The following is a 144,179-nucleotide window of genomic DNA, read 5'->3' as shown; positions in this document are numbered from 1 at the left end:
CTATTCATCATCAACTAGGTCTTGATGTTGTGTTTTCTTTTCATCAGTGCTAAGGCCCAATTGTACATCAAGTTCAAGTCGTGAACCTTGGTCCACCGCCACTTGGGTTTGCCCAAGAGATCCTTGAGCGATTTGAGATTAGTAGCTGGGTTGCTGGCTAACTTCTCCATCAAGTGCTCTAATATCTCGTGGAGCTCTCATTTATTGCTAGGAACATGGAATGTGACACGTTTGGATTGGCTGCAAGAGCTTTTTTCCATCATGCACAGTGGCAATGTAGGCTCCTTCCTGGGCACTCTCACTTTCTCTATGGCTTGCTTGTATTCCTCTTCCTCATTTGAGAATGGTAGATCAATTGTAGCAAGTACATGCATCCAATTCTGCTCATCCTATGGGCAAGGGATATACTTTATGAGTGGCTCGTAAGAGTTCCTTACTTGCGCATTGCCCTTTAGCATGGCATAGATGGCATCCAAGTCAACTGAAGTGGTCTTCTAGGTGTCCATCTCCACTCTCCTTGCTTTTGTTTCGTTACCTAAGAATATCAAACCGTTGCCCTAGTCTTCTATGACTCGTGTGTTGTGCATCTAGGGTCAGTCTAAGAGGATGTTGTAGTCCACTCCTTTCATGACTATAAAGTTCACAGAAAATTGGATACCTGCGATCTTCAACGGCCAGTTCTTCAACACTCTAAATGGCCTAACCTTCATCCCATTGGCTAGTGTAACATTAAACCTAACATTCTTAACGCGCGGGTTATGGAGCACTTTATGGCTAAGCATACTAACTCCTACCCCTGTGTTAGACTAAGCACTTTATGGCTAAGCACTTTATGTCCTCCAAAAAAGCATTCGTGTGTAACAACTTAGGCACTGAGTGGAGTGTTAGACTTGGTATCTGTGTTACTACATCATATGTAAGTCAACTAACTACAACCTGCTCTATCAATCCTTCTACCCACTGCTTCAGTTCTTGCCATAGCATTGGATGCTGCCTAAGTAGATCTCCTAAGCTTAGAGTCACTAGGGTGGTCACTTGCATTGTAAGAAGAATGCTAGCTACTTGTTTTTCTCCTAGTCCTATGCTCCTTGGCCAATGGCCTTAACTGGTTTGTTGGCCCATAGCATTTAAGCTCTGTTTAGGTGGTATTGCTTGAGGTGCAGATGTGTCTCTTGACTTTGGTCGTGGAGGCAAAATCGGTGTGCTTATGCTTGAGAGATCATTGATCTCATCCTCCAAGATGGGCTCAACATCCTTAAGGTGTCATGGGCTTCCTATTGACTTTTTCTATGGCTTCTAGTTGGTGCTTCGAGTCAGGGTACTCCCCTGCCTTAGCACTCCCTTTCTTAGTAGTCTTTGGGGAGAATGTCTCTGGCTCTGCGTCTGTGACCTTTCTACCAGGCAGTATTGTGGCATTCTTAGTTTTGAGCATGATCTTTGCATTATTTTTCTTTTTTATTGAGGCTGTGTCTAAGTTGCTAGGCCCCGATAGTGATTTGTCGGCCTGTTTTGTCTACGCTCGGATCATGACATGCAATGGGATATGTGTGTCCTCTTTGCCAAATGTCTCAACTCCAAACAACCCCAATGGTACTGATGGCTCATTCGTCAAACTAGAGGGTGGCTTCTGTCTAGGTCATTTGGAAAACAAGTGAGTGACTCCACACTCTAGGGACCTAAGATCGGCCTTTTCTCAATTAGCTTTCTCCCTTTTAGGGCAGCGTGAGGAGATGTGTCCTGGTTGACCACAAGTCCCAACATGAGATCGGGTCTTGGGTCTACCCTTCTAAGCCTCTGCCTCTACCTCTACCTAGCACCATCACCAGTACTGGTCAATAATCCATGAGGATTGGATTGCCATGTTCATCGTAGTATGAGACATAAGGGTTCACATAAGGCTCGTCATCGTTTGGCTCCTCCATGTAGTGGACTGGAGCGTCATTAAGTGGATGGGTGACGTAAGATCCAAGTGGCCTAGGTATACCTGTGGGATTAATCAACATCCTAGTGTTAACCCTAAAACAAACAAAGGTGGAAAATCCAAAAAAGCTAAAGCAGAAGACAAAGGCCAAGGCAAAGTGAAACGAAAGACAAAGACACACAAGGAGAAAAGTCCTAAATAAGGGAGAAAGGCGCACAAGGAAAAGCGCAAGTCAATTCTTTCATAAAAGAGCACAAACGCATCATGGTTTAATTCAAGGAGCATCAGGCTCTCACCCATGCAATTTGTAAATGTAGACGGGCGGTGGAAAGGAAGCTAGGAAGATAGAAGGACAATGGGAAAAAGGACCTAGGCCACGGTCGGCCATGTAAAAAAGGGGATAAGGGGATGACCGCCCAAAAGGGATTTAGGGTTTTGTATATAAAGTTGAAAAGTAAATGAGAAGCTCATTCTTGTGTGTGGCCAAAAGTGGCTCTCCTCTTCTTCTTCTTCTTCTTGTTCTTGCTTGCTTGAGCTTGTGCTTGAGAGAGGGAGTGTGAGAGTGTGAGGGAGTGAGTGTGTGAGGGTGAGGGACCGGGGAGGAGAAGCTCTCCATCTTCTCCTCTCTTCTTCTCTTCTCTTCTCTTCTCTTACTCATGGCAATAAATCTTGGAGTGTGGAGCTTGAGGATGGAGCTTGCTTGAAGCTTGCACTTGGATCATGGAGCTACCGGAGTGCATGGGAGAGGAGGTAACTCGATCGGCATGGAGGTAAGCTCACTACACCCGTAGATATGGATGGCGCGTCGGCTATTTGAGAGGTAGCCATTAGTGCTCGGCTTGGAACGCTTGAAACAATAAGTGGTCTGAGGGTCTTGGCGGTTGAGCAAAAGCTCCCACACCTAGGAGTGGATGGTTTAGTGTCATTAGGTGCCGAGAGAGTCAATGGGGCTTCTCTCTTGAAGAAATTTGGTGGCCTATTCCCTAGGTAAGGCTAGCTGTAGAGTTGTGAGTATGGGAGTTGTCTTGGTAGTCATCTGCAATGCATCATATCGTGATCAAACCTACTACAATTAGTGCATGTTGGGACCTACGGTCCTAACACTTAGTTGGAAATTGGTTTTCCCCATAATACACACCCTAGATGTGTGGGCGCGTAGGTATCTACTAGAAAAGTAAATCGGTCTCGTTAGGCCAGTTTTAGCATCCTTTTGTATTAGTGCTGCCCCTAGAGCATCTTCCCCAAAACTTGGATTGACAAAAAACTCCTGATCCCAACACGGCTGTAAAATTATAGGAAGGGTGCTAAGAGCCTTCTTCACCTCGTGAAAGCACCTTTCACTTTCGTCACTCCACAGGAGCTCCTCAGAGTGGGTTAACTGTTGCAGTGGAAATATTAATTTGGAGAGGAGATGAATGAACTGCCCCATATATCGCACCTTCTGAATGAAAGAGGTTAGTTGCTTCACAGAAGATGGTGATGGCACCGCCAATAGGGCCTTAACTTTGTTTGGATCTGCTTCAATGCCCCTCTCACTTACGACATGCCCTAACAAAGTTACACTGCTTTCGCCAATGCGACACTTCTCATGGTTTAATTGCCTCCCCATTTATACAAGGCAGTTGAAAGCTTCATCCACCTTTCCTAGATGTAAAGCCTTAGAGCTATAAATATAAAAATCATCAATAAAGACCCTGATGGATTTCCCAAAATATGGCTGGAAGACATAATTCATGAATCGTTGAAAGGTAGCTGGGGCATTTGTTAATCCAAATGGCATTACTTTGTAAGCAAAACAACCCCAAGGTGTAATGAAGGTGTTCTTCTGTTGATCCTCCTCAGCTATTCGGATCTGAAAATAACCTGAATACCCATCACAAATAGTGTATCTCTCATGCCCGGCCACCTCGTTGAGTATTTCATCTTGAAAGGGAAGAGGAAAATGATCTCTCTTTGTTGCAGCATTTAGCGGCTTGTAGTCCACACAAAGACATCACTCTCATTTAAACTAATTATCATAACATCATGATGGCAGTTGGACAGGCAAGGGCGGCACCTCTGCAAGTGGTCGAGGATGCTGGAGAACTTGAACCGGCGGTGGAGGCCCTAGATTCGGTGGGAAAAACCTTTCCCTAGGTAGTGTCACTTGTTGTCCCTTCCTTCTTGGTTGGAACCCATTTCCTGGAAAATGCCTAGGCTGAGGACAAAAGTACATACCATGGCCAGTCTCCCCACAATTATAGCAAACATACTCTCTTTCTTGCCTCCTTGGACCTCGATTGCCTTCATTTATGAGGGGAGAGGGCCGCACTCCTTGCACCGAATTTAATGAAAGGCTTTCAAGTTGATTAGTAATGAGTTGTAGGAGCTCTTGTTGTGGTATCTCCGGTTCAGGTGGGGTCTTTGCTATTTCTCTAGGCCTTGGCATGGTTGGTAAAACCTGTATGGGCTCAACTCCCCCCTTCAACTGGGCTTGATACTTCAATTTTCTATCTTTCTCCCTCGCATAACTTACTGATTCTTCATAGGATGTGGGAAACTTTCCTTTGACCTTCTCCCTTAGTAGAGGATGGAGTCCGGCTAGAAAACAATCTTTCTTAAGGCAATCAGGTACTCTTTCTCCCTCAGCTAAAGAGGCTGTCTATTTATCCCACAATTTTATAAACATGCATTCATATGCTTGGTACTCCCCTGGTAAGGTTTGGCGAAGATCTAAGAGTTGTCTCCAAATATCTTCAGGTGGCTCTGTATCTTGGTACTTGTGCATGAATGCAGTCTTGAGATCCTCCCAATTACCCCTTGTAGCCTCTGAGAGAGCTTGATACCACACTCGAGCATCACCCTTTAGAACTAAAGGGAAGGCCCGTACTTTGGTTGCTTCATCATCTTGGCCTGTGACTAGGAAGGCCATTTCTAAGTCATCTAAAAAGTCCAGAGATTTCTCCCCTTTGTGTCCAAAAAAACTTGGAAAAGCCATGATAGGAAGATTTTGATCTAGCTTAATACAAAATAAAGATGAACACGTCTAGGCCCAAGTCATATCTTATTAAGGGTAGAATAAATGGATTTACAGATGCATTAATCTCAGCAAGACGACGAGGGCCCAATAAGACCCTTATAATATTTTGAAACTTGAGCTTTGTGCTAACGATTATATGCATGGTTTGTCTAGCAAGTGGACGGATAGGTCCGTACAAATCCCTATGGTTCATGGGATATACTTAGAGTAGTATGAATATGTGTACATTAAAGGAGATGTTATAATCCAAAATAGGGAGTATTATGGGATCAGGGGACAACAAGATCTCTCTCAACCTCTCAGCTCTAAAATAGAAGACCAACCTTTGTTGAAAATGTATCTTTCTACTAATGCACATATCCACCCGAATGTTTTGAACCGATTGAAAGTTGTAGAAAGTAGGAGTAGTCATTTATACATTAACTACAAATTTTCACTACAAACTTTCATGAAGCGTATTGTTGAAGCTATGGCCTCTTAGATCCCACCATTCGAGAGATGCGAAGGATTTGCTCACCACTGATTAGCATAGCTTTTGTGTGACCATCATCAGCCTTGTAAAGTTCATAGGCTTCGATAGCTATCTTCTCAATTACTTTGAGTTTTCTTGCTAGTAGTAGTTGAAGCGCATCATCATATGTAGCCTCTCGCCAATACCGCACACCATTGATGTGTAACTCACCCTCCAAAAACTTGTTAATCCCCGAATTTGAAAACGCCTTCACCACTTGAAGACGAAGCTCCTTAGGGAGTGTCTTTACAGTAGACACCAAGCACTCAACACAATGCCTTGACCTAGAGACTTGATGAGAGCAAGATTTCTCATGAAGCAAAGAAGGGTGTGTAATTAACTTGCTTTACCCGCATACGTGCCGTTTATCGATAAAAATCCTTCTTCTCTTGAGCTTCTTTTGGAGACCATAGCGGTACTCTTGAGCGGTGAATCCCTTGAATAGGGTTTGATGAAGATTCCTCCTTAGTGATTTCTTGACAAACACTCGTTGAAGAAGAGGACAACTCTTAGATGTTTCTTTCTTCATAGAAGTTGTCGAGCGTAGCTTGAGAACTTCTCAGCGGTGGCACTAAAAATGAGGGCTGAAATGATGAACGGGTTGCCTCTTACCCATCCAACCTCCAATCCTCACTAAGAGAACTAAAGAGGGGCACCACCTAGCCAAAGGGAGGATGGGCTAGGACATCCCTTTTCTCAAAGAGAATCAAGAGAACCAAGATACAAATTTACAAAAGAGAATATATGTACTAGACACCATATTAGAATATGAGAGAGAGAGATGAGAGGAGAGGGAGACAAGAGGAGAAGAGGTAGAGGAAGCTTGCCATTATGCTACATGGAATGAGAAGATGAGAAGAGAGGGAGATAATAGGAGAAGAGGTAGAGGAAGCTTGCCATTCTACTACATAATAAAATAACTTACTCATAGCTTACCTCATAGAGATGAGGGTATTCTAGAGTGCTCTCATGGGCTTGTCATTGTCCTCCTTCTTCTCTTCATTCTCCATGGGCTCTTTATATAGCCTCCATGAGGGATTAGATTAAGCTAATCTTCCGGAAAAGACAAAGTGCAGGATAAGTCTTCTAATCGCAGCATAGTGCCTGCAAAGTCTAGTGTTAAAATTCAAGAGATCAATATTATGCAACCTGAGGATGTTGATGATGATGATTATATCCTAGCAGCTTCTTCTAGTGCTTCGTAGATGACAGAGATACACTCTATGTATGCATAGTGTTGGCTCTTGGACTCAGGTGCGTCCTTTCATGTGACACCTTGCCGAGAGTGGTTTCATTCATACTGTACTGTTTCAGGTTCTGTGCACTTGGGTGATGATAGCTCTCTTGATATTGTGGGCATTGGTGATGTTAGGCTGCAATTTCCTTCTGGCAGTAGTTTTGTTATGTAGGATGTACATCATGTACCTGCTTTGACACGCAGTCTCATGTCAGCTAGACAGCTTGATGATGCAGGTTATCATGTATCTTTTGAAGACTTTGTATGGAAGATCACTCGTGGCAGACTTGTGATTGCGAGAGGTGCTAAGGCTGGCAGTCTCTACCCCTTGATTGTATCAGCTTCTTCCCTTGATCATGTTTTGTCTATGGGTTCTATCCCACATGTATTTCTTTGGCATGCTCGTTTGGGCCATATGTCTTTGAAGGGAATGAAAATGCTTTCTGGTTTGCAGTACTTACCACCCCTTGATTATGCATGTTTTGATTCATGTGAGCATTGTCTTTATGGCAGGCAGACTAGGTCTACACATAAGAAGTCTGGTAGGCCACGCATGAGTGAGCCCTTGGCATTGGTACATTCGGATGTCTATGGGCCCATGCCTTGTCAATCTATGGGTGGTGCAAAGTATTTTGTTACGTTCATAGATGATTTTTCATGGAAAGTTTGGGCTTATCCCATGAAGCTGAAATCCGATGTCTTGGCTATGTTTCAGAGATGGCTTGCATTAGTTGAGAACCAGTCTGGATATAGGCTAAAATGCCTAAGGACAGATAATGGGGGCGATTATATCTCACGTGCTTTTGAGCAATTATGTGATGAGAGGGGTATTAAGCGTCAGTTGACCGCCCCCTACACCCCCTCAGAATGGTTTGGATGAGCGGATGAATAGAACCATCCAGTGTTGAGATGACAAGCTCAACACATGTGGACATTGATGATGGACCGCCTGGTTAGATGGGTCCACACGTCTACACTTAGCACGTCGGTGGTCATTATGACTCTCACATGGCCACTGACTCATTACTTATTATATTCAGATTGTTACACCTATTTACAGCTGGCATAGTTATAGCGCCAGTCGACTAGTGTAGTCGGTTATGCATTGTTTGACTTAGTAGGCCACTTTCCTTTTATCTTGTATCTTATCTATACTTTGTGTACATTGTGAAGCGTGTGGAAGAAGAAGAAAAAATCAGCAAGAAAACGTTTTGGCCCCCATCTCTCTTCTTGTCTCTTGAGTGAGCTTCTCCTTGTGTAATTTGTGTGTGTTCGGCGCAGCATCTTGAGCAATCCCCTCCACCACGCGATTCTTGACATGGTATCAAAGCTGCACCACTGAGAGAGGCTGATTTCGAAGGTTGAAGCAAAGGGGAAGAAGCAAGGTTCGAGCAAGCAAGCCACGGGTAAGAAGCTCTCCCATCCTTCCACTCTTTCTCTTGGATAGTGCCTGTGGAGGCACCGGAAGCAGGGCAGAGCAAAAATCTCAGATTGCAGTGAGATTTGGTGTGCGCGAAGAGCACTGTATATTCTACAGAGGCCGTTTCAGGGCCCGTTTTAGAGCCGCAAGTTGCGGACAGCAGTTTCAGGGTACGCTGTGACTTCAACTGTATCGACCGACAGTGGGTGCGCAGGTTACAGATTTCAGATCTGTAAGATTAAAGATGTTTACCAGTGAGTAAACACGAGGTTTATCTGCAAACAAGTTGCAGATTGCATGTATTGTTGAGCAGACAGTGAAAAAGGCTGTCTAGTGTATTGCTGTGCACTACAGGTTGAGGATTGCAGAAGATTTGCTTGCTGTTTGGTATTATTCTTGTGATAATGGCAGAGAACAGTGGAAGCCCCATCATTGAGAAGCTTGACAAGAACAACTACCCTTCATGGAAGTTCCGTGTCACAAACTTTCTTATTGGAAAAGGCCTCTACGAGTTCGTTTCAGGTGAAGAAAAGGAGCCGGAGGTGAGTGATCCTCCAACTGCAAAAGAGATAAAGGCACGAAAGGAATGGAATGCAAAAGACAAGAAGGTCATGTATTGGTTGTCTGCAGTAATTGACAATAATATGTTGGGATACATTAGAAATGCAGAGAATGCATATGCAGCTTGGACCATACTTGAAAGTATGTTTTCTGTAAATACAAAGGCACGAAAGATTCAACTCAAGCAAGAGTTGAATACATTGAAGAAAGGGAAGATGTCTATCAATGAGTATGCATTGAAGGTAAGGAGCATTGCAGATGCATTGGCAGCGATTGATTCAATGCCCGATGATGATGATTTGGTGTCGTCTACCTTGGGTGGACTTAACAATGAAAAGGCTTGGAAGTCTTTTGTAACTTCCGTATATGTTAGAAAGCCATTTCCAGATTTTGATGAGTTGGTCTCTCTAATGATCACTGAAGAAATCAACATGCAGAGTGAGACATCTGAAAGAAGTGGTGAACAGGTCCAGGCTTTCTACTCCAGTTCAGGAAGGGGACGTGGTAGGTTCTCTTCAAGAGGCCGCGGTACAGGACGTGGTAGTGATAACCAGCAAAATAGATTGAATCAGCAATTTGGCGATATGCAGGTTTCAGGAGGTCGTGGTAACTTTAGAGGCAGGGGGAGCTTTAGAGGAAGAGGTGGATGGCAGAACAGAGGTTCTAACAACTCTGGTATTGTGTGCCACTACTGTGGCAAAACAGGTCATATTGCAGCCTAATGTTATGCCAAGAAAGATGATATTCGGAGTGGTAAGTTGCAGCAAGGAAACTATGCATCGTCTTCACGACAGAATGAAGACAAAAATGAACGTTTGTTTGTTATGCAGCATATGCTGAATGCTGTTACAGGAAAGGGAACACATGAAGATGTTTGGTATGTCGATTCAGGTGCATCCAATCATATGACCAGCCATGCAGAATGGTTTGGAGAGATGCAGGATTTGCAGAATGTAGGTTATGTGCAGACAGGTGATGACTCATGCCACCCAATTTCACACATTGGAAAAGTTCCCTTGTCCTTGCATGATGGTAAGACAAAGAGTCTTTCAGATGTATTACATGTGCCATCTATTACAAAGAATTTGGTGTCAGTCGGTCAAATGGTAGAGCAAGGGCTGCAAGTCAAATTTAATGCAAAGGGCTGCTTTGTAGAAGACTTCAATGACAAGTGCAGGTTGGTAGCAAAGGGAAGTAGAGTTGGACGTATGTTCACTCTAGATGCCGGAATTCCTACTATGAATGCTGCTATGTATGCCAAAGGAAAAGGTGTTGTTGCAGACATTGAAATTTGGCACAAATGCATTGGACATGCAAATGTACAAAGGCTGAAACTAATGCAGTCCAAAGGGTTGGTTACAGGTTTGCCTACATTTAGAGTTGCAGAATTTCAGAAGGTATGTGAAGCATGTCAGTTTGGTAAGCAGGCAAGGCAACCTTTTTCACATGATAGAGATGTAAGCATAAATATTCTTGATGTTGTACATACAGACATTTGGGGGCCTACACAAAATGTATCTCTTGGAGGCAGTTCATACTTTGTCACATTCATTGATGATTATTCTAGAAAGCTGTGGGTATATTTTATGAAGGAAAAGAGTGAAGCGTTTGAGCACTTTAGAACTTTCAAGGCTGCAGTTGAAAGAGAAACAGGCTTGAAAGTAAAGTGCCTGAGGTCAGATGGAGGGGGAGAGTATCTCTCAAATGAGTTCAGTGATTTTCTGAAGTCTCATGGGATAAAGAGACAGTTCATATGCAGGTATACCCCACAGCAAAATGGGGTTGCAGAAAGGAAAAACAGGCATATTGCAGAAGTTGCACGCGCCTTGATGGCTGAAAATAATATGCCTAAGCATTTTTGGTCTAAGGCTGTTCATACTGCTGTTTATATTATGAACAGAACTCCCACAGTTGCAGTTCATGGTATGACCCCCGAAGAATGTTTTACAGGTAAGAAGCCTGATGTTTCACACTTGAAAGTATTTGTTTGCATTGCGTATGTTCATGTGCCAGATGAGTTGCGGAAGAAACTGGATCCAAAGGCTGAAAAGTGTGTCTTTATTGGATACTCTTTAGAGCAGAAAGGGTATCGCTGTTACAACCCTGTCACATGTAAGTTCAGAGTGAGCAGGGATGTCATCTTTGATGAAATGAGCAGCTGGTATGCATCTAGTGGTGATGCATTGGATGTTGAAGATGATCATGACACTCATGTGCAGGCTGAAAAGCAAGAATCACGGACTCTTAGTGGACCAGAGACATCATCTAGTAGTCCTTGGTCTGGGAGACTAAGGAGTACCTCTACATCTTCAGGTGCATCTAGTAGCACTACAGGTAAAGACAAAGGAAAGAATAAAGTGTCAGAAGGCATTGATGCAGTTCTTGATGGAGACTCCAGTGGCTCAGAGAGCTTAGATGATGAGCTTGGCATTCCTTCAGTGAGAACTCCAGGTGTGCAGAGAGCACGGGCTGATGCAAAGACTCCATTGAGTGATCCAGTGGTACGCAGGTCTAGCAGGGTGAGATACCCTGTTAAAAGATTTGGTTTTGAAGGTTATGCAGCTCACCATTATGCTTATATGGTGAAACTAGTTGAGGATGTTGAGCCTACATGTTTTGAGGAGGCTGTTGGTCATGCTCATTGGGATGCAGCAATGGATGAGGAGATGGCTGCATTAGAGGCTAATAAGACTTGGGATCTAGTATCATTGCCAAAGGGAAAGAAAGCTATTGGATGTAAGTGGGTTTATAAGATTAAGCACAATGCAGATGGTTCTATTAGCAGGTACAAAGCTAGGCTGGTTGCAAAAGGCTATGCCTAGACATATGGCATAGATTATGATGAAACCTTCAGTCCAGTTGCTAGGATGGCAACTGTCAGATGTGTGATTGCTTTGGCAGCAGCCAAAGGTTGGAGGTTGCAGTAAATGGATGTAAAGAATGCCTTTTTGCATGGTGATTTGCAGGAAGAAGTGTATATGGATCAGCCAGCAGGTTATGAAGATTTAGAGCATCCCACGTATGTGTGCAGATTGAAGAAGGCACTCTATGGGCTCAAGCAAGCACCTAGAGCATGGTCTGACAAGATTAGAGAGTATCTTGTCAATATTGGTTTTTATGTTTCTGATGCTGATCACTCACTTTATGTGAGAAAAGGAGATGCAGGTTTGGTCATCATAGTCATCTATGTGGATGACTTGATTATTACAGGTGATAGTGATAGTGGGATTGCTGAAGTCAAGGGTTGTTTGAAGATGAAGTTTGAGATGAAGGATCTAGGTGAGCTAAGGTACTTCCTTGGCATTGAGGTGGTCAGATGTGATGATGGTATATGGCTGTCCCAAAGACAGTATGGCTTGGATATGTTGTCCAAGTATGGTATGATAGCATGCAAACCACTTTCAGTCCCGTTGGAGCAGAATGTAAAGCTGAGTGCTGATGTTGGGGATGAGATAGAAGACCCTACTATGTTCAGGAGGATAGTGGGGAGTTTGATTTACATGACTATTACAAGGCCAGACTTGAGCTACGTTGTTGGTCTTGTGAGTCAATTTATGCAAGTACCTAGAAAACCACACTTGGATGCAGTGAGACGCATATTGAGATATGTCAAGTCCACATTACATTATGGACTTTTCTATGAGACAGGTACAGACGTACATGTGTTTGGATACACAGATGCAGATTGGGCTGGTAGTATGTCGGATAGAAGATCTACCAGCGGATACATGTTCTCTCTTGGTAGTGCAGCAGTTGCTTGGAGCAGCAAAAAGCAATCTACAGTTGCTTTGTCGAGTACAGAGGCTGAGTATAGAGGTGCTGCTGTTGCAGCATGTGAGGTAGTATGGCTGCAAAAGTTATTGGCTGATTTGGATGTGCAGGTGGAAGGTCCAGTTGTCATTTATTGTGACAATATGAGCAGTATACAGTTGGCTAGGAACCCTGTGTTCCATGCCAGGACAAAACATATTGAGGTACACTACCACTTTGTGAGAGAGAAGGTACTAGCAGGTGAGATTGACTTGGTGTATGTCAGCACACAGGATCAGATAGCTGACATCTTCACGAAGGCATTGGGTATAGAGAAGCTTCAAAAGTTTCGAAGCTTACTTGGAGTTGCAGAGATGCAGTTGAGCTTGAGGGGGAGTGTTGAGATGACAAGCTCAACACATGTGGACATTGATGATGGACCACCTGGTTAGATGGGTCCACACGTCTACACTTAGCACGTAGGTGGTCATTATGACTCTCACATGGCCACTGACTCATTACTTATTATATTCAGATTGTTACACCTATTTACAGCTGGCATAGTTATAGCGCCAGTCGACTAGTGTAGTCGGTTATGCATTGTTTGACTTAGTAGGCCACTTTCCTTTTATCTTGTATCTTATCTATACTTTGTGTACATTGTGAAGTGTGTGGAAGAAGAAGAAAAAATCAGCAAGAAAACGTTTTGGCCCCCATCTCTCTTCTTGTCTCTTGAGTGAGCTTCTCCTTGTGCAATTTGTGTGTGTTCGGCGCAGCATCTTGAGCAATCCCCTCCACCACGCGATTCTTGACATCCAGGAGCGTGTACACAGTATGCTTAGCCATACATGTCTACCACAGAGCTCTTGGGCTGAGGCAGTTAGTACAGCTGTGCATGTCATAAACAGATCACCCTCTAGTGGTTTGGATTTCCAGGATGCAAAAGAGGTATGGACTAGAAAACCTCCCTCTTATGCGCATCTCCCTGTCTTTGGATGTGAGGCATTTTGCCATGTGCCCAAGGACAAGAGAAGTAAGCTGGATCCCAAGAGTGTCAAATGCATTTTCCTTGGTTACGGGGATGCAGACGAGATGGGTTACCGTCTCTGGGATCCGCAGGCGCAGAAAGTCATCCACAGTCATGATGTAGTCTTCCATGAAGACAAGATGCATAGGCAACTTGAGAGAGTTGTTGAGATCCACAAGGTCATATTTCAGGAGGAGCCGAGAGCTCCCCCACAGCCAATTGGAAAACCTACAGCTACAATAGATGCTCATGGTCAGGGTGTTGGACAGGCAGCTAGGCAGGCAGCAGAGCCTACCGTGAGATGGTCTACTAGAGATAGACGTCCACCTGATAGATTTCAGCCCTCGATGCATTATGTCTTGGTTACAAATGCAGAAGAGTCTTTCACTTATGATGAGGCTATGCGCAAGGGTGGTAGTCACTCTTGGGAGAGGGCTATGCAGTCTGAGATAGACTCCCTGCATAAGAATGACACTTGGGATTTGGTTTCCTTGCCTACGGGCAATAAGGCTTTGCCATGCAAGTGGGTGTACAAGATGAAAAGTACCCCTAGACACCCCAAGCCGGCATACAAGGCTAGATTGGTAGCAAAGGGTTTTAAGCAGGAGCAAGGTGTGGACTTTGATGAGGACTTTTCTCCTGTGGTTAAGATGACCACCCTGCGCTTAGTCTTGGCTTTGGTTGCTCAGCTTGACTTGGATTTATACCAGATGGATGTCAAGACGGCTTTCTTACATGGGAACTTGCATGATGAGATTTATATGGAGCAGCCTAAGGGCTTTGTAGAACCTGGCAGGGAGCACCTAGTGTGCAAATTGAGAAAGAGTCTTTATGGCTTGAAATAGGCATCTAGGGAGTGGTATCATAAGTTTGATGCCTTTATGCAATCACAGGGCTACAGCCGGAGTGCTATGGATCCGTGTCTTTACACGAAGAAAGCTCATGATGGTTCTTTATTGATTTTGGTACTCTATGTGGATGATATGCTGATAGTAGGGAAAGCTCATGATGAGCTAGATGCTCTTAAGGCTCAACTCAAGAAGAGCTTTGAGATGAAAGATGTGGGACAGGCCGCTCACATACTTGGTATGCACATTAGACGCGACAGGCATTAGGGACTCCTCTACTTATCACAGAGGGAGTACATTCATAAAGTCCTTGAGCGCTTCTGCATGCAGGACGTAAAGCCTATTGGCTATCCATTGCCTTCTTATGTGAAGGTATCACGGGCTGATTGTCCGCAGACAGTAGAAGAGCAGAAGGCCGAGATGGCCAAGATTCCCTATGCATCCGCAGTGGGTAGTCTTATGTATGCCATGATAGCTACTTGTCCAGATATTGCCTTTGCAGTTGGTGTTGTGGCACGCTATATGGCTACACCTGGCAAGAAGCATTGGGATGCCGTAAAGGGTATCATGAGGTACCTGAAGGGCACTGCAGATATGTGCATATACTATGGTAGCTAGGATATAGGAGTTATGGGGTACACTAACTCCGATTATGCAGGACATGCAGATAGTAGGAAGTCCACTTCCGGCTATGTATTCACCTATACTGGAGGTATTGTTTCTTGGATGTCCAGGGTGCAAAAATGCACAGCCCTTTCTACTACAGAGGCCGAGTATGTTGCAGCCCACTGAGACTTGCAAGGAAGCCATTTGGTTGGGTCGTTTAGTTGCTTACCTTGGTATTGATGCTATCCCTACACTACATTCGGAATCTATGAGTGCTATTCAATTAGCCAAGAATCCGGTCTTCCATGCGAAGACGAAACACATTGAGGTGAGGTATCACTTCATACGTGGGGTCGTTGAGGACAAGTCTGTTGATCTTGTCAAGATCTCAACTGACTAGAATCCTGCAGATCTGCTCACAAAAAGCCTCTCTACAGAGCACTTTGCCTTCCTCAGGAGGTTGATGGGCATGGGATGAGATGATATCTTTCCTCATCATGTTGTACATGTGTACATGTTGTACTATCTTTTTTCTTTTTCTTTTCACTCCTCACTGGGGCAGATTCACCTTTAAGTGAGAGGTTGTTGGGGGTAAAGGCGCCTTTGCCTAGCCGCCCATGTATTACTACACTAACAGTCACCACCATTGCACACTGCAGGTGGCGGGCGCCCGTCACCGTCACTTTATTCTTTATTCTTTTAGTGACAGTTTGAATAAAGGAAGGCTCGGTCACACATTGTGACTATTGGAGTTCCCATTTCTTGTCTCTCTCTCTCTCTCTCTCTCTCTCTCTCTCTCTCTCTCTCTCTCTCTCTCTCTCTCTCTCTCTCTCTCTCTCTCTCTCTCTCTCTCTCTCTTGCTCTTGCTCTCCCACCATAGCTCTCAAGTCCAAGCTTCGGTCCTTCTCTCCCTTTCAAATACATAATCATAGCCATTGACTACCTCACTAAATGGACTGAATCTCAAATGACTAGAAAAAATGATGCTAAGAGGATAGCAAAGTTCATTTGGGAACAAGTGATCTCAAGGTTTGACTGCTGCATTAAAGTAGTAAGCAATCAGGGCATACATTTCATCAATGAAGTCATTACTCATATACTACTACCCTCCTAGTAATCTATCAAAAGTCATCCCCATATTATCCCTAGGGCAATGGTCAAACCAAAGCAACAAAAAAATCTCGATGAGTATATTGAGGAAGAATATCTTAGTCTCATGTAGTGATTAGGATAACAAGCTGATGACAACTTTGTGGGCCTATCAAACAAATTTTAAAATGGTAATGAGACAAACATCATTCAAGTTGACCTATGGAAAAAATGCAATCTTGCTAGTTGAATTCTTTGTTCCAAGCTTGAGGATTTTTGTACAAGAAAGATAGAAAGGAAAGAAGGCATGAATAGGCTACCTAGTAGAGTTAGAAAGGCTATCTGAAACTGGACTCATAGCCACCCATGCACTCGTATGTGAGAAAGTGAGAAGAAAGACTTGGCTTGACAAACATGTTAAACCATGCAATTTGGAAAAGGGTAACTTAGTGTTGCTTTACTCAATTAAAGGCCACAAACAGAAAATGAAATTCAAAGGACTTGGATCCTTTTGAGTTTGTTAGATCAGTAGAACTAGCAATGTGGAGCTCAAAACCTTAGATGGCAATGAAATAGGCTTCAATGGAAGTCAAATTAAGAAGTAATACCCACCAGCACACCCACTACATGAGCCTCCCATGTTGTTGCCACCCATAGCTATACATGCAATCTCCATCATATAGATTTATCCTTAATGTGAAGGCCCCATAGCACCATCCTATTTGAGGTTGAGAATAAAAACCCAAAAAGACCATGTTCTTGATGCATTGATTGATGAAGAAGTAGACAATAACATCCTTACCTAGGAGGACTAGACTAGAATAGGATAGCCCTAGTTGATCCCTACCACTACTAAAGTCAACACATATAGGAGAGCACCCTACTCCTTACCTAAAAAATTCAAGGTCATGATTACAATCAAGATTGAGAGCCTCCCAATAATTTTTTATATGGTACCAAATGTTGAGGGGGTGGGAAAAAAATGTCATTGAGAAGAGCCTTCAAGAAATAGTCTAAATGCAATGTTGACTATGAGAACCAATGCATCCACCTCGCCCTAGCAAATGTTCTAATGACTAGTAATTAAAAGCTTATCTCTTTTCTTCTTCTTTGTGTCAACTCTATCTCAATAGCTTTTTTTGTCCATGCAAGTTATTATGTGAGATAAGGAGTGTTTTCAAACAAGCTTGTGAGCTTCGCTCTTCTGCTTCTTGCCTACAACTCCTAGATCTCTTATTCTCTCCTTTTTGGGTTTTTACAATTTGAGTGGTAGAGAGACAATGAGTCTATGAGAAAGAAGCTTGAGAGCTAGAGGGGGATTGAGAGAGAAAGAGAGAGAGTGTGTGTAGAGGGAGCTCACGCTCAACCGCCAGGACCCATAGACTATTTATTCTTTCAAGCGTTTCAAGCGAGCACCTATGGCTATCTCTCACCTAGCCGACATGCCTTCGATCCTACCGAGGTGCAGTGAGCTTACCTTGATGCCTGAATGAGTTGCCTCCTCCCTCAAGCACATTGGTAGCTCCATGATTCATGATGCAAGCTCAAGCATCCTCAAGCCTCCACCTCCAAACTCCATCCTCCATAGCTACACGCAAGAAAAGAGAAGAAGAAGAGAAGAGGAGAAGATGGAGAGCTTCACCTCCAAGATCCCTCACCCTCACACACTCACTCCCTCACACTCCCTCTCTCAAACACACACAAACAAGCAAAGAGAAGAGAAGAAGATGAGTCCACTCTTGCCATGCACCAAAGAATGAGCTTCTCTATTCACTTTTTGGCAATTATACATAACCCTAAATCCCTTTTGGGCAATCATCTCTTTTTTACATGACCAGTCATTATGGCAAGGTCCTCTCTTCCATTTTCTTCTATTTTCCTTTTCTCTTTGCCTATGCCCATCTACTTTTTACAATTTGTACAAGAGGGAGCCTAGCACTCTTTTACAACAGTTTTAGGGGCACATTGCATTTAAAAATGCACTTTTGCCTTTGACTTGATTTTTTAGGCCGCCCTTTCGCTTTTAGTCATTCTCCATCTTGCCTCTTTTGTTGCATCCGCATTCTTGATTTCTTTTTCTTCTGTCTCAAATTGGGGTTAACAGTGTGTATGGGGCTGTGGGTGTGCATCATGTTCAACTTGGAGGAACTGTTGATGAGTTGCAACCTTGTGTGGAATTCATAGGATCGAAGGACGTGAAGTTTGCAAGTGCATGATTGACAGGATCATCAAAGCTTGGGATCCCATCAACAAATGCCTAGACTACAACATGTGAGTCTTCTTGCTTTGACTATTTATTTAAGTAGAATGAATCAAATAAATTATTTTTTAATAAAATGATTTTTTAAAAGAATATTCCCTAATGAAAGTTGTCTCATCATTGATAGAGAGCACTCTCTCTTTAGACATTAAAAGACCAAAAAGTGACCTCAAACTCTTGCTAATGGAGCCCTACCATAATAATCAATCCCCTTCATCACCTCAAGCCCATAGTTGGCTTCCACCACCTTGAGTTCTTTCTTGAACTACACCAAGTCTTAGCTATCTTAAATCATCAGACTTGGACACTTCGAGCCTTTTGATAGGTTGACCACCTCAAGTCAACTGTCAACTCAAGGCATCCACCTCCCCCATGCCCAATACTACATAGAACCTATCAACGGCTATTAGGTGCCACAAGGGCTTGTGCACAATCTTGTTTAATGTCCAAGACCAACAAATCATTCAAGAGGTCAAATAGCTCAACCTTCAGAATAGAGTATTATTACCATTTTCTAGCTCTAACACTAAGTGTATGAGAAGTGCGGGTTGCATCAATATTATTCCTATTTACTTCTTAAATAAGTAAATCGCTCTCTACATCACTATATCTAAAATCGCCCTCAGAAGGATTAGCGCTCATAGCAGTACAAAATGTATCCCATGACTCTAATAGTGAGACTGTCAAGATTGTGGGAGAGAAGGAAGGAGTCTCACTTGTAGCTTTCTCACTTACACAATGGGGGAATACACACAAAGGTGGAGGCTGAAAACAGTTTTCCTCTTCTTAGTTGTGTAAGCCAAAAAGAACTCTCATACAAAGAAATAGAAGAACCCTATATCTGGGTCTCAAACCAAACTCAACTAACTAAGGTGGCATACTAACTGAACCACGAACTAGAGTAGATAAGGATAGCTGTCATCTAGCTATTATTCATGGGCTGTGTACCAACCGCATCTGCAACTAACAAGTTGGTGACATAAATGCACAACGGTCACCCTGGCATATCACGAGTGGAGCTCGATATCTCAACACTCCCCCTCAAGCTCAATCCCAATTCCTGCACACCAAGCAGGTCTCTGAACTTGCGCAGCTTCTCTGCGCCCAATGCCTTCGTGAATATGGCAGCTACCTGATCCTCTGTGCTGACATAAACTAGATCAATAAGACCTAGTAAAACCCTCTCCCGCACATAGTGATAATGCCCCTCAATGTGCTTTGTTCTAGCATGATAGACTGGGTTATTTGCCAAGTGTATACTACTCATGTTGTCACAATAAATCACAACTGGCCTATCTGTAGGAGGCTAATGCATATCAAAAAGTAGCTTATGCAACCAAGCTACCTCACATGCAGCCATTGCTGCACCCCTGTACTCAGCCTCTGTGCTCGACAAGGCAACTGTAGGCCGTTTCTTGCTGATCCAAGTGACTGCAGCACTCCCAAAAGAGAACACATATCCACTGGTAGATCGTCTATCAGAAATACTACCAGCCCAATCAGCATCAGTGTATCCATGCAACTGTATCTGAACCCCAGTCTCATAAAATAGTCCATACTGCAATGTGGACTTCACATACCTGAGTATGTATCTAGCCGCATCCAAATGCGGTTTCCTTGGAGCCTGCATAAACTGACTTACCAATCCAACAGCATAGCTCAAATCTGGCCTGGTAATAGTCATATAAATCAAACTTCCTACTATGCGTCTGTACATAGTAGGGTCTTCCAGGAGCTCACCTGCATCTGCGCTCAGCTTCACATTCTGCTCCAAAGGAACTGAAATAGACTTACAGCCTGTCATCCCATATTTGGACAGCATATCCAATCCATACTGCCTCTGCAAGAGCCGTATCCCACTTGGTGATTTAATCACCTCAATGCCCAAGAAATAACGCAGCTCTCCCAAATCCTTCATCTCAAACTTTTGCTTCAATAGCATTTTCACATGAAGGATATCTTCATCACTATCACCTGTCATAATCAAATCATCAACATAAATGACAAGTAGCATAATACATTTCTCTGTTTTTCTCACATAAAGTGAGAAATCTGCCTTGGAAATCTGAAAGCCAATAGTGACAAGATACTATCTTATCTTGTCAAACCATGCTCTAGGTGCTTGCTTCAAGTCATACAAGGCTTTCTTCAACCTGCAAACAAACTCAGGATGAACAACATGCACATAACCTGGTGGCTGCTCCATATAGACCTCTTTTTGCAAATCACCATGCAAGGAGGCATTCTTTACATCCATCTGATGTAAAGACCATCCCTTTGACACAGCCATAGCAATGACTACTCTTACAGTTGCCATCCTTGCAACCGGACTGAATGTTTCTTCATAATCAATGCCATATGTTTGTGCATACCCCTTGACTACTAATCTTGCCTTGTATCTATTCACAGAACCATCTGCATTGTGTTTCACCTTATAGACCCACTTACAACCAATTGCATTCTTATCTTTAGGCAAAGGTACCAATTCCCATATAGCATTTGCTTCCAAGGCATCCATTTCTTCATCCATGGCTTTCTCCCATTTTTCTTTTCCCATGGCTTTCTCAAAAGAAGTGGGTTCTGGTTCCTGTATCACTTTGACTATATAGGCATAGTGAATGGCTGTAAATCCATCATATTTCAACCTATCCATTGGATACCTAGCTCTGGTAGACCTGCGCAAAGTAGATTCACTCCCAGTGCTCTCAAAACATCCCTGGTCTTCCTTACTTCAGGTGTAACAATAGAAGAAATACCCAACTCATCATCAATGCTCTGTTCTGAGCCATTGGATTCACCATCCACATAAGAGTGACCTGCATTCACATCAAACATGGGCTGATCTACCTTCTCTTTTTCTTTTCGTGATACCTGCATACCACTATCTGCATTGCTTTGAGAAGATTCTCCTGATCTCAATCTGCCTGTCCATGGCGAAGAATGTGAACCACTGCTAGAGGACGCTCCAGGTCCACTAATAACTTGTGACTGCTGTTGTGAATTCTGTGCAGCATTACCATTTTGTGCATCTACATTATCAATCATATTTACTGGTTTATACCAGCTACTCATCTCATCAAAAACAACATCTCTGCTCACTGTAAACTTACGATAGAAGGGTTATAGCATCTATACCCTTTTTGCTGCAGAGAGTAACCAATAAAGATGCACTTCTCAGCTTTTGGATCCAACTTGGATCTCAACTCATCTGGCACATGAACATAGGCAATGCAACCAAAAATTTTCAAATGAGAAATATGTGGTTTCCTACCAGTATACCTCTCCTCTAGAGTCATGCCATGTATTGCTACAGTGGGAGTCCTGTTCATTATGTAGACTGCTGTAGCAACTGCCTCGGCCCAGTAAAAATCTAGCAGGTCTTTTTCATTTAGCATGGCATGAGATACCTCTCCAATATGCCTGTTTTTTCTTTCTGCAATTCCATTTTGCTGTGGGATATGACTACATGAATATTACTGCTTTATGCCATGCTCCTGCACCAAGAACCTTGCAAACTCATTTGAGACGTATTCTCCCCCTCCATCTAACCTTAGGCATTTTATTTGACCACACAGTCACTTCCTAGTGACGATTTTGCATCAACAGGCAACAAGGATGATTCTGTAACTCCTAATGTCTCTGTGCACAGGCATACGATGCAATTTCTACGGTAACTATTCACTGATTTGTAGAACAATGGTCGCACAGCATAAAACAGGGCCTTTTCCTGAGTGCGTGCAAAAAACTTCCACCTCCAAAACAGGCCCCGAAATGGCCTTAAATCAAAAAAATAGAGCAACCTAGGGCTAAAGCCCTATCCCGCAGCATATACTGCCCTCTTGCTACACGGCGAAGGGCGTCTCAATCTGAGACAATGCACTCTTGCACTTTCTAGCTGTGCTACCTTGCAGAGACTTGCTCCCAAAATAGAAAAATGAAAGCAACAATGGTCCTCTTACCAGAACACTGGGAACTTGGTTTTCTTTCTTGAGCTCCTTACTGATCTGGGTTTTTTACAACCCGGATTATTACCACAAAATTTGGCCAAAGCCCCTATCAAGAGTTTACCATATCACTTTGGGTTTACTCTTCAAGCACTAGGTATGCTACATTGCTTCTCGATTATGATAACTCTAGAAAATGGGGGGAACAAGTTCTTAGGAGGCATGTCAATGTAAAGGGTAAAAGGAATGGTTATCTTAGTGAAGATGAAAATGGATTACACCTAGGAGTTGAGTGAATACATAGATTTTTCAAAGGACTAGCCTCCAAATACACATGGGCTCCGCTTGCATCACTAAGATTTGAAATCTATCACCATCATTAGAGGACACCTCACACTAGCATACAAGTCAATATCCACATCATGGTGTCATTTGGATCTTACACAAAAGCTTACAAGCATGGACCCCTTCTATCACATGCTTATATGTATTTATAAATATATGGGGGACTAAAGTCAAAGCAGCTTTTGGAAGCCGTTTTTTATAATCTCAATAACTCCCAAGGAAAAGCGAATTTCAAGAAAATTCTCGCGATGTCCGATTGGTTTCGAGCTGGTCTACAAAGTTGTAGAAGAAACTTTTTTCAAATTCCTCACGGATTTGAAGTTATGAAGGCGCAGACTGCTGGCTACATGCAATTTGCTTCTCTCTTTCACCACACCAACTTTCCATTCTATTCTTCTTGTAAATATATTACAATAATGTGCTTTGGGCACCCATCTCTTGTAATCTAGCTCCCTTTCTCTATTTTGTCTACTACCACCCTTGGCTTCTTGCATGATGACCAAGGTGGGGACTTGTCCCATCCACTATTCTCCATATTTTCAAAGATGTCATACATCATCTAAGATGATGTTAATTTTTTCTTTGCACCTTTCATTGCGCAATTCATGGCATTGTGGCCTAATATGGCCCTTTCTCCCACAATGGTGACAAGTAACATGTGCATTCCTGCCACGGGATTTGCTACGTGACTTCCCATGAGACTTGGACCGATATTTCTGAGAATCCCGTCCACGGCCACTACCACTGCCATGCTTTCCATATCCATCATTCCTGCCTCTAACTATCATAGCATGAGACACAAGAGAGGCATCCAAATTCTTACGGTTAACCTCTTCCTGCAGAAGAGCACTCTCAACATCAGATAATTTCAAGATAGCAGTAGAGGCGCATAATGGAGTGAGGAATACATCCCATGACTCATTAAGAGTACCAAGCAAGAAAAGAGGAGTGACGTCCTCTACAAAAGTGATGTCCTACGAAGTTAAGTTCTTGAGTATAGCATGGAACTAGCTGAAGTGAGCAGACATAGTCACATTCTCCTTCATACGACGCAGATCCATAAGCTACTTCAGCCAATACATTTGACTCGCTGGACTTTTCTTGTCATAGAGATTCTTGATTTTATCCCACAATTGCCATGCACTTTGTTCTTCCTCAAATACACTGTAGTGAACCTATTCTGTGAGAGACAATACAATGGTGGACTTGCATAACTCATCAAGCTCAAGCCATTTCTCATCTGGCATAATTGCAGGCGGATGCCCGCTTAACCTCAAAGGTTTGATTTGCGATTTCTACACCAACACCTGCCAAATCTGGCTCTTCCAATAAGAGTAATTCGTACCATCAAGCTTAGTGATGTTAAAAATAGCAGGATCAGTGGACGAGCTCGTCATAATGCAGGGTGGAAGATTGTAAACAATTCAAAACTACTTGTTGTTTACTGTAGAAAATGACAAAAAAATCACCAAAATTGAGGGAAAATGGCGAGGAAAGTGGAATCAAAGCTGCTGCCACCAAGTACTAGTGAAAGTACATCATTTTAGAGTGTTTCAGTGTGAAAAATCCATGTCAATCCATACATATATGCTTGCTGTAATAAATTTTAGATTTTAGTAAAAGAGAGCTAACAGTGCCAAATCGGATCCCAAGGCAATCAGATATTGCCATGACCAAAGAGGCATCATGCGGGCATAGCATAAGCATATGACGGTCGATAAGCATGAATCCAACACCCAAGTGTGTCATATAAACATCGGCCAGTGAGTAGGCACACTCCCCAGTCAACGGGGCAAAGTGTTCCTACCACTACCAAAACTTGACACAAGTAGGTGTTAGTTCATAAAGATACAGATCCAAAACTGAGACTTAGCTCATGAGCATACAGTGAACCAAGACATATGATGTATCATCCCAAAAGGTAAGAAGTCCCAAAGTCTCAAGTGTTTGTAACTACTCAATGGCATGTAACGGCTCAATGCATAAAAGTACCTCGTGCTCAATGTCTGATAAGCATTCAAGAATGCTCCCACTGACACAAAGTTGTATGTACGAGCTCAAGAGCTCTTCAATGAGCACTGAAGCTCAACGTATGCATAGGGTAATCAACCGTGACATGAGCATCAAGCCGTAGGCAACGGGTATGCATAAACCCAAGAAGCATCACTGTCAAAGCATATACCAATGTCAATAAGTACGGGTTGAAATAAGATCAAGATTTCAAAAGCATCCGGATTCAATGAAAAGCTCAAAGTCATCCCTCGATGATCAATACATCATAGAATAACCCAAGACATACATCCGGAACCAATAGGCATATGTCAAAGCATGAAAGATAGCTTCAGCCCAAGAGTATTCAGCATGCATTTACTATTATAAACTGTGTATTTCTAGTCCCAAAATCAGGATAAAATCATAGCATTACATGTAGCTTCAATCCCCCAATCAATCGGGATGCAATAGGCATCAAATCGGTTATGTAGTCATGCCCAAACAAGCATAGGCATACAAATACATGCTGTCTCAGACTTGAAATATGTTGCAGAAGATTTTGTCATCAGAATTTGGCAAATCCGACATCACCATTGCATTCGGAGCGTGTCAAAACCCCAACTTAGACTCCTACCTTGCCTGAATCGGGTTCCGAATGCCCGAGATATGACAAAAGAGTGATTTTTGGGCCAGATTTTGAAATAGGTGCAAAAAAAACGTGAGCTGGCTGGGGGGATTTGCTGTCCCACGTGTCAACAATGGGGCCCAAAGGGGGCACAAATGAGGGCCAAAGAAGGCCTACACCAAGCCTCAGCAAGCCTTGATAGGCTGGAAGCAAGATCCAGGTGAAGGAAGCTCCAAGAGGTATGAGCTATGGCTACCCATAACTTGTTTACAGCCTGTGAGACCTGAGAACTGAAGTAAACCCTGAAGAAAATGTTCAAATGCCTCTGATGTAATGCCCTGAAGGTGTCTAACAATGCCGGGAAGGTGCTTGGGAAGCCGAGGAGTGATGGGAGCTTGAAGGAGTCAGATATGGCTACCGGGAAGGAGACCCAATGCGAGTGGGGAGTTGATGGGAAGTTGAGAATGCCATGAACCAAGCTCAAGAGTCGGGAAGTCGAGCTCTGATACCAGTTGAAAGGGAGAGAAGGACCGAAGCTTGGACTTGAGAGCTATGGTGGGAGAGCAAGAGCAAGAGAGAGAGAGAGAGAGACAAGAAATGGGAACTCCAACAGTCACAATGTGTGACCGAGCCTTCCTTTATTCAAACTGTCACTAAAAGAATAAAGAATAAAGTGACAGTGACAGGCACCTGCCACCTGCAGTATGCAGTGGTGGTGACTATCAGTGTAGTAATACACAGGCAGCTAGGCAGAGGCGCCTTTACCCCCAACAGTATTTAGCTTGTGAGTATTGGGATGTAGGACTAATGGGCCAAATGAAATCAATGCTCTATTTCTTGAATGGTTGTCATGCTATCATTGGTATCAATTCCATTTTGTCCTTTCAAATGAGTACCTTGGTATGTTATCACTTAGTGCAATGTTCGAAAAATGTGGTATCATTATAGAAAAGTGCAGGCCACCATAATTGAGACCGAAGGACTTTTCACATGGTTTTGTCTCCATTGAAGTCTCATTGAAGTGTCCTCCTGCGATTCCCCCATGGACCTCTGAGTACATCATGCATCTCATATTCACAAACACAATCTTAATAAGCCATCCTATCCTAACAGATAGAGGTGACTCGTAATTAATTGATAGGGTTGAACCTTTAGAATAAGTCACCTTAGTCTCACCTTTTCTCAATTGGATGGTATGGGGTTCCTTTTTCTAGGGCCTGAACTATATCATCTACCTAGTAGAATGTAAGGTCTGCTTTATAAGGCTCTTCTTTACTAGAGATATGGAAAAGATGAGCATCATGTAAACCATCCATGATGCCTTGCTTAGTTGCATCTTGTTAACCTTAGCACAAGGAAAAGCGAAAAAAGTGGAAAAGCACAAGTCAGGATCTAAAAGAGAACGGGCTAGAAGGAAATCGAACTTGGAAGGGCCCAAAAGCATTGGCATGGCCACAAGAAGTCCAAGGTGCAGCCATCGGAGCCCAAAAAGTACTAAAAAATAGAAGCTGCATCTGTGAATGCAAAGGCATACCCAAAATCCTTGTAAAAGAGTGCAAGGCTCCCTCCTATGGAAATTGTAAGGGTAGACAGGTGGTAGAAAGGAAGCTAGGAAGATAGGAGGACAATAGGAAAGAGGACCTAGACCATGACGACCATGTAAAAAAGGGGATGACTGCCCAAAAGGGATAAGGATTTTGTATATAAACTGAAAAAGTGAATGAGAAGCTCATTCTTTGGTGTGTGGCTACAGTGGACTCTTCTTCCCTGCTTCTTACTTGCTTGTGTGTGCTTGAGAGAGGGAGTGTGAGGGAGTGAGTGTGTGAGGGTGAGGGATCAAAAAGAAGAAGCTCTTCGTCATCTCCTCTCTTCTTGTCTTGTCTTGTCTTACACATGGCTATGAAGGATGGAGCTTGAAGGTGGAGGCTTGAGGTTGCTTGAGCTCACATCTTGAATTGTGGAGCTATCAAGTTTCTTGAGGGAGGAGGCTACTCGTTCGGGCATCAAGGCAAGCTCACTACACCCCTGTAGGATCAAAGGCACGTCGGCTAGGTGAGAGATAGCCATTTGTGCTCGCTTGAAATGCTTGAAACAATAAGTACTCCATGGGTCTTGGTGGTTGAGCATTAGCTTCCACAACATTTTGGTTTCATTTGTGGGACCAATGGATTCAAGATTGAGCACTTGGGTTTTAAGTATTTCAATTTTTTGATGATTAGGCAAGTAGGAGGAATCATTTCAGTATTTGGGTTTTGATTTTGGTTGCATTTAGAGGATGATAAGATAGAGAAATTGAAGCAAAAAGCTTTAGGGTTGATGTCGTAAAATAGGCCCAAACAGGGCACAAACAAGGAAGAAATGGGAGAAAAGAGCACTTAGATGTGTTAATGTCACAAGGGGAGTGAACGGGAAGGTTAATAAGCCTTAGTTGGGCAAGGGTTCAAAACCAAAGAGGACAAGGGAGAGCTCATTTGCAACAGTAGCATTGAGAGAGAGAGAGAGAGAGAGAGAGAGAGAGAGAGAGAGCAAACCCTTGCATTGGATTGATCGATTGGTTCCGAAGGTTTTCAAGCACATCAAGTATATGCAAACCTTGATCTTTGTCCATTGATCTATTCTAGAAGTGCTTGTGACCTAGGATGCTAAGAATTGATTGATTCGAGCCAAAATCGTTGCCCCTGCCAACACGCGCCATCGCACTCGGCCTATCGGAGTCCCAGATTCAGACATCCACTTTGGGTCGAGTTGCCCTGAATTGGCCCTTGGCCATTTAGCCCAGTCACATTTAGATGCTTCATTCGGCCATTTGGCATGGCTGATTTAGCCGGCCAACTCAACCCTGCCCACTTGGACCACAATATTTGGCCCATCTGAATTAGTTGATTGGCCATTTGGTCCACCTTGCCACGTGACATTCGGACGGTCGGCCCTCAGACACTCGGCCTTAATATCATTTGGCCCTAGGCCACTTGAAAGGCTCGATTCTAGAATTTGTCATATTTGACACCTGTAGACCTTGATTGACTTTGACCATAGCTGGACAAACCCCTAAGAGTGTTACAGACGAATCATAACACCTTTTTGGTGCAAGAAAACGAGAGAATTGGTGATTTGCATATTTAGCAATGATGCTAGCCAACTTGCTAGCTGTCCATCCCGCTGAGAGCACCAAACTGAGTGTAGACCCTCAATTAGACCTTGATTAAGGCCCTATAAGGCCAAGAACCTAGACGACAGTGTTGAAGATGTATTTACTATTTTGCATTGCACCCCACATTGTTTTTTGACACTTGAAGTGCACTTGAAGAAAAGTTGAAAGCCTGATTTCACACAGTGCATGGAAAAGAGAGAGCGCGTGCGCACGCACGCACGCACGCACGCACGCACACACGCACACACACAGTGATGGTAAATTGAGGATTGTCTGTAATTAACAAGGAGCTTACTCAGACTTAAGAAACTGAACCCATCAGTAGGAGAAGACCCTGACGGGTAACTGAGAACCCCATGTGGTAGGACCAAGAGGAAGACACAAAATAGGAGCTAGACAAATCTAAGGTCCAACATCATTGTAGGAGTGAATCTACCCGATTTAATCAACCTCATCAATATCCTAGTGGAACAAGAGACCACAGATATGGCAGAGACTAGCATGAATAACAAATGTAATGAAGCGATCTGGGGGATTTCCCAGATGAAATCCAACATATGGTGAGCAAGTATGACTTAAAAACTCGGATGGATCACCATGGTAGGCAATCCAAGGATATCATAACAAACCTCGAAGAGGAGAGGAAACTAGTGTGGAAAGCTTTGCAAGGCTTAGTGGCATACAGTCAGGAACAACAAGTTAGAAGCTTGCGACAAAACATAAAAATGTGGGTAGCAAACAGAAATTGATTAGGGCCTGATGCAAAGAGAGAGAGAGAGAGAGCATGCTAGAAGGAGACCTTACACTAAGCAAGCTTCTTATGAGGTGACTATTAGATAACATGCTAGCAGAGTAGAGTACAACAGCTCTTGTGAGCTTATTGCTCACAAGGCTAGGAGTCAACTAGGGCTCCAAGGGCCAGTCAAAAATCCATATTGTTGCTAAGTAGTTAGACAAGTACCAACCAAACGATAATCCCTACAGTTTCATAGAGCAGTTCGAGCAGGTCTGTGAGGCCAACGGCCTCATCGATCTCACCCAATGCTCAAAAGCCTTCGGCCTATGCTTAGGCGATAACGGCAGGACTAGGAGAGACATCCTAGCTAGGGTTTTCGATGAAGCCATTAGAGTGGATGACCAACTCAAGGAGATGAGCTCCAAGAGCTTAACTCAAGAAAGCCCTAGTTCTAGATTATTAGACAGAGTTGCTACATCTAGTGAGCGATTAGCCCCTAGCACCCAAGACAAGGGGAATAGTGTAGACCAAAGCCAAGAGCTAATAGAAATGAAGATGGAGGTAGTGAGAACGAGGGTACAAGATGGTCGAGGTGATGGTTTTGTCTCTAATGTTTGTTGTAAGAAATTTTCGTCCTTGTCTTCTCCCTAGGCCATTCATAGTGATCACGACAGAAGAGCATTTTCCCTATGCCTTACAACACATGGATGTTTCAGCTAGAATCGCTAAGTGGGTGATACAACTCCAAGAGTTTGACTACACCTTCAAGGTGGAGGATTCTACTCGAGCTTGCCTAGCTGATTTGTTGACCCATAGATGCCATCAAAAGAAGGAAAAGGAGAAGGGAAAGGTAAAAGAGGAGACACCTCCTCTTGAGGAGCCGCCACGAGTGGAGAATGCCCATGCCCTCTACTTCGATGGGGCCTACAAGTGTATTAAAAACAGAGCGGCAGTAGGAATAGTGGTGTTCAGTCCCGAAGGTGACAAACTTTATGGAAAAGGTATCAGCTTGGAGGATGTCCATTCTAACAATGAGGCAAAATATCAAGCCTTGCTTTTAGGTTTGAGGTGGTGTCTCTCACATGGTGTCACTCGACTTAATGTTTTTGGGAATTCTATGCTAATTGTTAAGCAAATGAAAGGAATCTGGGCTTGTAAAAATGATAACTTAGCAGTGAAAATGAGAGAAGCTAAAACTCTCATGAGAAAGCTACAGAAAGCCCAAATCTATTTTGTACCAAGGCGCACAAATGGCGATGCAGATGCTCTAGCAGCTGAAAAATTGAAAGAGGTAATGGTGGGCATCATTACAGTAAAGCTTCCCTTGTTTCAGGGTAAGTTTCAACTACAAGATGTGCTTTATTTTCTTGAGTATGGTGAGGCACCTACACATATGAGTAAGAGTGAGAAAAGGTGGCTCACTACTAAGGCCACTAAATACCGCTTGATAAATGATGTGTTGTATTGCAAAGGAAAGGATACAGTGCTTAGAAGGGTGCCAACAGCAAAGGAGATTATAGATGTGATTAAGAGCTGCCATGAAGGGGTTTGTGGCGGACATTTTGCTCAAGAAATAACCAGCAGGAAGATTCTCCAAGCCGGTTTTGTGTGGCCTAGTCTACATCGAGATGTGCAACATTGGTACCGCACTTGTGACGATTGCCAAAAGGCCGAACCAAGGAAGCTAGTGCATGAGGAACAAAATCCCATAACTACGTATGGCCCATTTGAGAAATGGGGGATTGATGCAATAGGGCCACTCCCACGAACTCAATCTGGCAAGGAATACATCATAATGGGTGTGGACTACATGACGAGTTGGGCAGAGGCTTCAACAACTAGTAGGATCACAGCCCAAGAAGTGGGAAAATTTGTGTTTGAAAATATTTGTTGCATGTTTGGCATACCTTTGGAAATTATCTCTGATCGGGGTCCTGGTTTTAGGGCGGACCTAGTAGGGGAGCTAATGGAAAGGCTAAAAATCAAGCACAAGCATTCTACTCCCTACTACCCACAGTGTAATGGTTTGGTCGAAAAAGTAAATGGGCTAATTTGTAAGATAATTACCAAGCAAGTACACATGCACCCCAAGCACTAGGATAAAAAATTGAGTGCAGCTCTTTGGGCCTATAGGACTTCATTCAGAACCTCACTTGGCTATACTTCATTTCACCTCATCTATGGCCAAGAGGCTTTGCTTCCTATAGAGGTGGAACTGGCCAGTTTGCGTGTTTTAGTAGCCAATCGAGAGAATAATCAAGATAAGAAGTTAGACGATAGGATCGTGGATCTAGAGAGGCTGGAGTTAGACAGAGAAGCAGCAATCCAACATTATTCCATGCAGGCTGAAGAGAGAAGGAAGACATTTAATAAGAAGCTGGCTAGCAAACACATAAGGAAAGGATCACTTATGCTACGTTATGATAATCGCTTTGATAACAGAAAGGATGCTAAACTTGTGTTCAAGTGGGAAGGGCCATTCATGGTCATAAGGAGATATCCAAATGGCAGCTATAAGCTAGGTGACATGGATGGGAAGGTTCACAAGACAAGGGTAAATGGATGGCGACTGAAGCCTTGTTTTCAAAGAAATATGAACACTTTGGAGCACTCATTCAATGAAGAGCCACCAATGAGGGGGTGCAATCCTCCTTGCTCTATTGGACCATCATTATCAAGCTAGAGGCATGAATACCTCTAGCCTAAGGGGAGGGCTAATGATCCAGGTTTTTTACAACCCGGATTATTACCACAAAATTTGGCCAAAGCCCCTATCAAGAGCTTACCATATCACTTTGAGTTTACTCTTCAAGCACTAGGTATGCTACATTGCTTCTCGATTATGATAGCTCTAGCAAATGGGGGGAACAAGTTCTTAGGAGGCATGTCAATGTAAAGGGTAAAAGAAATGGTTATCTTAGTGAAGATGAAAATGGATTACACCTAGGAGTTGAGTGAGTGCATAGATTTTTCAAAGGACTAGCCTCCAACTACACATGGGCTCCGTCTGCATCACTAAGATTTGGAATCTATCACCATCATTAGAGGACACCTCACCCTAGCACACAAGTCAATATCCACATCATGGTGTCATTTGAATCTTGCACAAAAGCTTACAAGCATAGACCCCTTTTGTCACATGCTTATATGTATTTATATACATATGGGAGACTAAAGTCAAAGCAGCTTTTGGAAGCCGTTTTTTATAATCTCAATAACTCCCAAGAAAAAGAGAATTTCAAGAAAATTCCCTCACTTTCCGATCGGTTTTGACTTGGTCTACAAAGTTGCAAAAGAAACTTTTTTCAAATTCCTCACAGATTTGAAGTTACAAAGGCGCAGACTGCTGACTACATGCAATTTGCTTCTCTCTTTCACCACACCAACTTTCCACTCTATCCTTCTTGTAAATATATTATAATAATGTGCTTTGGGCACCCACCTCTTGTAATATAGCTCCATTTCTCTATTTTGTCTACCACCACCCTTGGCTTCTTGCATGATGACCAAGGTGAGGACTTGTCCCATCCACTATTCTCCATATTTTCAAAGATACCATACATCATCTAGGATTATGTTAATCAGGAAGATTAGCTTAATCTAATCCCTTATGGAGGCTATATAAAGAGCCCATGGAGAATGAAGAGAAGAAGGAGGACAATGACAAGCCCATGAGAGCACTCTAGAATACCCTCATCTCTGTGAGGTAAGCTATGAGTAAGTTATTTTATTATGTAGTATAATGGCAAGCTTCCTCTACCTCTTCTCCTATTATCTCCCTCTCTTCTCATCTTCTCATTCCATGTAGCATAATGGCAAGCTTCCTCTACCTCTTCTCCTCTTGTCTCCCTCTCCTCTCATCTCTCTCTCTCATATTCTAATATGGTGTCTAGTACATATATTCTCTCTTGTAAATTTGTGTCTTTGTTCTCTTGATTCTCTTTGAGAAAAGGGATGTCCTAGCCCATCCTCCCTTTGGCTAGGTGGTGCCCCTCTTTAGTTCTCTTAGTGAGGATTGGAGGTTGGATGGGTAAGAGGCAATCCGTTCATCATTTCAGCCCTCACTTACCACGAACAAGGCTCTGATACCATGTCAAAATTGTGGGAGAGAAGGAAGGAGTCTCACTTGTAGCTTTCTCACTTACACAATGGGGGAATACACACAAGGTGGAGGCTGAAAATAGTTTTTCTCTTCTTAGTTGTGTAAGCCAAAAAGAACTCTCATACAAAGAAATAGAAGAACCCTATATATGGGTCTCAAACCAAACTCAACTAACTAAGGTGGCATACTAACTGAACCACGAACTAGAGTAGATAAGGATAGCCGTCATCTAGCTATTATTCATGGGCGGTGTACCAACCGCATCTACAACTAACAAGTCGGTGACATAAATGCACAACGGTCACCCTGGCATATCACGAGTGGAGCTCGATATCTCAACAGAGACAAGCAAGAACAAATACTTTATGTTATCCTCAAACTTAATGTCTTGCAAGATAAGTTGGCTAAAAATAGAGTGAAACTTATTCAAATGAGTAGGCATAGGTGTGCCCTCCTTCATGCAAAGGTCTACAAGCTTCTTCAACCAATACAATTAAGATGGAGGACTCTGCTTGTCATAAAGATCAAGGATCTTCTTCCATAACTCGTACGCACCACCCTTAGTAGAGATAACATTGAAATACACGTGCTTAGACAAAAATAGTATGGCATTGGACTTGTATAACTCATCAAGCTCATCCCAATCATCTCTATCCTAGGATTATACCTTTATACCCTTGATTTGTAATGGCCTAACCTACTTCTTTTGCACCAATACTTGGCATTTTTGTGTCTTCCAATATTTGAAGTTGTTCCATCAAGGTTTTCAATGTTGAAAACAAAATTATCAGTTGATGCATGAGAAGTACTTGCTATGATGACTTCAAATGACTAAAAAGTACAAGAGTATGGGCTTCTATAATTACAACAAAATAGCCTTAAAACTTAGCCAAAAGGGTGGGCAAGAGGGTGGGAACAAAATAGAATATAACTATCCACAAACAATAGGCAATAGAGTTCTCAAATAAGGTGTTTGTGCTCAAAGAAATTGCTCATAAATACTATTTGGCATGGTTATCCATAAAACTACAGTAAATGACCATAAATCAATAGGAAAATGACCAACGGAGTAAGCTCCCACTAGTAAGAATATCCAGATTGCAAACCAAGATATATAGAATGCAATTAGTAGTGTAGCAACCAAGTATCAACAACTATCAAGATAGGGAGTGTCAAATACATAGATGTATACAACCAATGAGTGTCACACATCCACCACTGACAATTATAGGTACTGAGAATACAAATTCTTAAAAGTAAATCAGCCCACAAGAGTCAGTATATCTACAAGAACAGTATATACACATATCAACTAAAGCATATACATTAGCAAGAGACTCCCACTATCTCTAAAGAACCAAGACCCACAAAAAAAAAAAAGTGTCTCCCATAAGAAGTGAATTTGGAATGTAATGTGAGTAAGAAAAGCTCAAGGTATAAGTGTCATAGCATTTAGGAAGCCCAAGTACACCATAAATACATTCAAGAGTATATACATCCAATATGCCTTTAAGCCAAGTGAATAACCACCAAAGCAAATGTTCAAATCCCAAATACATCCAACAAAGCTCAAAGACAAAGCTCAAAATTATTCATAATCATATCCAAGCACATGCATTAATGCCAAGCATCCATATAAGGACGTAGAGTACCCAAAACACTTGTAGACATTCAAAGCATAAAGCTCACTATTGTAATACTATTGTCCAAACTATTACTAGAGTAATAAATCCTTTAAGAACTAAGAGTTATTCAAGCTCTAAACAATCCAAGACCAAAATAGCATTAGTGAAGCATTAAACATGGATTATGGAACTCATCGTTTGTTGCTATCCACAAAGTACACAACACGTCTATACCAAACTATGAGTAGAGGAATGATCAAGAACTCTTCAAAGATTACTTAAGAACAAAGCAAAAAATGCTGGAGCGATTGCCAATGAGTGTGCAAAGTGCCAAGAGCAAGAAATGGATGAAATGAAAGCAATAGAAGCAGGGATAGGGGCCGAAAAATCTGTGCAAAATACTTTGGCTACTAGTGTGCTCTTCCTTGATGCTTCTCACTCAAGTGACCATTAACAGATGCTCAATGAAGCCTATTAAGGCCTTGGAACAAGTCCTACAAGTCTTGGAGAGCAAGCTGAGATTTAATGCATACCTCAAAAGGATGAAGGATGGAAAGTCATGAAAGCTTGAAGTAACGCTCTTCTTCTCAAGCTAAAGCAAGTGCTTATGAAGCTCCTCAAATGCCCACTTCAATACAAGTTGAAATGTGGAAGCATGAGCAAAAGCAAGAAGAGAGTAGGAGCTATGGAGGTTCAAGAAAGAAGAGAGAGACTACTGTGGGAACTCCAATAATCACAATGTGTGACCTACCTTCCCTTATTCTATTGTCACTAAAAGAATAAAGAATAAAGTGATAATGATGGGTGCCTACCACTTGCAATGTACAGGTGTGCATGTACTATATACAAGTAAATGTAGGTGGCTAGGCACAAGTGGCCTTTAACTCCCAACATTGAGTTAGTGAGGATAGCTAGAGTTCTATCCAATCATGTTTATCTTACTTACTTTGGTCCAGTTGGTCATTTTTTAATTGATGCACTACTTTTTGGGCCAAAACATGTTATTTGGGACTATTATTTGGATTGAAAGTTTGCCTTAGTAATCTTATTTATTTATCCCTAGATGATTATATGTATACAAGTCTTAGATAAGATATTGTAGAGAGTTAGATAGGACCTTGGTGGATGGTAAAAACAACCCACCTACCACCATCTTATATATATATATATATATATATATATATACACACATGCAATACAATAGAGAGAATACAAATCCCATTAGTTTTATTGTATGCACTCGCATTCTTTGGTCTGAGTTTCCACTCTTATTGCAATACTTACAATATGGTAGCAGACCACCTTTAGCTTCATAATGTAGCAATATTGATCTCTCACAACCTTTGACTAAGCCTTAGGTTTGCAAAGTCGCTTGCATATAAGGAGTTCTCCTTTCCTTGATGAAATGTGTTCAACATATTATTTCTTATTGGTTGTCCTCCTATCAACATAGTCTCTTTGAAGTTTCAAGCATTTGATTATATGTACATCAACTCAAGGAAAACTAAAGAACAAAGAAGGTGTTATCTCAAGAAGAATTTCAGCAATGTTGACTCACATAAAGAAGGTTCTGCATCAATAAGAGCCTTATCAACAAAGATTAGAAGAAAAGTAACTCTTAGCATCACTCTTGGAGCCCTTCTTGGTAATCCACTCTAGGAAAGATCTATCACTATTATCTCTTATCTTGAAGTAAACAACTCTTATTGCTACATTTATGTACTTGGTTCCACTTGGTTTCTAGTGCTTGCCTTATTTCAATGCAAGAAGACTTCTAGGCCTTAAATCCGTCACTATCTTTCAAATCAAACTTATATCTTTTGTCCTCTCAAAATCATATATTAATTGCTCGACCTTGCTCTAGTCATCCCCCATGGTTGTAATCAACATCTCAACTTCTAGTCTTCTTCTCTAAAACATCTTGGATACTTCTAAATCCCCTTCTTCATCTCATCTATGACTTGGCTCCAATGATTGAATATATTTGTCAAGGAGAGAGCTAAGATGTGAGAGAAAAAAGAGCAGAGGAGAGAGAATGAGTAACGATGAGAGGAAAACACTAGGAAGATAGGAAAGAAGAGAGAGAAGGCATGGAAGCTATGAACAATGAGATGAGGTGAGAGATAGTAATTGTATTATTGCCAAAAGATATGACAATTTACATGCCTCACACCTTTTATACTCATATCATTGTGACAAGGTATTATTAATAATTTTACACCAAAATGTATCTTCCCAGATTCTTACAATCCATCCCTACCCAAAGGTTTTTCCCCACAAAAACAAACTTACAATGGCTAAGAAGGATGGATGAAACAGAGTACTACTCTGATTTTAGCTATACAAAGTATGGGAAATGAATGAAGAATTGAATATATATTGACTAAAATGAAGACAATAAGGAAAGCCTCATCCTCTATATACATGATCTGGATATATTCAAAAAGAAATTGGAGCCTTTAGATCTTCAAGAAACAAACTCAAGAGTGAATAGACAACTTATTATAAGAACATACCATGCTAAACAAAATCTACCATAATTTCTTATAGAAGTATCTACATGAAGTGTGCCATGTGTTAAAACATAAGTATTGAAGAGTATGTTGACCCTATATAGGTGGCATTTTTCTAAACAATAAACATAACAAAAAAATTTCTAAAACAAATTGCTATTTGAACCATGTCTACACCATAACTAACTCCACTATAGCTATGTCTCAGCCCAATAATGCATCCTATAGGTAAGGAAACTCATCTTATGTAGTTTCAAGCCTCCAAGAAGCTTCTTTATGTCAACAATTAGTCAGTTATGGCTTATTCTATGGGAAAGGAATCAAGCCTGCCTTGTTGGATACACAGATGCAGATTGAACAATGTTATGGATAAGAGATCTACTAGTGGAGATGGTTTCTTATTTGATTCAACAATGGTAAGTTGGAGCAACAAGAAACAACCTGTTGTAGCTTTGTCAAGCACTAAAGTAGAGTATAGAGGAGTGGCATTAGCAGCTTGTGAGTAAACATCATTGAGACTACTTCGATGTGACATGGGGATTGAGATAGATGGAAGAGTTATCATGTATTATGATAACATCGTTGAGACTACTTCTACGTGACATGGGGGCTAAGATAGATAGAAGAGTTATCATGTATTATGATAACATCAGTAGCATCATCCTTATAGAGAACCTAGTTTATCATGCAAGAACAAAACACATTGAAGTGTACTACCACTTTATCGGAGAGAAAATCATGGATGGAAAGATAGACTTGGTACATGTTAAAACTAATGACCAAGTCATCAACATCTTTACTAAAGCATTAGATAATGATAACTTTGAGTATTTTAGAAGTGCCCTTGGAGTATTATGTCTACAAGCTCATTTTGAACTTGAGGGGTAGCATTGAGAAATATGACATAGACATAGGTTAATTCTATATTTATGTATGTATCAAATAAAGAGAGAGGCTGTGTAAAGTGACTTTAAGGTCAAAGTGTCTATCCAATTTGGGAGATACTCAGTGGATAAGCAATTGAGAATGAAAGAAAGAGAAGAATGAATATGAAGATGAAGAAGATGGATTGAGCCTCCATATCTTGTGCATGTCTCCCTTCTGTTGTGTGCATATGTTTATTCTTTTCACTTCTCCAAGGCTATCTTTCCCTCTTTGTCTTTAGTTTTCCTTTGATCCCTAGAGGACTCTTTAGCTTTCTTTGACTTATTTTTATGTCTTCCTTTTCTCCTTTCATCATCTGAATAATTGGACTCACTGTCATAATCAGATCTTGAAAAAGAATCCTCATCATCGTTGCTATTATTTATATCAAAATCTTTAGATTTGGAGTGAGAAGACTCTTAGTTGACTTTCTTTTTGAACTTGCTCTTTCCAAGTCTCTTTTCCACCCTCTCGGTAGCATCAACTAGAATATCTATAGCACCATTAGCCTTTAACTAAATATTAGCAATTACACTTGCTATGGTTTTATCTAAACCTTTCATAAAATAAAAACTCTACAGCTCCATTGATAGTCCTATCTATAGCATCCAATCTATTTAGCAAATTCTTAAACTTTTGTGCATAATCTAGCACAATCATGGACTTCTGTTTGATTTACTTTAATTTTTTAAAAACATCAGTGGGCCTATGTTATCATTCCAAAATCTCCTTGAAAATATAACTTTGAGTGCATCATAGGTAGTGAAATGATGTACCAGCCCATAGCTTTCCCCTTAAAGGTTGTAGCAAATTGCTAAAGTTTGCCTTGATCCCCATACAAATTTTTAAAGCCACAAGCAAGCCATCTTGTCTCCAATTGAGCCACATGGCAGTCTAAATCTTTTTTTCTTTTTTCTAGAAGACTTGGAAGTCCTAACCTTAAGGTTAACTAGTTGCTTTAGATTCATTATGGGTTGCCTCTTTGGTCTCTTCAATGGAGGTAAGGGATTAAAAGTGAGAGCTTGAGTGAGAGATTTCTTTGTTGTCGCCGCAGAAGTCTACAACCAACAAGACTGCACTACCAGAAACTAAATGCTACAATCTCTTAACCATTTGATGAGGAGGAGTAGTCTAATCTTGGGTAAGAGGTATCGATTCCTCTTCTTTTGTGGAACTAGCAGGAGAATGGTAAACTGAGGGCACTCCTCTAGAGGTACCAACATCTTAGTAATCCTTTATGTAAGTTATATAACTTTCCTCATCTTATAGGGTTGCAAATTCTCCTACTTCTCCTTCCCCATTCCCCTAATGATTCTTGCTATTGCTATATTAGGCATAATTCCCTCAATTCTCTAGAATAAGGATAATTCTCTAGCGTATAAGCAAAAACGAAAAGCTAGCCCCTTAAACTATATCATCCTACTTAGGGAAATGTATCAGTACTTCAATGGGGAAGGACAAAAAGTGAGTTTGTAAAGCAAGTTTTTGACCGAGTTTTTTTTGGCAACCTCTCTATTCTTATTCCACATAGTTCACTTATTCCATCCTTAGATGTACCCACCTCACTTCCCCTTCCACCACCACGACTGCTACCAGCTCTACCACCGCCGCCGCCATCATTGCCTTCACCGCCGCCATCATTGCCTTCACCACCACCTTCTCTCTCTCTCTCTCTCTCTCTCTCTCTCTTTCTCTCTCTCTCTCTCTCTCTCTCTCTCTCTCTCATTTACAATACAAATAATTTGTGCAAGTAATCTAGATCTAGATTTGTACTACATTAACCTCTGGCAAGTGTACTATTATTCCATAAATTGATAGACAATGATAATAAAAGATTATCATAAATTCTATCATAGCTATCCAAGCTAGGTATGAAAGTATTTTCTCAACAAAATAAAATGTATTTGCTCTAAGAATTAGCAAATTCTTTACTTTGTTGGTCACACTATGGGTGACATTGAAAAAGTTATTCTCTTTCCAAATATGAGATATAAGTCCTCTATAGTAAGCATGGGTTGGTGTATAAAGATGTCTACATTTGCATCCATTCCAAATACTCAATAAATATTTGTCTTTATATATGGCTCTAGCAACCTCATTAAACATTGATTAAAAAATAAAACTCATTATTAAATCTTGCACTTTTGTGGATTATTTATTGTGGTGGAAAGAAGAAATATTGATTGGTGAAAATAAGTATAAATTTTATACTCAATCAATATGCTTAAATTGTGTGTGTGTGTGTGTGTGTGTGTGATAGAGAGAGAGGGAGAGAGAGAGACCATCATCTTGATCTCTCATTGTGCATGTCTTTGCTAACTTGACATCATGTTGTTGTAATATTAATATACCAAGGCTATGAAATATAGTTATACTTATTTGATCTAATCATATGTGTGTACATGTGTGTGTGTGTGTGTTAGAACTTCCAATACACACACATAAATACATATGTATATATAGTTATACTTATTTGAACTAATCGTATGTGTGTACATGTGTGTGCCCGTGTTAGGACTTTCAATATATACACATAAATACATGCATATGTACATATTTATATATCTTAATGAGAGAGAGGAAGAGAAAAATAGTTTTTTAGTGACAATGGTTTTTGAATAAGAGAGACTTATCGAAACAAGTTCTCAATGAGACACACATATGTGCAAGCATGCACACGCACATACACATAGAGAAACAAATCAAGGTAGGTTTGTCTAGTGTATATTATAGAACTAAAGACGTAGCTTTAAAGATTATTGCTTATATAAACTCTAATCTACCTTGACCAAGTAATTCATCAGTGGTTTGCCTAGTCCTTAAAATCAAAAATATATTCTAGATACTTTGAATGTAAGGAATTTCAATTGGAAGGGTATTAGGATTCAATGGAGAAGAGAGGGAGGAGAGAGAGATAAAAATAACTTTTGGATTTGTGATGAGAGAGAGAGAGAGGAGATAAAAATAATTATTGATGAGAGATAAGAAAGAGGTGTCTTTTTAAAAATCATTGATAAGAGAGAACAGAAAGAAATGTGAAAAAGTATTTTGGATAGAGAGGTACCTTTTTCAAATCAATGTGCAAGAGGCCCAAGAGTAGTAAGGAAGTATTATAAGAGAGAGTGCTAGAAAATTTTGAAGTCAAAGAAGGGGGCACCACATCCCTAGATAAAACTAGCCATTGCTCAACAGCCGGATCTTGTTAGTTTATTTTTTGAGTTATTCCTTGGTGAACTTGTCAGGAACAAGTTAGATAAAGTTGTAGAGGCTTGTGAAGCTTTCTTCAAAGCAAAATTATGTGACCTAAGGCAATATAAGGATTATCTTATTTACATGTGTGATTTATTGTATGAAAGCATGGGTGCACATGATGCCTCTATTAAAGAACATCTTGTGTGTTCTTTCCCAAAGTCTATCCCTTTCTTTTGCAAACAAAAGATGCAATAGGAGAAAAGAGACTTCAATGGTAGTGTAGGTCAAATTATCTAGACCATTGAGCAAACTATCAAAGAACTGTGCCACCAACAGAAACTCATTACTCTTCAACAAAAATTCCCCTTAGAGTTATGCAAACATAGTAAGAAATTCTATAAAGATTTTGGTTGTGATGATAAATGCAGATGTTCCCCATGGAACCACTCTTCTTGGAAATCCTCTTCAAGAGCTCCCTATAGATCTCATCACAGATCTTCTAGATCACATCAACATCATCGTCAAAATAGATATTTTAATCATTCCAAATTTGACTCAAATGATCGAGCCAAATACAACAAGTATAAAAGCTCTCGGTCTCACAAAAACAAAAAAGTTTTGAAATGCTATATATGTGGAAGCGAAAATCACTTGGCCAACAAATGTCCACAAAAGGACAAAGACAATACCAAAACAACCAAGAAGGATGATAAACCCAAAATAGACAATTTGCACCATTATTTGTTAGACTCTTCTAATTCTTCTAGTTCTTCCTAGAGCTACTCTGAGGATTCCTATGATTCTGCTATACTGATACTGAATCGTCTTATGATAACATTGAATCTACCCTATTTGATGATTCTAGTAGTGCTTCATGCCATGAATGGCATAACTCCGTTTCCTCTTATGATGATTTGACTTCATATGATGAACATGAAACTACTCCAACAAGCCCTAGTCATTCGGATGAATCTATATCACAGATGCAGACAATTAATGCTCATCATATGTCATCCTTTTCCTCCAAAGGAAAATAAATTTTCTTTTCTGCTCTGTCCACATCTAAAGCCCATAAATCTTAAAGACATGAGCACCACAAAGATTCTTTGTCTGATGATGAAGATAAAACACTCAGTGCTTCTTCCTCTTTAGAAATGGAAACTTCTTCTTTGAAAGACAAGAAGAAACAAAAGGAAAAATTAAAAGTTGAACTATTCCCCAATCCACATGACTTCCCAAGACATGGGACTCTCAATAGAGATACTCTCAAGAAGGCTAATCTATTCATTCCTCACAAATTGGAAAAGATACATAAACCCAAGACTGTGCAACAATTTGTTGATGAACTTAGAAAGACCACTACTTCTACTTATAGTGAAATCACTGAAATGGTGAATGAGTTTCAAGCAATGTAGATACAACTCCAATCTTTGTGTAAAAGTTTGAAAAAGTCAGTCAGAACACAGAAACATATTGCTCAAGCCACAACTGAGGTATTGAGAGAACTCACAACTTCTTCTCCTTCAGAAGTAAATCCCATCAACCCTATCCATGTGACTTGTTCTAAACATTCTGTGCATGATCATATTCTGAACCAACTTGAAGGTGGTGGACCTATCCCTACTGTAAATGTTAGACTCTGCTCATCTGGTAATTTCCAATTTTACCTTGATGCCCTCATTGATACTGGTTTGAGCTTGACTCTCACTCCCTATGAATTGTTTGATCCATCTCTTATCCAAGAGAGTAGCCCTATCACTGTGGAACTATCAAACAACAAGTGGTTGACTTTGACTAAAATAGTCAAAGCATTTCTCTATTTGGGTGAGATTAAGCTCCCTATTGAGATTCAGCTCATGCGCCATATGCGCTATGATCTTTTAATTGGGACTGACATTCTTCAACATCTTACTCCTTATACCTTTGGAAAGATCATATTGTGTTTTTCTACAAGGATCGAACCTCTCAAGTTCCTCTTTTAGCAAAATTTGGCCGTAGTATTTATTCTCTTACTCCCTCTACTCCAGAACAAAAAATACAACAGATTGAAGCTTGGCTTCAACAGGAGATGGTGAAATATCAAAAAGAGATTCAAGAGATAACAGCTAAGCTACACCAATTTATGCATGATGACCCTTTAGTATTTCAAGAGAAACAACAAGGCTATTATATTGGACTCCCACTCAAAGAGAATGATGTTCCCTCTAAAGCTGTTCATAAAGGTATGAAAGAGGAAGATTTGGCTCTTTGCAAAACTAAGATTGAAGACCTCCTCCAAAAGAAATTGATTGAACCAACCACTTCATAATGGGCATGCCAAGCATTTTATGTAAACAAACATTCTGAACAAAAAAGAGGTAAAAAAAAGGCTAGTAATTAACTACAAGACTTTGAACAAATATCTCATCGAACATGGACATCCGATTCCTCTCAAGGACCTCCTAATCAAGAGAATTAAAAAAGCCAAAGTGTTTAGTAAGTTTGATCTAAAATTTGGCTTCTGGCAACTATGTATTAAGCATGCTGATCAATACAAAACTGACTTCTGTGTACCACATGGTCATTACCAATGGACAGTTCTTCCCTTTTGTATTAAGTCTGCTCTAACCTATTTCGAGGGTTGGACAGATATGGCGTTTTCAAAGTTTCCATTTTGCTTAGTGTATATAGATGATATTTTAGTGTTTTCTGAAACAATAAAGGAACACTTAGATCATCTCACCTAGTTCATGCTTGTGGTTGAACAAGCTGGCATGGTGCTCTCCCCTACAAAATCTTTTTTTTTTGTAACAAAGGTTGAGTTTTTAGGTCTGAATATCCATCATGGAATGGTAGAACTCCAAGAACATGTATTAAAAAATATATTAAGTTTTCTCGGCCAACTCCGGAATGTAAAAATGCTACAACAGCTCTTAGGATGCTTGAATTGGATAAATTCCTCTACACCCAACCTAGCTTTATATACTCAAGATCTCTACCCACTATTGCAAAAAAACCACTTTATTTGGAAAGATCTATATACTACTGCTATGCAACATATCAAGGCTATTATCAAAAAATTACCACCTCTCCATTTACCCTATAGATATCCCTTGGTAATTTACACTAACGCCTCTGATCTTGGTTGGGGTGCTATCCTCTGTGAACATACCTCTCCATCCACTCCGCCAACCCAATTTCAACACCTACAAAATTGTTGCTATGCATTAGGAGTCTTCTCGGGTACCCAAAAGAATTATCCATCATATCAAAGAGAAATCTTAGCCATCACGAAAGCTATCAAAGCCTTCCATCTCTTTGTGGAGTTCGAATTTTCCACTGTCTACACAGATCTTCAGCATATGTGGGGATACTTAACAAAAAAAAGCACCTACAGAAATCAGGAATAAAAAAACTTCTTCGGTGGTCACTCTTTTTTTATGAGTTGGACATCCACTTTGAACATGTGCCTAGAAAAGATAATGTCCTTGCGAACTTATTGTCCTGCTCTCATCCACCTTGATACCTGGCACTTTAGTCTGTATTCTATTGTACTGTATATTGTAGACTATACACTGTAGCCACTATCTTGTGTTAGCCATTGGCTTTTTTGGTGCACATGCATCAGTTCTATACAATCCTATACAAAAGGAAAATTTAAAATCCACTCAACGCAAGTGCAAGCCAGCTAATACCGCACTTTGCAATCCCTATAAATATGGGCTCGGAGAAATTCCTCAACATGATTATACACATTGTGAGTTTGTAAGCATTCAGCAATCTGCAATATAGAAAACATCCTTTCTCCACTCTCAAGCACTTCTCTGTGTTCAACTATCTTATTCCTATGTGTTTGTGTTCCTTCTATTATTTCTGTATAACTACATTGTGTGACTCTAAAACTGTGGTATTAGAGCCTTGTTCTTGTGTTTAAGCCAACGATAGGTTGTAACTGACAAGAGGTTGCATAGTCATTAACCATTTTTCCGTGTTGTCGTGAGTGAAGCTTTGAGGTGTGAGGTTGTTCTGTGAGTGCGTTAAAATCCTCAACTAGTGTAGTACAAATCCTATGGCTTCTCAAGGAGGTTTCACTACTACTTTCAAGTCTCTGGCGGATCACGGTGAAAATAGAATTTTTAAGTTCAAGGCTTCAACGCTCTATGTTGAAGATCAAGGTATTTTGACTATAGGTGATACTCTTGCCTAGGATCAGCATGTTGATTTGCTGCAAAAATTACCAAAACAAAAACAAAATCAGAAATACCCCTATCTTCATCTTGGATTCATAGCTATAGGCATCATTCCCCTATTCTGTAGAGGTTTTCCTATAAGTTGCATGGCTGCAATACTAGATAGTAGACAACAGGATTTGATGAAAATGATAGTTGGAGCTGCAGTATCTCCACTGTCCAATGGACCAATCTTCTTCGAACTATGTCCTAATTATGTCATCTCAATTGATGATCCTTATCTTCCTGATCTATTACTTCTCCATATCCATACTTTAGTTTGAACATGAAGGCTTCTTCAGCCCATCTTGCTATACAATACAGAATGGTTTTTAGAGCTATGTCTTTAGCCATACCTAGAGTTTTAGAAGGTATGAATAGTGATAAGGATAAGGGCCAAACTATTATAATGAAAGGTGATGAAACAACCCAAATGTTTTTGCCAGAATGTATTAATTGGTCTAAGATTCAACTTTCCACTGAATGGTTGTTAAATATTTCCCCCATTCAAAAAAAAGAGCTTGTTCCTCCAAAGCAGATTTCTATAAGAAACATCAAGGGTAAACTTTGATGCTCCTTGTTGGAGATGTTGAACTTGTCAAGGAACATAACCCTGTTGCTGCTTCTTCGATCCAGCCTACTCTAAGAGTTTCCCCTTCACAATGGGCTAACTCTTTAAGTTCTTAACATAGCAATGTTCATATTCTCAAATCACAAATGGTATGTGTGCTCATTGTAAAAAGTTGATTGAAAAGACTACTGTGCATATAGTAAATGCTATCACCTGAATTCGACTATGAAGGACATGTCTATAAAGCTGCTCCTTATCTCTATCCTTAAGATGATGTAAATTGGTCAGCAGAGCTACAGACTACCAACTGGATACATCTTGCATTAATTGGCTTAATGGAAAGAATTTTGATAAGCTTGTGTTAATCTGTGAAATGTTGCAAGATATATTACAAAAGGTTCAAAGGAAATTGGATGATGTACTTCCCTCTCCTACTCACACTACTCTTGCTACTATTTCGACTACCCTATCAACTATTAGTGCCATTTGTTTTATGACTCCTCTTGATATTACTTGGGATGCGTTCTCTGAAAAACGTCTCAAAAAAGGATGGAATCCTCTCTTTAGTTTCTCACAATCTGGTTCTCTGAATGTGCATACTGTACTTCCTACCACAATACTACCTTTGGACTTCTATATTAATAGCTTTGGACCTTTTATCAAAACACACACACACACATACATGTTTCTTTGTGTGTGTGTGTGTCCGTGCGTGTGTGTGTGTGTGTGCGACTTTAAAATTTTATTTTAACTTTCTATTATAATACTACATTTGAGCATTTCCTACACATTAATAGCTTTGGATCTTTATCAACACACATACACACACACCTCTCTCTCTCTCTCTCTCTCTCTCTCTCTCTCTCTCTCTTAAAACAATTATAGCAACTCTCTCCTACAATACTACAATACTATCTTTGGGCTTCTCTTACATTAATAACTTTGGACCTTTATTAAAATACACACACATTCTCTCTCTCTTTGTCTCTCTCCAACTTGAGACCAACTTTCTCTATTTTAAAGCTTTTGGCCCCAGTACAATTAGACTAAAAAGTCACATTTTGATTATAGTTTCAATAGTATAATTTGTTTTAAATATTTGATAAGTCTATTTTTCCACATACACAATGCAAAAGACAATAGCAATGCCTACAATTGCAAAAGAGTGTACTTGACAATCATTTGAATGCAATACTATTGTACTTCGTACTTTCAGTCTTGTCCATGTCTTATGTTAATTATTAGTTTTCTATGTTAACAGAAAAAAAGTCCCAAAAGAGAGAACTACTTTTTGTTCATAAGGTCCAAATATTTCAATATAGTTCATTCAAAAAGTCTCAATCTACTATGTCTCATATTAAAACATATCATAAATATACACATAATTTGATCTTCCTAGCTAGTAATGATTTTTTATATCTTCTTTCTCATCAAATATTATTTTAAAATTTTCCTCTCATCTTCTCTCTCATCAAAAAATTATTTAGATAAAAAAATTATTTAGATATGTATATCTATCTTCTCTCTTTCTCTAATGACTCTATTGAGTCCTAATGATTTTAGAGAGAGATACACATAGTGAGAAATGAAGATACTGGCCATGCACAAATACATACATATACACACATAAAGAGAGAGGCGCATACACACATGTATTACTTGATTTATTATTTAGATAATAATTTAATTACTAATTTTTTAATTAATTATTAAAAATATATAAAGAGGGGGGAGAGAGAGAGAGCTAGAGATAAATGAGAGAAGAAGAAAGCAAAATAAACGAGAGAGAGAGAGAGAGAGAGAGAGAGAGAGAGAGAGAGAGAGAGAGAGAGAGAGAGAGAGAGAGAGAGAGAGAGAGAGAGAGAGAGAGAGAGATTTATGTGACTTGCATCAACTTTTTTTTGGTTGAGAAGGGGATTGCTAGCAACTCATCGAGAAGAGAGTTGCTTGTAAGCCTTTTTTAAGATGAATTTTTTTTTAGAAGTCTCCTCCATTATTTCTTTGAGGAGACGTGATTTTTTTTTTCGCCGAATAGGGGGTTGTCTGCAATCCCTTCTCAGCAAAAGTTTTTTCACAAGTCCTCTCTAATTTTTTTAAACTAAACATGGAGATATTAGCAATCCCTCCCTAACCAAAAAAAAAAAATCATAAGTCCCCTTAGAGAGAAGGAGGCAACTTATTAAATTTTTTCGACGATAAGGGGTTGCTAGCAATCCTTGTTTGGTGACAAAAAATTTCACGTCCCCTTAGAGAGATGATGGAGGGGAGTTGTGATTCAAAGTTCTCTCTCTCTCTGTGTCTCTCCCTCTTTATTGCTAAGAAGGGTTTGCTGGAAACCCCTATTCAGCAAAAAAAAATTCATGTCTCCTTAGAGAGATGATTATAAATTCACATAATCTCTCTCTCTCTCTCTCTCTCTATTGCCAAGAAGGGGTTGCCGGCAACCCCTATTTCGATTAAAAAAAATCATGTCCCCCTCTATTGCCAAGAAGGGGTTGCTGGAAACCCTTGTTTCGGAAAAAAAATCACATCCCCTTAGAGAGATTATTATAAAGTCACATAATCTCTCTCTCTCTCTCTCTCTCTCTCTCTCTCTCTCTCTCTCTCTCTCTCTCTCTCTCTCTCTCTCTCTCTCTCTCAATGAGGAAACTACTACAACATTCAAGTGAATAAAGGTTTGTTCTTCTGGTTCACATAGGAGATAAAGAGAATTTCAAACCAGATGATGATATTGAGTCTCAAAAGTCATGCAAATTAGCAGCACGGAGACTTCTCTATAGGCATAACTTGGTATCCTTCTATAGAAGTATATGTGCAATGGTATCTTGTTGATGTGTTCTCTGTATGTAATAGAACTATGAATGATAGGTTCATGTGTGGCTGATTGGGGAAGGGGATGCTATAAACTTTGCCAGGGAAATGCATAGATTAGGTGCACTTGAAGGAGGAGTAGCTCATATATAAGGATCACTAATTTGAGCAGCAATGGAATGAGGAGGTATACTGGAGACATTCTATCTTCCTCGACTACCTAAAGATGAATTCCCCTGCAACAAGAATGCATCACACAAAAAATATGTGAAGAAAAAAATGTGCAAGGGACATAAGGATCTAGATTCCTGGTAAGTAATTCCACATGTATTCTTTAAAATATGTCACACTTTCATGTCTTCTTCTAAAGAGAATATGGTTGATTGTAGGAAAGTGATACCTCTAGTGCATTTGTTCTCGTAATTCATTCTTCGGTAAGGAGTCAATGTGAAGTTACAATTTTCTAAAATGTTTTGATGATAATGATTGGTCACACTTTATCCCTACAATGATATTATTTGTGGATGATAGCATAAAAAAGATGCAATGTAATCCACCTAATTCCTTGACATATCCATTTATATTTCAAGACATGCTTCCCTATTTGATTGAGAAAAATCCCTTCAATACTATGTTCTTGGAATACATGCTTCCATGTTTGACTGAGCTAACATGTTCTCACGAGGGAGTCTAGGAGTTTGTTAGAGAACACCCATTTCACCCTCTAGCAATGGACAGTTGGATTGATATTTAATGTTTACAATAAATATGTTCATTTGAGTTGCACATAGTAATTCATTAACTTGTAAATGCATTCATGGATTTAGTATTTTTTTGTAGTTTTTGTAGTAAGTTCATATGGCACAATGTGAAATATATCAATATATTAAAATATTTGATTGTTGAAGTTTGGAGTTTAAAATGAAAATTTCTTGAAATGAATAATAACTACAAGTAATAGAGCAATATGGAGCCATATTTTAGAGAGATTGTGAATCAATGCTTACAAGGGTCTATTGTAAATGAATGCATAACTTCAATCCATATGTAGGCCTAATCAAAAGAGGAAGAGAGAACAATGTGCAAGTATAAGTGGATGTGTCTATAGTTTGTTCATGTGTGCATAATTAAAATACTAACACATCAAGATGTAATTATAAAATACATGCAAAAAAGGGAGAGAGGGGGGATGTGAATGTATATGTAGTGTGATACCTCATATGTATGCGTAACTGAACCATTAACATTATGGTAATATTATCAAAGATAACCAGATAAGCTTAATCTAGTGATGTAAATAAGTTAAGGAGAGAGAACTACTAATGTATTGTTAGAGAGAGAGAGAGAGAGAGAGAGAGAGAGAGAGAGAGAGAGAGAGGAGAATTGATTGTGGTTTTGATGAGGAGGAAGAGAGTAAGATGTGGTGGTGTAGTGATGGTGCTAGTGGTAGTAATGTTATTGAGGGGAGTGAGATGTCAGCGGTTTGTTCCCAACATATGAGGAGAAAGAGAGGAGAATTGGTTGTGGTTCTAATGAGGAAGGGGAGAGTAAGATGTCGTGGTGATGGTAGCGGTGCTAGTGGTGGTGGTGGTGGTGGTGTTGGTGTTGGTGGTGTTGGTGGTAGGGGTGGTCGTGGAGGTGATGGTGGCAATGGAGGAGCACCAAGTGGACTATGTGGAATAAAACTCAAGGTTGCCAAAAAAAGCTCACCCAAAAGCTCGCTTCTCACATGCACTTTTGCTTCATCATTTGTAGATGAAACTCAAAATTCTACCATCAAATAGGGCCATTTTTGCTTTAATTTTAAATAAAAGGTATAGGGCATCATAGGCAAGATTGCAAAGTGGTATATCCCTTAGTCTAGGTAGAATACATAATCAAGAAATATTGTATAGAACATGAGAAAGAGAATACATAACATTTATGACAACATTGAATAGACAAAAGGCATAGAATGCTCAAGAAGCAAGACACAAAAACAAGATGCAATCTATCAAATGGTATATTTCTGTGAATCTCTCATCAGCATCATGATACATACAGTTTGTGATTAGCAAGACAAAGGAGAACAATGCCCTATTTCAAGCCATGCCTATTGCAATAATATTAATTATTGTTCTCATGGCATTTTAAGTCCATTTACATTGCAAACTAAATGAACCATAAAAGACTAAGGCTAATACATACTGCTAATGCCATATCTAAATATGATATCCAAAGCCTAGGCTAACACTCCTTGTTTGTTTCAATGTGTCTTACTTAGGTTCCATACTATGATTCCTTGGGTGCATTTAATCCTTAGTTAATTCATTTATTTTGGCTCTTGTCTCAAGGTTCTAGTATTGCTCGTGTTGCCCTTTGATTGTTAAGATACTTTATGTAACAATACCTCTTTCTACCAATGTGCAAAATATTATTGCTTTCATTATGCTTGCTTAATGCAAGACCAACGCTTCATCAAGGTTGATTTTTTAATAGCCATGAGAAAAGAAAATGAATAGTATATAATTGTCCATATAATTGCTTGAGGCTAACATCACACTATATTGAGCCAACCATTGATATAGTGTAGGTATGAGAAAAAGGTCTCCTTAAGTGGTCCACAGAGGAAGCTAGGCTACAAAGATGATTGATCAAATAAGCCCTTATCAAAATGCCTCAGAGTATTAGAGCATCATGACAACTCACACTATTGCTAGACATTGAAAGTGGATTCTTCCATTGTCTTGACAACGTCATGCAACATTCTTGTTGCACACAACTAATTAAGTGGTGATTAGGCACATGGAAGCATAAGATCTCGTGGTGATGGTAGTAGCTTGACCATGTACGACATGCACTCTTGAGTCTTGTCCTTGCCTCACTGCACTCAATTATCATTGAGAGCCTCATTGTACTCAATCATTATGAAGAGCCATAATTTCTAGAATGTCAAAGTTGGATGATGTTGTTTACTCTAGAGAAAGACCAACTTGCAAAGGACATCATAATCTTTTTTACTCAAACTTAATAGGAATAATGAATATGTGTCTAGTAGATTTTTATACTTTTGGACACTACTTATATAAATATTTTAAAACAATGTGGCATATATTAATAAATATGTATTCATCATCCCAAGATGTAAGCAACCAAAAGCCACCAACAAAGGCAACATCATAAAATTAGCTAGTAAAGACAAATGCTTTAAAGTAAAGCTATCACTTGTGCCTAGTTTCCTATAAATCACATCCTAGACAAGATACATATTTCTAGCTCCTTTGTAGGGTACTACAATTTCCTTTTTAAAGCGTTCTCTATTTTATAATAAGCTTTTATAAGCTAACGCTCTTCCAAAAACTCTAGCATTTCTAAATTTCTAAACATCTCTAGTGATAATGCCCTAATAAGATTCCATGCCTTCATCTAATTTCCCTTGATAATCAAAAAGTGTTGATATGCTTTGAAAAATGAGATGTTCTCATCCCAATTTTCGTTTACTTCCATAGGCCTCTAACCTCTCTACATTTCCAAAAAAAGGGCATAAAGGACACAAAGGTGTTAAAGGCATCCTCTTTCCCTTATTGGACACCTATTCATATAATCGTCTTAAAGATTAAGCTAAGCTGAGATGAGGGAGTAGATTTTAGTAGCTCTTAAACTCTCTTTTATCCAAATTGGGAAGAGCTAAAAGGAATCTCTTCTTCAATTGAGCTAAAACTTGACTATTTATGCAGCATCGAACCAGAGAACATAACATGTAGAGGCATGTACCATCTTGACCCAATGCACACATCTTTAAGAATTCACTGCAAATAAATGAATTTTTTGCAATGCTAGGATAGCACAAGTTAAATTGACTCGAGTTATACTTTAGGGCCAAGGTCACCACTCTTGATGGTATCACCAAACCTAAATCTCAGCCATAGTTAGATATATAGAATAGATGAGTATGATTATTTGTCTCAATGCCTTTCATTAATTACATATTTTAATCAATCAGGATCAGTTGCCTCTTATGCCTTCCATTAGTGAAATGATTACTCACATTCTCTCTCAAGCTTGATGGTTCTCTTTGCTCTCCGTGGTCTCCTTCCATCGTTTGGTGTGTGGTCAACAGGAAGCCATCGCTGCCCTGCTCTGCGAGGTCGTTGTCGGTAAGGGAACTGTGAATACTGTTTGTTTTGGCTCAGTGCTTGGTAGTATGACTTGAAATCCTGAATTTTAACAATCTCTTGATTGTAATACCATTTGAGCTTCGATTCGATAGCCATGGCACACTTGACAATTCTGAATTGCGATCATCCCTTAACCTGTGAGTGCCTTTGATTCCCTAGAGGAATCTCACGTTTGTAAAGCCTCCCCCAAGAGAGAGAAGAGTCCTTTAAAGTCTGAACCTTCATAATCAATTTATTCCTTCATTCTGGAGAAATGGCTGGCGTTTGTAAATTCTGAAGTTTTGTAATCTTTTAACTCGACGTTCGATTTGATTCTTCATTCTACAGGGATGGCTTCCAGTTGTAGAATTCTCATGATCTCACAACTTGACATTCCATTTGATTCTTCACTCTAGATGAATGACGCATTTGTCATTTCTGAATTTCCTTTATCTCTAGACTTGTATTCTATTTGAATCATCTCTATTTCAATTCTGGAGAAATGGCACATTTATAACTTCTGATTTGCCTATATTTTAATTCTAGAGGGATGGCACATTTGGACGAGTCGGAGCTTGCATCATTTTCAACAGCACTTTCCAAAGCATCGGTACTCAACATTATACATTACTTTAGATAATGGCGGCCTTTATCACCAGCTAATCACTTGGATTTTGTTGCTACTCGATTTGTTTGATCCACTGGAATTGTATCTATGTTAATGGTGCAGAAAATCACAGTTCTCACAGGTGCTGGTATATCTGCCGAATCAGGGATCCCAACTTTCCGTGGTGAAGGAGGACTTTGGCGTACTTGGAGTGCCACGGTAAATCAGTCAATGTTACGTGCATCTTCCTTTTGACTTTTTCCAGTCCCGATTCATTCCATGTAACTTGTGATCTTTGAAGGAATTGGCCACACCAGAAGCTTTTGCAGCAGATCCATCTCTGGTCTGGGAGTTTTACCATTATCGCAGGTTAAATTCAATTCATCTCCCTTAGGATCATCTTTCATAAAACGTACATTAGATGTGCTGTTTTTGTTTGGGGGTGGCTAAAAAAAGTCTGGTTAATTATATAACTCAGTTCATGAGCTCCATAGTAGAGCTCAAGTAGAAAGAGAGCTCACAATGTAGGTGAAGCCACATCAAACATATAGAAGGTCTCTCAAGGTGGTATGGGTGGACCAGGGCAGAAGACAAGGCTGGGAGTGCAGATAAGCAGAGGGTGCCATTCTCGAGTGGTAGAAGGGGTTAAGAACACTTGTTTTGAGCTATTAGAGGTGACACAAGTCAACTTGGAGCTGCTTCCAATGTGCTCAAACTGAATGGATGATAGATGAATAGAGCTTGGCTAGGGTGGTGTACAAAGAAGTCTCTCCACTTAAGCCCAGCTGATGGTGGGCTTTCTAAGGATGCCACCCCTTGCTTAATCCTTGACCTTTGCAACAATAGTCTGATTGTGTTGACCATGTATAGATACAAACAGAAAAGGATGTTGATGCTGAAGACAATAGAAGGCAAACCAATCCTTGAATTCTCTCCTCTCAAGCCCACCTGATGGTGGGCTTTCTAAGTATGCCATCCCTTTCTTAATCCTTGACCTTTGCAATGATAGTTTGATATTGTTGACCATGTATAGATACAAACAGAAAAGGATGTTGATGCTGAAGACAATAGAAGGCAAATCAATTCTTGAATGTAGATGAGGGAAAACACACCCTCTCACCGCCAAAGATGGAAGAAGAGCTAGGGCTCTCTCCATGAGGAAATGGTAGGGTTTACAGAGAAAGAATACAAACATGCACAACAACTAACGTCTTTGCTACCCCTTGATTGCATCTTTAAATAATAGGAAACTAGACCCCCTTCTAAATAGGGCAGAGGAGGAGTCTTCTTGTGACCTTGATCATGCAATAGTGTCTAATGCAAGAGTTGACACTTAATTCATAAAAGACCAGCAAGTTGGGGTGATGAAATGACTTGTTGTATAAAGTGAAGTATATAGAATGCAACTTATTTAGAAATAACGTGATGTGATCGTTGTTTGACTTTGGTGGGCCAGTGGTAGCAAACTCAGCTATAAACATCGATATTTGGTTGTCTTGAACATCAGATCATCCCTTTCCTTTATGGTAAACTCTTAGAACTCATGATCTAAATAATATCGTAGGTGTGATTTTGAGCCATATAGTGGTTAGTGAGATGAGCGGAGTAGGCTGATGCAAGTGGAAAATGCTGTAATTGAAGGTGAAACTTAGTGAGTTTACTATTGATGGACTAGCTCAAGGTGTCACAGGGATGTGAAATTTTGAGGTTCTTTAATCTTGCCGATAACATTTTAAGTTATTAATCAAATGTGCAAGGTTGTTTGGCATATGTAATACACATGGTAGTTATTTCATGATAATAGGCTAAGGATCTCGAGGATGGACTGGGTGTTAAAGGCAAAAGTTGTAATAAGTTATGCTTGATAAGTACTAGGTTGCAGTCGGTGTTAGATTTGGGCCTAGACCAATTTATTGGCCACTAATATCAATAGTGACATTAGAGACTCGACATTAAATAAATAATTAATGCTGGTCTAAGGACTAGTAACTGGTGAGGAATACTTGAAAGACAAATGAGCCCAGTTAATTTAATTATTGGCTAGTTGAATTAATTTTCTAAGCACTAGAATAATTATTAAATTAATTTTTAGCTAGATAATTCTAAAAAATGGGATTAGAAGGCTGCTACTTGGTAAAACTTGCCCATAGAAGTAGGGAAAACGTTTTTAGGGGTTGGTGGAGTCTATTCTAGCCATTGTGAGAGAGGAGGAGCCTGTTAGATAGCAAAGAGAGGTTGCTGATGTGATTTGCAGTCACTAGGGATCATGTCTACAGCTGTGACAGCAATTTGGAGCCTCCAAGAGTAGGTTACAGCAGTCCAAGGTTCTTCTAGTATAGATGATAGGATACAAGAGGGGGCAATAGTCTTTCTGGTGGTCTTAAGTTGTAGGTGATAGCTTCCATGGTTGTTTGAGTAGAGTAGCAATAGCTTTTTAGTGTTTCTTACAATGAAACATTGAAATTTCTCTCTCTATAACATTTTCTCTCATCTCCCAATCATCTCTCAAGTTATCTCTGTATTTTCTAGTAGTTTGAGTCATCAAAGGAAGAGCTTTCAATCAATCTCTATTGTAAACCCTAATTTATAGCATAAATTAGAGTTTTGATAGCCACCTCGGAATGCATGTTGAGAATTGAGGATCTAGGACTTGAATTCTAGCAGTTAAAATTGAGGAATTTTAGGGAGATTCAAGAGGCAAGCCAACCAATATCACATTTGGGGTTGAATTTGTTTTTCAAGGAGCGAGGCGAAGGCCAATCCCCAAGCAAATGAAGGGGCAAATTGGTTTGGAGGCTTGCTAGCCAGTTTTGACAACAAGAGACTTGGATTAGCTGAGAAGATTAGATGATCTTAGTTGTACTTCTTTCATTCGCAATATAAGATAAAGAAATACTGCAGGGGGTGCAAGTTTTGGGGCCAACAAGGTGTTTAATGTCCAAGAATAAAGTGGTAAAGTGTGCATTTTCAGTTTACTAAAATTTTATGCTTGCTATAATTAGTGTTAAATTAGGTTATTTACCATCCTATCTCAAAAGGAAGGTTGGTTTCACAAGGTGGGTTCAAACAAGAATAGGTTGTGGTTCTAATTATTGAATGATTCCCAATGACCATGGGACTGTAGAATCTATTGTATAAGATTGGAGTAAGTGGTGAAATTTGACCCCTTGAAGTAATTCTTTTTATAGAAGCAGTCTTAAGTGCAGTAATAGGAATATGAAAACTAAAACAAGGATAAGGAGAAGGTGTGGAGTAGAATCCAGAAATGGCCTCAAAGTGCCCACCATATAAAAGAATACCTTGTGTGGTGGATCCATTAGGAATGGATGAGTGATAGGATAGTTGTTGAGCAGGTGTATTGAGGCCGACTCGAAAAGAATATTTGTGCAAACCAAGTGGCCAAGTGATGGATGGAATGGGCTTTGTGGCATAGGAAGGCAATCTTTGTATTTGAGTTTCCAGGGTTAGTGCAGTGTACATAATTGGAAATCCTAGCATGGTTGGACCCAAGGGTCAAAGTGGTTCCAATGTGTGGAGATGTGTAAGTTGCTGAGTGTACATGAGGTGAATTGGAACCTATGTTAGGACCTAAACCTACTTGAGGTAATGTAAATGATGCTACTAACTTGATTGATGTGAGCTTGAGAACTACTTAGTTGACCTACCCGAGCTTTAATTGGACTTGACCACACCTTGCCTTTTCGCTTTGCTATCTTTGTCCAAAAGCATCACTAGTTCTCTCTTTTTCTACCCCACCTCCTTGTTTTGGTGTAAACACCCCAAACAATGTAGAAAATGTAGTACGCTTAACAATTATAATATTCGTTTGTTTTCAAGACTTAATATTTCAAGAAATGGAGAGAACAAATACTTAAAGCTCAATATGACAATTATTTAGAAAATTACAGCCATGGAAATGTAAAAGTAATGGAGATAAAATTGAGGGTTGAAGACAGGCTGAGAAGGAGGTGCTGGAATGAATTTACAGATCTGCTGTTCTATAAAACAACAACGAAACAAGAGGGAATATGGAGGTGTTCGATGATGGGGGAGTGTAGGAGGTGTCAGAGTGCAGCGAATGTGGAAGCATATGGATAGGACTGAAAGGCAATGAACATGAGAGAAAAGAAAGTGAGAAAAGAGACAATAGAATGCAGAAATCTGCAGTAAATGAATGCTGAAACGAATAAGGAAGATATACAAATAGGCTATTGAAGTATCTCCGTGATCCGACCTCTCCCACCTGAAAATGACAAGTCTGGTGACCTATGCTAGCTGCCTATAAATAGGCATAAAGAAATACAATAAAACAGGTTGGCCAGCTTTAAATTGGCAGGCTTTTGCCAAACTGCGATTGCTGAATAAAATAATGAGAAAAATACTGCACAAATCTGCCAGCTGCTAGGTGGCAACCTGTGCAACATGCTGAGCGTGCTTGACTGCTCAGCAAAGCTGATAAATGCTTGTAGACTGCATAGAACTGTTCGACATGATAGAAAGGAAATGTGTAATTGTGCCCGGGAGAACTAATTGCACAATAGTAGCTTTACAATGCCTATGTAGGAGATTAATAAGTCTCTAACACCCCCCCTCAGATCTTGGGCATAAGGCTCAGGGATCTAGAGTGCTGTTGAAGAATGGCTTGAGAAAGAGCCTTCGTAAATAAATCTTCCAAGTTGCCCTCCGTCTTGTAGTAAACCACATCAATGGTCTCATCCAAGATCTTCTCTTGAAATGAAATGGTACTGTATCTCAAAGTGCTTCAATCTAGCATGGAATACGGGATTCCATGCTAAAACAATGCAACTCTCATTGTTGCAATGCAACTCTCATTGTTGCAATGCAATGTAGTAGGACCTGTTTCAGGACAACCAAGCTCTCCTAACGATTGCCGAAGCCACATTGTCTCACATGTGGCAGAAGATGCTGCTCGTTACTCCGCTTGTGTAGATGATAAGGCAATAGTGGGCCGCTTGTTGCTACTCCAAGAGACAGCATCTCCACCCAAAGTGAAGCAAAATATTGTTGTTGACTACTTGTGGTTAACATCTTCAGCCTAATCCAAATGCGTTGAGTCTTGTAGAAGTTTAGAACCAAGGTTGAATCTCTTGTACTTGCTAGGTAATAGATACCTAGGTTGTGGGTCCCCCTTAGGAATTGCAAAATCCTCATAGTAGCCTGCCAATAAACCAGCTTGGGTTTACTCATGAGCCCTATAAGCAAACTTACAGGAAAACACAAATCAATGTGAGTATTATGGAGCTAGATCAATGACCCAATTAATTGTTGGTAGCTAGTAGCATCCATTGCCGGTGAATCTGCATGGGCTGTAGCCTTCCAGTTCGGATCCATTGGAGTAGAAATAGCCTTACACCCCTCCATCTCAAACATAGTCAAAAGTTCCTACGCGTACTGCTATTGGGAGATGAAAATATCGTTTGGAGTCTACCAAAACTCATGACCTCGAAAGAAGCAGAGAAGGCCCATATCTATCATTTCGAACATCTTGTGTAGTGCCTCCTTTGTTTGCTTGACCTTTTGGGCATGGTCACATGTTAAGATGAGATCATCCACATAAAGCACGAACAATGTGTGCTTTCCAGCTGAGGTGTGGATATATGACTAGGGATCGGAAAAGGAACGTTGATATCCTAACTTCCCTCGGAAGAACGAGTCTATCTTCTCATTCCAAGCACGCGGAGCCTATTTGAGGTTGTAAAGGGCTTTCTTCAACATGTATACCTTGAAATCGGATGAGGAAAATCTAGGAGGTTGCTCAACATAGATCTCCTCCTTCAAATCTCCATTAAGAAAAGCAAACTTCACATCAAGTTGATAAACTAGCTATCTCCTATGGCTGACTAAGGTAAGAATAGACCTAATGGTAACTATTCAAGCTGTAGCTACAAAGGTATCATGGAAATCAAGCCATGGCCACTGTGCGAAGCCCTTTGCAATGAGCTGCACCTTATGCCTATCCAGATTACCATCACTTTAATACTTGGTCTTAAAGACCCCAATCACCTTTCTATGAGTGGGCCGAGACACAATATCCCAAGTGCCATTTTGCTCAATTGCATCCAACTCTTGCTCCATAGCCTTCTTCCAATGTTGTGATTGTAAAGCCTTCTTTACGGAGAGAGGTTCTCTATCTTGCATGGCGCGAGACATCAAACAATAGTTGGTATAAACAAGCTTGATGAAGTGTGCCTGGTTCCTTCGAGATCGTTGCAAGCCATCTTGTGGCTCCCACTCCTTTAGTGACACCCTCAATCCTTGAATCATGGAGTGTACCATGCGTCTAATGAGGAGATTGATACTCCCCTCACTGCTCTGCCTCTACGGAAGTCTTTGGAATATCCATCAACACCTATACAATAGGTGAATTTGATGGTGAAGCAATCTCCTCTTTTACTAATGGTGGAGTTTCAATAGGCAAAGATTCTAAAGGCACCGAAATAGAGAACTGTCAGGTGAAAACAAGAGAGGTGTTTGCTGATGTAGATGGCTTGATGGACAACAAAAACGTAGGTACTACAACAATCGACTGGTGGCAGAGATGGCAGCAGCTTGTCACTTGGTACTAGATGTTGAAAACGCAGGCTCATTAGGTGCTATTATGATGCATTAAATGGAGACCTTCAAACAACAGGGTGATAGCTAAAAACAGGCCAGTCTAGGGTTGGATAGTGATGGGCTGCAGTTAGTGATGGCTAGACAGCAGATGGTGCATGGTAGAGTGAGAAACCTACACAAAAGGATGAGACTAAATGATAGGCAGCCTATCTATTTATGGATATTAAAGGGTGCCCCAAAAAATTAGGGCTTTGGGGGACCACTAAAACTCTCTCGAACCACACATCAAATTTGCGTTTTTCATTAATTAAGCGTATTTTGGGATTGTTTAAAAATGGTCATTGGTTATAAAGCGTGTTTTAGCTCAACATCCCCTCTCAGGCCCAAAACTGAGTCTAAAGGGAAGGCCTGCAATGGATGTTCCATCTCAAAAAGCAACCGATGCATTGGACAAAGGGTGTATGCTGGTTGCCCAGTGGCCTACCAAGACTACAAAGGGAATGGTTACCTTACCAAGGGAGTCCAAGTAGTCACCCTAGAGAGGATAGGGCATCGGACAAAGGGTGCTTGTCGGCTACCCAGTGGCCTATCAAGCCCTACAAAGGTAAATGGAACCCCAATGAATGTTTTTTTTTTGGGTGAAAAGTGAATTTTAGTGGTGGCGGCCGATTAAGTGACAATGACCCAAAAGATAGGAGTAGGGATGGTATATCCAACACATCACAAAATAGTACAAGCTTACCCTACCACTCGAGGATGTCGATAAAATAAGGGAAAGGTGATGAAGTATAATGTGGAGAAGGATGGTGGTATATTCCGCCTGTGAAAACAGCTTAGGATCCATCCAGTGGTGCTTTGCACAATGGAATGCATAGTATGCTACATGTTGAAGAATGCTCATATAGCAGGTGCCGCCACTTGGAGAGTGTTTCTCATGGAAATATTGTTCACTTGCCTAAGTGTCCTAGTACAAAGATGATGAAATCATGCAATGCAAAGGGGAAGGTATAATAGGGGGGAAGGCTGATGTTGAAGACCAGTGCTGAAACCTATAGAATATCAAGAAGGGTAGGAATCTCCTCTTAACCTGGATGTCGATGTTGAAGAAGGAAGTGGAGCCTGAAGATATTGGTCTTCATGTGGTGTTGAGAACCATATGGATGAATATGATGAAGTATCGCTACTGGAAGAGCAAGGATAGAAGTCATTGCCATGATAGCATCAAGAGAGATGCTGCATGATTTGCCGCGGAGGGGAAGCCTCCATGCTAGTAGAAGAGCAAAACTCCAAGTAGATGGAGCCATGAAAAAATGACACACATCTCCTTTCTCTAGCTCAAGAAGGACTAGTGCAAGCGTGCATGTTAGGTCTACATTGAAATACAAAACCCTGCAAAAGAGAAAAAAAAAATTGCAAGCATATAGGTGAGTAGTGAGATACTCCAAAAAATAAATCTGAAAATAAAAGTAAGCAAAGCTAAGTGCAATGCAATGAGTATGTAAGTATAACAAAAGTCTAAAAAGGGAAAGGCTAAATGTGTGGCCACCATTGCATATGGCAAGGTGGTGCAACGGTTGTCCTAGAAATGGATGTATAAAGTGCAATAGATGAGTCATTAGTAGACCAATCAACCAATCCTTCAAGAGTAGCGAAGGAGATAGGCAGCTGAGATTGTCTGCATGCTACATATCTAGTAGTCGTTGGGGTAGATGACATAAACGGTGTGGCAGCGAGAGGTGTAGCTCCACTGGATTGGCCAACCGGAGTGGAGGCAGTCGCAGTAGTTTGTTGTGGTTTTCTAGAAGAAAGACCCTGGGCCTTGGTACGACACTCCTCGTCCATATGGCTCGACCTTTGGGAGTGTGTGCAAAACCTATTTTTGTTAGAAATTTGTTGCCAAAGGGGTCGTGTTTCTTTGGTTCCGTCGGAGGAAGTGATGTCACCCTTGTTTAGGCTTGCCTAGGACTGCTTGTGGACTTGATCATGCAACCTTGTGTAACACAAGAACTAGTACTCAAACTTGTAGAAGGTTGGCAATCTAAGTAGTGAGATAATTTGTTGGATAAAATGGAAGTATTTGTTTGGCAACTTTTTCAAGAAGAATTGTCGTCTAACTTCAAGGAGCCAATAGTGGCAAACTTGGCTAGTAAATGCTGATACTCAGTCAACTTGACTTTCAGATCGTCCCTTTCCTTAATGGAAAAGTCTTGAAGCTCAAAATTGAGATTTGATACGTCGAGTGAGATTTGAAGCTGCATAGTGGGCAATGAGATGACTCCAACGCTCAGAGGTGAGGGGAAAATGCTGTAATTGAGAGTGGAACTTAGGAAGCAACACCTGCATTAACTCAACATTGGTTGTGGCATTGTGGGCTTTCCATTGATGGATGTGATCAAGGTGAGCTAATTGAGGGTCCAGCTTGATACCAATGACAAGGTTCCAAAGTCCCTGAGATTCAAGCACTTGTTGTATGAAATTCAACCAAGTGGTGAAATTCCATACATTAAAACGTGTCTTATCCATGAAGGCATTCTTGGTCGTCGTAACACGAGTGCCAGTGGTAGGAGATAGAGGTGTGTAATGGGGGTAGGGTGAATAAAGGGGATAAGATGGGGGAGCGGAGTACACTTGGGAAGTAATCTTAGAGTACACTTGGGAAGTAATCTCAGAGTGTCCACCATGCATACGAGAAGTGTGCATAGTGGATCCAAATGTGGGCAAGGGTGGACTGGGTAGGGGCATGGTAACCACTTGTGGAGCCCAAGGTGGAGGGATAGGGACACGGGGATCAATGGATGGAAATCCCGGCATAGGAGTGACCCAAGGAATGTGTGATGACAGTCCATAAGTAGAGGATGGATATCCTTGTGTTTGAAAGGTTGTGTAGGGTTTGTGAGTGTTTGGGGGTAGTGAGGGGGATTCCTATCACAACCATCCTAGAGTGGAAGGATGTGGTAAAGTGGGGGTATGTGGAAGGTACAGTGGCATTCCCCCTAAGGATGCACCAAGAGGTGGAGTGAATGGAGGGTAGGTAGACGGTGGGATGGAGAAAGAAAAAGTGCTAGGAGCAGAGATGGAAGATCCAACCCCTAGTGTGCTTTGAGAGATGGACTCTCTTTTAAATTGATCACCCTTCCAAGCACCATGCTGCCCAATATTTGACCATTGTATATAGGGTTCAAGTGAACTTTGATTGTTGTTGAATTAAAGGGAAAAATTTAACAAAACTATAATCATGTGGCATGATGGCTGTGTTGAACTGTTCTTGTGGCTCCATGCATGACTAATGTGTGTTAACTTGCTACCAAGATGTGATGGATGGGTTTGGATAGCCCTTCTATTGACTTCACCTTGTCTCCATCATGCTCTTGTCAACATTGCCTACCTTTGCCTTGCATACATGAGCTTCAATGTGCATCACTTGATTCATTTTGTTTTGTCTACATTGTTTGGTTCATCTTTTCTTCAATTGGCATTGCATTGTTGATGTGGCTGGTCAAACGTGGCTGAATTCCTTCAATTCACTTGACCTTGCTTCAATCAACATTGCTGGCTGGAAGTGTTGGTGACTTTCTTCTTCATTCTTTTATTAATATCACCTTGCTTCTCTCCTAGGTTTCAAATGCTACTTGTTAGAAAAATTTAGAATTATGGATATTGAATGCAGCACCATTGATGTTTGTAAAACAGTAAATTATTGTGAAAGATTACTCATAGAAAAAGTGCACGAAGAATTGGACAGCAAGGGATCTTGTTTAATTATTCTAATATTATTCACCCATTGGGTGACTTTCACCAAATACATAATTGTCCACACAGTATGGGTATCAATAAAAAAGGTCTTGACAAGTACAATGATTCAGCACCCATAATACATCCAAGATAATCATGACACATTGTTTATTGATGGAGAACACAATCATTGAATCCTTCACTCTTATCGATCTATTTTAATTCATTGTTAATATATCAGCTACTTTGTTGATGTTCGGACTTTTGTATTTAGTTTGGCTCATTGTTCATGCTAAGTGTTTCCACACCGTGGAATGGTGTTGAAATGGATCCTTAGCTGTGTTTCAAACATGTTCTTTGTTACCACCTCCCTTTTCAGGTTCTTTATAATCTAGAAAATTCTAATACTTAGCCACACCACAGTCTGAGTCGTCATATTTTTGGTTGATGAGGCTCAGGGTTGTAGCAGCAAACTGCAAGCCCAACTATGGACATTTAGCCATTGCAGCACTAGAACGCCGTTGTGAACATGAGGGGAAAGTTTTCAACTTGCTAACGCAGGTAATTCCTGCTTTTATGGAAGCCATTAAAACTTTCAAGAAATTTTGTTATGTTTTTGGGCCAAATCCATCTAAAAGACTTTGATGATATTTATGCCAGCTTTGATTTTCATTCTAGTTCGGTTTGCTGCTTTCAGCTAGTTCTTATGATTGAGACTCAACTGTCTCAGACAAATTTCAATTCACTAATCAAGATGAAATAGCCTAATCAGTGATTAGTTGCAATATAAGACATAAGATGAACCGCTATTTTTTCAGGAGCATAATGCTCATGTCAGCGTATTGTTGCAGAAGTTGAAATCATTTTGTTTCATATCATCCTGACATTTTAGAGTCATTATACATACAAAACAGGCTCTTGGATACATTACTATCATTTTGTTTCATATCATCCTGACATTTTAGAGTCATTATACATACAAAACAGGCTCTTGGATACATTACTTCAATTACATATATGAAAAAATAAGTGGCCCACTTATATCCTGCCTTAATGGTCAACTTGGATGTCTTCAACGCACCTTATAAGATATTTAGATGCTGAACTTAGGTTTGGTCAGGGGCTATTCAAATGAATCATAAGTAGAACAATAAAGGAGACCCCTTTTGGTGTTTTGGACCTTTGGCCAGAAATCTTCTGGTTATAAATTAGTGTGGAGGAGGAAAAGCCTCATTGACAACTTGTGTCCTGGTGTTTGAAAACATCTGGGGTTTCCAAGTGTGGAGACAAAGGCAATGAGAAATTTCATAAATGTGAGTGGAGCTCCAGGTTTTGTGGTCTATGAACAAGGAAACGATGAAAGACTCACATTCATTGCCAAACAAGTGACAAGCACCTAATTGCGTGCCTTGCAAGGTACAATAGAAACCAAAGCTAGAAGTGCAAAGGGGAGGGATGCTGTCAAAGTTTAAGAAAACACCTATATTCTGATTCTTAGTAGGAAAATTCCAGTACAATTGCAGCCAAATACGAGTAAGATTTTGACTGGGGAGTGGACCCTTTCCCATCTCAGTATGGTATTCCTCTCTCCAGCGAAAATTCAGTTCTACTTTGGGCAGTTTGCTGTTGGTGATGTAGCTTTCCAATTAATATCATATGGTTTGTGAATTGGTTTTGAAACTGTTAAAGAAACTATACAAAAATATAACTGTACCAGCACCTGGTTGATCATGGCAGCGGCAGGAATAGGAACTTCTGGGGCTGTAGATTGTTGTGGACTTTGTTCAGCAGGAGGAAGAGAGTGTGCAGCCTGCTCCCAGGCAGTAGATGCTGATAACACAAGCAGCAACATACGCAGAGGCAATGCAGCTGCTGACATCAGCAACCAGGCTGAAAATGTAGCAGCAAACAGGTTGGCTTGGATGGTGTGGCCTGATGGTTGGAACTTGCAAAAAGGAATGAAAAAAATGGCTAGCCAGCTTCTTATTTATAGATGTGGATCCCCCCCAAATTACGGTTTTGGCTTATGGAACCAGAAACTTTGGTAATCAATGATTTTGGGGCTGCTTTAAAGACCTAATGAAAATTTAATGTTTAATGCATCTTTTTTGGCTTAACAAAAGGTCTATATGACCTAAGGGTTGTACCTTGTACTCAGATTCTTGTGACTCATGATAGGGAAGGTACTGTTGCATGCTTTTCTGTGTGCTTAGTCTTGTTCTCACTCTCTACTTCACTTTGTGTCCATTGAGCTGCACATTCGATCCAACAAGAATCTGAGATCCTGAGAAAAGCATCTCTTCTCTTCCTGTCTTTGAACGACCTTGTGAATTTTGGAGAGACTCTATACAAATCTATAGCATGGCTACATTTGCGAAGTCCAAATATACCAAGCAATGATGCTAGCTATGAACTCCCATTTGTGGTAGTGCTTTGAGTCCACACTGATTGTAAAAAATCTATCATGGCAATCATGCTCAAGAGCCAAAATGAGATAGACATGACTCCCCCATGCTAGTTTCCTTGGTTGGAAGCTTTTTTGTCCAAAATGGGGGTAGGGTAACATTTTTGAGAATAAAATCATAGTTTGTCAAAGTTTTTAAATCTAGAATCTTCTTGAAAAGACCTATCCAATGATACAGCACTACAATGATTTTTGCATTACGATCAAGGTTGGACCTTAAGTTTGGTGTGCTAAAACAACTGTTAATAGCTACGTTTGTGACATGTACTTTTAGAATACCCCTTCATACTTCCACACAATGATCATAGAGAGCATTTGAGACATTTGGGGAGGTGAACCTTTCTCAGATGGTTGAGCAGCCATAGATTTAGATGATGCCCCTCAGGAGATCTTCTTTTTTTTAGAGAGGAGGCATTGAGGACGAGAGAAAGCCTCTTGAAGAGAGATGCCCAAGATGTGTGTGGGTGGCTGATAGAATGCACACTACTAGAATGGAGATTGATGTGATGGAGAAAGTCAAATCAGAGTACAAATATCACTTGAGAGCTTCCGACTAGATCAAAGCAAGAGATAGGGCGAACATGGCTATCATGTGAGAGCTAGATAGGGAAAGACGAGAACAATGCCCAATCCAAAAGACTAGGGATGAGCAAGTAATTTCCAGTTTAGCCAAAACTTGAATTGGCAGAATGTATCTAAGAAGAATAGGTTTTGCCAGCATTGCCAGAAGGCAGGCTATTTTTTCGATGAGTTGTCAATCTTGTTGACCATGGTGTGAAGTAATTGTGCGATTAATTAATAAAGAATGAATGAGAATGAAAGAGTTTCCGATACACAACAATACTTGATTACAAATGAGAAGTGATGTATTAATGAATGAGAGAGAGTATCTCAAGGCCATCACAATGAAAATGCCATGGTTATGTGCTAATGACGAACATGAGGGAGTAGGCAAATGCTTGCAAGGGAATAAAGGATCAAGATTATGGGTACTTGCAATATGTGTACAAGGCAATGAAATAAGGGAAAGGATAAATGCAAGAAATTGATAGAGAGGAGAAATTGTGTAAGCTAGAGGGTTTTAATTAAGAAGAATAATGAGTATTCATGCATAAAGACCTTGTTTGCAAGAGATGAGAGTGTGCATGATATAAGAAGAAAATTGACTAGTCTAGTTGTGGTTAGGTAGTGATTAATTGACAATCCAAGCGATCTATGACATGCATGGAAAAAACGACGTGCTACCTATCAAATACTGCATTCTGTTGTGATTCACCCACCACTAGCACTTCGGGTGTTAGCTCTTCTTGCCTAAAGTCAAAGAATAGATAACAAAATGTGTTACACGGATGTGAATTTTTAGTGCTTTGCTTAGCACTTGATTAGTTATTAATCAAATGTGCAAATATGAGGGCCTGTGTTGTGCAAGTAAGTTAAGTCACAGTGACAGGCCCATTACCTTGAGAAGTTAATAGGTGTCAAAGTAAAAATTTGTAATAAGTTACAATAGTCAGATGGTGCTTGATGACAGATTTTGGCCTAGAATATTTTATTAGCCATCAATGTGAGTGTTGGCATTAGGAACTAGACATTAATTAATTAATCAATGTTGGCTTAGGGGCTAATAAATGCTCAAGATTGCTTGGATGATAAATTAGCCTGGCCAATTTAATTGTTGGTTGGCACAATTATTGTTTTGAGCAAGAATTAGTAATTAAAATAATGTTCAGAATTAATGTTCTAAGATTTAACTTAATTCTGCTGAAAATTGTGAAAAATGTATGTAGAAGGTTGCTAGTTTGCAAAACTTTCCCATGCAAGAGGGGAAAAGGCTATTGAAGGCTAGTTGAACCGTATTCTAGCATTCTAAGAGCTGAAGGGAGCAAGAGAGAGACCAAATGCTGCAGGTGCCTACTTTGGAGGTTGTTCCAGCCATTGGAGAGTGCATAGAGGTAGGCGACAACTGATCAAGGTCTCCTAGAGGCCTATGATAGCAAGATCGATCATCTCAGTGATTGGGGATTGAATTTTGGACTCCAATGTAAGTTTGGTGCAGTCAACTAGCTATTCACAGTAGGGCAACATTGAATTTCAGCCAATTTTGGAGATGAAATTTCTCTTTTTCGAGCTTCCTCTCTATTCTCTTGGCCAATATACAGGTTCACTCAAGAGATCTCAGCCAAATTTGGTTCTAGGAGGGTGCAATTGAATTTTTTTTGTTGCTTAACCCCAACTTACAATAGAAATTAGGATTTACTAGCCACCATGGAAAGAGTGCTAAAAAATTGAGGCCTAGTACTTGAAATTTAGTTACTCAAATTTTGGCATTTTAGTGAATTTCAAGAGGCGAGCTAGTCAACATTGGATTTGGGCAAAATTCATCATCCAAAGAGTGAATCGGCAGCCAATCCAACCAAGGCTTAAATAAATTGGTTTCAAGGCTTGTTCGCTTTTGGTAGCAAAGATATTGGATAGTAAAGGAGATTGTAAAATGTTAGTGTGAACTTTATCTAATTCTAATAGGAGCTAAATAAATTCTGCAAGAGGTGCTAATTATTGGGGCCAACCAGGTGTCCAATGTCCAAGATTAATCAGAAACAATTCCATTTCAGCTTATACGAATTTGTTGCTTGCTGCAAGTAGTGTTAAGTTAGGTCATTACCACATACTCCTAAAAGGATTGTCCAGTTTCATAGTTTCATTCATAGTTACCAAGAACGGGGAATGGGGGAAATGCCCAAAGTTAAGGAACAGGAACAGAGGGAACGGCGCCCACACACACACACACACACACACACACACACACACACACACACACACACGTATGTATGTATGTATATTTGTGTATATATATATGTATGCATGTATGTATATATATGTATGCATGTATATATATATGTATGTATGTATGTATATATATTTGTGTATACATATGTATATATGTATGTACATACATACATACATACATACATACATACATACATATCAACCATAATTCATGAAATTAGAGACATAATAATCAAGTTTTGACAATAATAAAGGTTCAAAACATTGTAATCAGCAATCGATTGTCGCATTCAACATTGTAATCAACAATGGTGCATAAGTCCAACAAGTGTGCTATATTTGGCGTCCTCCTGGTCATCTATGCAAGGTATGCAAGGCCAAATTATGTGGGAATGGTCAGTGGAATGCAAACTCCAATGTATAGCAATGTTGGCATGATGCTTGGGGCATAAAGTAACATGTTTGGTAATGCATCTATGGAGGATGGTATGTTTGTGACTCATGGGACAGTTGTTGGTTATGTAAATACAACATTTAATACTGGCCAGAATGTTTGTACAAGTGTACCCTATTTGCAGCCGCTCGCCTTTGATAACTTGGCACTAATGGGCAAAGCAAAAGGCTACAACGAGAGTGGTAAAGGCATGAAGTTTGAAGTTTTCACAAGGTACACTGAAAGCGTTGACTTTCATTCAATAGTTTCATATAGTCTACTTACGGGGAATCTTCAAAAATCTGGGAGGTAGCTACTTTTCCAAAAGGGAATGCATTGTAGTGGTGGTCTACAATTTTAATGCAAGGTAAAACACTGTCAACTTGGGTTCAGTTTGAGCAGATATTTGCTTCTACATGGTTGAAAAGTACCTCTTAAGTTGATGTAAAGATTGCGTGGCATAATTTCAATGCATTGCAATGCAAGAATTCAGAACTTGTAATAAGAACTTTTGGGAGGTGTTGCTGCCTGTCACTTTTTATCATGCTGTCCCCCTTTTTGAGCAGATTGAAAACTTGTGGGTTGTCTAAAGAAATTCAGGATTTTTGCATTAAAACCACTATGACCAGCATGTTACAACTCTTTGAGACAACAAATACTGTGAATGCCTTGCTGCATGGACTACTTATGCAAGAGTCAGAAGCAAGGGTGGGAAGAAAGTAGCCAAATTTCTTACTATTTTTGTTAATCATCCTAGAAATCGGGATATGCTTCGAGAGTCTCCTTTGGCTCCAAATGCAAGGGAATTCAAAGACCTGGATTTTCATTAAGCATTGCTGTAATGCGGGGCTACAATAGTGCTGTTCAAAGGATGTACTAGCCTCTTGATGGTATGAAGCATGTATTAACTATTGGTTATTCTCAGTTTACAGCAAATAGTTCATGTTGGTTTAAGCCTATGGAAGCTATATGCAAGGTTGAACGCATATCTATGAAACAGGCTACTAAGGAACTGAAAGCATTGTGACTGTTAGCTGAAAATGAAGGCATTTCAGGTATCTTTTATGGGCTGAATATTAATGATAATATGGCTGAAATTTTAGCCACTACACATGCATAAAATGAGGCTGAAAATAGAGTGTTGTCAATATGTTGTTTGGATATGTATGATGTTATAGCATTGTTTGCTTAGCAGGAAGGATTACGATGGGCTGAAGCACTTGTGGAGACAAAGTATAAGACAATTGACTTTGTCTAAGCTGATAGCAATAGAGAGCAATAGTTTTTTTAATTTATTCAAGAAACCAACTTGAGGTAAAAGAAATGAAAAAGGGCAAGTCACATTGCAAGGTGACGATTACCCTCCACAATTCTTGATCCATTTGTAGAGGTCCATTTGTAGAGGGCAAAGCAAGAGAGATGACATACAGTAGTAAAGGAGCAATATCTAGCACAACCAAATGATGTGGAGATGCATTATTTCTATCATCCACAACATCCACTATAGGAGATACATTCGAAAGTTATTCATGGGGATTTGAATGACTTAGATAAATTGGTAGATCCACATTACTTCACCCTTGTAACAACAGATATACGATACGGATTCAAGATCCCAGGACCTATTAACGATGAAAAGGCTTTCATTCCAAGAAGTCTTATCGATGATAAAAAAAACATCAATATAATTAAAAAATATCCATTGTTTAATTTGTTATCTTCCATAGTACGCACTAACCTAGTAGTGTGGCAGTTGCTTTCAAAATTGAATTACATGAAACAAAATCCACCATCACCGTCAATAGTTGAAAAGAGAGCTCTTGAACAAATTATTCAACCAGCACAAACTAGCAAGCTCAAGCTCAAGTGCCAAGACCCACGGACCGCTTATTTTTCAAGTGTCTCAAGTGAGCACCTATGGTTATCTCTCACCTAGCTAACCTGCCTTCAATCCTACCAGGGTGTTGTGAGCTTATCTTGATGCCCAACAAGTAGCCTCCTCCCTCGAGCACTCCAGTAGGCTGCATGATTCGTGATGCAAGATCAAGCATCCTCAAGCCTCTTCCTCCAATCTCCATCCTCCATAGACATGCACAAGAGAAGAGAAGAGAAGAAGAAAAGAAGAGATGATGAAGAGTTTCACCTCCAAGATCCCTCACTCTCACTCACTCTCACTCCCTCCCTCAAGCACTCACTAACAAGCAAAGAGAAGAGAAGGAGAGAAGAAGAAGAGTCCACTTTGCCACATACCAAAGAATGAGCTCTTCATTCACTTTTCAACTTTATATACAAAACCCTAAATCCCTTTTGGGTGGTCATCCCCTTATCCCCTTTTTACATGGCAACCTAGGCCTTCTTTCCCATTGTCCTCCTATCTTCTTCCTAGCTTCCTTTCTACCGCCCATCTACCTTTACAAATTGCACAAGAGGGAGCATGGTGCTCTTTTACAAAAAGTTTTAGGGGCGCCTTGTGTTTAAGAATGCACTTTTGCCTTTGACTTAGCTTGCACTTTTCCACTTTTTTACTTTCTTTTTGTGCTGAGGTATAGATGCTATTGACCGTTCAGCCATGGTTTGTGCTCAGTTTATACTTTACTATGGTTGTTTAGCTAGAACATTAGTGTTATGTTACTAATGGATGCATCCCATGAGGTTTTGGCAACAATTTTGGATTCCTTCTGTACATTATGTTGTTATGGTTATATTGGTTGAAAATCTTTAGCAAGTGATTATTAGTAGCATGGTTGAGCAATAGCGGCTGATATTGTTGTGCTATGTTACCTTATGGTGCAGTTATTTTGCCTTTGCAACATTGTAGTGCACTCTAGGGCAATTGCAAGCTTTTCAAGGAGAAGGTCTAACAATAGGGACATGAATTTTTAATGCTTTGCTTAGTGTTTGATTATTAATCAGATGTGCAAAGGTGAGGTGCACATGCCTTGTGCAAGTTAGTTTAGTCACAATGAGTGGCCCAAGACCCTGCGAAGTCAGTGGGTGTCAAAGGCAAAAGTTGTAATAAGTTATATAAGTTAGGTACTAGGTGACAATTTTTTGGCCTATAACAGTTTATTAGCCATCATTGTCAATTTTGCCATTAGGAACTAGGCATTAATTAATTAATTAGTGCCACTTCAAGGGCTAATAAATGCTCATGATTGCTTGGATGACAAATTGGCCTAGCCAATTTAATTGTTGGTTGGCACAATTATTTTTCTAAGTAAGATTTAATAATTAAATTAGTTTTTCGAGTTAATATTCTGAAAATTAATTTAATTGTGCTGAAAATTGCTGAAAAATGCAACTAGAAGGCTGCTGGCTAGCAAAACCTTGCTATGTAAGAGGGGAAAAGGTTGTTGGAACCTTATTCTAGTATTCTGAGAGCTAAAGGAGCACGAGAGAGACCAACTTGCTGGAGACCCTTGTTTTGGAGGCTATTCCAGCCATTGGAGAGTGCACAAGAGGCATGTGACAGCTGCTCAAGGACTCCTAGAGGCTGGTGACAGCTGGATTGATTATCCTAGAGGCTGGTGATTGCATTTTGGGTTATAATATGGGTTTGGTTGTATTCAATCAGCCATTCACAGTAGGGCAGCATTAGTCAATTTTGGTGATGAAACTCTGAAATTTCTCTTTCTTTACCTTCCTCTCTATTTTTTTCAACCAAGATATAGGTTCCCTCAAGAGATCTCAGCCAAATTCAGTCCCAGGAGGGTGCAATTGAAAATTTTTTGCTACTAAATCCTAACTTACAGCAGAAATAAGGGTTTACCAGCCACCGTAGGAAGAGTGCTCAATGAGAATTGGGGCCTAGTACTTGAAATTCAGTTGCTCAAATATGTGCATTTCAGTGAATTTGAAGAGGCCAGCCAATCAACATTGGATTTGGGGCAAAATTTGTTATCCAGTGAGCGAATTGAAGGCCAATCCCTAGTCAAACCAACGGGTAAATTGGTTTGAAGGCTTGCTGTTTGCTTTGAATAGTGAAGGAAATTGGAGTCAAATCTAAGTGTATTTCTATTAATTCTAATAGAGGCTAAAGAAATACTACAAAGGGGCACCAGTTTTTGGGGTCAACTGGGTGTCCAATGTCCAAGATTGATTAGTAACAATTTCATTTCAGCTTATGTGAATTTGATGCTTGCTGTAATCACTGTTAAATCAGCTCATTACCACCCATTTCCAAAAGGATTGGTCAATTTCAATATCTCTTCTAGTAGTCCTTTTCTAAAGCACATAAGTGGAGATGATACGCACCCATGATTTTAGTAGAAATGGCATGTTAACATTAGTAACTTCTATTGGTAAGTGACCGCCTAAAGGTCTTTAGCTGTTTGCTGCATCTTGGTTTATTTGGTGAAATTTCATTTTATAGAATTTCCACATCAATATTTCACCACAACAAACTAAACTTTGAAAGATGACACGATATATAAATTTTGTCATTGCCCTAAGAAAATGTTTTTAGTTAGCTTCTTTGATTCATAACAAAATGTATATTCCTAATCAAGCATGAATCTTGAACTTAGCGGATATGTTTCAGAATATTGATGGGCTTCACTGGCAAGCTGGTAGCAAAAACATTGTCGAACTACATGGTTCCTTATGGAAAACCCGTTGCTGCACGTGTGAAGATGTACAGGAGAATCGTGATATGCCTATCTGCAAAGCTCTTGAAGGAAAGGTTGGCTTCTGCACCATCACTCAAGTACATGCCATAGTTATGTGTGAAATATGAAACCATAAGTGAAAGATGCAGTATTTGCATGCATGCATCAATTCACGTGCACATGAGATGAAACCATAAGTGACAGCTGCTATATTTGCATGTTCAATCCTATGAATTTGCATGCACATAAAATCCCAAGTGTATGCAACCTGTCTAAAGTAATATCAAAGGCCAAAAGGGATACATGTGTATCCATTGGATGCATACTGTAGACTGTGTCTACTTATTGGTTTTAACATTTCTTTTAGTTTTGGACCTGCTTGCATGGTTTTTTGGGGAATGGGGGTTTGTTAAGTGGAGGATGGTTGCCATTTTGGCCTTTTTATTGTCATATAATCAAAGGTATTTTGAGATTGACAAAAGGCTTGCAAGCTCAAGAGGCTGTCCATTATTCTCAAGCTCTGCAGGGTGCTCCAGATCTGACAACCACAGCGAACTCTATTCCTCGTAGTGAACTTCCAAGATGCAAGAAATGCAATGGTCTATTGAGACCACATGTGGTCTGGTTTGGTGAAACCCTATTTCCTGAAATATTGCAACAAGCTTATGACTCTTTGGACCACTGTGATATTTTACTTGTTATTGGAACATCAGCTGTTGTACAGGTTACTTTTCTTTCCATAATACTTATGCACGTGTCAGCATGCTTCTTATCATTTTTCCAAATATTAACATGGAGCTAGGTGCCAAAACAGCCTGCAGCAGGGTTTGCACCAATTGTTAAAGGGGGAGGTGGTCTTGTTGCCGAATTTAACTTGGAGGATACACCAATCAGCAGATTCTGCAGGTGCGTTAATCAGACTGTCCATGAAAGGGTTAACATCAAATTTTCAAGTAAAGGTGTTAAGAATTTTAACTTTTGAATCCTAAACCTTATTCTGTTACTGAAAAAGTTCAAGCACTGGAAAATGTATTTGCCTTTATTAGATACATATGGACACTCTAAACATTTTGCAGGCATAAGTTTGCTGGTTTGACCAGTCACATAGTAGCAGAGTCTAAGTTCCCCGATATATCAGTTATTGTATGCTCATTGTGATAAGCTATAGAGTTGAAGCCAACTCAAGAGGAAAGAGATTCCAGAGTCTCTTGAAAGAATAACAAATAAACTTCATTGGTTTGATAGATTGCTGGCACAATGTTTACAGCCTTTTGAGCCTTAAGTTACAATTCAAGTCAATCTCCCTGACCAATCTTTTCTGGTCACGTGGCACACAGTTGGAAAATTAGATGCAGTCGTGAGAGTTTGACACAATGACTGAAGAAAGAAGTACTTGTCCTGGATGTTGCAAAAATTCTCTCTAAAAGGCCCAAAATCGAGGGACCCGCCAGGGTCAAGGAGGTCAATAGGGGAGACCCCATGGCCTGTCTTTATAGCAGATGACTTGACTAAGGAAGAGGAAGCGGGTCTCATTACGCTCTTGCAGGAGTATATAGATGTCTTTGCTTGGTCCCTAGAAGAGCTCAAAGGGGTAGACTTGAGTGTGGTGACTCACAACATACCTATGACACCTAATGCAACACCGGTCAAGCAGCGACCGTATCCCATGAATCCAAAGCACGCCCATGCTGCCAAGGAAGAAATCGACAAGCTAATGAGAGCAGGATTTATCTATGAAATTGAACACATGGATTGGGTTTCCCCCATAGTCATCGTATTAAAGAAGAATGGAAAGATTAGAGTGTGTGTCAATTACAAGAAGGTAAACACAGCTACAAAGAGATAATTACCCATTGCTATACACTGAGCACATGCTTGAGAGAGCGATTGGCAAAGAGGTCTACAGTTTCCTGGACAGCTTCTAAAACTGCATTTGCCACTGAATGGGGCGTCTTTGCCTACATAGTCATGCCTTTTGGATTGACTAATGTGCTGGCCACCTTTCAATGACTAATATGTACAATATTCAAAGACATGTTGAGGAAAAAGTTGGAGGTCTTTGTGGATGACTTGTGTGTTCACTCTACTTGGAGAGAGAATACTTAGACTCCGAGCAGTCTTTGAACGATGTCGACTATACCGCCTCTCGTTGAACCCCTTGAAGTGCTAGTTTTGGGTAAAGCATGGATGCATCCTAGGACATGTGGTGTCGAAAAATGGCATTGGTACAAATTTCTCAAAGATCAAGGTCATTGTCAACCTCCTTCGCTCCCAATTGATTACAAGGGTGTTCAATGCTTCTTAGGACATACAGGGTATTATCAACGGTTCGTGTTGAACTATGCATTGATTGTTAGACCTCTATACAAGTTGATTATTATATTTGAATGGACTGAGGAATGCCAACGCGTGTATGTGGAACTAAAAAAGGCTTTGACCATGGCACTAATTCTACGAGTCCAAGATTGGGCACTCATGTTTCATGTGCACATTGATGCTTCGAACTACACCGTAGGAGCGGTGTTGTGCCAACCTGGTGAACACAATGTGGATTACCCAGTGAGCTTTGCTAGTAGACAACTCACTGAGACCGATGCTGTTTGCTATAATCTAGGAATATATAAATCCTCACCAAATAGTCCCAAGGAATGCGTACAACTGACCTACAGCAAAGGCTCCTTTCCACTAAGTGTATAAGTCATATCCTAGGAAGACAATTGTTATGCAATCCAAGACTGATACCATGCCATGCATCATGCATAGTGTATATCATCCTAGTGCACACACAATATTTATCAAATCAGCATTTTGTGGTGTGGGAAACTAGCCCTTTCATGATTTTCACTAAATGTATGCTTCGATGTATGGAGACTAGCACCGATTTCTCATGCTACTAGCCCTTTACACTGAATTATCGCAATTCTACATGGAATGCACAATAAAATATTTCAAAAATTCAAACCCTCTCTGTCCTTTTAATCTCTTAACCTCACCCTTTCTCTCTAACATTTAAGTTATGCTGCATTACATAGGTGTAGGGTACCATTTTTGTACGTATTTTTCGCATAAAACAGAAAAAGCATGAACTATAACGCATAAACAAAGCCAAACTAAAGCCAAACTTCATGCCTCAGCTTTGTTATACAGCCACAATCACAAATCATAATTTTCTAGATCTACATCCTTTACCTTCTTTGTTGACTATCAAGCCTTGCTATATGTGGTTAACAAACCTTGCACTACAGGACGCATTGCTAGATAGCCACTTTTGCTTTTGGAGTTTGACTTATCCGTGGTAGTGCGTAAAGGGAAGTAACATTACATGGTTAATCATATGTCTCGTATTCCCATAGGAGAACCCGCTGGGCAAGGCATTGTAGACGAATTGTCGGATGCACATCTATTCAGCTTGTCTAGCAAAAGGGATTTATTTAGAGCTGACATGACGCCGTATTGGGCAAATGATATAGTTCAAGTGCTTGAGCACGGACTATTGGAACGACCAATAGAAAAGGCCTGACTTAGACAACTCATTCTGAAGATCCAATCCTATCAGTTGATAGTAGGCCAACTCTATAGGTTAGGACAGGACAGGTTACTGCGCATATGCGTGTGTGAGCATGAGATGCATGATGTATTGACAGAAACACATGGCGGAATCGCAGGAGGATATTTAAGCGGAGTTTAACAGCCCGCAAAGTGCTACAATCCCAACTGTGGTGGTCTACTCTCTTCCAAGATGCAGCACGATTTGTGAAGCATTGTGATAAGTGCCAACGAACTAAAGTCTCCATCCGTGAAGATCACATGGTGCTAACTCCGATTATCTCATGACAATCCTTTAAGAAATACGGGATTGACTTCATGAGACCCATTAGTCCCGTGGCACAGTATTCCCAAGACAAATACATCATCGTGGTCACCGACTATCTAACAAATTGGGCATAAACACGAGCCACGAGAAAAAATGACGCTAGGACCACTGCCAAGTTCCTATGGGAGCAAGTGATCTCATGGTTCGCGGCTGCCCCATTGAACTAGTTAGTGACTAAGGCACGCACTTCATCAACGAAGTGATAGCTCATCTTCTATCCTTCTTCCTAATCATCCATCGGAAATCTTTGCCTTATTACCCTCAGGTAAACGATCAAGCCGAATCCACAAATAAAATCTTAGTAAACGTCCTGATCAAAGTCATCTCTGCTTCATGCAATGATTGGGATAACAAATTGATGGTGGCCTTGTGGGCCTACTGCACGGCTTACAAGATGACTGTAGGATAGATCCCCTTTAGATTGACCTATGGTACGGAGGCAATTCTAACCTTGGAATTCTTCGTAACTAGCCTTAGGATAGCCCTTCAGGATAGATGGGATGGAAAGGAGGCATGGACAGAACGCTTGATTAAACTCAAACGCTTATTGGAAGCCCGGCTTCTAGCCACCCGTGTGCTAATAAGCGAGAAGGCAAGGTGCAAATGCTGGTTTGACAAGCATGTCAAGCAGCGCAACTTTGAAGTGGGTGACTTAGTACTGCTGTACTTAGTCAAAGGACATAAGCAAAAGTTGAAGTTTCGGGGGCTAGAACCTTTAAGGTGTGAACCATTAGCCAAACTGGCAATGTAGAACTCGAAACCCTAGAGGGTGAGGGCATAGGCTTCTTCAATAGCAGCCACATAAAGAAGTACTTCCCTCCTATACACCCATTGTATGAGCCCCTAATGCTAGCACCCCCTATCCACGTATCAGTAGCCACTATCACTGAGATGGAAGGTGAGGATGAGGAAAGAGTAGCACCAGCTTACCTAAGCATGACGGTCAATGCTAAGCACACATGTACCATCAACGCATTAATTGATGATGAGGGAGCTGATTTTAATGTCTTAACCCATGACCATTGGACGCAAATTGACAAACTGCAATTGTAGCCCACTAATGCTAAGCTCAGCCCATGACCATGACCACCTCGAAGCAGACACCCACACCCTCGCGGCGCTAAGGGTCCACACTCGAAACCTAGGAGGCCAAGACGAAACTGTAAACAATGACGCACGGTCAAAACCGTGATGGGTCCCCAAAATCTCGTTGCAAGCGCAAGGCTACTATGAGGGTTATCCCTAGATTTGGCTACCTAAAGCCAAAAGAACCAAAACTGCTACTCAAACGCCACCCTTGAGCTTGGCCACACGAAACAGTGAGTTAGAGACACTTAGGCCACAAGAGAAGCGGGCCGCCAAGTCCATAGAACCGCTAAAAACTAGCTCAGTAGTGCCTAAACCAATCTATCGCCCAAAATCGCAGCTTGCTACTAACAAAACGCCCACATCTAGTATTGATGATATCCCTCAAATCTGAGATGCATCTAGTAGCACGAGAACCGCAACTACAACCAAACCCATTGAACATGAGGCCAAGCTACAACCTAAGGAGCAAACTAAGCCGCGACCATTAACTATTGAACTCTCTAGTTCTGTCAGGCCTCAACCACCCACCGGCCTTAGACTCTTATGAGCGGCGATCAATTTTAACCTTGGCCGTAGACTTAGCTGAAAATACGGGGGATGACTTGGTTGTTACCTTAGATGCTTGGATGCAACTTTCATGTCGCTTACTAAAAGCTGTGACCGCTTAGACTTGGGGCTCTTGGACGAATCTTTGGCGACGGAAATACGGACACTCCCTTGTTCTTGGGAAGAGTTGGAATTCGTGTTTGTCAAAGCTTCTGAAGCAGCTGTGGAGCTGATTGCCACCGAGGTTTCCCACGAACAAGCTCAGTGACGCCGCCTCATTACTACATATGACAAGCGTGCAGCTTGTGCCAACGATCAAGAAATAGAAGAGTTGAAACAACTTGCAGCCAATAACTCCCCCTTCTTGAAAAAATGGTACACTCTTCGCCCCCAATGGGAGCTTGAGGGATGTTAGGTCATGTCAAATGTTAAGCAACGACGTGCAATCAAAACATCAGAGTACGACCCATTTATGTTGCTCCAACCTCTTATAGGGTATTAACGACCATTTTTGACCGACCCATAAAGGAACATGTTTAGGGATACCTCTACTTAGATCACATCCTCACCGAGAAAGAGCTGCATATCGCTAGTCGCATGGACTCCGGTGACTTCTTCTCGATGTCCTTACCTACATCACCCTCCTTGGCATCCGACCTTTCGACATGGACTAGTATGCTCACATGGGATATAGTCCAAACTTTTATGCTTGGCTCATGTGAAAATAAAGTACTATATCCATGTGTAGAATGTCCTCTGCACTCTAGCCTTAAATCCTAGGAAGGATTCTTCTCAATTCCAAGGGGACAGGGTAAGGCAAAGGTAAGGGTAAGGTAAATCAAACCAAACACACAAGGAAAACAATATACGTTGGTAGGACGGAACAACTTGTGAGTGCGGAAAAGGTCAATAAAATTTAAAATCAGCAGACTAATTGGAAGAAAAGTCGATTCCTGCACTTGAGCAATTCAGCTCAACAAATATCTAATCGTTCCCTTTTGTGTGTGATTATTCTGAATAACACTAATGGCGAACATGGTCTCATGACAGGCACCCATCATGTCAGGCTAAGAAAAGGCTGGCAAATTTCATTTTTTCAGAAGAAGAATAGGCAAAGTGCGGCCTTTCAGTGGAGACACGAGTCTTCAACCAATTTAAGTTCCAGCATATCTTCAACCTAGAAGACATGGCCATTGAAGAATGGGCTGTGAGGCAGATTAATGAGCAATGCAATTTGTAGAAATACGTGGAAGTAGTAGGCCAAAGGGTAGACTACTTCCATTGTGCAAAGTTTTTGAGGACTTTCCACATGAACCACGGCACTGTAACTGTGCATGAGGGAGAGGAAATTCATCGGGTGCAGATTGAACTGACCCCAGAGCTGGTGGAAAAGGCATTGGGCTTGGTGAACAAAGTAGAGAGGAAGCCAAAGAGAGATGCATATGCCTTGCTAGGAATGGACAAGGTAAGGGTCCACACCAACGATAGCATCAACTTGGCGGATATTCCTCACCCCGACATCCAACTCCAAGCCAAGATGGTGCACATGTTGTTTTCTAGTTAGAGGTATAATACCATCATGAGCCGCATTAATGTCCCCTTGCTAGAGAGCATCGCAGCACGGCTACTAGATGAGGTGAACCTCAACGGTTTTGCGAAGAAGACCATTGAGACCTCGGAAAAAGCTCTGGCAACAGGAGGATAGCCCACCGTGGGGGAATCCCTTGCCACCAAGGCTAAACAAAAGGCTTCATCTTCAAAGGCATCAATCATTGGATTTGGTGGGGTCCTTACTGCTATCATTAGGGAAGTCTTGGGGCAAGGGCAGGAGGAAACAGGAGTGGATGAAATACCAAGTAGGTCGCCTTCTCCCCAGGAACAAGAGGCACACTCTAGCGAAAGGACGCTGAGTGAGGAAGAAGAAAGTAGGGAACAAGAAGAGCAAACTAGCCGAGGAAAGGCTAGGAAAACAAAGAAGAAAATTGCACAAGAACAACAGGAAGAGGAGAGGAGGAAAAAAGAGAAAGCGGACGTGCAAAAGGCTCGAAGGGAGTCCAAAAAGGCCGACGAGGAAAGGAGGAGGTAGCAGGAAGAGGAGGAGAAGTTGAGAAAAAAAGAGGAAGACATGGCCCTCGCCATGCGTAGGTCCATTGAGTAGTAGTTCAGGTAGGACGAACTTGAACCCGTGAGTCTACCAATCAGAGATGAAGGGCCGAGCTCAAGCACCCATATGCTAGAGTTCGTGCCACAAGAAGGCAAGGGCAAGGCCCCAATCACCTCCACTTTCCCTCTCCTAACACCCATCACTAGCACCGCCATGTCCACACCCAGCTCTACGACCTAGATGGATGCCAGCAACTTAATGGCTTGGGTCCAGTATTTCGTGAATAAAGAAATGGGCCAAGGAGTAGGAGAAGGAACCTCCTTGGTAGGGACCAAAAGGCCGGCTGCAACAGATGCCGAGTCAAGGTAGGACTTGAAGAGGCAAAAGGTGGCATGTTCCACAACCTCCGTCCACGCAATAGAGAGGCCACCCGTAGAACACGATGCATATGTCAAGGAGCTTCTCTCTCAACTAGAGAAAGCCAAGGAGGAGAAAAAATTAACGGTGACTGAGTTGAAAGCTGAGAAAGAGTCGGTGGCGACCTTCCAATTGGAAAAAACTCAACAGGTTGCCACATACCAAAAAGAGATTAGCCAGCTAAAGGCCAATCTCAGCGCTAAGGAGGAAAAGGAGAAAACTTGGAGGCAATAGCTTAAAAATGAAAACCATGAGCTGGTGACGCTACAACGTGAATAGAAGACCTTGATATTGCAACACCAGGACTTGGAAGCTCAACTACAAAGAGTCCAATCAGGCATGGAAGAGCTAGCGGAAAGAGAAGCAGAATGGAAACAGGAACAGGAGGAGCATCACTGAGAGGTCGAAGACCTTGTAGTCAAAGTATTCTTGGAAATCGATGAGCAGGAGAGGTTGGAGAGAGAGATTCAACACTTGGAAAAAGAGGAGGAGGAGCTCACCCACAAGGAGAAGGAACATGAATTGATCATAACATCCCTAACAAGCAGGCAGGGGCAGAGCTTTGAGGAGATGATGAAGAGAGTAGAAGAGTGGGCAACCCACAATGAAGAAAGAATTAAAGCCTTGGCACGTCGTCTTGCTCAAGTAGGAAAGGAAAAATTACTTGCTGAAAGCAGAGCGGAGACTGCCCAAGCGAGTTTCCAAATGCAATAGCGCGCCTTCTTCGATACTCTATTGGATGTCACCCAGACAGAGGAGGGAGAGTCCATAGAGGCCATTAAAAGAAAATTGGAAATAGTCTGCAAGGCGATTAAACAAGGGCTGTGCTCCTAGGCCTAAGACGTAAGTCTCAGGGCAAGATCAGCGAGAGAATCTTTTGGGAGCAGGCTTGATGCCAAAAGAGATTGATGCATGGGAACTCCAAGAAGAACAACCACAGGAGGCAGGAGCAAGGTCAAGCCTTGAAGGAGCACAATAAGACGAGGAGTGGATCCCACCACCTTCCTCACCACAACTAGAGCCCCCTCAAGAACAAGATGCCACAACAGAAAGGAGGGCAGAAGCAGAAAAGAACATGGCCCGAATGTTGAATCAAGCACGCAAAAGGGCGCAAGCACAACCTCCTGCAGTTCCACAACCTCCCATTCCACTAAAAAAGGTTTGCTCACCCCTGAATTGGAATACAGAGCTATCAGTTTGGGAGCAGTGGGAAAATTGCCATCAACCCTTCAATTTTACCTTGCGATACCCAGCGGCCTTGAGCAAAGTACTATCCACCGAAGCAGTAACGGAAGTAATTGCCATGGGAAGAAGGCTTGGTGACCGATGGCTCGCTGAAAGAGAGAGAAATCCAACGGCTTGGGAGACGGAATCCTTGGATTACTGGGAAAACAGGGTTGAGGAGGTGCCCCACACGGTGAAAGGCTACAAATCCCAACCTAAGTGGAGGATAAGAGTCTGGAACGACAATGTGGATGCGTGAATGTCGTTTTGTGGTTCCTTGCCCTTCGAATGAAATGACCCGACCTATCTACCATATCCTTGGAGGGTGGGAGTATATTACCCTGACATCCATGGCCGATACGACTTTTCGAAGATCTATAACATCAACACCACAAAACCAGAGAAAGCACTCGCCTTCTCAAAACAAGATCTGTGGGACTCCATGGCCCATTTCCTGATGGAATTCTCCTCTTGCCTAGACCCCACCTTTGTAACAACATGTAATTATATTAGATTACTTAGGACTTCTCAGGCAACCCCCCGCACCAGCAGAGTACCATCTTCCACCGCTCTTTTTTGACATTAATGTGGGAATAGATGGATGTACCATGACTCGGCTAATATTGCATGCTGCTTTACTCCCATCATTTTGCATGGCCCTCCTTGAGGACATGAACGACAGCCAATTCAGTAACTGTAGCCATTCATTTTTGTCCACCATCCCTCTCCATGTTAGAATAGGCCAAAAAGGGTACATGCTAAGTAGGCACTTCCTTAGTAAATCATTAAAGCCCCCTACCTCCCCATCCCATGCTCAAGAACCCGAAGAATAAATCCTCTATCTCGCTAAAACCGCAAGTTACACATAGATCACAGTCATTGTACCTAGGGGTTCTCAAGTTAGGTGCATCCGGTGGCCTCAGTTGGCTAGCTCTGTGTCTAACTCCCTAGCCCTTTGGATTCCCCATGACACATGCTTAGGGCACATAAAGGGCAGGACATACCTAGAAAGGTAATTCTTGCCTATTGTTAGACCTATCACCCTAAACCCCATGTACCGCACCTCCCTTGTGCATAAAATAGGTCTTCAAGTGTGGAACACCATCGAGGGCTTGCCTAAGACCATCTCCCAGTTTCACAAGTACGGGCACCATGCACTCCATAGTGAGGCAGAAACACCCCCAGGTAGTGCATTTTCTTTTCTTTCCAGGTATAAACAAAGGTCTCAACCACCAGCTTCAAAGGTTCCATCATCCATACAATACACTTCCCATCTTATGCGACATGTTACCATGCAGGCACAATAAAGCAAGGGGCGGATGCGACCACCCTAGTCAAAAAGTGGATGAAGAAGCTCATTTGGAATAACGCAAGAGAAGGCAATCGCGGAGGGCCAGCAGAGGGATCCTCCAACCCGATGTTCCATTTTAGAACCATAAATCCCTCCAACACACTCTCCACCAAGGCTCATATCCAAACTCAAGGGCCTTTCAGAACCATAAATTTCTCCAATACACCTTCCAACAGGGCTGGTATATAAACTCAAAAAGCCTTCCAAAGGCATAAATCCCTCCAATACATCCTTCACTAGGCCTTCTATCCCAACTTAAGGGCCTTTCAGAACCATAAACCCTCCAATACACCTTCCAACACAGGGCTCGTATATAAACTCAAAAAGCCTTCCAAAGGCATAAATCTCTCCAACACACCCTCCACCACGGCTCGCATACAAACTCAAAAAGCCATCTGGCTATCCCAGCAACACCGTTCGACTCACCACCCAATAGTGCCATGGGACTAGCACTCAACTAGGAGGGGGCTAATGTTTACTGCAAATCGAAGGAAGCGGAAAACGAGGCATCAAGAGGAAAAACGCAAGGTGGAAAAAAGGAAAAGGCGCCTTACAAGAGAGTGGACCTAAAAGAAATTCAAAAGCATGGAAACAACTACCAGGAGTACAAGACGCAACCATGGAAGCCGCAAGAAGCCAAAAGCAAGAAGGTACGCCTTTAAATATAAAGGCGCAACCAAACCTCTGTAAAAGAGCGCCAGGCTTCCTCCTCTGCAATTTGTAACCATGAAAGGGCGGTAGGACTAAGCTAGGAAGAGAGGAGGACAATGGGAAAAAGGGCCTAGGCCACGGCCACGGCCGGCCATGTAAGAAAAGGGGGGTAAGGGGATGATCACCCAAAAGGGATTTAGGGTTTTGTATATAAAGTTCAAAAAGTGAATGAGAGCTCATTCTTTGGTGTGTGGCAAAGTGGACTCTTCTTCTATTTTTCTCTTCTTCTCTTTTTCTTTTCTCTTGCTTGCTTGTGAGTGCTTGAGGGAAGGAGTGTCAGCGAGTGAGGGAGTGAGTGTGTGAGAGTGACGGATCTTGGAGGTGAAGCCCTCCTTCATCTCCTCTCTTCTTCTCTTCTATTTTCTCGTCTCGCATATGGCTATGGAGGATTGAGCTAGGAGAAAGAGGCTTGAGGATGCTTGAGCTTGTATCACGAATCGTGGAGCTATCAGAGCGCTTAAGAGGGAAGGTAACTCAGTTGGGCAGCCGGCTATGTGAGAGGTAGCTATTAGTGCTCGCTTGAAACGCTTGAACAATAAGCAGTCCGTGGGTCTTGGCGATTGAGCTTGAGCTCACCCCTATAGCCGTGCTCGACATCCTTACCTCTTGCGGAGTCGGGCCATCATCACTTGCCATTAGAGGTGAGTACCTCCCCTTAATGAAATGATTGTCTTGGACCTCCCCATGAGAGATATTCTTGCCTCGGGGAGGGTACATTGTTTCTAGAGAGTCATATTGATTAGGGTAGGATCCTATAGATTAGCTAAAGGATTGTCGAGGGATTATTTTATACATGATGGTAGCCTATACTTGTAGTATTCATAGTTAGTTTTCATTTTCATTGTTGTTCTCTAGTTGAGATGACATGGTTAGATGTACTTGTTTCTTTGTCTCATAGGCCTTTGTGTGTGTGTGTGTGTGCTAGATAGACCCATGAGAGATAGTTATGGATAAGAGTGTCTCCTAAGCAGTTCCACATTGAGTTCTAGTTTAGATATCATTTTGCACTTATTATCCATGCATTGTTTATGATTTGTAGATAGTCATAGCATTAGATGATAGCTACCTTGGGACCCTGGAGAATTCGGTGACTTTTTAGATGTAACATTTTGGTTTGGCCTTTTTGTAGACCTTAGCACAGATGGATCTCGAGTGGTATAACCACTAGTTACAGATGAGAGAGTGCTGAATAATGAAGGGCAGCCGGCTGGTTACCAAAGCACAAGAGTTGGAGGCTGAAATTTGGTAAACGTAGCAGTGCACCACCAGCGAAGGCTGAAAATTGGTCACTTGAGGCAAAGAATTGCTAGGAGACAATAGGAGAGGTGTGTGCAGATGTAGGTGACGGCCTGCTGGACAGCAAAAACACAAGTATTGCAGTAGTCGTCTGGTGGGAGAGATGGCAGCCGCCTGTCGCTTGGCACCAAGATGCTGAAAACGCAGGCTGATCAGGTGCTATGATGATGTAGCAGATAGAGACCTCTAAACAACACAACGATGGTTGAAAATAGGCTACGTAAGGTTGGGTAGTGATGGGCTGCAATTGGTAATGGTTGGACAGTAGATGATAGGTGGCTAATGGCTAAAATCTGCATGGTAGAGTGAGACACAAAAGGATGGGGCTGAATGGTGGGCAGCTTATCTATTTATAGATGTTGAAGGATGCTCCAAAAATTAGGGCTTTGGGGGACCACTAAAACTCTCTCAAATCGTGTACCAAATTTGCGTTTTTCATTAATTAAACGTGTTTTGTGACTGTTTAAGGATGCTAAAACACACACTTAATTAATAAAAAAATGCAAATTCGGTGTGTCGATCGAGAGAGTTTTAGTGGTCCTCCAGAACCCTAATTTTTGGGACACCCTTCAACATCTATAAATAGATAAGCTATCCACCATTCAGCCTCATCCTTTTGTGCAAGTTTCTCACTCTACTATGCAAATTTCAGCCAGCAGCCACCTATCATTTGCTGTCTAGCCATCACCAATTGCAACCCATCATTGTTCAGCCCTAGGCAGCCTGTTTTCAGCCCATCGCCTTGTTCCTTGGAGGTCTCCATCTATTGCGTCATCATAGCCATCAATGATTGCAACCCATCACTGTTCAGCCCTAGGCAACGTGTTTTCAGCCCATCGCCTTGTTCTTTGGAGGTCTCCATCTATTGCGTCATCATGGCACTTGATTAGTCTACATTTTCCACATCTGGTGCTAGGCGGTAGGGTACTGCCATCTCTCCCACGGGGCAACTGTTGTAGTATCTGCATTCTTGCTGTCTAGCAAGCTGCCTACATCAGCACACACCTCTCTTGTTGTCGTCTGACGGTTCTTTGTCTTGGATGACCAATTTTCAGCCTTCTTTGGTGGTACACTTTGTGTTTATCAGATTTCAGTCTTCGATTGGTGTGTTTTGGTGACCAGCGTGTTGTCCTCCATTATTCAACACTCTCTTATCTCTGACTGGTGGTTGCAACACTTAGGATCTATCTCCAAGTGATGTCACTCTTTGACACTCTATTGCTTTGCCCTTGGGCATTTTGTACACTCTTACATTCATTTACAACATTCATTTACTTCAGAGTTTTTGTATAGAATGCCCAAGGGCAAAGCAAAGGAGTGTCAGAGAGTGACGTCCAGTGGTGACAGATCTTGAGTGCTATAACCACCAGTCGGAGTGTAGAAGATGAGGAAAACACCAAACACAGATCACGAGAGAGTTGGGAGACTGAGGTGATTGCCAGGATGGTGCATGAGGAGGAAGTCAATAGCACAAAGCTGTAAACATAGCAATGGTGGAGTTGCCAAGAGGATGGAGAAGCACGCTAGTTGCTGCCAAGTGAGGAGAAGACCAAACATAGGTTGTAAAAGGTCACTTGATGGATGGAGAAGGGCTGTCACGTGTCACCAGGGATTGTAGAGTCCAAACACAAGTAGCAGGAGGTGCTGGGGATGACAATGATATTGAACGCAGCTGGCGGGAGGACACCATATAGTGGGTGACAATTGCGAAAGAAGGCTCCACGCATTGGAAGAGCTGTGGAAGGAGTGGCATCAGTTGTGAAGGGTAGACCGGCACGTGGATGTATGTTGATGGCTGAAGTTTGCACAAGAGAAGTGAGGTTGAATGGTGAGTAGTGTGTCTATTTATAGATGTTGAAGGGCGCCCCAAAAAATTAGGGGTTGCATTTTTCATTAATTAAGCATGTTTTGGGGCTGTTTTAAGATGCTAGGCAGATGGAACCACATTGAACATTTTTTTTTGTTGAAAGTTAATTTTATGGGTGGTAGCTAATTAAGTAACAGTGACCAACAAGACGGGAGAAGGGATGGTACATCCAACACATCACAAAATAGTACAAGCTTACCCAACCACTCAAGGATGTCGATGACGAGGGAAAGGTGATGAAATATCATGTGAAGAAGGATGGTGGTGTAATCCGCCAGTGGAAACAACTTAGGATCCGTCTAGTGGTGCTCTACACTATGGGATGCATAGTATTTTATATGTTGAAGAATGCTTATGGAGCAAGTGCCACTGGGACAGTGTTCCTCCTGGAAAAATTGTTTACTCACCCAAGGGCCCTAGTACAAAGATAATGAAATCATGTAATACATAAGGGAAGGTATAACAGGGAGGAAAGACTGATATTGAAGACGAGTGTCAAAACCTATAGAATACTAAGAAGGATAGGAACCCCCTCTCAACTTGGATGTTGATGTTGAAGAAGAGAGATGAGCTTGAGGATGTTAGTCTTCATGTGGTACTGAGAACTATGTGGATGAAGATGATGAAGCATCCCTACTGGAAGAGTAAGGATACAAGGCTCTACCATGATAGCATCAAGAGAGATGTTGCACGATCCCTTGTGGGAGGGGAAGCCTCCATGTTGGTAGAAGAACAAAACTCCAAGTAGATGGAACTATGAAAGGAATGGCGTGTAGTTCTTGTTTACTGCCCAGGAAGGACTAGTGCAAACGTGCATGTGAGTCCTACACCGAAATACAAAAACTATGCAAAAGATAGCATAATTTCCAAGCATAGAGGTGAGTAGTGAGATGCTCCAAAAAACCAAAATTGGACTAGGCAACTTAAGTGGAGGTAATTGTAGAAGTTTGCTGTGGTTTTCTCGGTGGAAGACTTTGGGCCTTGATATGACACTTCTCGTCTATATGGCTGGATCTTTGGTAGTGGGTGTAAAACCTATTTTTCCTAGGAATTTATTGCTAAGAGGTTGTGTTTCTTTGGTTTCGTTGGAGGAAGGGGTGCCACTGTTGTTTTGGCTTGCCTTTGCATCTTACGAGTTTTTGCCATTGTTTGTTTTCCCTCTTGAAGAAGAGGCAACTAGTTCTTGTCCCCCTCAATGGATGTGTGTGGACTTCTTGTGGACTTGATTGTGCAACTTCGCATAATGCAAGAATTGGTACTCAAATTTGTAGAAGGTCGGCAATCTAGATAGTGAGATAATGTGTTGGACAAAATGGAAGTATTTGTTAGGCAACTTGTTCAAGAAAAAGGTGACATGATCGTTATCTGACTTTAGGGAGCCAATAGTCGTAAACTTAGCGAGTAATCGCCAATATTCGGCCAACTTAACTTTCAAGTCATCCCCTTCCTTAATGGAAAACTCCTAAAGCTCAAAATCGAGATTGATACATCGAGTGCAATCTCGTGCTGCATAGCGGTCAATTAGATGACTCCAATGTTTAGATGCAAGGGGAAAATACTATAGCTGAGAGTGGAATTCAGGAAAAAATCCCTACATTAACTCAACGTTGGTCATGGCATTGCGGGCTCTCCATTGACAGATGTGATCAAGGCAAGCTATAGGCACTGGCATAGGCTCTGTAACAACGACGAGGTCCTAGAGTCCTTGAGATTCAAGCACTTGTTGCATGAAGTTCGACCACGTGGTGAAATTTGACCCGTTAAAAGGAGTCTTATTTGTGAAGACATTCTTGGTAGTTGCAACAGGAGTGGTCATGCTAGGAGATGGAGGTGTGTAGTGGAGGTAGGGTGGATAGGAGGGACAAGGTGGGGGAGTGGAGTACACTTGGGAAGGAATCCCAAAGTGCCCACTATGCATACGAGAAGTGTGCACAACGGATCCAAATGTGGGCGTGGGTGTATTAGGTATAGGCATGGTAACCGCTTGAGGAGTCTAGGGTGGAGGGATAGGGACATTTGGAGCAGAGGATGGAAATCCTTGCATAGGAGTGATCCAAGGGATATGTGATGACACTCCATAAGGAGCGGATGGATATCCCTACATCTGAAAGGTCATGTAGAGGGATTGTGAGTGTCTGGGGGTAGTGATGGGGATGCCTATCATAGCTGTCCCAGAGTGTAAGAACGTTGGGGATATGTGGAAGGTACAGTTTTAAAGGGTGGCATTCCTCCTAATGATACACCAAGAGGTGGAGTGAATGGAGGGTAGGTAGATGGTAGGATGGAGAAAGAGAAAGTGCTAGGAGTGGAGATAAAAGATCCAACCCCTAGTATGCTATGAGCGGAAGTGGGGTGTAATCCGAGTTTTTGGAGTAAAGATGTGAGTAGATCAGAACGTGGAGAAGATAGTGGTGGGATGGGAGGGAGTTGAAAAGTATGGATTACTTGTTGAAATGAAATAGATGATAAAGATATACTTGATGAAGAGTATTTGCTTCGAGAGCCTCCTCTATTGAAGTTAACATACTAAAAACCTTTAAGTTCTTGCACACCAAAAGGAGAAACAAAAGAGGGTTTTGGCTCATACGACTCTGGCATAAGGCTTGGCTATGATTAAGGAGATTGATTGCCAGATGTGTCAAATGTTGTGGCCCCTTCAAGATTAGAGAGATGTCTAGTCTCACCAATCTTTTCAGACGGAGTAGTAGCACTCATTGGAGGGGTGTAAACTTGATTGTACATGATGCACAAGTACTCCTCGAACTCCTCATTTGTAAAATGACCAAAATGAGAAGAAGATGGTAATGGTGAAGGTGTGTCTACTTGCTTCTCGAGACCATAATACCTTCTTAGAGACTCCAATGATGGAGAACCATGATAGGGCATTGTAGGATCCATAGAAGAAGGTGCTTGAGACATTATGAGTTAGAATTGAGTTGCCAGTGAGTCTCCCACAAAGACTAGTCTCCACAATCATTGGCTCTGATACCATGTGAAGACATGCTAGGGTTTGCATTGAGGAAACATAGCATGTACGACCAAGATTGAAACACAAGGATTGAGATAGAGACAAGCAAAACTGAAACCCTAAACAAAAAGCACAAAGCACAAAACTCAAACATAGAGAGAAGAAATTCTAAAGTGAATGAATGTAAGATTGTATAGAATACCCAAGGGCCAAGCAATGGAGCATCAGAGAGTGATGTCCATTGGAGACGGATCTCGAGTGCTGTAACCACTAGTCGGAGATGAGAGAGTGTTAAATAATGAAGGGCGGTAGGCTAGTCACCAAAATATAGTAGTTGGAGGCTGAAATTTGGTAAATGCAGTAGTGTACCACTAGAGAAGGCTGAAAACTATTCATCTGAGGCAAAGAAATGTCAGATGGCAATAGGAGAGGTGTGTGTTGATGTAGGCAGCTTGCTAGATAGCAAAAACGCAAGTATTGCAGCAGTTGTCCATTGGGAGAGATGATAGCAACTTGTCGCTTTGCAGTAGATGTTGAAATGCAGGCTGGCACAAAAGAAGGAGGTTGAGTGGTGGGCAGCCTATCTATTTATGGATGTTGAATGATGCCCTAAAAATTAGGGTTTTGGGGGACCATTGAAACTCTCTTGAACCGTGTACCAAATTTGCGTTTTTCATTAATTAGGTGTCTTTTGGGGCTATTTAAAGATGATAATCTTTTATAAAGTGTATTTTAGCCCAAGATCTACAACAACATCTCCACAACCTTCATGACTTTTGTACACAATGTGGATTGATGGTTAATCTTGGGAAAACCAAGATTCTAATCATCCACACATCAGCCCCAATGAGGAGGAGATTAGTGTTATAAGATCCGAGATACACGCTTGCCTTTCTTATATACTTAAAAGATACATGGTGAATATTATGCTAGCGCAGAGAAAGAACAGATGAGAGAGAGAGAGAGAGAGAGAGAGAGAGAGAGAGAGAGAGAGAGAGAGAGAGAGAGAGAGAGAGAGAGAGAGAATTGACAACACACTAGGGACTGGAAGATGGGCCAGTTCCCCCCCCCCCCCCTTGTGGAGTTATATCATTGACAAGGAGCAAGCTCCTTCGTCACACATAAACCAGTTCTTACTTGTAGATCTTGGGAACAAGATCACGGTTCCTTGCACGGTATACAACGGGCTAGCACTTGCACGACTTGGAAGTTGGTACCCTTTGATCCTTCTTGAGTCTCTCCTTCTCTCCTACACAATATGTGTAGGGATCTCCTCTTGGAGCTTGATTTTAGCAGAGCTTCCGCAGCACTTGCACCTTCTCTTCTCCTCTTGGAGCTTGATTTTAGCAGAGCTTCCACAACACTTAGTTCCAAGAGGAGAAGAGAATGTGCAAGTGCTGCGAAAGCTCTGCTGAAATCAAGCTCCAAGAGGAGATCCCTACACATATTGTGTAGGAGAGAAGGAGAGACTCAAGAAGGATCAAAAGGTGCTAACTTCCAAGTTATGCAAGTATTAGCCGGTTGTATACCGTGTAAGGAACCGTGATCTTGTTCCCAAGATCTGCAAGTAAGAACTGGTTTATGTGTAACGGAGGAGCTTGCTCCTTGTTAATAATATAACTCCACAAGGGGGGGGACTGGCCCATCTTCTAGTCCCTAGTGTGTTGTCAATCTCTCTCTCTCTCTCTTTCTCTACATCTTTCTTTTCTCTCATCCGTTCTTTCTTTGCACTAGCATAATATTCACCATATATCTTTTAAGTATATAAGAAAGTCGAGCATGTATCTCGGATCTTATAACAATTAGTCTTCACTCTAGGAGTTAGACAGGTGGAGGTTGTGGACTCATATGTCTATGCATAGGGATCACTTTCACTACATTTGCTAGGAGATTCACCATGGCACAGGCAACTAGAGACGGACTCACATGAAGGTATGCAGCATTAGCCATGATGGAGAGAGAGTGCCACCAGGCACACTTCTAGGAGCTTCACATATAGAGATGACTATTTGACACACTTGTTACACCGACCATGATGTATGGTGCACCTATTTGGACCCCTAGCTTGGCTACATACCTATGGACACATATTGAGAGACCATGGATTATCATACTCTCATGAATGATCCCTAGCAAACCATCAGTACCACATGAGATTATTAGAGCCGAGTTTGTCTTCCCTCTCTCGGGCCCCCAAAAAAAAGCTAATGGAGGCTCTTTTTCAAACCATTAGCTTCATACATAGAGTATGTGACATACACCTAGATAGACTACCTAGGAAAGCCTTCAAGGCCTCTAGATAGGTAGCTTAGGCAGGATAAGAGACTTCATGGTATGGACAAGTTGAGTAGTGGCTTAGAGGATATGGGATCAACATGGACCATCTCCCCCCCTTTTAGTACGACCTTGACTCCCCCTTCATACACATCTCCCACACAGAGAAACTTGGTCATGCGGTAGGACCTTTACCTGTTGTACATACAACATACATGGATTTCACCCAGGCTACCCCTTCCCTATGAAGATGTCATACTACAGAGACCACTTCGTGATGATTACAATGGATGGCTTCATTCAGAGATCTGGATACCTAGATGCATACATACCACATGAGATATAGGTAGCCATTGGCTAGCTTGGGGTTGTTGGAAAATGATAGCCAGCTATGGAGGAGAGAAAAGAGAGACAATGAGAGTGTGCTGTAGCAAAAGAGTAGAGTTGTACTTGCTGAATTGAAGGAATGAGAATGAAAGGTACAAGATAGGTCTAAGATGGACCTAGCTCTAACGCAACTAGAGTTAATTGACTCTAACTCTAACTCTTGGTGACACAACTTATAACTTTAGTTGTGTTCATACTAAGAACTGAAAAAGAACTAAAGACTAAAACATTGGGCACTGCCCATAGAATTGGCAAATTCTAACACCCCCCTACAGTGCCAATGTGGCAAAGTACAGGAATGATCAATCACCTAAGGGTAGCAGTGTAAGGAGTTGCAAAAAGCCTCAAACTTCTCACGAGGTAGTGCCTTGGTGAAAATGTTTGCAACATTTTCCTGTGTAGGAACATACATCAAGCTAATCTCTCCTACATAGCATCTCTCTTTGACATAATGGTTATGCACCACAATATGTTTCGTGCAAGCATGAAACACAAGATTTTGTGCCATTGCAATAGCACTCTAACCGTTAGAAAGAATGGGTGTAAGACCCCTCCAATGGTAAATGTAGATAAGCCAACAATTTGTGCAACCATACACATTCCACTATTACTGTGAAAGCTGCCCTGTACTCAGCCGCCTCACAGGACGAGGTAGCCACTGTAGGCTATTTCTTGCTTAGCTATGAAATGCATGAATGGCCCAGAAAGAAACAATGTCCACTAGTAGACTGCCTAGTATCTGCATCACCAGCCCAATTTGAATCACTGTAAGCTTGTAATTGCAAGTCTCCCCCCGGGAAATAATAATGCATGTGACTAAGTACCTTGCAAGTATTTGAAGATTTGCTCAACAACTTGCCAATGTATAGTCCGTGGGCTATGTATATACCTGCTCAGTTGAGATATTGCATACTGAATGTCAAGGCATGTGTTGCGAAGATAAATAAGACAGCCAACAGCGTGGCTATAAATTGCAACATTAGACATCTCTTCACCATCATGCATAGATAGCTGGCTCCATAGGAGTGCACATAGGTTTGCAATCTTGCATATTAAACCTATGTAATAGCTTATCCACATACTGTGACTGTGGCATGATGATACCATGCTGATTTTGGGTGAACTGAATCCCCAAATACAGCCCATATCTGACACAGCAAATGCATGTTTTAATTCAGCCTTGAAATCTGCAATTTTTGCTTCTGAAGGGGACTGCAGTGTGCGCCTTGGCTCCTGTGTGACTGTGTCACGACTCACATGTGTGACTGGTCACTGCAGCTGAGAGGTCAGATTCGACAATCCACTGGTCACTGCAGGGAGTGTGGGTACGTGAGCTGGCATAGGTGGATTGTAGCAGAGATGACAAAGGCAGTGGCAATTCAGGACAGTGATGGAGTGTCAACTCGCGGGTGATAGGTATGGGAGAACAGTACGTGCCATGAATGTTGAAAGTGATGGGCACACTCCTACCATGGTGTCCTAGTCATGTCCCACAACCATTATGGTGTCCCGGTCTGTCCCTGCCCATCCCGGGATGCGTTTTGTTGTGGCCAAAGATGTGTGGGAATGCCCACGTTTCAGCATGGTGGTCGGTCTGGAGTTCCAAGTCGGGTCCCCCATGTCCTGGGCTCCCGTCCCTTGTGGCTAAGGTGTCTCAATTATATCTAGAAAATATATAATTATTAGGTCCCTGTCCCGGCTGGCTATGCATTCTTTGCTGCCAATGGCTCTGCTTGTATGGTACGGCTTGGGTTCCCAAATCTGTCTATAGAGAAGCCATAGCTTGATGCTTGGCTCCTGAACTGTACATGATTGTAGGGTCTCTTGATTGGCCCAAGTGTTGCCAAGCCTTGTGCTAACCTAGACTGCTGCCTCTTGCATGGAGAACTCTGGTCCTTTAGAAGGTTATGCCTATATGTACATATATTCTGACAGACTCTATGGGGCCCTTATCAAAGGTAAACTGCTGTTCTAATGTGGTACCTATGCTCGTGTAGTATTGAACACAATGATCTTGGTCTTTCTCAGGCTCATTGAGAGGTCTTTGTCTATGCAAATGGTCTATAACACATCTAAACACTTCTGCAAACCCTCAGGCAATCTGAGATGAGTACTACATCATTAGCATATAGCAAGATCAGCATCAAGACTCCAGCAAGGTTTGCACCAAGGCCTCCAGATCTGAATATATAGTCTGTGATCTTGTAAATGTAAAGGCCAAATAGTGTGAGGTTATAGTGGGTAACCCTGCTGCATTAAGATTCCCTTATTGAAGCTTTCACTTTTTTTTTTTGCAAGTAAAATGTGGCTGATTATATTACTAAAAAAAAAACTGATTACAACGGGGTGCTCATGCTCAACAGACTAGCTGGAGCTAATGCAAAGTCACAACTACATCATGTATACAAACCTCTCAAGGTGGTCTGGGGGGGATGAGGGCAAGAAGCCATATTGGGGGGGGGGGGGTGCATCGCCAACTGGGGCTGCCTTCCCTGCATCACGAAGAACATGTCTTGGCCGTCCCAAGTGCACATGAAATGACAACGGAGCTCCTGACGAGCCTTGGACTCGCCCTGCACCTAGTCCCATCAGCCGTGGAGGGAGTGGATGATGGAGGTCTAGAGCTCCGCTAAGGTCACTTGTACTGAAAGTCTCTCTCCGCTGAAAGCTTCCTAACACCGCGCCTTCCAGATATGCCATCCAGTAAGACTCCCTATGATCTCCCATATCTCCGAGCGGTCTGCTCTGGGCTCTAGTACATGGCGAATGGGTAGAGCCTCCAAACCGACCACTGTGCACGACCTTGCCTCGATAATGAATATTGTATCCCGCATCCCGGCCTCATACAAAAGGCGACGGCCCTGGCTGACTGCTTGCCAACAGAAAGCTCCCCATGAGATACATCTAAGGTTGGGTGCTATACGGTGAAGGATGCGGCATGCTCCTCTCCACATGAGCTGCGCCTCCTCACATGACCAAAGGCAATGCTTTGGGGTTTCCAGAGGCTACTATGTGCAGCGCTTACAATCTCCCTCCTACATCTGGCAAGCCAACTTCCCACCGCCAAGCCTCCATGTGCCACCAACCATAAGAAATACGATACTCTCCTTGGCCTCCAGCTATCCCATAGGCGGTGCCAGAAGGTCCGTCGGAAAGGCTTCGTGATGCTGTGCTCTGCCCAGTACCTGCTACGTGTTGGCGCCCAATCCATATCCTTGTGCATCAGTACGTGTCTGCCAATCCTGGCAGTGTACTCCAGGAACTTGGATGGCTTCTTGGCAACTGCAATGGCCGGCCATAGCCACTCTCCTGGATCCCACTCCAGCTCATCAAGTGGTCTGCCCTCCAAGATCGAAAGGCTCCACTCCTTGAGCTCCTTCCATAAAACATAGGGGTTCAGTCGCCATGTCTTCTCTTGAAGGCCCATCTTCCGAATCCTCCTCCAGGAAAGGGCGGCTATCCCCTCATCCTGTTGCCCTCTGTCAAGGGCCGGACGCCCCCCCCCCCCCCCCCCCCCCCCCCCCTCCCCCCTGAACGGCGAAGAAAGTCCCCTACGGGGCGCCGCCCACTCTACCTGCCACGTATAAGGGGATGCTTTTTGGTGAAACCTAGCTGCCCATACCTCCCCGGGCTCTATCGGCTCTCATATTGGGGGAGCAAGCCACTCCAGAGGTATTGTTGCACCTATCTTTCTTCTCCTCAACTTCACTCCTCTTTGGCAGCCTGATACTCGCTGCAGCACCTCCTCGTCCACCATCTTGTGCACCTCCCGCCAAGTCTTGATGGTACGAGCCGGGCTGGCCTCCCAACCAGCCCATTGGATCTGGGGGCGCTCGCCGATCTATGCCCCTACTCGATCTTTGACCTGGGGATTCCAGATCATCGGCTGACGGTCTATCTCCTCCTGGCAGCCTGGGGGGCTCTAGATTAGGGCCTTACGGAGGCCTTGCCACACGTGGAGTAAGCTGTGTAGGAAAGATGATCTGGGGGAGGTAATCTGGGCTGACATGAAAATCCATCTCAGGGACGGCCTCCACTCACCACCAAGCCTCGGTCTACAGTATTGGAGGCCCTCCCGCAATAAGACCTTCCAAGTCTGCCCGCTTGGTGTGAGGCCGCGGACAACTAGCTTGCCCAGGAGGGCCATACTCTTATACTTTGGGTTTATGATCCCAAGCCCTCCCTCTGACCGATGCCGTATGATGGTCGCCCATGCCACCTTGGCCTTGGAATCCCTGGAACCATTTGACCGTGACCAAAGGAAATTTTGCACTAGGCGGCAAAGTTGCACTACGCATGATGAGGAGAAGCACCAACACGAGGCGATGTACAGGCTGTTGCTAGGAGGACCTGGTTAACCACTAGGGCTCGGCTGGCTAGTGACAGGCAAGCTGTGCTTCAGTAGGTCAGTTATCTGCGAATAGAATCAAGGACAGGAAGAAACTGCTGGGTAGGAGTGATGTCGAGTCCCACTTGGAATCCTAGGTACCGGACGGTCTATCCTCTGCTCACCCATCTTAATCCCAGGTGGACGCCCCACTCCGTGCTAGAGTCTGGGTCTGTGAGGAAACCAGCTGACTTTCGCCAGTTGATTTTCACTCCCGCTGTAGAACAGAACATGTTAAGAGCCAGCCTCACTCTCTCCAGTATCAACTCATTGTCCTCTATGTAGATTGCTGTATCATCTGCATACTCTGAGTCTAACAACTCAATCTCCTCTCTCACTGGAAGTCGGAGGCCGTGTAATCTGCTCACACATGACCTGAGGAAGTGAGACATCACCTCTGCAAAGAGTAGAAACAGGTATGGGGCCAAGGGGCAATCTTGTCGAACCGATCTCTCGAGCTAAAACTCCTCCCCTCGCCTTCCGCCTATGAGAACCTTGCTGGTGGCTGATATGTAATGGGTGGAGACCCTGCGAATCCAAACGTGGGGAAATCCCAACCTCACCATGGTGCCCCCTAGGAAATCCCAGTCCACCCTATCATAAGCTTTTTCGAAATCCAAGAGTAGTACGGCCAATCTCTGCCCACTATGCTGAGCCCACTCTGTTGCCTCAAAGAAGGTAAATACATCGTTTAGGATGCTCCTATCCTGGACAAAGCTTGTCTGTGTGTCATGGATGATATCTGGAAGCACGGGGCATAGTCGCCTACCAATCATCTTTGCCAGTGCCTTATAGACCATTGACAATACGGTGATCGGTCTCCACTGGGAAAGCTCCAACTAGTCTTCCCCTTTGGGGAGAAGACTGATAAGACCTGCCAAAAGACTCCCTGGCATCTGTTATAAAGTGAAAATCTCTTGGAAGGCTATCAGTAGAGGGGATCCTTCACCACTTCCCAGTAGGTAGTGAAGAAGGCCTTAGAGAGGCCATCCTCTCCTGGGCATTTTTGCCCATCTTGTGTATGGAAAGCCTCCTCTAGTTGCTTCTCTACCTGCTGTCTACATCTCTGTCCTCTAATTGAAGTTGTCTCCTGTTGGAAAAGGCGCGTGTAATAGTCGGTGGCAATCTCCATCACCTCGTCTGGGCTAGAATGAGTTCTCCCATACTGATTCTTAAGGTTGCGTATCTGCTCTTCTGCGGTGCGAGGCTGGTGCATCTGGAAGAACTCCTTGCACATCGTGACCCCCTTTCACGCCCATAAGGCTGCTGAGGTTCGAAAAGAGAACTTCGAGTGCCTGTCTTCTAGGCCAACAATGGCTACTCGCACGCGCATCTCCTGTGCATGGAGGGTGGAATCCCCTGGTGCCTCCTGTAGTCTCTGCGTGGCTACAAGGTCTTGCCAAAGTGCTCTCTTCTCCTCCTAGCTCTGCTGCCTGGCCTGTATGGCTGCCTCTTGGCAGATTCTGCTCGACTCGGCTAGGACCTCCGCAACCTCCTCTGCTATCTAGTCCCTCATGTTCCACTCTCTAGTCCAAATCTACTCTACTTGTCTCACCACCTCCTCCCTCCTATAGATCGAGTTAGGGATCCGACAGGATTGTGTGTCTAGGGGGGATGTTGGGGGACCAAGTGTTAGGAGAACCGGGCAATGATTGGACAACGTGGTGCCTGCCAACTCCTCAACCTGGCCTCTACGAGAGCCTCCCCACTCTCCCACATAAAACCTATCCAACCACTCCAGCAGGACTCCACTTGGCCGTTTGTATTCCCAAGAGAAGTCCAACGATCTCTTCCTCTTATGGAAGGCAGGGTCTCTCCAGACATCGCGTGCTTCTACTGCTAGCAGAAAGACCTCCCATGCCTCCTGCTTCTCCCTAGCCATGCCCTGGTAGTTTCTGCCTGTGCCTTGTTGGTCCTCCAAAGCCTCTAGGTTGTTGAAGTCTCCTCCAACGATCCAGGAGTCCACCTTTGGGAGTCCATCCGCAATCTCCACCCAGAACCTGCTGTGTGCCCTAACCTCCGTAGGGGCATAGACATTGAGGACTCCAAGACACGAGTGCCCAATATCCAATCTGATCCATAGAACCCTCCTTGCCACTATCGTCCCGTGGTCTCGTACACAGGCGGTGAGACTTGGGCCAATAGAGGTGCATACGCCTCCACTCCTGCCATGGGCGCCTATGGCGTGCTCCCAGTAAGTGTGCGAGCTGCCCGAAAGTACCTTCCCAACCCGTTGGGCGTGGGTGGGGGTGAGCTTGTGCTCCTGTAGAAGTAAGATGTCAATCTGTCCGGCAAGGGCAGGCTGCAACTCTTGCTAAACAATCAACTTCGTGGAACCACGTGCCCCATTGTAGTGGAGACTATTCACATTCCAGGATGGAAGGTGTAAGCTCATGGGGAAACCTGTGACTGACCAAACAGGCATTTGGTCAGTGTGGAGGCTACTGATGAGGAGGAGAAGCTATGAGGCATGCAAGTACACTTTGCCGCCGGGCGAACTTCAGTCCCCCATGGTGGCCCTCGGCCGGCGGACCATAGGGGTGATAGATGCTCCAGGTGGTACTATCAATGCATCTATCAACCATGCTAAGAATCGTGACTTTGTACAGTGGTAGAAACAAGCCGCTTGTGCTAGGGGCCACTCGATCACATCCCTCAGAGCTCTCCACTGTGGAGGGGCTTGAAAGATAATGCTCAAGTGTGGGACCTCGGCACCAGCCCACCAGTTAATGTCCATCATGCAACCAGGCCACTGCTATGTAAACAATGCTAGTCCTTCTTCTCCCATCTACTAGGAGATGTGGTCCGCCACCTGACTCTTCAACTCTTCCTCTATATGTGTAGTCGTCCACTCCCCTGAGTGAGAGAACTGAAGAAAAAAGGCGTAGTTTGGTCCATCCAGTGGTGCTAGTAAATGGACCTTGCCCCTCCTTGACTTATGAACCACAAAGATCCCCATCTCTAGAGGTAGTGGGAACTCTCCGCACTCCGCAACTCTCAAGTAGGACCATGGACCATTGCGGAAGAACTCCTGTGGCAACAACTGTGCCTGTCTCGGGAAAGTGTGACGGGCTGCAGGGGCGGATGAGCTGGTGGCTGTATGGGAGGGAGAAGACTGCTGGTGCGAGGAGAATGTAGGCGTGTGTGGCTCATCACCTCCTGTGGGAGGAGGAGAGGTGGATCTGGGGGGGAACACGTGTACTAGGTGCGGATCAGGGGGGGTGCTCGGTAGGGGAGGTGGTGGGGGGGAGGAGGATTGAGGGATGGACGGAGGTGCATGGCGGGTGTTGGGGGGGGGGGGGGGGTTTGGTGGCCCTAGAAAGGGGGGGCTGTGGGCCAAGGTCAATGGGGGGGAGGTGGGTGTGGGGGCTATGGGATCTTAGGTGAGATAGTCTGTGGCACGGGTGGTGGATGTGGGGGGCTGCGGTCCCGCCGGGTGGGGCGGGCACGGGGGGGGGGGGGGGGGTTTTGCCGAGGGGGCGTCGCTCGCCCACCTGCTCCCTACTACTGTCAAGGTTGGATCTGCGGAGTTGGCTGCGCTTCCCTTGTCGTCTCCCTCTCTATCGCCTCTGGATCCGTGTGAAGCCGTCAGCGTCCACGTGCGGGCTTGTTGGCAGAGCCGCCTTGGCTTCAAAACGCATACAAATTGCTGCTTGATGCCCAGAGTCGTGGCAGCACAGGCACTGCCTTGTCACAATGACCTGCTGCCTAAAGGAGTGCTCGCCTGCTTCAATGTCTAGGAACTGTGGGATATTCCTGACCTCTTTCATTGCCACCCGTACCTTTGGGACTCCTGTTGCTGTCACTGCATCCGCGAAAGATGCGGGAAGGATAGTGCCGAAGAGCCCTCCAAAGTCTTCCACCAACTGGTGATACTCTATTGCCAGGTTGGGGAAAAGAAGGGTGACTAGGTGTCGAAGAAACCTTTTGTGGAGTGCAAATGCCTCCACAGTAAAGCCACTATACCAAGGGACCATGTATATGACCCCCTTCGTGGACGCATATGGTGAACTGGCAAGTAACTCGTGAGCTGCGTTTGCTGAATTGAGCCTGACCATGAAGATCCCTTGGCCCATTAGGACCGCCTCCACGATTTGCGCTGTGCCGATGCGCAGCGTGGAGTGAAGCTAGTCCCGAAGCTGGGCCCTGGGGCTGGGGGGAAGATGGATAGGCAGGGCGCCGGGCTGTCGTGAGCCGTCAGGGCGTGGGGGGCGAGCTGACATAACGGCACGATCGATCTTGGCGGGCGCGATCAGACGTGACGGGGGGGAGCTTGCAACGTGACGGGCATGAGCATGTTTTTTGCAAAGTCAGATTGAATTGAAGATTTCACTTGGACCAAGTATGGTGTTTATGCTCTCTAGAGTAGGTTCCACACTCTTAGGGAGTCACTACATCATGTTTCAATCTTTTATGTAATATGTTTCATGATATTTTCTCATTCTGGATATGGTAGCTACATAACAAGCTTTCCATGGTTGATTTCATACAAACATGTTTTTGATGAATAGAGCTTTTTCCATGATCACGTGCTTGTATATGCTTGTGTTATAATTAGAATTATACGAGGTTGATAAAAGTTTCTTGTATAACGTTCACTTAATTGATTCAAAAGATTTGTGCTTTCTGTGGCTGAATTAATATTGCTTGTAAGTGAGTAATTACCATGTATGATATTTCTGAAAGTGGTTCTGAAACATACATAAGGTTCTACCCATGATGTGGACTTTCTATGATAGAGTTGGATATCATGACATTTTATCTGAAGTCCAAAATAATTTCAGTAGTACATTTAGTAGTGAAATATCTTTCAAAGCACGTTCACTAAGGAACTTTCGGACAAAGGCACTCCAATTCTAGGGTCTTAATGAATACTCTCTCTCTTCATGGAATAAGATGGGTAATTTTGTTGTCTTAATTTATGATGGGAGGATGCCAATTGTTGAAAACTTTTGTGGTTTGTTGGATAGTTTCAAGTTTTCAGGAAAATCTGGAGAGACACTTGTTCGTGCTCTTGGCCTTCAAGAGGAAGAGCTTGAACGTTAACTAGCATGTGCTTCTTTATTCCATGCATGTATATTCATGCTCAACATATCTAATTCGAGCTTGTGAAAAGAAAAAGGGTTCAAGCAAAGAGCAGTTTGCCTTTTGATCTATGTATATCTTCAGTTAAAAGTTGGAAGCAAAAGTCTGGTTGTAAGGTTAGTTTCTTCTTCAATGGTAAGTAGTTTTTACATAGTACTTTTTCTTGGAGTTCAAGAATGACCAAGCTTGCCTTGCAAGATTTCTGGTGAATATTCCAGAGTTATGTTTTTACATTATTCATCATAAGTACAGAATACTACAGATACAAGTTTATAAATGTATAGGTGTAAATCTCCATGTTAACGCCTTTCAAGACATTTCCATATCTAATAAATAGATATTTTTACTGTTTGATTATGCTTGTCAAAAGCAGAGTCCTTGAAAGCTGAAAAGCCGGAGTTCTACAAACGTCTTCTGAGCACAGTTTCTAGCCAATGAAAGCATTTATCTAAATTTGTTTCTTGCTGATTTAGTAATCAAAATGAAGGGCTGATTTATGCTTAAAAAGTTTTTACTTTTTCATGTGCAAGATATATTATGGGGTTTGTGGTATTACTTGGTCAAAGCACTTACGGTATATTGGATAAGGCTATGTGGCAACAGGTTGGTGTTTATAAATGTATCCTAATTAATGAACATTGAAGGCTTTCTTCATCTAAAGACCTTGAGGAGGTTCTAAAATGATTTCACCAACAGTAGTTCTGGAAAGTAAAGCCAAAGCATTTTTTATACGATCAATACCTCAGGCTGGGTGGCTCTCTTGGAATGGCTTGTCTTTAGTTACCATATCTTAATATTGTTGAAGGTTTGGGTAGAGCATATGGCCTCAGAATTTCGAGGATTCCAAAGTTGATAGCTATATCAACCAATAGAGATGTCAATGATGCATAAAGCATCTTGAGCTTCCATCCTTTCATGATGGTTGGGATGCTATTATTGATAAAAGATGCCAACCATTTGACTGCAGGAGTGTCATTGAAGTAAAGTTTTGTAGAACCATAAGGGTCAACTTATAATTCATTTGGTTGAACCTCATTAAAAACAATAGAATTGATCAACCTCTCTATATTGCACTTGCAAAGCACACGAATAATGAATAGCCCTAGGGGAATTGGAATCCCCATTGCCTCCGTGAAAGGGAGATGTCCTAGGCCTCTTCAAAGCTAATGCCACTTGGTGGTTTCTCATAATCAATGTGTTCACTAGGCTTCCCTAGAATCTTAGCTCAAACCAATTGGTACAAGTCTTTCCAATTGAGCTAGAAAATCTTTTTTCTTTCACAATATGAGGCCTTTGAAGATAGTTGTGCTTGTCTATGAGTCATAAATCCCAAAGCCACCTATTTTTGTATACAAGCTCTCGTCTCATAGCATTCATCATCATACCAACTCTTTGAAGTCATCAAATCAAAGGGAGCTTATTGTGTGGTTAGTGAGTGTGTTTGAACTAGTTTGTGAGCTTAGGTAATGGAGTGTAGGGATCAATATGATATAACAAATTGAAGATCTCCCTTGATTATATTCTTGTTGTCTCTTTGGAAAAGTAATATCTTGGGTGTGAGTAAATTGTATGGGGGATCTACTCCAATGTGAACTCAAGAGACAAAAATAAAAAGCAAGCGTAATCAACAACTCCTCCAATGGAGTGCAATGAGACTGAGGTTTTGGATACAAATAATATGTGTAGGAGGGTAAGTAGATAATCCACTATGTTGGCATCATGTGAAGGAGAGTAGCATGTGAATGCACTTAGAGAATATCGAGTTAGACCATTGAGTATGGCTAATCCATGTGTCGTGCCTATCTCAATAAGGTATCTTTAATGCTTTATGTATTCCCCCACATCATATGAGGCTTGCACCATTCCTAGCTCTACTAGATCTTGCTCTTGTATCATCTCATTTGATATATAAAGAAAGAAATGTGGTGGTAAGCATTCTTGGCATTAAAATCCCATAGTAAAATGATATTACCCTTTCTTGAGAACCCCCAAATGTCCTCATTGAGAGTTGTATATGGTGATTTTTGTTTGTGTGGGGCATATCGAGACATCATAGGAGAAAGTATCATATGGCAATGTATAAAGTTTGGTCCTCACCTCATACCACAACACTTAAACCACAATTACCATCCTCATTGTCTCCATCTCTCGACTGATTGTCATCTATATCCAATCACTCATGGGAGCATGCTATGTGGACCTTAACGTGTCTTCGAGTAAAATATGACGTTTGCCTTCGAATGTCTCCTCAAATTCACATGTACCAAGTCTTAATGTAACATTATAGTTCCAAACGGTTGCTTTCAAGTTGGTTCCATAGGTCTCACACCATTATTTGACACACATATTTCAAACTACAATTGACCCACCTATGTGGTGGGGAGAGAGAAACCAAGAAAGATACATTAATGTCTATTGAGATTGAAATTGGCCTATGAGACAAAAACATGTACAATATTGGTCATCACTAGATATCAAAGTGTGGTGTGCTCAAAGATGGTCAATGATATATTGTGAAAAGAAGCTAAGGTGATGTGCAAAACCAAATTAGTGCTCATACAAGGATACAATGGGAGGATGAGTTAGTACATGTCTAGTTGTGTGACTGAATGATATCCCTATATCTAGTTCCACCCAGCCAAGATCATGGGATAGAGTATGTCATATATCTAGGATGAAATAGTATGAGGGTAGCATTTGGATTGGGCTCTCAACTCTATCAATTGCTGCTCATGTCGCTAGTGGATCTCCCTTCTCTCTTTGGTGTAGTATCTATCTAGTACCTCGGTATTTGTGGGCAGCATGCTGCTTTGATCTCTTGGTTTTTTGGATTGTCACCCCTCTTTGTATGGGTGATGTGTGTGTGGTCACAATCTGGAAGAAATCGGTGAGCTATGATTAGCGCCCCCCTCTCTATGTACTGTTAGCCTATATTAGTGATGTAGGGAGCCTTTGAATCTTGACTAGGAAGTAGCCCAGGTGGCATTGGTGTGGGGACTCCATGACTAGTTTGAGGGAGAGGTCTCCAAGAAGTAAGGGTACCTAACTCGGATTGTGCTATAGGCAATGCATCTGCAGATGTAGTGCTCCTTGCTCTCCCCCTCTTGGCATAGCCTGCAAATCTGGTCCACTTGGGGAATGTAGGTTGCCCTGCGGATCTCAATTTCAACTTGGTGGGAGGATACCTTGAGCTGGCCAATGGCTACTCCTCTCTCATGTGGCATGTATACATGTAGGTATCTAGGTCTCTCAATGAAGCCATTTGCGGTAGTCTTCATGAAGTGCGCTTTGTAGTAGTATGACTTCTTTGTGGGGAGGGGCTACTTGGGTGAAATCCTTGTATGTTGTAGGTAGAACTAGTAAAGGTCATGTTGCATGACCAAGTTCCTCTTTGTGTGGGAGAGGTGTATGAAGGGGAAAATGGCTCGATCAATCAGTACTCCATGTTTGTTTGAACTATGGTAGTGAGAGTCCCTTGTGAGGACTAGGTTTGTAATTGTATTGAGGTCTACCTTTGGGAAGGGCCTCGACGCCTTGGAGCAATTGTACTCTTGAGGAGCATGTCATAAAGTTGTCGTATCTCAAGGAGTAAGCGGACAAATCATCATTGATCAATAAAATCCATGACTCCAAATAGTCAAAATCTCTCTATAAATAGATAGCGGAAATGATGTTGAACCTCATAAGCTAGGCAATGACAAATATAATGCTCTTCTATTTCTTGCTCTAATTGACATATCTGGCATATGTGCTCCTCTAGTAGCACATATTTGTATCTACCAACCTCAATTTGACATTTGATCCCATGTGAAAGGTGGGTGTCCATGCATATCAGGTGAACAATAAATCCAACATTTGTAGTATGAAAAAAATGCTCACGGTAGAAAGCCATCTTTGTCCCTAGCTCCTCCATTGGCATTAGCCATGTTTGCTTGATATTTAACTGGGTAAAATTCAATCTTGATGATATCTTTGACCTACTCAAATCAAGAGAGTGCATCAAGGGAGTATTGGAATGGGGGTAACATGTCCATGCTAATGCCATGTAGCTCAAACTTGGCCAATGTTTGTGCATACCAACATGAAGTATCACTCTCTTTGCAAGTTGCCTAGAGGACTCCAGAGTCAAGCGTGCATGTGTCTGGGTAAGTCCCATATACTATGTATGTAAGTGATCAATCGAGTGAGGGCCTTTATTAGGGGTCTCTCCATTGACCTTTATTCGTCATAAGTGTCATATACTATGTATGTAAGTGATCAGTTGACCAAGGGCCTTCATTAGGGGTCTCTCCATTGACCTCTATTCATCATAAGTGCATCATGATCTTCTATGGTGGTCAAGACTGGGCCGCCATATTTGTACTTCATAGAGTAGTGTGGATGTGACCATTGTATCGAAGAGCCACAACTTGATGCAGGGTTCTTGGAATTGTACTTGTGAGCACATCCTCTCCAAACCATCTAATGATGTGTATTTGTGAGTCAATCTAGTGTCTGTTGCCTTTCAAATAGAAAAGGTGGGCCTTGTGAATAAGACTCTCGACTATGTATAAGGATCCACATACTCCAACTCCTATCCATATGTGGGTTTAGGTGTTGATCTCCTAACCCATTGTGCATCACCTTGGTTATACCAAGGTTCACTAAGCGTCTCCCCCAACCCCCCCAAGAAACAAAGAAAAAATAAAAATAAAAAATCTAGGTCATTTAATTCACAAAAACCTTAGGCCCCTTGGTAATATTGAAATCTTGATTAACTGTAATGTTTAGCGCACACACTCATATGTGCCCCAATTGTCATCTCAAAATGACTCTAATATCAGATACACACATACTTTGAACCCCCCAAAGAAAAATCTTAGGCTCCTCTCCATGAGAGAGAGAGAGAGAGAGAGAGAGAGAGAGAGAGAGAGAGAGAGAGAGAGAGAGAGAGAGAGAGAGAGAGAGAGAGAGAGAGAGAGAGAGAGAGAGAGAGAGAGAGAGAGAGAGAGAGAGAGAGAGAATTTGTTAATGTCCATAAAAGGTAAAAATGCCTTATGAAACCATGAGTTACAACCATTTGTAAAGTGATACAACTATTTGGAAAAGAAACATTAAACAAAAGCTAAAAGCTAAAAGCAAATCTCAAGTGATGCTATGAAGATACTGAGATGCAAAGTGAAGTTGTTGCACGATTGCTTTCCTTGATGCAAGAGATAGCATGAAGTTGTTGTGTAAGTGGCCTAGCATTCCTTATTAATGATTTATTAACTTGTAGTTGACTTGGTCTAGGCACTTATGTGGCATGATTGGTCTCAATGGTTGGAACACTTAGGTAATTACTTGACCTATATGGGAACTCATTGGTAAAATCTTTTGGTCCCGTGACTTGTAGGTGAAGGGGATGTAATGGCAGTGGAGAAGGAGAAGAGAAAGATACGGGAGAGAAGAGCACACATAATGTAGGTGCTGTTAAGAATGATATGACAACCTTATTGCACTATCTCATATATATGAATAAAGAATATGGGCAGTCGTTGTACACGGGCAGGCCCAAGGGCCTTTTACCCCAACAACCTCCCACTAAAAGGCCAATGGGCCAGGGAGTGAAAAAACAAAGAAAAAAGGAAAAGAGACAAGGTGAGGAATCATGACATCTCACCCAATGCCCAATCAGAAAGTGAGCTGTGCAATAAGTGGGAACCTCTGTGAAAGAAGAGTCAAGCATCCTCGAGTCTATGACATCCAGGAGAAGCGATCATGCAGCTCCATACAATGGAGCAATCTGAGAATGCTTCTCATGAAGCAAGTGCAACTCATGAGTGCAAGGTTGTAATGGATAAGCATCAAAGTAGTGCATAGCATCAGCATGGTGCATAGGAGACAGCTGACAGCACATAGACTCTCCAAAGTGTGTCATAGAAGAAGCATCAACATCTCGGACGGGGTCTCAAGATAGTATGCGGCCTCAGCGAAGTGGAAGACTGACATACAACTGTAGCACTAACCATAAAGCGCACTGAACGCGCATCAAGAGGCTTGAGAGATGTCTACGTCTCATAAAAGATAGCATGACAGCTGCGTATAACCTGCTAGGCATCCAAATCCCATAACCTGTAAGCTTGAAAGTTACCATTTCCATAACCAAGGAGGTTACATTTGCATGACATAGGCATATCTAGCATACATACAAATGCCTGGCAACCAAACATCCTCAAGTAATCATAGGGTCTCATGCCACTCCATGCCTCGTGTGGTGTAATACTATCCAAAGCTAGATACGGCATCCTATTAAGCAACAAGTAGAGTGCCGTCATAAGAGCCTCAGTCCAAAATCCATAAGATAACCCAACTGTGGTAAGTATAGAAGCAACCTTTGCTTGTAGAGTCAGGCACATGCCATGAGCAATCTCGTAATACTGTGGGCATAGGAAATCAATGCTAGATTGCTGACAATAGGATTGAAAGTTGGGAGAGATAGCACGACTCTCATAATCCATCTGCAAGCACCTAAGCATGCAACCAGCATCATCCATAAAGCTGTCAAGTATAATTGCGGCATTCTCAATTCATACCAAGGGAAAATCCCACACACGATGGGTAGCATGATCCACAAAGGTCATAAAGTATGACACTCCACCAAGTGACTAGAAAGGCATAGGTCCATATACTGCACAATGGATAAGATCTAGAGGATCATGCCTCTCATGATCGCCATGAGCCAAAGGGGTTTTGCAAGGATCATAAGTACAATCAGGGCAAGCATCAAGATTTGCATGTGATAAAGAAGGCAGCAATGAGTCTGAAGAATGAGACAAAATCTCCATGTCTCTGTGGTGCATATGACCTAGGTGATAATGCAATAACAATACATGTGGTATCCATATAACTGCAACCATAGAATCTCCCACATGAGAGACATGCATAGGGTAATGAGAACCAACTCTAGAACCTCTGGCCAAAACCAAGCAACCACGATCGATCTTCCATGACCTATCCTGAAGAGAAACAGAGTAACCTACATCATGCAACTGACGGATAGACATCAAGTTCTTACTAAGCATAGGAACATGTAATACATCATGGAGCACAAGAGAAGTCCCATTAGGCAAAGCTAGGTGTATATCCCCTGTACCAATAATAGCATAAGTTTGCTCAAGGCCCAAAGAAATGCATCCATCAAACTCCATGTAAGTAGAGAACCATGCTCTATGTGGAGTAACATGACAAGATGCCATAGAATCCAATAAACAATTTGAGGCATAGGCCGTATCACTGAGCAAGAAAGTTGTAAGGAAACTAGATGACACGAGTACATGCTCGACTACATCATCATGGGTAACAACATGTACCTTACCACTAGTAACAGTGGTAACACCCATTGCATCTCTTGTATCTCTGATTCTCTGCTCATGTCGAGTCTATCTTTGTCTCTGCTTCTAATCCATTTGAAACATTTTCTTTTAACATGCCCGAGCTTCCCACAATGGAAGCATACATCTGTAGAAGAAGAAGAAGATGAAGCATCTGAAGCCTTATCAATAGGGCTATCCAAGACATCTGAAGATCTCAAGGAGTGTAGGACTGTCCCAACAGAGGGAACCTGCTCATCAAGACAACTGTTTGCAAGTACATCAGTGGTAGAAGCATGCTGCTGCAAGGACTCATCCATCCGTGATGGAAAAGGGAACATAGAGGTATCAAGCAAAGATGCAGAAGCTTCCACATGAACAAACCTTGTAGGTAACTGCATGACATAGCCAACCACAATAGCATAAAGCAAAAGACATATATCAAAAGAGCATATAGATTTCAGCCATAAATCAGCCCATAACCATACGCATAAGCATAGCTCTGTAGTACATGATGCCATGTGGGAAAAGCCAAGTCAAGCCAAGACCGGCAAGAGGCAAAAAATCTTGCAAGAGTCAAGCTCCAGGAAAATCCCAAGTATCTATACAACATCCAAATAAGTGGCTCTGTAAAGTACATGACAATAGACAAAGTCCATAGCCGGGCAAGCATCAAGAACAACTGCTCTCTAACCTGTATGGGTAAAAGCAATCCAACTAGCATAGAAGCTAGGAAATATAGAAGCAACAAAGCCATAACTACTAAACCCAAGCACTACCAAGAAGTCCACTGATCAAGGAGTAACCCGCAAAGAACCAAGCATCTAACCAGCTGCCAAGACAATGGAGCAAGTACTGCTCAAACATGTATTTGCATCCAAGTAAATCCAAGATCCATAATCGTGGCATTAAGGACCAAATAGCATCCAAGCTGCATAAGTGATAAGCTGACCAAATGCAAACTGCTCCACAAAATTCTCAAATGCAAGCCAATTCAAGCCCAAACATCTGCCATACTTCAACTGAACCCAAAAGCATCCACATCATACATCAGTCCCATAATGGGTAGCATAGGGTATAAACCTTGTCAAGTGAAATTCCAGCTGTGCAAAGAAAATGACAGTGAACCAAGAATTGAGCTCTACTCTTTGCTCAAGAAGCATCCGAGAGCATAAACATCAAAGTGGCATAATCCAAATACATTGGCATATCATCTCGAGTAGTCGGGAGCACTCGTAGACCATAGGCGTAACCAAATTGGAGGTAAAATAACTTGTCAACCAAGGTAGCATAAATCCCTACCAACCATGAAAGTTTTCGCATCCAAATCAAGGCTTAATAGCTCTCAGATAGCATATCCAGGCATAAACCATGATGACCAAGTATCAATACATCCAACAGGAGATCCGAATGTCAACAAAGAGCATTATGCATAAGCCGTCCCTGGTAAAACCTTGCTACCCAAACAATGCACAACAGTAAATCCCTACATAAATCAAGCTATGGAAGCGCAAAGCAAGTCCCAAAGCATCTCAAATCATCGTCAAACATCCCCAAAGCATATGGGCATCAAATACCAAGTCTTGGGAGTATCACATAAGCTAAGAGGATGACATTTTCTTACTGTAAATCAAACTCAGATATGTTGCAGAACATTCTGTGAAGAATTTGGTAGATCTGACATTGCCATTGCATCCAAAGCATGTCAAAATCCCAAGTTAGACTCTTATCTTGCTTAAATCAGGTTTTGGATGCCCGAGATATAAGAAAAAATGGGAATTTTAAGCTAGATTTTGAAATAGGCACAAAAAAAACGTGAGCTGCTATAGTGGGGCCTGTTGGTTATCCTGAGGATAAGGGGGCATACAAGGTGCCCAATGAAGCCAAGGAACACTTGCAAAGATCCTATGAGGGCCGGGGAGAGGCGAGAGATGAAATCTTACCTTGGGGGAAAGAAGCCATGGTTGGCATTAAAGCTCCAAGCTCTAGCTAGGTCTTCAATCTGAGCTGAAGTAATGCCAAGCCAAGCTCCACGATCGAGCTTTGATCCAAAGCTTTGATATCATTTTAAGGGGATGCAATGGTAGTGGAGAAGGAGAAGAGGAAGATGCGGGAGAGAAGAGCACACACAATGTGGGTGCTATCAAGAATGATATGACATCCTTATTGCACTATCTCATATATATGAATAAAGAATATGGGCGGTCATTGTACACAGGTAGACCCAAGGGCCTTTTACCCCAACAGTAGGGATGCTAGAGGGTCTAAATAAGGTACTATAATTGTGTGGTCTTTGGATGCTCCAAATTTATTTTAACTACTTAGATATTTTAAGCCGTGGTGGGACCACCTCACTCCTTGAAGCTTTGTCAGATTGGAAAAATTAGCAATATGTCTTCAACATGGTGTCCAATATAATATCTTTAGTCTCCCCAAGTTCCACCATGATTTCTTTTTTGTTGCACCTAGTAAGGGTCTCTCAATAAGAAAGAATAAGTAAATTATGGATCTCTTTATTGCATATTTCAAATATAAGCATGTCCTTGAGGGTTGGTCTTTCAAGATGTCTTTAGAGTTGCACTTGGTATCGAAATATTTTACCTTATTTTAAATACTCTATTGCACTATCTTTCTCACTTAGTGTAAGTTTTATAGATGATTCATGGGTGGGCTATGATATGTCCCAACCCATGAGAAGGTTTGGATATAAATATTCTATTAGGCCAATATGTCTACTTAAAGCCCAATAGATACTTTTTAATTGATTTGTTTTGCCTTCCTATGCCATGTTAAGTGTGTTCCATAAGGTTTGGAATCACTTGCTTCAAAGATGGTGGAAATTTACATTAATGTGTGAGTCAATCTTTGTAAAGCATGAGACATTAGCATACATAAAGAACAAGGAAAATCACATTATTGTCATGATCAATCACCATCAAGTACAATGGTGAGAGAAGGGATGTCACATGAGACAACCATCTAGTTGGATTAGTGGTAGATTGATAATTGGGCACACAAATGAGTGCAAAGAGTAAATAGGATGTGTGAGAGAAGGGTATTACTTGAGACAACTATTTGGTGCAATTAGCAATGCATTGATAATTTGATCCACAAAATGAGCACCAAGTGTAAATGCTCATGCTAACTATCATGAAATTGGTAAACAAAAGTTCCAATTGTCTTCAAGTCAAGCTTGCATATAAATGGCTAGTTGCTTTGACCTTATACATGCATAAACATATATATAATACCATATTCATATATATATAGGTGAAAAAATCATGCAAGTCATCTCCCATCATCACATGGACTTTACCCTATTTTCTAAAAATATAATATTTTGCTTTTTCTTTATTCCTTGTAACAAATCATGCTTCATCCTCTTTTTGAATAGCTCGGGATTTGTGTGAGTTCCAATAATTTGAATATTCTATGATTTGTTTGCTAAAAGATTCTCCAATAGAGAAAGCATCATAGCTTTTGAATTTTCATGAGAGAAAATTAAAAATGAATTATTTGTTTGCTTTAATAGATATCCACATTCTAATATCACCACACACAAAGAAGAAATAGTTACACCCAACCATCTCCCATTATCATATGTACCTGTGCTTTGTGTCTTTGTGGCACGTTGCATCACTCACACACACACACACACACACACACACACACACACACACACACACACACACACACACACACACACACACACACACACACACACACACACACACACACACACACACACACACACACACACACACACACACACACACACACACACACACACACACACACACACACACACACACACACACACACACACACACACACACACACACACACAGGGAGGGAGGGAGGGAGAGAGAAAAAATTTCCTAATATATAGTAGATATATTGTACTTTACTTTCATATTACCATAGTTTTATCTAAAGAGAATAAGTGGGTTGTCAAAATCTATCAAGGTTCACTAATGCATTAAGGGTTACATCATATGTGTGATTGACCTATTAGACCCCACTATCTACAAATGTCTTAAAAAACCATTAGATATAGGCCTTTCTAAAATCATATAAGCCCCTACTTGCAAACCTTTTTGGAAACATATGATCCTTATATAAAGACCTTATGAGACTAATGTTATGTTCTTATTTAAACACTTACATCATACTAGTATATACATAATAGGGTTCCTCAATTCCAAATGAAGAAAATGGCTTTCTAAGATATTGAAGGTTGAAATATGTTTTAATAAGACAATTATACTTTTAGTTCAGTGACGCCCTACTATACACTCTTTTGGAATAAATTGAGCTCATAGTAGTCCACTCTACGGCAGTGCAATTTATATTGCCTAAATATCATCTCTCCCCTTCCTCCTCCCACCTAAATATAGAGTCAAACATAAAATCAATAGGGGATACCCCCTAATATGTGAAGACTTATGTACCTCCTCCAAAAACTTACCATTCAACTCACATATTAATTTATAGAATGTAAGATGAATCCCATGAGGCCCACAACTAGGCTCCAAATTTTGATTTCTCTCTCTCTCTCCTTTATTCCTCAATTGTTTTAAATTTCTTTGGATTCCTTCCAAATACTCTCCAAAATAGCACACATCTCTTTGCTTCCCTACTTAAGATTTTTGAGTTTCTTTGGATTCCTTATCCCAAATACTCTCCAAAATAGCACATATTATAGCTTTAGGCATTTTTTGATGTAAAAGAAAAATTGAGGTTGTGTTTCTTGAATAAATTTTATGCGCGCGTGCACACACATATACACACATGCGTGTGCAATACATGTCTTCCATGTAAACATCTCATTGAACATTGCAATACCAAAATGATAATAAATGATGAGTTTGTCTTTCATCTAAAAGCATAAACATTCCTAAAAATAACATTTTTTGGGGACATATACAAGCAATGTAGGAAACCCATATTTTAATACATCCAATGTAAAACATACATGATAGAAAATGAAATAGATGATAGGGATCTAAAAGAGTGTTCACATTCTATCAACAAAGAGTGGCATAAACTTAAAATAATAGTTAAAAGAAAAGAGAACATAGTAGAGTAGAGGACATTTATAAGCAAAAGACAAGTAGAGGAAATGGAAATTCAAAGAATTTCATTATTATAGATGATCATATTGGATAGTTGATGCTTCCAAGCTTTGTGCTTATGTTAGGAAGTTTTGATATCATAGGAAACAAGATACAGAAAAGGTTGTATGTGAAAAAGGTGTACCTTAAGATTGCACAATAAGCTACAATTTAATACATTGAATAGTGTATCAAATGCACGCCTTTTGAACATGCAATTGAAATTGATCTCCACAGCTTCCACCTAGAAGTTTGGTAGGAAATTTAATGCTACAATAAGCCCTCCAAATAAGAACCTAGTGTAGTAATGACTCTACACATGCAAATAGCCAAGTGGCAATGTGCCAACCCACTTTGGGTTTGTCTCAAGCTATCTAGCACACTTGGCCATCATCCATTGTTGGAATTGATACCTACCCAAGTAAATGTGCTACATACATGTCTTCTCCTTATATGGGGGTTCACAAAAATCAATTCAACTATTACCTTACTTTGTTAGATGAGGGGTGGACCATTGATTTCCAACAACAATTATCAAAGATATATGTTGATGAAACATATATCTACCAACTCCAGGTTTTTTCAGCTCATCAATGTAATAGAAGCTACTAAAAGTTAGAAAAGTTTGTAGGAACATTAACTTAGTCTAGCTACACATGGACCAAGAGAGCCTTCATATCTTTGTTCAAGAATCATCTCAAATTTAAGGGATATATCCCTAGGCACATTTTGCTTATATGATGAGCATAAGAATTTTCATAATGTTGCAATTATAGCCAATTCTCACATCATACTCCCAACACCACGCGCCCCCCTGCATCCCCCCCCCCTCCCCGCCCCGTGCGCCCCCCTCTAATGAGAATGATCATTCTACATTTCTAAATCTTATCAATCCTACCATTTCCACGTCTTATGTAGATCCCAATCCTAATGAAGGTTAACCATAAGTGCTATTCCTTAATTAATATAATTGAGGAGCTTTCAATACATTCATGTCTAGCATGGTTTCACTTCTTGATAGGTTTACTTTGTTCCATACATTATTGGAAAAAATTGCTTGGGATTATCGAAGAGGATGATGTAATGTTCAAAACCCACATGATTATTATGTTTATGAATTGTTGAGGATTGTACTACTTCTATGCCTAAAGTTGTGTGTTTGCCAATTCAAAGAGGTTTTATATTAAGATATAGCATCTTAGTAGTGAGTCCAAGTTGTTCTTGATAGAGAGGAGCCATAGATACTCTACACATTTCTAAGTAGCAACTAGAGTTGAAAACAATTCAAACATTCATCAATCCATCTTTTTTTAAATGGGGGACTATGTATGCCTTCTTTGGCTAGTCACTCCATTGTTTGCCTTCGCGATGGGAGGAAGGAGGAGTATCAACTTTTCTCTTCTAGAATGTTAGTAGAGAGGAATACCACCATATAAAATTTTGTGTGGCCCATTTTTCCTAGTCTTATAAGAGAAATGAAAATATTTTTCTTCCTAGACTCATTGCCATTGATTGCACTTTTGCACAATATATGGCTAGATCATGACATTAAAGTTCAAAACTAGGTCCTTGTCTTAAACATACCTCTTTATGCTTATCAAAGATTTCTTGATGCTCATTGGTCCAAATGATTATTGTATTTTTCTTCAAAAGATTTGTCAAGGGTGCATCAATGAGGGAATAATCCTTGATGAAGATTCAGTACCATCCTATCAGTTCCAAAAATCCTCGGATTTCATTTATTGTCTTAGGTGTTGGCCATTCTAGGATATCTTTTACTTTGGTAGGGTCTATAGAGATTCCATTTGTGGAAACAATGTATCCAAGATATTCGATCATGTCAGTGGAAAATACACATTTACTTATTTTGGCATAGAGTTGATTTTCACAAAGTGTTACTAGGGCGATCTTTAATTGACCTTCATGTTCCTCTATTGATTTGGAGCATACTAGTATATCGTCAAAGAATACTAGCACAAAATCAGGGTAATCTGGATAGAGTTCCAAAGATGGGATAACATTAGGAATGCATGATTCACTTAGGCTACTTGCACTTGAATGAGACATTTCTATTTTGTATAATGCATTAATCCATATTTGCACTTTTAAATTTCCTTACAGGTGTTAGGGAATTATTTTCCCTAAAAGTTTAGATTTAATGATTTAAAAGATAATAACAGTACTACCAAGAAAAGATGCTACATTTATTTAAGAATGAACATGTAGAACCTCTTTGTGAAAAGGAGAATGTACTAATGATATTTTTAATGAAAATAGGGGGTTTCAACTTGAAGTTGTACTAGACCATGCAATTGGACCATATGCTTATAGATCAGCTAGGAGGTACTTAATTATGTATACATATGTGATTGTGTACTTGTGAAAGTTTGAGATAAGCCCATTGATTTAAAAAAGTATTTGGTGGCATGGTTGCATTAATCACACTAGCATATTAACGAAACTAAATGAGTTTAATTCTCTCCACTATATTGCATGCACAAGAGGATAGATCTATATACAAGATGGTAGTAGGAGGATGGTTGCTATCTCTCATAAATATATTTAAATATCCAGAACATCTTATCTAACACTCCTAAATATCTTATCTAATGTCTAAATATCATTAACTCCTAAATACAAATATGTGAGGTTATTATAGCAAACCTTCGATCCATGTTCTCATACACTTTATTCACAATACCCCCACTCAAAGGGATGCCCATAATGACAAAAGAAGATTGATATAGTTTGGGCTATGATGATATATGGTTCACCCCCTAGACCCTCCTAGAATGAATGTGATGATGGAAAGTGTGTCCCCCTTTTCTTGAATCTTGAAGATATATTTTATTCCAATGCATTTGTGGATGATATCCACATATGTGTTGAGATAGCAAGTTTCGTCTTGTGTATACAATGTGTGCTTGGTGTAGTAGCTCAAGAAAGTCCCCCCACCACACGATTCTTGAAAATATGCAAGATCAAACTCGTTGATAAAGTTCTTGAAGTACGAGGTCCTAGATAGATATTCTTTTCTTTTGTTGAGTAGACATTGTCTTGAAGAAAGAGATTATGTGCTTGATAGTTGATGCTAAGGGAAATATTGAAAGAAATTCGGAAGATATATTTAGGTATGAAATTGTCAATAATACCTTGTCACACTAACATAGGTATAAAAGGTGTGAGGCATGTAAATTTTCATATCTTTTGGCAATAATACAATTATTGTCTCTCACCTCACCTCCTTGTTCACAGCTTCCATGGCTTCTCTCTCTTCTTTCCTATCTTTCTAGTCTCTCTTTCTCATCGTCACTCATTCTCCTCTTTTCTCTCTCCTCTGCTCTTCTTTCTCTCACCTCTCATCTCTCTCCATGACAAGTGGTATCAAAGCTTAGGCTTTTGATGCATTCGATTCTCTCATTTTTGACACATTTTACCTACTTTTCCAATATTAAACCTTAGACAACAAGTGCAGGAGCCACATGGCAAGTACGTGTAGGCATTCTACTTGGAGTAGAGACTAATCTTGGGGCTCTAACAAAGATCTTGGAGAGATTTAGCCAAATTGTGGGTGCTAAAATAATAGGTTGTGCATCCATTACTTGCTATTTTGAAGGTAACTTGGTAAAATAAGGGCTAATTAGACCTAGTTGAAGAATAAACCGTGGTTACTTTTTGGAAGAACTTCTTTTTCTTCATGCTTGAGACCTTCATGGAACCTTCAGCCCTTCAACTTCATCTTTCATCATGAATCTTGCTTCTATTCAAGATTGGATGGTATAGGAAGCTTCTAGGGAGATCAAACTCTATAGGTTGCCATCTTGACCACCAGTGATGATGCCATGTGGATCAGCAACAAGCAACCTGAAATTTGCGCTAATATTTTCAACCTATTTTCCTTCATTCTTCAACTTCTGGATAACCATGAAGATCTTCATTGTGGAGATGTTAAATTGTAAGTGTTTGATGCTTATGACCTACTATGAAGCTATATTCTTTATCTTCTTATTCTCTTGAAACTCTAACTATGATGTCTATGGGCGGTCATTAAAACTTGAACAAATGTTTTAAATCGCAAAGGGCATTTTATTTATGTCATCTTTGTAGCTCATCTATAGCAACAAGTATCCTTCAAGATTCATCAACCATTCAAAGCATTGGAGCTCTCTTTACTCTTCCAAGCTTCCATGAATGAATACTTTGGGGGATTCTTCTTCAAGCATTGAATTCATGGTTCCTGAGGTTCAATGAGGGATGTGACCTTTCTATTCAAGGAAATGTACATGGTTTTGATCCTTCATAATCAACATTGGAGCATTCTTGGTACACATGGAGCATTATATAGCTATTAATTCCATTTTTGAGTTAAGATATGGAGCAAACGGGATTAGTCTTCAAACTTAAGCCTTTGATGCTTCAAGATTTCTTCCAAGCATTCAAGAAGCAAGAATTGAAGATTATATTATCAACTTTGAATACCGAAAGTCTATCCAAGCATCAAGGAGTATTCAAGTCTTCATCAAGCTATACAAGAGGTGCTTCTTATCACTTCTTGTTCTCTCTCATCCATCCATTTATTGAGTCTTATCCATTTGATTGAGAGATTAAAGAATTAAGAAATTCCATTAATTTTAGCCCATCAATGATCAAATCAGCCCAACCACTAGAACCAAAAGAGAGAATTAGAAGCCTACTTTAGCATCAACTCATTGCATTAAACCTCTTGTTCAAGAGTAAATTGTTGGTGGGATTCATTACTCTAACTCAATGTTTTGCTGATGTTGATTGATTCATGGAAAAAATATATTAAAATCCATTGTAAAGGGTAAGTTAGCAATGAGTCATTGCATGGTAAGACCCTCTCCTTATTTTACCAATTCCAATCCTATTGTAAAGGGTAAGTAATCAATGGGTCACTATGTGGTAAGACTCTCTTCTTACTTATTTTCCCAATTCCAATCCTATTGCATTTCATGGAATGAGCTAAATGGATGTTTTCAATCATACATATCATATTGATTGATTTGAGTAGCATATCACTACCATGTTGAGATTCCCATTGAGAAAAAGGGTGGATGTTGGGGTAGATAGTGGGGCAATAGAGAGGGGAACTTTTCTTACCTCTTGGTGATTTGAAGCTTGTATAGGGAGCTTGTCATGAAGTTTAATCCCTCACATAGGTACCATAGGTGGAGAATTGAAGATTCAAGTACTCATGAAGATCCAAGTCTTTTAACGATTAAAATAGAGTAAAACAAGGCCATTATAGGACAGTACAAGGTATAAACATGTCATTATAGGTGCCATCCTCATCATTGGGTATGCGGGTACTATAGGTTGCCCACAAGTCCTATCCATCTCCCCACAGGGTTTGATAGCCCTTAGGTACAACCATTTTGGTTCCACAAGTGGAAACATGGCACTTACATGTTGAAATAACATGCAATACTCATCTTAAAGACGGTGTCACTGGCTTTGATTTAAACCAAAATTTTGGTAATGATGTTTTTTCCTAGCTTAGATTATAGTCGATTTACTAACAGAGGGTCCTGCAGGACTACACTACTACGACATGTCACAAAGGGAAGAATAAGGCCTAGTAAGAATATGCCCAAAAAATTAGAGATACCTTGCTAAAAAATACATCTCAAAAGAGCCTTGAATATTCTCAAATGCAAGGAGAACTTGTGCTCTTAATCATACCATGTGTGAACATAAGAATAGACATGCTCATGGGCATTCAAAATTACTATCACAAGTTGAGCAAATAGTCTTGTCTAGCCATAAAATGGTATTCTATTGAAAATTTGGTGGATTCCACAATCCAAACAAAGGATTCAATTGAAAAGTTGGTGGAGTCCAATGTAAAAATTATGGCTCAACTCTCTCAATTGATACACATGCAAATGGGAACCAATGATGCTAGGGAAAAATCACAATCAAACAGTGACCCATTAGTTCCATTTCAGCCACCTAACCTTAATGTTCACAGTTAGGGTATTATTGGATGAAGAGGCATTCCAAAGAGTCAATATGAAGTAGGAGAGACTTTACAAAGGGATGATGATTATTTGGGAAATATAAATTGTGCTAATCCACAAGCTTATGGTATGAATCCTCAAGTTTGAAGGGGTCCTTTACAATCGGGAAGGCTCCAAACTAATTCTTAGGAGCCTTATGGAAGAGTACCGTCACATTTTGAAAGTGCAATATCTACTAATCATGATCATTCTATTTTGGGACATCAACATTTTCATAAAAGGGAGTTGAAAGATAAAATAGTTTTGGCAAAGTACAATGCGTAATCTGACCTAGAGGAATGGGTTTTAAAGTTGGAGTCCTATTTTGATATATTCCTTAGGATCGATGATATGAAGATTCACTTTGCCTCATTACAAAATGGCCTAATCTGGCATAGTGGCAAGATTGTTATTTCCTCTACTTCTTCTTTTAGGCTGAAAATTATTAAGGAGCTTCATTATTTTCCTTTAGCTAGACATTTTGGAGTATTTAAGACCTATGATAAGATCAAAAAAATTTTCAAATAGAAATGATTGTGGAGAGATGTTAAGGATTATGTCATGAAGTTTATGCCTTGTTAGTAGAACAAGGATATCACCCATAAGCCATGTGGTTTGTTGCAGCCATCGCCTATCCTTGAAGAAAAATGAACACATAATACCATGGATTTCATTACTAGATTACCTATTACCAAAAAGTGATGGGATAGCATTTATGTAGTAGTGGATAGACTTACTAAGGTAGCCCATTTTATTTCTACCAAGACCTAATTCGCTATTTCATACGTGGCAAGTCAGTCCATGGAGGATATCTTTAGATTACATGGATTACGGCAAGTAATTATGCATGATAGAGATACCAAGTTCATGAGCAACTTTTGGCAGTCAGCTCCATGGGTACTAAATTGGCTCCTTCTACAGCCTATCATCCACAGGGATTGATGGCCAAATAGAAAGGATAAATAAGTAGTTGGAGACTTACCTTTTCCATTTTGGTCATGATATGCAGCATGCATGTTATTCATGATTACATTTGGATGAGTTTGCCTATAATAACTCCCCTCATGCTAGTATTGGAGTTTCACCCTCCTTTGAGGCTATGTATGGTTACAAGGTGCTCCTATCCACAATCACTTTTTTGAGAAGATTAACCCTTATGGAAAAGAAAAATTGGATAGAACGCAGAGCCTTCTTCAACAATGTAAGATGAATCTTAGAAAAGCTCGAGATCAAATGAAGATGTATGTTGATGAGAAGAGGCAACCTTTGGAGTTCTAGGAGGGAGAGCTGGTTTTGTTGAAAGTACCCAAGTTTTGTTACTCAACTTTGAAGGATGGATCCAAGAACAAACTTGCTCATAAGTTTTATCGACCCTAGAGGATCCTAAAGCACATTGGAGACTTAGCATATAGACTAGAACTACCCTCTTCTACTAAGATTCATAATGCATTTTATGTTAGCAAGCTCAAGCCCTTTTATGATACTCATGTGGATACAGTTGATAAGTTGTCTCCTATAGATGAAGTAATTAGCACATCTATGAGGAGATCATAGGTTATTTTGAGAAGAAGGTTTGCTCTTGTTCTATCATTGAGTATTTGATCAAATGAAAAGGTTTGCCATCTCTAGCTTGCAGTTGACCTTATACATCCACTTGCAACCAATAGCCTTCTTTTCATAAGATAACTCAAGTAGATCCCAATTCTTGTTCTTATTCAAAGTATCCATTTCCTCTTCCATGACTTCTTTTAATCCTTGCTTTCAACTACTTCTTCAAAGTAATTAGGTTCCAAATGCTGCACATAAGGGACCATATACACATAATGCATCTTCACGTAGCCATTATATGTCAACCTAAATTTGATGCCTTACTCTTTTTAATATTCTCAATTGAGGTGCACTAGATGGTACCTCAATTGCTCTTGTATGTGGTGGTACATATTTTCTTGCACTTTTTATGCTTGGAGTTCTAACATGAGCTATCCTAGACTCATCTTCTAAACTCTCACCCATAGGCTTCTTTCCTTTTGCTATTTCTTCTCTCTTTTATGCAATCCTCAACCTGCTACTCCACGAGCTTTAACTTCCACTCCTTTTTGCATTTTCTTATATGGACAAGACATGTCTTCAATATGTAGATTTCCATGAGTGTTGTTTGCTGACATTTTCTTTATATAGCCATCCTCATCACTGTTGTCCAAATCAACTCCAGCTTTAGGGTTATACCACGACTCAACCTTACATCTTGGCTTATGTAGACTTTCCTAATAATAGGGTCATAGCATTTATAACCCTTCTTTTCATCTAGATAGCCAAGGAAAATGCATTTGATAGCCTTTGGTTCCATTTTTCTCCTCAAGTCATCAAGAACATGAACATAGCATATGCATACAATTGTAGGTGTTCTCCCATATATATTCTCATAAGTTCACATGTGATGAGTCAATGATGCTATAGGAGGAATGCTCACAATATGAACTACGATATGTACTACCTCAGCCTAATAAGTCAATGGCATGTGCACTTAGTTTATCATACATTTCACCACTTCAGCAATGATCCTATTCTTTCTTTCTGCAATACCATTATGCTAAGGTGCATATCTACATGTAACCTATCTCTTGATTCCATGATCTCTTAAATATTCAGAAAATGCATTTGATATATATTCACCTCAATTATCTTATCTCAAGCATTTTATATACAATCCAAATTGTTTTTTTGCCATAGCTTTGAATTCCAAAAACTTCTCAAAAGCCCCATTTTATGTTGCAAGAAATAGACCCAAAATATCATACTTTAATAATCAATGAAAGTAATGTAAAACTTGCATTTCCCACTCGATGAAGTATTTTGACATAGACCCCATATGTCTAAATGTACCATTTTTAGAGAAAATTAGCTAATTTCCCCCCTCTTTGGAAATGGGAGTCTAAATCATTTGCCAAACTGAGATGCCTCATACTCATGGTCATAATTTACATATCCAAAGTGTGGAAGTTCTCAAACAACCTGTCTGGACATCATTTGTTTCAACCTTTTCAAGTTTATATGCACAATTCTTCTATGTCATAAGTCAACATCCTTTCTTATCCATGTCTAGCCTCCACATCTATTTCTAGGGATAATATCATTTTCAACATAGAAAAGCTAAATGACAACTTTAATTATTGGAAGACCCAGATATGGCAAGCATTGGTTTGAAAGAAGCAAATTAAACCATTGAAATACAGAGGGATAAATCTTAAAGAGTTTGATGTAGAGGATTAGTTTGATCTTAACTCAAGGGGTCCACCTATCAGAAATCATCTACATAACGTGTGTTCAAAGGATATTAATAAATATCCTTTCTTTATATGATATAAGGCTAATAAATGACCCATTTTACTTTGCTAAAGTTACATTTTTTTTAAATTGTAATTTACAAATCTATTTTTAATTATAATAATGTAAATTTACTAAATATAATACCCTTTCTTTTGAACTCATGCAATATCTTACATGTTTTATAAGGTGGACTACTCCTCGTGGATCTTAATGAGTTATGCAAGTCCAGCATTATCTTATATTTGTCAAAGCATGTTTACTTTAATGTCATTGAGGTAGAGGGTGGTGTTTGGGAGCTATGGGAGAAGATATGTTACCTCTATGATAAGAAAAGCCTTGCTTGACAATTGTATTGGTTTATGAAACTCAAGGACCTATGTATGAAAGAAGGGACTCCTATATCAGCTCCCTTGAATGAGTTTTATTCCATTTCTAGCTAGCTTACTTCACAAGGGATTACCTTAGAGGAAAATATTAAGGCTATGTTCTTGCTTATTACTTTCCTTGAGTCCTAGGATACTTTTTGCACTAGCATTGGTACTAATATTCCTACTGATGGTTTTATGCTCAAAGATGTAGAGGGTGCCTTGCTTACTCAGGAAGTAAATAGGAAGAATATTAGTGCATCCTTTGCCTCTCATACACTTACTATTAGAGGTTGTAATGATGGCCTATATAGTAATAATTGTCATGGTAGAGATGCATAGTAGGGCAAGTCAAAATCTAGATCTCGTGGGCAGGGCTATAGTAAATCCCATAGCCCCAAATCACCTCTTACATGCCATTATTGCAGGCAACAGGGTCATAATTGACCACAGTGCCATAAATTACACCAAGCTAGGTAAGATAAAGGCAAGGGGAAAGTGTAGGATGTTGCTAAGATTTCAGATGATCATAGCATCACAGTGTCTACTATCAAGATTGAAGAGATAAATACATTGGAGTACACTTCTGATGAGTACATTTTGGTTGCTTATTCTTTGATCTCCAATTGACTAATACTCAATCATCTTTCTCTCAGTGTTGGTTTTACTTGATTCAAAGGCTTCCTTTCATGTGACCCCATATCATGCTGCTTGGTTCCATATCTATGATTGGTTCTATGAAATTGGGAGATGATCATGTTTGTGACATTGTTAGCACTAGGGATGTTTGTTTGTAGTTTGCTACTAGTACTTCATTTGTGTTGCATGATCTACGCCATGTATTAGCTTTTCTTTAAAAGCCTTATCTTTGCAAGATATTTAGTTTATGCTTGATATCATGTTTCTTTTGGTTATTCTACATGGAAAATCACTCATGGCAACCTTATTTTGGCTAGATGTGCCAAGACTAGCAATCTTGATCCCTTACTTATATCTGGCACTGTTGAACATATTTTGGTTGTGACTGATCTTTCACATGTATCTCTTTGTCATTTCCATCTTGGGCATATGTCCCTAAAAGGAATGAAAGTCTTGACTCGTTTGCAATACGTCTCACCGCTGGACTCGTAACATGCATAAAAAATTTGGCACTATACGCATGGGTGATCCTTTTTTTTTGTTCATTCGATGTTTTTGGTCCCATGCCCTATCAATCCTTGGGTGGTGCAAAGTATTTTGTTACATTAATTGATGATTATTTGCATAAGATTTGGGAACATCCCATAAAGTAGAAGCCAAAAGTTTTGCCTATGTTTTGAAACTTTCTTGCTATGGTTGAGAACCCTAGGCATAGGATGAAGTGCCTAAGGTTTGATAATGGGGTGAATTTGTCTCTAAGACATTTGCACAATTTTTTAGAGTTGATAAATATTTTATTTATCCTATAGAAGTGTATCTCTTGTTGTAATTAGGCAAGAAAGAATGGAGAATGGAGAGTATGCATTGTTAATGTTGTGACCATAATTACCATCCTCTTCCATTTCAAGATGAGATTTTGGATTAGATAGCTAGACATGAACTTTATAGTGTATACGATGGATACTTCCAAATTAAAATAGAAGAAGAGGATTAGAACAAGATATCATTCATTACCCCTTGGAGATATTTTTCCATGAAGTAATATCTTTTGGGTTGGAAAATGTGTACACCAATGTTCAAAGATGGATCAAATGGGTCACTTCATCGGGAAATCTTTGGATATGGATTAATTTTTGTATATGTAGCTTTTAGAGCTTTCGACCAAGATGTGGGATAGTTGAATATTGAGAAATACAAGGTAGCAAGGGTTGAAGTGATACTTTTGGGGCATGAAGTATTTGCTAATGGCATTTTACCTAAACCAAAAAATGACAGGCTTTACTTCTTATGGATTCTCCAAAAACTAGAAAGGAAGGGAATATATTACATGAGACTTATGCTCTACATAAGTAGATATATTGGAGCAATTGAAAATGCTTTTATAGAAGAATAGTTGTTAGTATGGGAATTGATATATGCAGTCAAAGAATGAAAATCATGCCTCATTCAATAGCCTTTCATGGTGCTTAGTAGTGGTCAATTATTATTGCAAATTTTGTGATCCACTAAAGATGATTGAGAGTAACTGAATGGTTGTTGGTCCTACAAGAATATGAGTTCACTTGTCTAGAGGATATTGTGAGAGATAATTTAGATGACCTTTTGATCTATAAAGAACTTGTTGAGAGTGTAGCTATCATAATAAGGAAGTTGGTTCTACATCCTTAGATCCTTGAGAAAATGAAAGATAAGAGAGAAGTAGGAGGTTGATAAGCATGAGTCTCCTTAAAGAATGACTCATAGGAATAAGGGAATCAAAAGATATAACAAAAATAGTATGGATACTTAGTCTTCTACTCAATGCATCGGCAACAACATTCTCTCTTCCGGGTTGATATTGGATAAGTGGATGGAAAATTTCAATGAAAGCAGCCCATTTAATTTGACAATTAGAAATTTGTGGCTGACTAAGAAGATGTTTGATACTTTGTTGGTCAGTTTTGATCATAAATTCGGATCCCATTAGATAGTGTTTCCATTGAGGTAAGGCTTGAACTATAACTAATAATTCTTTATCATAGGTGGAATACTTCAATTCAGAGGGTTTAAGTTTGCAACTAGAATAGAGTATGGGATGTGAATCTTGCATAAGGACAGCTTCTTTTCCTGATCCGCTAGCATCAGTGACTACTAGAAAGAATGGTCGATTAAAATCAGGTAATTGCAAATAGGTGCATGTGTTAAAGTATGTTTCAATAAATCAAAAGATTTTTGTTGGTTATCGGACCAATGATATACAACACCTTTCTTTAACAATTTCATTAAAGAGGCAATGCAAGCAATGAAAATTTTCTTACAAATTTTCTATAAAAGCTAGCAAGACCTAAGAAAGAACGTAACTCATGCACATTTTTAGGGATCGGCTAGTTCAAAACTGCCTCTATCTTTTTAGGGTCAACACGAATACCATCATAAGAAACATTATGACCTAAGTATTTAATTTGGGTTTGGAAAAATTCACTGTTGTCAGGGTTAGCATATAATTGATTCTCTTTCAACAATTGGAAAACCAAAGATAGATGTTCACAGTGTTTGTTCTCATTCTTACTGAAAACCAATATATCATCAAAGAAAACAATTACATAATTCTAATACTTCAAAAATGTATAATTCATCACATGACTGAATGTAGTTGGTGCATTAGTCAGACCAAAAGGCATAACAAAGAATTCATAATGACCAAATTGTATTCTAAATGCAGTTTGAAAATGTAGGTGTATCCAATCGTACTTGATGATATCGACATTTGAGATCTATCTTGCTAAAAATAGTGGCTCCTTGTAGTTTATCCATGAGGTCGTCTACCCTAGGGATCAGATATCTATTCTTAATAGTGATATTGTTTAGGGCACGATAATTAATGCACATTCTATAGGTATTATTTTTCTTCTTAACTAATAGAACATGTGCACCAAAAGGAGAACTATTGGGCCTAATGAGTCCTCGATTTCAACAGCTCTTCAACTTGTGCTTGGATTTCTTTCTGTTCAATATGATTGTGTATATAAGGTGCTTTACATGGTGGTTGAGAACTAGCGATTAAATCTATTTTGTGATTTTCAGGACGTGTAGGTGGTAAACCAGGGGGTAAATTAGCAACAAAACAATCTTTAAATTGTGAAAGAAATTGTGCATGCCTAAGATGCATCTGATTTTCCTTAGCTTCAATTTCATTCACCCATACTAAATATGATTTGCTACCTTTTCTCAATGCATGTTTAGCTTGTGTGTGACTAAGCAAGGAAAATTTATCAAAGGTGTGTGTTTCATGAAATGTAATTTGTTTTTCGTTAGAATAAATTTTCATGGAATGTGTGATGCCAGGAGGCATATTTCACGGTGGATTCCGTGCCACGGTGGATTCCATGAGGTTTTACGGTGGATTCTGTAAACTTTGATAACCGGGGCTCATACACAAAGTGGATTCTTTGTGCGAGAAGTTGATGGGGACACCTGTCCTTTTTGGGCATTTCATTAATTTAGTGTGTACATGGGTGATTCCATAGCGGGTGATTCCGCAAAATGCATATTAAATTAATAAACGTTTATGAGTTTAGAGTGCGCACTCGTAATAAATTAAGGTTAGGATTGATTTCTAACCAGTTGATTTATTTATATAGCTGAAGACTGCTAGTTATTCACTTTTGTCGGTTTAATTGTATTATTTTACTAACGATTGTGAATGCTTCAGTTGATGTGTAGAGATAGTATCAGTGGCGGAGGAAAGCATTGGAGGATAGCGAGTATTTGATTTATCATTTATATTCTGATGGGTGCCACGCCTATATTTTGTCACGCCTATTTATTGAGGCGTTGGACATTTATTATTATTTTGTATGCGCATGGACGCACGATTATGTTATTTGTACTTGGACATTGTATCGGGTATGCCAGACTCTTTGGGCACCGCCCGCCGTTAGCTTTATTCCGATTTTGTGCTAAAGCAAACTCAAAAGCTAAAAGCTTGCTCTTTTGTAATTTGGGCTATTATTTGAGCTTGAAGATGAATAATACATAAAATACATGCTTTGTGGAGCGCTCACACAAGGCATGGGGGGAGATTGCACCCAATTGGTCTCTTGTTCATGTCGTTCATGCTTTTTACATTGAATTTTGTGCAAAAAGTAGAGTTCTATTGTTCTTGGGGACCTTCCGGCATTCACTATGCGAGCATACAACATCCAATCTGCGCACCAGTGGTATCAGAGTGAAGCTGAGATCAAGAGCTTCCAATCGCTACTTATCTTGTGTGAAGGCGGAGCTCCTGGAACGATCGGGCTCTACGATCAATCTCGTCACGAACGGTCGATACAGGCAGATTCCTGGCGATCAAGAACCTCTGTTTCCATCATCAGATTGCGAAGGACGAGCTTGCAGAGGGGGAGGACAACTTCTATCTCTTCTTCATCAAGTCGTCAAAAACCAGAGAGATAAGTCTTCTAATCATAAGTTTCAAAGCTTAAGAAGCTTAGCTAAAGCTTAAAGAAGCTTTAAGCTTCTCAAATTCATTGTGAGATACAAGAATATGCCCGCGATTTTTTCGCCGGCTGAAAAAACACCTATCGATAAAGATCATTACCTGACTTAAGGTCCTATTACCTGGGAGAATTTCAAGAAGAAGTTTATGTAGAATTTCCTTCCTCTACAATTCCATGAAAAAGCCATAAAGCAATGGGACCTTCTTCAGCAAACGGGATCGTGAGCCTATTCCTCAGTACACAGAGCGTTTTTGGAATGCATTACTCCAGTTATGCATGCTTGAAGACGTACCTGAAGCGACACACAAGCGCAAGTATATGTCTGGACTCCTTGGGCATTACTACGCTGAAGTTAACATGTTCAAGCTTGCTACTCTTGAAGAAGCAATTTCATTAGCTCACGACACTGAAGATAAGCTGCGAGGTAGAGATAGACATCCACAGCAATTCCAAGCCAATGGTAACTATGGATCTAAGCAATTCAACTCAAATTTTAGAAGATTTAATCAAGGTCGTTTCACTTCATCATCTTTCCATAAAAATTGGGCAAAACCACCTGCTTTACCATCCAATGTCAATAAAAACCCCAAGCCTATTCCATAGCCAAATCCTAATGTCCCTAGACTTCCTGCCATTGCAAACAATGTAACCAAAGCCAAACCTATAGTATGTTATAAATGCCACCAGCCTGGACATCTAGCAGCAAATTGTCATTCGAAGAAGCCACCTGTCCATATCAACTACCTTGGAGCAATGGAAGAAGATGAACATGAAGATATTCCTGATTTCACGGAAGATGAGGATGACACTACTACTCCTTCGGATACTTTACTAGGTATGCCAACTCCACATTCTTTATTGACTATGAAATGTTTAGTGCATGGAAAGGAAAATATTATTTTGCATGATGACGGTAGTACTCATGATTTTATTTTAGCAAAGCTAGTAAAAGAATTGAAGTTACAGACTGTACCTACGCATTATCGCATCAAAGCAGCATTCTTAGGCACTAGGTATAATGGTACACAGGAAGTGCATGACTTAGAAATTCAAATTGGTCAATACACTGAAAGAAGAAATTTTCTAGTTGTTCCATTACAGTCGAGTGACATTATTTTAGGTATGCCTTGGCGTCATCAGCATAACCCAGATATAGATTATTCCACGCATTCAATTAATATTCAATTTCAAGGAAAACATATTACATTGTATGGTATGCATACATCTAATGCTTTTCCACTGCTTTCGCATACTCAAGCTAAACGTGCATTACACAAAAGTATTAAATCTTATCTCATTTGGGTGAATGAACTGCAAGTTAAAGAAAATCATATGCATCCTAGACATAAATAATTTATTGCACATTTTAAAGACTATTTTGCCGAAGATCTACCACCTGGTTTACCTCCTTCACGCTCGGAAGACCATAAGATAGATTTGATACCTGGTACCCAACCACCTTGTAAAGCACCATATAGGCATAACTAGATAGAGCAAAAAGAAATTCAAAGTCAAGTTGAGGAATTACTAAATAGAGGATTGATTAGACCTAGTAGTTCTCCATTTGGTGCACCTATTCTATTAGTCAAGAAAAAGAATAATACCTATCGTATGTGCATTGACTATCGAGCTTTAAATAAGATCACTGTAAAGAATAGGTATCCAATTCCTAGAGTCGATGACCTTATGGATAAACTGCAAGGATCTGCTATATTTAGTAAAATAGACCTTAAATCTCGTTATCATCAGGTGAGAGTAAATAAGTCAGACATATTCAAGACTGCATTTAGGACACAGTTTGGTCATTATGAATTTTTAGTGATGCCTTTCGGATTGACTAATGCACCTGCTACATTTAGTAGAATGATGAATTGTATATTTTTGAAATATCAGTATTGTGTTATTGTCTTCTTTGATGATATTTTGGTGTTTAGTCAAAATGAGAAAGAACATTATGAACATTTGTCATTGGTTTTCCAGTTATTAAAAGATAATCAACTATATGCAAATCCTAAAAAGAGTGAATACTTTAAAACAGAAATTGAGTATTTAGGTCATATAGTATCATCTGATGGAATTAAAGTTGACCCTAAGAAAATAGATGCAATATTGAATTGGCCTGTACCTAAAAATGTGCATGAATTACGATCAGTCCTTGGTCTTGCTAGTTTCTATAGGAAGTTTGTACGTAATTTTTCATTACTTGCTTTACCACTGACTAAACTTCTGAAGAAAGGTATTGTCTATCATTGGTCCGAAAATCAACAGAAATCCTTTGACTTATTGAAACATGCATTAACCCATGCCCCTGTCTTACAGTTGCTTGATTTTAATAGACCATTCTTTTTAGTAGTGACTGATGCTAGTGGATTAGGAATAGGAGCCGTACTTATGCAGGACAATCATCCTATAGCCTATTCTAGTTGTAAGCTGAAACCCTTTGAATTGAAATATTCCACATATGATAAAGAATTATTAGCTGTTGTACAAGCATTAAGATAGTGGAAACACTACTTAATGGGTTCAGAATTTATGATTAAGGCCGATCAGCAAAGTATTAGACATTTACTTAGCCAACCCCAAATATCGACATATCAAATGGGCTGCCTTTATTCAGAGTTTTCATCCTATCATTCAATATCAACCCGATAAAGAAAATGTAGTGGCTGATGCATTAAGTAGAAGACCTGCCATTCATAATATTTCTGTTATATCATTTGATTCTTTGATTGCTATGAAAGATACTTATCATCAGGATATTACTTTTCATGCTGTTTGGAATAAATTAGTTCAAAATAACTTGATTCCTATTGATTCACTATCTTATAATGATGGATTTATGTTTTATGAAAAGAGATTATGTGTTACAGTTCCATTCCGATCTTTTGTTTTGAATGAGATTCATTGTCCTCCATATCAAGGTCATAGAGGTATCATATCTACTTTACGTACATTAACTGAAGATTTTTATTGGCCGCATATGGACACTAATGTATCTAACTTTGTTTCTGAATGTTTGATTTGTCAAAGAGTTAAGAGACATCATGGTAAACAGTATGGATTACTTATGCCTTTATCTATTCCATCTAGACCATGGGAACAAATTTCTATGGATTTTAATACTGGTTTACCTAATACTAAATCTAACCATGATATGATTTGGACAGTAGTAGATAGGTTTAGTAAACAAGCATATTTCATTCCATGTAAGAAAACTTTAACAGCATCACAGGCAGCACAATTGTTTTTGAAAACTGTTTTCACTAACCATGGATTACCAAAAGTTATTATTTCTGATCGTGATTCTAGATTTTGTAACAACTTTTGGATTACTCTGTTTGCTAACCTTGGCACAAAGATTGATTTCTCATCTGCATTTCATCCTGAAACTAATGGACAAACAGAAGCCACTAACAGTACTATACTAGATCTTTTACATGCTTATACTATTTCTAAACCTCAGACATGGGACACACATTTGCATTTATTACAGTTTGCATATAACAATACACCACACACATCTACAAAGAAAGCACCGTTTGAAGTGATTTATGGTTATAGATTATCTACACCTGTTGCATCTTTGTCAAATAGAATTCAGAGTGCTGATGATATTGCTAGTATGCAAAATACTATTTTTGATGAGGTTAAAGCCATGATTGCCAAAGCCCAGCAATCATATACCAAACAAGCCAATAAGAAAAGACAAGCAATGAATTTCAAAGTTGATGACTATGTTTGGTTGAGAATAGAAAAAGGTAGACTACAAAGTGTAGATAGACATCCAGTTGTCAAATTAGCCCCCAGATTCTATGGACCATTTAGGATCATTCATAAAATTAATGACAATGCATTCAAGTTAGAATTACCACCTCACTGGAAAATTCACAACGCATTTCACATTAGTTTATTACGACCATTTAGAGGCCAATTACCTGTACACCCTGTTTACGAAAGCCCACCTTTGTTAGAGGAAGAGACTGAAATACTTGAAGCTGAAGCTATCATAGACACTGACTTTATGACCACTAAAACTGGCCGAACATATTCTAGATATCTAGTTAACTTTAAGAACCATCCTATAGAGGAAGCACAATGGATGCACGCTAGAGGCTTAAATGCTTTCCCCACTCTGTTAGCTCCACATTGAGCTAATAGCAATTGAGGTCAATTGCTATTTCACCCTGGGGGTATGATGCCAGGAGGCATATTTCACGGTGGATTCCGTGCCACGGTGGATTCCGTGAGGTTTTACAGTGGATTCTGTAAACTTTGATAACCGAGGCTCATACACAAAGTGGATTCTTTGTGCGAGAAGTTGATGGGGACACCTGTCCTTTTCGGGTGTTTCATTAATTTAGTGTGTACATGGGTGATTCCATAGCGGGTGATTCTGCAAAATGCATATTAAATTAATAAACGTTTATGAGTTGAGAGTGCGCACTCGTAATAAATTAAGGTTAGGATTGATTTTTAACCAGTTGATTTATTTATGTAGCTGAAGACTGCTAGGTATTCACTTTTGTCGGTTTAATTGTATTATTTTACTAACGATTGTGAATGCTTCAGTTGATGTGTAGAGATAGCAGCAGTGGCGGAGTAAAGCATTGGAGGATAGTGAGTATTCGATTTATCATTTATATTCTAATGGGCGCCACGCCTATATTTTGTCATGCCTATTTATTGAGGCGTTGGATATTTATTATTATTTTGTATGCCCATGGGCGCACGATTATGTTATTTGTACTTGGACATTGTATCGAGTATGCCAGACTCTTTGGGCACCGCCCGTTAGCTTTATTCTTATTTTGTGCTAAAGCAAACTCAAAAGCTAAAAGCTTGCTATTTTGTAATTTAGGCTATTATTTGAGCTTGAAGATAAATAATACGTAAAATACATGCTTTGTGGAGTGCTCACACAAGGCATGGGGGGAGATTGCACCCAATTGGTCTCTTGTTCATGTCGTTCATGCTTTTTACATTGAATTTTGTGCAAAAAGTAGAGTTCTATTGTTCTTGGGGACCTTCCGGCATTCACTACGCGAGTGTACAGCATCCGATCTGCACACCAATGTGTGGAATAATCTATGTCAGTTTGTGACACCAAGGCATTCCTAAAATAATATCACTAGCTTGTAAAGGCACAACCAAAAAATTTCTTCGCTCAACATACTCACCGATTTTAATCTCTAAGTCATGAACTTCTTGTGTACCATTGTATCTAGTGCCTAAGAATGCAGCCTTTATACGATAATGAGTTGGAATAGTAGGTAAATTCAATTATTTTACCAACTTTGCAGAAATAAAATAATGCGTGCTTCCATCATCATGCAAAACAATCTTTTCTTCACCATACACAAAACATTTCATTATTAATAATGAATGATGATTTGGCATACCTAGTAAAATATCTGAAGCATCGCCGATATCATCATCCTCTTCAGTGAAGTCTGGCATATCTTGATGATCTTCGTCTTCAGTCGCTCCCAAGTAATTGATTAGAATAGCTTACTTCTTGGATTGACAGTTTATTGCTAAGTGTCCAGGTTGATGACACTTGTAGCAAACGGTAGGCTTTGCTTTTTAAAAACATTATTGGTAATGGCTGGAAATTTGGGTATATTGGGATTTGGATAGAGAGAAGGCTTAGGGTTTGAATTTGTGTTTGATGGTACAGTAGGGGGGTCGAGTCTAGGGTTTACAAAAAGAAGAAGGAACAAATCGATTTTGATTGAATCTTCGAAAGTTAGAATTGAATTGCTTTGTACCAAAGTTACCATTAGTTGGAAATTGTTGCGGTCACTTTTCTCATCCACGAATTTTTGTCTTCAGCATCACATGCTAAAGAAATCACATCCTCCAATTTTTTTGGCTTGAACATATTCACTTCCGCATAGAAGTGACCAAGCAAACCGGACATATACTTGCACTTGTGGATCACCTCAAGAACATCTTCAAGCATTCGAAGTTGTAGTAAGGCGCTCAAGAAATGCTCAGTGTATTGCAGAATGGATTCACGATCTCTTTGTTGCAGAAGATCCCACTGTTTGATTGTTTTTTAATGGAATTGAGGTGGAAGAAAATTCTACAAAAATTTCTTTTGAAAGGCCTTCCAAATAGTGGGACAATCAATACTCTTGCGGACAACAGTCCACCATAATGATGCTCTATCTGCTAGATGGTTAGTGACACATTTAAGTTTATCTTTTTCAGCATATTGCTCTTCATGGAAATAATCATCAAACTGAATGATAAAAGTGAGAACAGTTTTTCTGTCACATTGCCCATTAAAAGTATGGAATTTGAAATTTCTTTTACTTATCTTGGCTTCTTTCCTGAGAGACAGTTCTTCGAGTGTCGCATCAATCGTACGTCAAATAATATCTTTGGGTTGCGCTCCATCTTGATCGGCATTGGATTGTTGAAGTGTAGCTAGTTGTGCTTGCAAATTTTGACGTGCTCTTTGTTCCTCTTCAAGTTGCATCATAATTAGGTCCAATTTTGCTCCGTGGTTGGTTCCGGTAAATCACATTTGACCATAAAATCTTCCATGTTTTGATTAGACATCCTACAAAAATCTCAAACAATCTCACACACTCGAAATCTCATTAGTAGGATGAGCATAGCTCAAATTTGGGTTTACAAGGCTTGCTTTAAAAAAAGAAGATACAGCTTTTGCGATCTTGCTCCTTTTGCGGGTACGGCAATTAATGATAGTCTTCTTTCAAGCGAGAAATAGATTGTGTGTGACAGTCGGCTTTGCTAAAAATCAACTCTATCAAAGTGCAGCTAGGAACAGACGCTTGTTGGAGTTGCGAAGCGGGTTTGGGATTGATTCGGTGTGAACTCGGACTATGGAAGAGATTGAAGATTGGAATCTTTACTCTTAGTAAGGCTTGAAACTTTTAAGCTTTAAAGAAAAAGCTTGACTAATCGTTTGATCTGCGACAAGATGGCAGTATGTTGACACCGAATTTGTCGCCAATGAGTACATCCTTCCGTCGCCATTCGTGAAATTTTAGAGGGCTAAGGGCTTAAGCTTTTTAAGCTTAAGCATTACGCTTAACTTAGCACTAATATTGAATTCCTTTCTTTGAGAAGAGAATGACTTTACAAAGGAGGTTGAGAAGTGGTCCTCCGCCTCTTGGGAGTGGTCCTTCGCGATCTGATAGCACAAAAGGGGGTTCTTCACTACCAAGAACAGGTTGGTATTGACAGTTTGTCACGAGACTACATGTGGAGCCTGTTTGTTCCAGGAGCTTCGCCTTCGTGTGAGATGGTAAGCGATTGGAAGCCCTTGATCTCATCTTCTCTTTGATACCACTGGCGTGCAAATTGGATGTTGTATGCACATGTAGTGAATGCCCGAAGGTCCCCAAGAATAAAGAACTCTACAAAAGCTCATAAAGCAGGAAGAAAGATTTGCACGACATGAGACAAAAGGATTAATTGGGTGCAATCACCCCCCATGCCTTGTGTGAGTGCTTTATAAGGCATATATTTATAAGTTTATTAATCTCCAAGCTAAAAAATAGCCCAATTTACAATTAGCATGCTTTGGCTTTTGTGTTTGCTTTTGCCCAAATAAAGAATAAAGCATTTGGGCCTCTAAAAAGTCAGAATGTGCCCAAATATAATGTCTAATAATGAAATATTTAAATCGAGCACCTATGCACATACAAAATAATAAGCGCTTTAATAAATAAGTGTGCCTAAATAAATATTAGCGCCATGTCTTTAATGATAAGGCGCGCATCCATAAAAAATGATAATTTCTTCTAGATAATCTGAATACACGCCATCACCCGGTGCTTCCCAACGCCACCGCTGCCTGCTCTACACATCAACTGAATCATTCACAATTGTTAGAAAATAATAAGATAAAATCCACAAAATTGAATATCTAGTAGTCTTCAACTACAAAATAAATAAATAGGTTGGAACTCTGTCCTAACCTTAATTTAAAACGAGTGCACTCTAGACTCATAAACATCCAGTAATTTAAATATTATTTTGTGGAATCACTCGATGTGGAATCACCCACATACACATTAAATTAATCTAACACTCAAAAAGGACAGGCGTCCCCGTCAACTTCTCGCATAAGGAATCCACCTTGTGTACGAGCCCTGGCAAATACATATAGTTTTACGGAATCCATCAAAAAACCTCAAGGAATCCAATGTGGCAAATAAGTTGTTTTACAGAATCCACTGAAAAACCTCACGGAATCCACTGTGGAATATGCCAGTTTTATAGAATCTACAAAAAAACCTCATGGAATCCACCATGGAACATGCCTCCTGGCATCATGACCCAGCCATATTAGATCGAATTTTGAGTGAGGAGGAGTTACACATTGCTAGTCAACTCTGGTGACTTCCTCATGGAAGTTCTCATCTACATCACTCAAGTAAGGCACCACTATGCTAATCTAGAATACAATCCAAACTTTTATGCTTGGCTCATGTGAAAGTAAAACACCACGAGCACGCATTGAATGACCTTGACCTCTCAAACATTAATCCTAGGAAGGAATCTTCTCAATTCCAAAGGGGAGGGGGTAAGGTGAATCAAACATTTAAGGTGAATGAAACTTACAGGGAAAAAACCCTCAATTAGAATGGACTGCTTCTCTTTTTGTACTTAAGCATTTTATTCTTTCCATAAAAGCATAATCAATTCTTGCTTACCCTTCAGCAAGAAATCATCTTAAGGACACTAATGGTGGACTATGGTATCATGGCAGGAACTCAAAATGGTAGCGTAGCAGGATCGGGCCCCTCAAATTCCATTCATAGAAGAAGAAAGGGCAAAGTATGACACCTACCTCCATAATCGTGCCTACAACTGACTAAAGGTTAGAACTATCCACAACATTGAAGAAGTCATGGGCAAGGAGGAGGCTGCCAAAAGAGTTGTGGAACACTTCAATCTTGCTAAATATGTCAAGAAATTTGGGCAAGAGAGTGACCACACTAAGTGCATATAGCTCTTGAGAATCTATGTTCCCAATAGAGAATGTGGCACTATGACAATCGGAAGAGGAGAAGGAGCCAACCATGTACAAGTCCAGTTGAGTAAGGCCTTCATGGAGAAGGCACTAAGGCTAGAGTACAAAGTGGAAAGAAGGACCAAAAGAGATGTCTATGCCATGTTGAACATGAAGAAGGACCAAGTTCTGACCAATGATGGTATCAACATCCAAGACATCTCGGATCCAAAAGTAACGATTCAGGAAAAAGTCATCCACTCACTATTCTCTAGCCAAAGTTATAATTCGCTTATGCATAGAATCAGTGTGCCCATGTTGGAGATCATGGCAGCCCATTCATTGGATGAGATTGATTGGAATGGGTATGTGAGAAAGATGATCGACCAATTAGCCAAGGCACTAGCCCTAGGGAGCAAAACGGTTGGTGGGGAATCCCCAACATCAAAGGTAGGAGAGCTGAAAGAAAGAAACCATCATCGAAAGCCTTGTTCATTGGATATGGTTGTGTGCTAACTACTCTTATCCAAGAGGCAATGAAAGAGGTGCATAATGAAGAAGGAGAGGGAGTTGATGAAACATCAGACACGTCGCCTCCCCACCATGAATGAGAGCAATCCAGTGAAAGAACAATGAGTGATGAAGAGGAGGAAAATGAAACATAATCTAGCAATGGAAGGGATAAGAAAGCAAAGAAAAAGACTACACATGCAAAGCAAGAAGAAGAAAGCAGGAAAAAGGAGAAGGTAGACTTAGAAAAGGCTTAGAAAGAATCTAAGAAAGCGGAGGAAGAAAGAAAAAAATAAGGAAAAGGAGAAGTCATAGAGGTTAAAAGAAGAATAAAAGAGAACTGAACATGAGAGAAGGAGCAAGGCAATTGAAAGAGAGGAAGAATTGAGAAGGAAGGAAGAAGAGGACATTGTGCTAGCAATGCGCACGTCAATAGAACAGTAGTGCAGACAGGACAAGCTAGGTGCCATGAGCCCACCATGAGATGAAGGCCCAAGCTCAAGTGCCCAAGTTCCAGAGATCATGTCTCCTCCGGTGGAAGAAGGCAAGGGAAAGGGCCTAATGGATCCCATCCCTACTCTTCTAGTGCCCACCACCACCATCCCTACAACCACAATCACCCAAGGCTCCATGCCTAAAATTAATGCCAACAATGTCTTGGCCTAGGTGCAATTCTTGGTGAATAAGGAAATGCCCCAAGGGGTAGGTGAAGGGACTCCTGAAGCAAGAACTAAGAGATCGGAAACAACAGATGCCAAGTTGAGACAGGACCTTAAGAGGTAGAGGGTGGAGACCTCCATGACCTCCATTCCCACAACAATGATGCCACCTGCAAACATGATGGGTATGTCCAAGAGCTTTTCTCATAGTTAGAGAAAGTAAAGGAGGATAAGAAGGTAGTAGTGTGGCTGAGTTGAAGCCCAAAAGGAGTCTATGGCAGCGTTCCAATTAGAGAAGACCCGCCAAGTAGCCATGTACCAGAAAGAAATACATGAGCTGAAGGTAAAGCTCAGAGCTAAGGAGGGTGAAGAAGCAAGACTGATTGAGGAGAAACAGAACCTCATGAGGAGGCAACAACATATTGACGAGCTGGCAAAGTTGTATGAAGAGCTACAAGAAGAAATGACAAATGTCCAAGATGCCACAAAGATGCTAGAAGTAGCACGAAAGGAAAGGGCACGTAGGTATAAAAGGGAGATAGAAAATTTGAAAAAAGAGGCAACCTTGGGGCAGGAGGAGCAAAAGAGGTTGGAGAGAGAGATTGAAGATCAAGAGCAAAAGAGGTTGGAGAGAGAGATTGAAGATCAAGAGAAAAAGAAGTTGGAGAGAGAGATTGAAGATCAAGAGCAAAGACTGATGGTCTTGGCTCAAAGGCAAGGGGAGAGTCTTGAAGAAATGAAAAGAAGAGCAGAAGATTGGGCTAATCATAATCAAAGAAGAGTCAAGGACTTGGTGGGTCGTTTGGCATGTGCAGAAGGAGATAAAGTGGTAGCATAGAGCAAGGAAAAGGCCACTCAAATGAGCCTAGAGACCCAATAATGTCCTTTAAAACAATCATAGATATCACTCAAATGGAAGAATGGGAGGCCGTTGAACCATTGAAGAGGAAGCTAGGTATTGCTTGTAGACCTTTGAGAGCAGGATTGCATATGCCAATGCAACTAGTGGGTGTCATCATCAACCTCGAAGAATAGAGGACTAAGGGAAAGCTTGAACCCACAAGATAAGGAAGTACAACAGGAGAATAGATGAGAGAAGGAGGCAGGAACAAGTTTTGAGATGGGACCTCAAGAGGAAGAAATCATCCCACTACCCCCTTCCCCTTGACCAGAAGAGCAACATCAAGTGGACACCTCTATAGAAAAGGAAATCTACACTTAGAAGGAAGAGAGAATAGATGGTAGAGCAGGCACGCAAGAGGCTAAATGGGCAACCAAAAATACAATACCTACCACCACGCCAAGATGACTTCCTAGTAAGATTTAATATTGAACTCATAATCTAGGAGCAACAAGAGACTACTCATGAGCCCTTTAAATTTAATTTTTGATTTCTTGCCAATTTGTGTAGAGTACTATGAGTCAAGGTGGTGGAAGAGGTAATTAATATCGGAAGCACGCCGGGAGAAAAATGGATATATGAGAGGGCACAAGACCCTACCTTATGGGGGACAGAGGATCGAAATTTTTGGAAAAACAAAGTTTTTGAAGTACCCATGGCAGTGAAGGGCTATAAATGCCAACCAACGTGGAGAAGGTGCATTTTTAATGTAAATATGGACACCTGGATGGCATTTTGTAACACCCTACCTCTCTAAAGGAAAAATCCCAACTTTCATGCAATATCCAAGAAGGGTAGGAGTGGATTTTAATCTAAGCATCCACGATAGATATGACTTTCCATGGTTCTATAATGTGAATGCTACTAAACCCAAAGAAGCCCGAGTCTTCAAGGTAAAGGACCTATACGACTCAATAGTCCGCTTCATCAATGAATTCTCTTCTTGCCTCAATCCTACTTTCATCACCATGTGTAACTATCTTAGGTTTCTTAGGATACTATTAAGGCAGGATCGGACACTTCAAGAGCACCGTATCCTAGCCCTCTTTTTTGATCCTAACAGCATAGACAGTTATGCTATGGCTAGATTAATGATGCGAGTTGCTCTACTACCCTCATTTTGCCTAGCCCTCCTAGAAGATATGAATGATAGCCTCTTCACCTGCTGCAATCATCCATTTCTTTCCATCACCACTCTCCAAGTACGTTTGAACCTCAAAGGGTATATGTAGAGCTATAAATTCCTTGAAAAATCTCTTAAGCCCCAAGAACCACCCTCTCACGACTCGGATGATGAAGACTAGCTTCTCGTCATGTTTATGTAATAAAAAAAAACAAATAAGCAAAGGAAAAAGAAAAGAAAAGAGAAGGAAATCACATGAAAAAACAACCAAATCACCCCATTGCACGTAGCCCATAGCCATTACATCTAGGGGTTCTCAAGTTAGGAATGTCCAGTGGCTTCAGTTCCATCCCGAACCCCCGAGCTCATTTTGATTCCCCACTTCATGCTTAGGGCACCTCACGGGTAGGACTTCTAGACCCATCTTTCTAAGCTATGCCCGCATCTATAATGATACATAAATTAGGTCATCAAGTGTGGGAAAACACCACAGGCATGCCTGAGGTTGACCCAACTCCAAATTTCACTGGCACCTGTAACATGCACTACATGAAGAGGTCGATACACCCCTTAGGAAGTGCAAAATTTTTTCTTGTAGGTTAAGATCTCATTGTATCGACCTCAAAGGGGATGAGGAGGGATTTCTTCAACACCATCTTCAATTTCAAGGACAGATCTGTTCATCTGCCATTCTCCAAGAAGGATCCTCGTCCAACACCATCTTCAATTTCAAGGACAAATCCATCCATCCGCCATTCTCCAAGAAGGATCCATCCAGCACCATCTTCAATTTCAAGGACAGATCCATCC

General features: G+C 40.8%; 1 protein-coding gene across 2 annotated transcripts; it reads left to right on the top strand.

Annotated features, from left to right (window-relative positions):
- Nucleotides 1–52,948: 52,948 nt before the first annotated feature.
- Nucleotides 52,949–104,262, top strand: LOC148030486 (uncharacterized). Of its 2 annotated transcripts, XM_087686817.1 has the most exons (9): nt 52,961–53,124; nt 53,671–53,734; nt 53,855–53,950; nt 54,033–54,100; nt 64,498–64,600; nt 74,264–74,404; nt 74,857–75,054; nt 75,145–75,236; nt 103,796–104,262. In XM_087686817.1, the coding sequence occupies exons 1-9, from the start codon at nt 53,033–53,035 to the stop codon at nt 103,869–103,871; spliced, it is 930 nt and encodes a 309-aa protein (XP_087542943.1). In that variant the 5' UTR covers nt 52,961–53,032; the 3' UTR covers nt 103,872–104,262. The 2 variants fall into 2 exon arrangements, with proteins under 2 accessions (XP_087542945.1, XP_087542943.1); XM_087686819.1 differs by lacking the exon at nt 74,857–75,054 and having other exon boundaries at nt 52,949–53,124; nt 75,133–75,236.
- Nucleotides 104,263–144,179: the final 39,917 nt, after the last annotated feature.

Source organism: Lygodium microphyllum, chromosome 10 (assembly GCF_053477565.2).
Source record: "Lygodium microphyllum isolate KBCC chromosome 10, Lygodium_microphyllum_v1.1.10, whole genome shotgun sequence".
NCBI classification, from domain to species: Eukaryota; Viridiplantae; Streptophyta; class Polypodiopsida; order Schizaeales; family Lygodiaceae; genus Lygodium; species Lygodium microphyllum.
Note: the sequence above shows the minus strand (reverse complement) of the source record. Positions and strands in the feature narration are given on the sequence as shown.

Bases quoted from the DNA above. Each gene is read 5' to 3' on its own strand.
- LOC148030486 (XM_087686817.1), top strand. From the start codon at position 53,033: ATGGTTCTCTTTGCTCTCCGTGGTCTCCTTCCATCGTTTGGTGTGTGG. The intron at 53,951-54,032 runs GTAAATCAGTCA...TGATCTTTGAAG, and splicing joins GGCGTACTTGGAGTGCCACG to GAATTGGCCACACCAGAAGC. The intron at 54,101-64,497 runs GTTAAATTCAAT...GATGAGGCTCAG, and splicing joins GAGTTTTACCATTATCGCAG to GGTTGTAGCAGCAAACTGCA.